General features: G+C 43.8%; 1 protein-coding gene and 1 pseudogene across 2 annotated transcripts; one reads left to right on the top strand and one right to left on the bottom strand.

The window, feature by feature from the left end:
- Window positions 1–1,894: 1,894 nt before the first annotated feature.
- LOC133763896 (small ubiquitin-related modifier 2-like) lies at window positions 1,895–3,041 on the bottom strand (annotated as a pseudogene).
- Window positions 3,042–24,205: 21,164 nt separating this feature from the next.
- SLC35F2 (solute carrier family 35 member F2) lies at window positions 24,206–87,214 on the top strand. Of its 2 annotated transcripts, none has more exons than XM_062198349.1 (8): window positions 24,206–24,315; window positions 66,215–66,390; window positions 68,640–68,767; window positions 78,634–78,793; window positions 79,640–79,796; window positions 80,939–80,991; window positions 83,364–83,518; window positions 85,838–87,214. In XM_062198349.1, the coding sequence occupies exons 1-8, from the start codon at window positions 24,206–24,208 to the stop codon at window positions 86,021–86,023; spliced, it is 1,125 nt and encodes a 374-aa protein (XP_062054333.1). In that variant the 3' UTR covers window positions 86,024–87,214. The 2 variants fall into 2 exon arrangements, with proteins under 2 accessions (XP_062054333.1, XP_062054334.1); XM_062198350.1 differs by lacking the exon at window positions 24,206–24,315 and adding an exon at window positions 24,930–24,988.
- The last annotated feature ends 34,682 nt before the right edge of the window (window positions 87,215–121,896 follow it).

Raw genomic sequence — 121,896 nt, 5'->3', positions numbered from 1 at the left:
TGTTGGGGCCAATTGGGGAGTGAACCAGCAGATGGAAGACCCCTCTCTGTCTCTCTCTGCCTCTCCTCTCTTTGTAACTCTGACTTTTAAATAAATAAATAAATCTTAAAAAAAAAATCAATTCCAGGCAGCAGATTTTTTTTTTTAAACCACTTTACTGTACACCTCCATCTGAATGTCTTAGAGGCCATGCAAGCACACAAAAAGTCATGATTTTCCATTTTGGAACTACTCCTCTCCCTATAGTCCATAAAGGGAATAAATCATCTTTTATGCAGATGCTTCTGTCAGAAGCCAGGGACTTCGCCTAGGCTTCCCCGTCCCCGCTGCCCATGACATCCGAGCAGTACCAAACTTTGTTAATTTTACTTCCTAAGTGTGTTTAAACTCTGTCCCTTTCCCACTATCCTTAGTTCAGGCCTTCCTCCTCTTTTTCCTGGACTGGGAAAACTGCCCCTAAGTGATGTTTCTGCCCTCCCATAGGAAGGCACACATTTGGCACACACATTGTGACATTCCCAGGCTCCCCGGGCTGCAGGTCCTGGAGTGGCACCAAGCTCTCCTATGAAAAGTTCCTGCCCTCCCTTCATCTCTCTTCTTTTATCACCATGCATGTCCTCTGTGAACCAGCCAAACCTGGTGTGTTTGAAATTCCTCCTCTTTTTTGCTGTAATGTCTTTTTTAAAAAAAATCTCCTTAACTGTCTACTGAATTCCTATGTAAAGATCTGCCTTTGCCACTTTGTCAGTCAATCACTCTGGATCCCTTTGCACCTTCTCTGTGCTGCCTCTTGCTCTCTGCATCAGGAGCTTCTTTCTTTCTACATTCAAAGCACCTTTTTCTGGAGAAGGCATACAGTTGTATTTAAAAGCCCAGACTCTCAGGCTGGCGCTGTGGCGTACTGGGTAAAGCCACTGCCTATGGCACTGGCATCCCATATGGGTGCCCGTTGAGTCCTGGTTGCTCCACTTGCAATCAGTTGCCTGCTAATGTGCCTGGGAAAGCAGTAGTCCTTGGACCCCTACACCCACAAGAGAGACTGGGAAGAAGCTCCTGGTTCCTGGCTTTGGATTGGTCCAGCTCTGGCCATTGCAGCCATTTGGGGACTGAACCAGCAGATGAAAGACCTTTCTCTGTGTTTCTCCTTCTCTCTGTTTGTAACTCTACCTCTCAAATAAATACATAAAACTTTTTTTTTTGTTTTGTTTTTTACAGGCAGAGTTAGACAGTGAGAGAGAGACAGAGAGAAAGGTCTTCCTTTTGCCATTGGTTCACCCCCCAAAAGGCCGCTACGGCCGTTGCTGTGCTGATCCAAAGCCAGGAGCCAGGTGCTTCTCCTGGTCTCCCATGCAGGTGCAGGGCCCAAGCACTTGGGCCATCCTCCACTGCCTTCCCAGGCCACAGCAGAGAACTGGCCTGGAAGAGGAGCAATGGGACAGAACTGGCTCCCCAACCAGGACTAGAACCTGGAGTACCGGCGCCACAGGCGGAGGATTAGCCTAGTGAGCCACGGTGCCGGCCCAAATACATAAAACTTTAAAAAAATAAAGAGAGTAATTTACTCCTGCTTGCAGACAAATTGTCCTACATATAACAGTTACATACAAAAAGTTATAAAATTGTCTTATCTTTATAATAGTAAATGAAAAACATTACAATTCTCCCATCAAACAAGATATGCAAGGATTTTTATGTTGCTGTTAAAATAGAGAAAAATAATCACTGGAATATAAAGATAAGAGCTGAATGATCATGCCACTAATGGAGAAAGGGGAAAAAGGAATGAAGAGGAAGATGAAATAATCGAGAAAACCATTCCATAGCAGGCAGGATGTCATGGAACCAACTGCAGTTTTCTGAATTAGAATGTACTCTGGGTCTGAAAGGACAGAGCTCAGTGGTACAGCAGCAGCCTCCCTTCTTCGTGGACACCTCCTCTCTGCTGGTGGAACACATCAATTCTATCTTCAGCCTCCAGTTCCAACTGCACAGGTGGGTCTCACTCATTGATTGGATGCCCATCAAACTGGAACCTGATCTGCCTCATTGACAAACCCTGTGGTTCACAATAAGCTTTCCTTAGTTTACTAAGTGGTATACACCTCATAATCTTTTTTTTTTTTTTAAGATTTATTTTACATATTTGAAAGGCACTTACCGAGGGAGAGAGAAGGGGAGAGACAAGGAGATATTCTATTCACTGCAATTGCTGGGCCTGGACCAGGCCAAAGCCAGGAACAAAGAACTTCTTTGGGATCTCCCACATGGGTGCAGGGGCCTAAGCACTTTGGGCCATCTTCTGTTGCTTTCCCAGGTGTATCAGCAGGGAGCTGGGCTGAATTAGAAATGGAGCAGCCAGGACTTGAACCATTGCCCATATGGGATGCTGGAGCTGCGGGCAGCAGCTTAACCCTCTAAATCACAATGCTGGCCCACACCTCTTGTTTTTTTTTCTTTTTTTTTTTTTTTTGACAGGCAGAGTGGACAGTGAGAGAGAGAGACAGAGAGAAAGATCTTCCTTTTGCCGTTGGTTCACCCTCCAATGGCCGCTGCGGTAGCGGGCTGCGTCCGGCGCACCGCGCCGATCCAATGGCAGGAGCCAGGTGCTTCTCCTGGTCTCCCATGTGGGTGCAGGGCCCAAGGACTTGGGCCATCCTCCACTGCCTTCCCGGGCCATAGCAGAGAGCTGGGCCCACACCTCTTAATCTTAAACTGCACCACAGAACCATCCATCCCTGCCACCTTCAAATTAATGATTGGTGTTCTCAGTCTTGATTCCTTCCTTGGGCTTTTCATCAGCCTTGGCGAGTTGTGGAGTCTCCTCAGCTGCTGCTTCACAAAAGAGGTACCAGGGCCTCACCAAACCAGCACACCACACACCAGGAGAGGCAGAAGCAACCTGGTCAGTTTCTGAAAGAATGCAATTAGCTAATGGACTCAGATAGCCAGCACAGGTGATTTATTTCTTACGCATATATATGTCATAAATTTTGTATTCAGTAGCTCAAATATTTGTATACATATGCTTTATTACTCTTCATCTCACCTAAATGAGCAGCTTTTAAAAAAAAAAAGATTTTATTTATTTATTTGAAAGTCAGAGTTACACAGAGAAAGGAGTCGCAGAGAGAGAGAGAGAGAGAGAGAGAGAGAGAGATATCTTCCATCCACTGGTTCACTCTCCAGTTGACCACAATGGCTGGAGCTGGGCCAATTTGAAGCCAGGAGCCAGGAGCTTCCTCCAGGTCTTCCCATGCAGGTGCAGGGGCCCAAGGACTTGGGCCATTTTCTACTGCTTTCCCAGGCCATAGCAGAGAGCCGGATTGGAAGTGGAGCAGGCAGGACTTGAACTGCTGCTCAGATAGGATGCTGGCAGTGCAGGTGGCAGCTTTACCCATTACGCCACAGCGCTGGCCCCATGAGCAGATTTTAAAATCATTTATTTATTTGAAAGGCAGAATGACAGAGAGAAGAAGGGAGAGATCTTTTATCTGTTGGCTCACTCCCTAAGTGCACACAATAGCTAGGGGTGGGTCAGGCTGAAGCGGGAAGTCAAGGATTCAATCGCAATCTCCCACATGGGTGGCAGAGACCTAAGTACTTGAAACATCACCTGCTGCCCCCTGGAGTTCACATTAGCAGGAAGCTACATGGGGAGGAAAGCTAGAACTCCAACCTAGGCACTTTGACAAGGGGTGCAGGCATCCCAGTAGTGGTTTAACCACTGCACCACAATGCTTGCTTCACATAAGAAGTTTTTAATTGGAAAACATTGCAATATTTATCTGTTGTGCCTTAATATGTTATGATTTCTGTTGAAGGAATTTCTAAAAGAGGGTTGCTTTTTCATTATTCTTAGTAAACTTTCAATATCTTATATTTTCCTGAAAATATTGAATAGCAAATTTCTAAAATAATTATCGATATCATCATGCATGTTACTACTCCCTGCACCGATGTCCAGGAAATGTTTTGACCACCCCCACGACCTTTCTTCCTCTTCCCATCTTGTAAGTAAGGGCGATTTCCAGGTTTGGTTCTCTTTTGCTCTACTTACACTCTTCAAGGAATTTAATTCAGTTTCATCATCTCAGCCACTCATTCCAGGTGAGAGAACCCAAACCTTTTTCTATAGTATTGTCTATTTTATATATATTAACAGCCCCATACCTAATCCCTGGAAGTTAGCAGCTCCTTGAAGTGCAAAATGCTTGAAAATCAAACTATTTTCTACACAAAGTGACTCCTCCTGATTTTTCTTTTTTCTGTCAGCAGTATTGTCATTCTCCTAGTCACTCACAGCCTTTAGGCTGTGTTTACCACATTTTCTTTGTTCATCTTTTGAGAGACATTAAGGTTTGTTTCCACATCTTGGCCACTGTGACTAGGCCACAGTGAATATAGGAGTGCTACTACACTTATTTTTTTTTTTTTTAGATTTTATGATTTATTTATTTGAGAGTAGAGTTACAATGAGAGGGAGAGGCAGAGAAAGGTCTTCCCTCCATTGGTTCACTCCCCAAATGGCCACAATGGCCGGAGCTTGCCGATCCGAAGCCAGGAGCCAGGTGCTTCTTCCTGGTCTCCCATGCAGGTGCAGGGGCCCAAGGACTTGGGCCATCTTCTACTGCTTTCTCAGGCCACAGCAGAGAGCTGGATCAGAAGAGGAACAGCCAGGACTGGAACCTGGCGCCCATATGGGATGCCAGCACCTCAGGCAGAGGATTAACATACTGCGCCACGGTGCCTGCCCCTACTATACATTTTTGAGACTGATTTCAATTCTTTTGGATAAATACCCAAAACTGGGATAGTTGGATCATATGACAGCTCTATTTTTAATTTTTGGAGGAACCATAGTGGCTGCACCATTTTGTATTCCTGTCAACAGTGGCAAGGGCTTTAATTTCCCTCTCTCTTTTTTTTTATTGACAGGCAGAGTGGACAGAGAGAGAGAGACAGAGAGAAAGGTCTTCCTTTGCCGTTGGTTCACCGTCCAATGGCTGCTGTGGCTGGTGTGCTGCGGCCAGTGCACCGCGCTGATCTGAAGCCAGGAGACAGGTGCCTCTCCTGGTCTCCCACGCAGGTGCAGGGCCCAGGGACCTGAGCCATCCTCCACTGCCCTCCCGGGCCACAGCAGAGAGCTGGCCTGGAAGAGGGGCAACAGGGACAGAACCCGGCGCCCCAACTGGGACTAGAACTTGGGGTGCCGGTGCCGCAGGCAGAGGGTTAGTCTAGAGAGCCATGGTGCCGGCCTAATTTCTCTTCATCCTAGCCTATATTTGCCTTTCTTTTTTGGGTAGTAGCCTCTCTTATTGCTGCGAGGTGACATCTCATTATAGCTCTGACTTGAATTTCCCTGACAACTAGTGACCCTTGAGCATTATTCATAGGTTGGCCATTTGTATATGTTCTTTGGAACAATGTCTGCTGCAGTCCTTGGTGAAAGAAGGAAATTCTGCAATATGCAACAATATGGTGAAACTTCAGACATTATGCAAGGGAGGTAAATCAGCCATAGAAAGACAGATATTGCATGAGTCCACTCATGTGAAGTATGTAAAACAGTCCGATTCATAGAGCCAGAGTGGAATGGCGGTTGCTAGAGGCCAGTAGAGGGGAACGAAAAGTTATGAATCAATGGGCATAAAGTTACAGATAAACAAGATGAATAAGCTGTAGAGATCTGTTGTGCAATGCTGTACTATGCTAAGCAATAATGTGCTGTATACTTAAAAATACGTTAGGGTAAGACTCATTCAACATTTAAATGTGTCCATAATTGGCCCTTCCCTCAAAGTACATTTATAAGCACATTTTTTTTATACTTAAAAACGTTTCCTTATTTTAATCTACTTGAAGGGCACAGTGACAGAGAAAGAGAGAGAAGTAGAGAGAGAATTGGAGGGGGTGGGGGCAAGTGGTTCTCACCTACTGGCTCACTACCCAAATGCTGAGTCTGGGCCAGGCCAAAACTGGGAGGCCAGAGCGTGGTCCAGGTCTCCCATGTGGGTGGCAGGGACCCAGGTATAAGGGAACTAACATGCAACCTGGGAGGCACCAGGTGATGGCTCAGCTGGTGGGATCCATTCCATCCACATGGGAGGCCAGATTGAACTCTGGGCTCTTGGCGTTGGCCTGGCCCAGCCATGGCTGCTGCCTGCATTTGATGAGTCAATCTACAGATGAGAGTCTCTCTCTCTTTCTCCAGTCAAGTGAAAAGTAGAGGAAAAATGTGGAGGGACCCCAGCCTTGGGAGGGATCAGTCTATGGGCAAATCCTGATCATTTCAGCTCCCGCACGGGCAGACCTCTCTGTCTGGGTTGGTGTTTCTGGGTGACCTGATAAACAGAGGCTGTGCTATTTTGATGATTATTGATAGAGGAAATACCCAGGTGACCAACACCGAGTTACAGAAGGAGTATTACAAATACAGTTGATGTGCCACCTCTTCTTGCTGAAAATTCTACCATTTAGAGATCTGTGTAACTGATTCTCTTGCTCTGCTTTCAAAATGTATAATGGATGCAGAAAAAATATGTTAGGGCAGAACTCACAGCAAGTGTTTCTACGACGAGAACAAAACCAAACCAAAGCTTCAGGTTCTCTTTCATCTCTTCCTTTTCCTTGCTGAGATCTGTGAATTCTTCAGACACTTTTGTTTCAGTTCCTTCTTTTGTACTCCTGTTACCATTACAAGGGGACCCTGTTACCACTCTGATGCTGTAATAATTATGTCTAGTGGCTCTCCCTGCTTCCAGAAGCCTTTCTTTCTGATATAGTCTGCATGAGCAAGCTTCTTAGTACTCCTCTGCTCACGAAAGCCTCTCAGTGACTGCCCACTGTTTGTGGAACGAAACCAAAGCTTCTTGACTCATAATTCAAGACCCTCCACAATCAGGTCCCGATCTGTTTTTCTTCATCATTTCCTGTTTCTTATCATGAATTCCCTTCTTTCATCTAGGCTGTTTTGCTTATCCTTGTATGTTAAATATATGCTCCACTTTTTTGCTGGGTTCCATGTTTTCTCTTGTGCATCACCCATACAGGTCTTGATCATAATTTAAATCTCAGAGAAACAGCAATCTTTTTTCTCCGGGAACCTTTCTCTGATTGGATCCTGAACCATTTCATCTTGTTCTGAATGCCTGTATAATGTACAACGTTGACGTGTAATGCCTCACTTTTAATGCGTGTGCCTTAATTCGCTAATGAATTGTTAACTTCTTGATGCCAAGAACACAAAATCCTATACCTGCTAACATATATTACAATGTCTTGAGCCCAACAACTATACACATTTAACAAAAATTGGGACATATGTTCTGTGAAAATGTGTGGATTCTTGGGAGGACCTAGGACTGGCCAAATGAAGTTGGGACATTTGTGACTGGTGGAGAATCCCCCAAAATTTCATGACTCGTGTATAAGTGCTTTTTGTTGATGTATTTAAACTTGTTTTCTAACAAGTGGATGTTGTAGGGCAGTAAGGTGATGTAATTTGTCATATATGAATCACAATCCTAACTTTTTTCTTTTATCTGATTTAATAAGAAAACAAGTAAATCAAAGCATGAAAATCAAATGCATTAAACCTCAGAATATTCTTAGCTGATTTATTTTGACAAGTTTGTAAATTATTTAGCTGTTCTGAATTTATTTGATTTTAATTATTTATAACAACACTGTAGTGCATTAGTAAATGTCTTAAAGAGTGTTTTGTAAAAGTAGGCAGCATCTTGGTAATTATTTCACTATAACTCTGCCATTTAATTTTTGCTGACAAGTGGGCTGAGCCTATGAGGATAATTATAAGAAACATTAGAGGACAGAGTTTATGCAGTTGGTACAGGATGGCACTGTATTTGCCTTTTCAGTTCTTTGTGTTATTCTTTTGTGCCGCTGTAGTCTTTCAATAGATTTCAAAACTGTCAGCAGTTCAATATGACTTTTAGTTCAATCTTGAGCTTAAAATATCTTTATATGCACTCTATGCTATATGCCCAAAATTTCTCAAGTGCTTACCTACTTACTTTTTAACTGTAGCACTTTCAAATAATGTTCCATTACATCCTAAATGTACAAACCTCTTTTTTTTTTTTTACTTCCTGGCAAATTTTCAAAAGCACTTTAGTGTTTGAACAATAATGTAATAATCCACAATGCAGATTTTTTGCACAGAAAAACTCTAGCTCCTGAAGTTAGCTTCTTTATGTATTTCCACTCTTAATTCTTTCCATTTGACATTTCCAATAGAGGCTAGTTAGTTATTCCTCAACAGGGAGGAGAGTAGTAAAAAAGAGAGCTACATTAAGGCAGTCCCAGAGTTTCCTGGCTTGAGAGAAAAACTAAAAAGAATCATGCATTCATTAACCAACTTTTGTAGTGGATACCAGCTGCAGAAGGATTCACCCTAAGATTTGTATTGCTAATAATTACTGTGACTAAGATGTAGTCTTTTTTTTCTTAAGATTTATTTTATTTATTTGAAAGGCAGAGTTACAGAGAGAGAGAAGAGAGACAGAGAGTGAGGTCTTCCATCACTGGTTCACTCCCAGATGGCTGCAATGGCCAGGACTGGCCCAAGTCAAAACCAAAAACCAGGAGCCAGGAGCTTCTTCTGGGTCTCCCATGTGGGAGCAGGTGCCCAAGCACTTGGACCATCTTCCATTGCTTTCCTAGGCACATTAGCAGGGAGCTGGATCAGATGTGGAGCCACTGGGCCTCAAACCGGCAGCCATATGGGATACTAGCACTGTAGTTGGAGGCTTAACCTGCTATGCCACAGTGCCAGCCCCTAAGATGTAATTTTTTTCTTTAAGATTTTTATCTATTTATTTGAGAGGTAGAGTTACAGACAGTGAGAGGGAGAGAGAGAGATAAAAGTCTTCTGTCCACTGGATCATTCCTCAAATTGCCGCTATGGCTGGAGCTGGGTTGATCCGAAGCCAGAAGCCAGGAGCTTCTTCTGGATCTCCTACATGGGTGCAGGGGTCCAAATGCGTGGGCCATCTTCTGCTACTTTCCCAGGCCATAGCAGAGAGCTGGATTGGAAGAGGAGCAGCCGGGACTAGAACTGGCACCTATATGGGATGTCAGCACCGCAGGTGGAGGATTAACCTACTGCGCCACAGCACTGGCCCACAAGTTGTAATCTTATGACTGGTAAATCATCCAGAAAATTATAGCTTTTGGTATTATCCAAGGGAGAGAGGCACTGTGTTTCACAGATATAAACACCCCAGTTACTGGAGAAACAGAATCCACTGTGGAATAGGGCCTTTCTAATCTCTGAGCCACTTCTTTTTTTGTTTTATTTATTTGGTAACATGATAGCTTAAGACTTTATCTCCATTCAGTTTTCTTGTAGTGTGCTTTTCTTATTTGCAAACACTGAAAATAAAAAAATTAGATCTCCCATACTTCTTTGGGACTATGGAAATACAAATGCTCTCCAATAAAGTAAAATAAAGTGCTAAGAGATATTATCTTTTATGTCCCTACAGACATAAACTTTATATCATTTTCTGTAATATGCTTTTCTGTTTGTTTTATTTTTTATTATTTTAAAAATCAGGTATAACTCAGAATAAAGTACATATGAAAATGTAGGCTGATAAATGTTTACATATGTATACACAGTGTAACCACCACCCAGATCAAGACACAGATCATTTTCAGTGCCCCAGAAGGCTTCTTCATGCTCTATCCCAGCTGACAGCTCCCCATAGTGTATGAATTTCCCAGGGCTGCCACAGCAGATTATCATAAACCAGGAGGCTTTAAACAGAAGAAATTCATGCTTTCACAGATCTGGAGGCTAGAAGTCCAAAGTCAAGGTCCTGGAAAGAATGATTTTTTTTTTTTTTTTTTGGTTAAGATTTGTTTATTTGAGAGGCAGAGTTACAGAGAGGCAGACAGAGGCAGAGAGAGGAGAGGTCTTCCTATCCACTTGTCCATTCCCCAAATGGCCACATCGTGGATCTGAAGCCAGGAGCTTCTTCCGGGTCTCTCATGTGGGTGCAGGGACCCAAGCACTTGGGCCATCTTCCTCACTTTCCCAGGCACATTAGCAGGGAGCTGGATCGGAAGTGGAGCAGCCGGGACTTGAACAGGCGCCCAAATGGGACACTGTCACTGCCGGCGGTGGCTTTACCTGTTATGCCATAGTGCCGGCCCCTATTGATAGCTTTTTTTTTTCAAGAAAAAATATTAATGGCTCGACACTTTTAGGTTATAGATTAAGTAAAAGCAGAACTCCATTTCAGAGACTATTGTTAAGTTAGATATCCTAATGGTCCTCCAAACTAAACAATTAAAATATAAGGAATACAAAATAAATTTTACAATGCATTGCTGAGTTGGTAGGAGTGTAATAACTCTGCAGAATCTTCCAAATAGAGTGAGGTAAAAATGTGCTGAAGGGGCCAGCACTGTATTGTAGTGGGTAAAGCCGCTGCTTGCAGCGCCGGCATTCCATATGGGTGCCAGTTCAAGTCCTGGCTGCTCCACTTTTTTTTTTTTTTTTTTTGACAGGCAGAGTGGACAGTGAGAGAGAGAGACAGAGGTCTTCCTTTGCCATTGGTTCACCCTCCAATGGCTGCTGTGGCTGGCGTGCTGCGGCTGGCACACCGTGCTGATCTGAAGCCAGGAGCCAGGTGCTTCTCCTGGTCTCCTATGGGGTGCAGGGCCCAAGCACTTGGGCCATCCTCCACTGCACTCCCTGGATTGGAAGAGGGGCAACCAGGACAGAACCCGGCGCCCCGACCGGGACTAGAACCCTGTATGCTGGCGCCACAAGGCGGAGGATTAGCCTATTGAGCCACGGCGCCAGCGTTGCTCCACTTCTGATCCAGCTCTCTGCTATGGCTTGAGAAGGCAGTAGAAGATGGCCCAAGTCCTTGGACCTCTTCACCTGCGTGAAAAGATCCAGAGGAAGCTCTTGGCTCCTGGCTTCAGATTGGTGCAGCTCCGCCTGTTGCAGCCATCTGGGGAGTGAACCAGCAGATGGAAGACTCCTTTCTCTCTGCCTCTCCTTCTTTCTCTGTGAAACTCTGACTTTCAAATAAATAAATAAATATTTTTAAAAAATGAGCTGAAGCTAGTATTTGCCCTGAAGATTTCTACTAAATGATGAAGAATGTGAGGCTTTGATTTGAAGACCTCTTGGAGCTACTTCTTTAAGTGTAGAAGTTAAAATCCAGGCATGCTGGAAGTTTGGCATACTGTGCCTTCTTCTTCTTCTTTTTTTTTTTTTAAGATTTATTTATTTATTTGAAATTCACAGTTACATAGAGAGAGGAGAGGCAGAGAGAGAGAGAGAGAGAGAGAGAGAGAGAGGTCTTCCATTTGCCAGTTGACTCCCCAGATGGCCGCAATGGTCGGAGCTGTGCCAGTCTGAAGCCAGGAGCCAGGAGCTTCCTCCGGGTCTCCCATGTGGGTGCAGGGGCCCAAGGACTTGGGCCACCTTCTACTGCTATCCCAGGCCATAGCAGAGAGCTGGATTAGAAGAGGAGCAGCCAGGATTAGAACCGGCGCCCATGTGGGATGCCGACACTTCAGGCCAGGGCTTTAACCCGCTGTGCCACAGTGCCGGCCCCATGGCATACTATGCCTTCTAACAGAGCTGGAGGGCCAGATAGCTATCCTTGAAGTATACAGGAAAGTGACAAAATAAACCCCATCATGTGGAAGGGCTCACCACAAAGACATGCTAACTAAGTATTCTGATACCTGGATTGGAGCTGAATTCTTCCAAAGTTCCTTCTACCTGGAAACAGAACAACTCTCACCAGACAACTGAACCTGCCAGCACCTTGTTCTCACAAGAATATAAAAAAATAAATTCTTGGCTGGCGCCATGTTTCACTAGGCTAATCCTCCGCCTGCGGCACCGGCACCCCAGGTTCTAGTCCCGATTGGGGCGCTGGATTCTGTCCCAGTTGCTCCTCTCCCAGTCCAGCTCTCTGCTGTGGCTTGGGAGTGCAGTGGAGGATGGCCCAAGTGCTTGGGCCGTGCACCCACATGGGAGACCAGAAGGAAGCACCTGGCTCCTGGCTCCTGGCTTCAGATCAGCGCAGCGCACCAGCCGTGACAGCCACTTGGGGGGTGAACCAACAGAAAAAGGAAGACCTTTCTCTCTGTCTATCTCTCTCACTAACTCCACCTTTCCAAAAAATACAAAATAAAAAAAAGAAAATAAATTCTTTTCTTTATAAAATAACTATTATTTTCTTAAATAGTTATTTGTTTGTTTTGAAAGAGTTACAGAGAGAGAAGCAGAGACACAGAGAGATCTTCCATCTGCTGGTTCACTCCCCAGATGGCTGAAACAGCTAGTGCTGGGCCAGGCAGAAGCCAGGAGCCAGGTGCTTCATCCGGGTCTCCCACATGGGTGGCAGGGGCCCAAATGCTTAAGCCATCCTCTGCTACTTTTCCGAGACCATTAGCAGGGAGCTGGATTGGAAGTGGAGCAGCTGGGACACAAACCGGTGCTCCTATGGGATGCCAGCATTGCAGGTGGCAGCTCAAACTGCTAAGCCACAATGCCAGCCCCTCAGGCAATTTTTAAGTAGTCGCTCAGGAAAACTAAGACTCCAAGCATGACTTCTGAGCGTGGGGCCTTATGTGACTGCACAGGTCAGACATCCATGGCTCTGGTCCTAAACAATTGTCACTGTATGAAACTAAAAATAATACCTGCTTTGTGGGCGACAAAGAGCAAACTAGAACTAAATTACTGGTCAACAATAGCATATAAGTTAGGGGAGTTATTAGGGTTAAAATAGTCTAAGGTTCTTGCATTGCTTGAGAACAGGATAAATATTTTGACTGATTTTAGACTTCGGGGTGGGCTTGTAGCACAGCAGGTAAAGCCACCAGTTGGGGTGCCCATGTCTCAAATTGGAGTGTAGGCTTGTGTACTGGCACTTCTACTTCCGATCCAGTTGCCTGATAATGTATCCTGGGAGGAGTAGATGATGGCTCAAGTGCTGACTCCCTGCCACCAATGGAGGAGACCTAGCCCAGCTCCTGCTATTGTCAGCATTTGGGAAGTGAACCAGTGGATAAAAGATCTCTGTCTCTTTCTCTCTCTGTTGTTCTGCCTTTATTTTATTTATTTATTTATTTTTGACAGGCAGAGTGGACAGTGAGAGAGAGAGACAGAGAGAAAGGTCTTCCTTTTGCCGTTGGTTCACCCTCCAATGGCCGCTGCGGTTGGCGCATCGTGCTGATCCGAAGCCAGGAGCCAGGTGCTTCTCCTGGTCTCCCATGTGGGTGCAGGGCCCAAGGACTTGGGCCATCCTCCACTGCACTCCCTGGCCACAGCAGAGAGCTGACCTGGAAGAGGGGCAACCGGGACAGGATCGGTGCCCCGACCGGGACTAGAACCCGGTGTGCTGGCGCCGCAGGGCAGAGGATTAGCCTAGTGAGCCGCCGCGCTGGCCTTAATGTCTGTTTTTTTTAAATGTCTATTCATTTCTGTTTATTTTAAAGGCAGAACAGGCCGGCGCCGTGGCTCACTAGGCTAATCCTCCGCCCTGCGGCGCCGGCACACTGGGTTCTAGTTCCGGTCGGGGCACCGATCCTGTCCCGGTTGCCCCTCTTCCAGGTCAGCTCTCTGCTGTGGGCAGGGAGTGCAGTGGAGGATGGCGCAAGTCCTTGGGCCCTGCACCCGCATGGGAGACCAGGAGAAGCACCTGGCTCCTGCCATCGGATCAGCGCGGTGCGCCGGCCGCAGCGCGCCTACCACGGCGGCCATTGGAGGGTGAACCAACGGCAAACGGAAGACCTTTCTCTCTGTCTCTCTCTCACTGTCCACTCTGCCTGTCAAAAAACAAACAAACAAACAAAAAAAACAGACATTAAATAAGACAAATTGAAAACAGTAATTTGGTAGAAATAAATCCAAATATATCAGTAATCACTCTATTTAAATAAACTAAACTGTCCTATGAAAAGACAAAGATTTTCAGAGTAAAACACACAACAAAATCCAGCTCTATGCTATTGATGACATATATAGACATCATTTTTATATATATTGAAAAGGAAATAATAGGGAGGAAAATACCCCAGGTCTATACTAACTAAAATGAAGCTGGAGAAGTTGTATATGTGTGATATATTGATGTTTTGGTTTTCATTCCTGGTTCCTGGCTCATAGCTCCCACAGCCCATTCTACTTCCACAATGACTAATGCAACAAGGTTAAAGCATTTGGCCTTTTGTCCCTTGTTCCTGAAGCAGCTTCCTAGCAACAGAGGTGAAAGAGAGTCGTTTGTTGTGGTGTTGGGGTGCTTTAGGCCTTGGAGAGCAAAATCTCTCTCTCTCTCTCTGAACTTCTGCCCTCCTTTTACCTGCTCCTTTTCCTCCATAAGGCAGGGGATAGAAGCTAGGATTTCTCTTTTCGAGGAAACTCATAGAAACTCAAAACCAATGCTTATCTTCCCCTACCTTTCTGTCTTGGAGCTAGCCATAACAGAATCTTCTGACTTACCTTATCTGATAGTAGATCACAAGACCTCCATTTTAGAAGGTGTCTGGCCCCATAGTGGGGAGGAAGGAATGCTGTACAGAGATACCAGAGAGAAACAAAACAAACAGGCCTTGCTGAATTTGCCCATTAGTCTCTTAGCACTAGGTCATATCCTTTTGGTCCAATCACACTTCTACAATGGTTGTCCGTGCTTTGATCATGCTTATGAAATGAAGACTCTATAAAAACTCAAAAGGTCAGAATTTGGGAAGCTCAGGGGAAGCCCACACTAGAGATGAAAATTTGAGTCATCAGTCTATGGATGGTACTATGGGATTAGATAACAAAATATTTAAATAATAAAATAATAAGGGGCATCTACACTTAATTACAAAACTGAGTATTTATTTTTAAAATTTTTTTAAAGATTTATTTATTTATTTGAAAGTCAGAGTTACACAGAGAGAGGAGAGGCAGAGAGAGAGAGAGAGGTCTTCCTTCGGCTGGTTCACTCCCAAATTGGCCACAAACGTCAGAGCTGCGCCGATTCGAAACCAGGAGCCAGGAGCTTCTTCTGGGTCTCCCACGTGAGTGCAGGGGCCCAAGTTGGGCCATCTTGTACTGCTTTCCCAGGCCGTAGCAGACAGCTGGATTGGAAGTGGAGCACCGGGTCTCGAACCGGCGCCCCTATGGGATGCCAGCGCTTCAGGCCAGGATGTTAACCCGCTGCGCCACAGTGCCGGCCCCCAAAACTGAATATTTCTTAGATAACTTTCCTGTCCCCTTATTTTGGTTATTTATTTATTTTTTTGTTCAATTCATATCACTTTTTGTCAGACCATGGCCCTTTTCATGATCCCTTCAGTACTTATTTTAGGAGCTGGGCATCCTCAGGAAGTGATTCAGGAAATGGCAGCTGGAAAAGGGTTTGTTAAGAAGAAAATCTGTCAGGGTTGTAGGTAGAAAAACAAGGGATGAGGTAGGAGTCGGCTGGGACTAGGGAATAATCTTGGAGTCTTCTCAAATAGACAGTAGGGTCATTTAGAGTCATACTCAAGTATTTTTCCCTATTTAATTGTAAACACTTTCAGAGCAAGAACCAAATTTTATTCTTACTACATTTTGCCTGCCACCTAGCACAAGGCACTGAAAATAGTAGGTGTTCTAAACATGTTTATGGAAAGAAGGGAGAAAAGAAAACTGGAAGAAAGGGTGAAAATATCTTTTATGTCTTGAACATCATAGATCATGTGGTCTGTACATGATTTTCCTTCAACCAATACCTGGTTGATTGATTTGCAATATGTCCTATACTAAAGCAATAGCAATAATGTGAATTCTCCAAACTTGCTATCTAAGCGCAGAATATTATTGATTCATTTTGCTTAATGACAAATAATTCTGACATTTTCATTTGTTTGGTACCTTGTGTACTTTTGGCCATTCAACTAGAAGACTGGCTGGCCAGAATTTCTAGAACACCTCTGAAAGGGGAAACAAGAGGCTTAGCTGGAGTAAGACTTTTGGGAACGTCAAGTGTAGTGCAATAAATGTATTGAATAGGATGTTCCAGGTGGGATCTTCTTAAAAGAAGGCCTTCTAAGTAAGGGCTTCAATATGAACTTTAAGTGCAGATTACCTTAAACACTGGTTCTAAGTCAAAAGGGTCGTACGTTTTCATATCTGCAAGCTGTCTCAAATTTTTTTTCTTCTTTTTGACCCTTTTCAATATAGAAGTTCTCGTTCATGGCTAACATGACATTTTTGGAATTCAAATATGCTTTGCAAAGTAATATAAAATCAAAACCATTTAGAACTATAGTCCTATATTTATAGCTCTTTATTTTGTTTGGGGGGGAGGTGGAGAGAGAGAGAGAGAAAGAGAGATACAGAGTTCTCCCATCTGCTGGTTTACTCCCCAAATGTTCCCAGCTGTGGTGGGGCCAGGGCCAGGGCCAGAACCAGGAGCCTGGAGCCTCAACTCAGGTCTCTCACATGGGTAGCAGGGCCCACTCACTGACCTGTGAACCTGCTGCCCCCCTGGGTGCCTTGCTGTAGCAGGAATCTGGAACTGGAGATCAGAGCTGGAAATTGAACCCAGGTACCACATCATGGGATAAGGGTGTCTTAACTACCAGACCAAATCCCACCCCAATAGTCTTAAGCCTTTTGTTGGATGATAATGTGAATGTGACTATAATTGTCCTTATTATTCAATATGTTGTGTTTGGTGAGATTTACAAAAGACGTTTACCTATAGCTGTTTTTACAAGCAGTCAGAAAAAGATGTTAGGAAAGAGGCTTGTTCCATGCTTCCCAGTTAAATTAGAGAGGCAGCCTGGTGACTTGCAACAACATCAGTTAGTTACTGTTCTTTTTTTTTTTTTTTTAAGATTTATTTATTTATTTGAAAGGCAAAGGCAGAGAGAGAGAAGACACCTGCACAACCAGCTTTTACTATGCTCTTATTATCCATTATAATAGTGCTAGAAAATATTATCATTATTTTAATGTAACCTAAAGTGTAATCACATTAGTTTATTAGGCAACTAGTAGTAATAATAAGCAATGTTAAGTGTCTTTGACTTTATATATGTGTTATGTTAGATGTTGAGCTAAGTAATCCAGTATCTACATTAAGTTGATTATTGTACGACCTGCACCACTGCCCGTTCCTGGCTATCGTACACTCCCCCTTTCCTCCACCTGGCCAGATGTGACCCTACCCTGACCCAGGTCCAGGAATGTAAAAGGGAGGTTTAAAGCTTGAGATAACAACCAGCCCCTACCCTGGAGTCTGCAGCGATGTTGGGACTTATCAGAAGTGTCAACTTGACCTAAGCAATCCCCTAAAGCCTGCTTGTACATGATAATAAAAGCTCTGTAAGAATTGGGCTCCGGGCTTCTCGGGGGGCTTCCTCTCCTGGAGTCACTGAGAGGCCCTGGTTTGAACTGGTAATAAAAACGACCCTGCTAATTGGCTTCAACTTTGGTCTCTGGTGGTGTGATTTTCGGGGGACCACGGACTGCGGGCATAACAAGAGAGAGAGAGAGAGAGAAAGAAAGAAAGTCTTCTATCTGCTAGTTCACTCCCCAAATGACCAAACTGGCTAGAGCTGGATTGATCCAAAGCCAGGAGCCAGGAGATTCCTCCGGGTCTGCCACGTGGGTGCAGGGGCCCAAGTACTTGGGCCATCTTCTGCTTTCCCAGGCCACAGCAGACAGCTGGATTGGAAAAGGAGCAGCCAGACTCAAACTGGTGCGCATATGGGATGCCAGCGCTGCAGGTATGTGGTGGCTTTACCTGCTATGCCACAGTGCTGGCCCTGACCCTATTTTAGCTATTAAAGCTTCATTAGCATAAAAACAGGTCACTATGCCACCCACAAAATACCAACTCTCCTGTGTTGGTCAAAATGAGTGACTGCTACTTTGTTTGTTTCTTTCTTTTTTTTTTTTTTTTGAAAGGCAGAGTTAGAGAGAGAGACTGAGAGAAAGGTCTTCCTTCCATTGGTTCACCCCTCAAATGGCTGCTACGGCTGCGGGTGCGCCATGCCCATCCGAAGCCAGGAGCCAGGTGCTTCCTCCTGGTCTCCCCTGTGGGTGCAGGGCCCAAACACTTGGGCCATCCTCCACTGCCTTCCCAGGCCACAGCAGAGAGCTGGACTGGAAGAGGAGCAACTGGGACAGAATCCGGTGCCCCAATCGGGACTAGAACCCTGGGGTGCTGGCGCCGTAGGCGGAGGATTAGCCTAGTGAGCTGCAGTGCTGGCCTGCTACTTTGTTTCAGTTTTATCCTCTCTCTAGACTGCCCTTCATATAAGATTGGTTGAGATATCAATCAGAATTGCATCCAATCTGACAGCATCCAATCTAAAGTGAATGTGTTGTGGGGAAGGGACCCCTGGATTACGTTGTGGGGATCCTGAGCCCCAACTGGGCTGAGAGAGAACTCCAGCTGGACTTAGCCCAGGTTCTTGATTTCCCACATTCAGGAATACAACGAGCAGGTGTAGATAGAGGTGAGGAGAAAAGCAGGATTTACTGAAAGGCCTAGGGATGGTACACACTCAGATACGAGTGTGGGCAACCTCATGAGGGAGAATCGTCCCACCAGGCTGGTGTTGGCCTTCTTATAGGACAAGAGGTTGTGCTCAGGGCATGGCTTGATGGAATATTCAAAGGATGGAGGGTTTTGGGTGGGGCTGTGGTGCACATGGTGATCTCCGGGAGGGTGTCATGACATCTGGTGCACAATTGAAAGTGAGGTGTGGTTGCTCGATGGGGTACGGGTGTATTGAGCATTCAGTCTGGCTGAGTTAACACAGAAGGTGATAGGATTTGAGCTCCTTACAGCTCCCAGCTAGCCGCCTGCCCATACCAAAACCACTTCCTTAGATCCTTTCTCAGATTATTCACTCAAAACCCAAATCATTTACATTCCTTGTCCATCTCTCTGAATCTGTGGAGGATGGGTTCCATTCTGGTGGATACCAAAATCCATGAGTATTTAAATCCCTTATGTAACATGGCATAGTATTTGCATATAACCTACACACAGCCTCCTGTACACTTTAAATCATCTCTAGATCACTTATAATACCTCATGCATTGTAAATGCTATGTAAATAGCTCCTATTCCATATTGTGTGGGAATAATGACCAAGAAAAAAAAGTTTGTGCCTATTCAGGACAGATGCAAATTCTTTTTCAATATTTACTGGGTTTGATTGAATCTGCAGATTTGGAACTCAGGATACAAAAAGCTGACTGTCTTTCTAATACCCCGTATCCATGTGAGGAATAGTAAGTTCAACTTGTTTACATGTATATTCATGGTGGTGTTTAGTTGAAGGACATTTACAATGTGCTTTGGTTATTGTTTCTGTTAGGGCACTTCCTGGGGAATGGGGCACCAGTTGCCATAGAAGTAGAGTAGCTACTCTGATGTCACCAGACTGTGAGGAAGCCCCAATTAGCCCACAAATAGTGTCTGTATGAAGAGCTCCTGAAACTATGTAGGGAGATAGAGATGCTAGCCAGGCTCTGGTTGTTCCATCCTTAACCTCCTACTCCAACCTACGCCTTCCAGCTTCAGCAACCTTCTGATGAGAACAAACTGCCCCTAAGAAGCCTGCAAGGCATTCAAGAGAAACACCTGCTGAGACCTGTCTGAGGAGTGACCAGACAGCTATCAATCTTGTCTACGTCACTTCGACTTCAGTGCACACTGTGTCTGTGTTGTCTTAGTCATCTGGAGCAACCTTGAGCAATTCTTTGTTATTTATCCACAAATTCCCTGTCCATTCACAGAAATGTCCTTAAAGTCAATCAGGAACCTCTTTTCAGAGACAATTTCCTCCATCTCTGGAGATGCTTGTAGCCAATCATCCTGTAAAGAAAGTAATCTCTAACCAGTGAGAAATGTGTGGCCTCCCACCAGACCCCCAACTTACCTAAAGACTTTAAGGACTAAGATGGAAAGATGTATAGTCCTTGTATAATACATAAATTCTGACTACAATTTGAACACTTCCCAATACTCATTGAAAGTCCTTGGGCTTGTGGGTCCTGGGCCTGGGTCACTCATGTCCTGCCCTGAATAAACCTTATATTTACTGTTTTACAGATCCTGTTTATTTACATCAACATGACAAGCCACAGGAGAGACTTCTAACCAGAATTGCCTGGGCCACCTCTTCCTAAATTCCTGACCCACATAAACCACAAAGTATAATAAAATGATTGGTGTTTGAAACCGCTAAGATTTAGGGTGATTGATATGAACAATAGAGAGCATGAAGTATCTGGCACACAGTAGGTGTTTAATAAGTGATGGTTGATTTTTCACATTTGTAAGGCTATTTTATACAAAATCTCCAATACCTAAATTTTTTTCCATAGTTAATTTGCTTTGAAAAAACTTGTGGATTGGTGCCCTTATTTCCACTCAATGTATTTTAATCCTGATACCAAAATAACACAGACTGATCAATACTCCTCAGTAAGGGAGATGACCTCATTTTGAAGGAAGGCTAAAGCAGTGCTACTATTGCAACATTTTGAGGAAGATTTTGTGGTTAGGAACTACATATAACTTTGTAGTTATGGTCCTCTGGGGACCACATGTTGAGCCTAGAATGTTTTAAATTAAGATTAATGCAACCTAAACAGATTGATTTATTTACTTATTAATTATTTGCAAAGCAGAGTTATAAAGAGGGAGGGAGAGACAGAGAAAGAGATCTTCCATATGCTGGTTCACTCCCCAAATGGGTGCAATGGCTGAGGCTGGGCCAAGCCAAAGCCAAGAGCCTGGAACTCCATCTGGGTCTCCCACGTATCCACAGGGTCCCAAGCACCTGGGCCATCCTTTGATGCTCTCTCATGCACATGAGCAGAGAGCTGGATCCCAAGTGGAACAGCTGGGACTTAACCTGTGTTCAGATGAGATGATAGTGGCAGGTGGCAGTCTAACCACTGGGCCACAATACTACCCTGAAAAGTGTCTTAACTGAAAGCAGTATATGCCTGTAGTAAGAAAACAAAATAAAAATAAACAAGGCAATCTCTCTTTCCTTATCCACCCCTCCTATCACTGAGCACTCCCAGGATCTGATCATTATCAACTGCTTGGTTTGCATTCTTCCACACCCAACCCTTCTAGCTCGTATAAACACAGGAAAGCACAAAATACATGTGTATATCTGTATGTGTGTATTTATATGAAAATATTTAGTTACTTAGTTATGGTTTTTATTATAATGGAATCATATTAAATGATTACTCTGTAACTTTACTTACCTACAGTATGTTACAATCTTTATAAATAAGTGTATGTACATCTGCTTTGTTCCCTACAGGTGCTGCAACAAATTAGCAAAAATTTAGTGGCTTGAAGCAACACAGATTTATTGTCTTATAATTCTGGAGGTCAGCCGGCACCATGGCTTAACAGGCTAATCCTCCGCCTTGCGGCGCTGGCACACCGGGTTCTAGTCCTGGTCAGGGCGCCGGATTCTATCCCGGTTGCCCCTCTTCCAGGCCAGCTCTCTGCTATGGCCCGGGAAGGCAGTGGAGGATGGCCTAAGTCCTTGGGCCCTGCACCCGCATGGGAGACCAGGAGAAGCACCTGGCTCCTGGCTTCAGATCAGCACGATGCGCTGGCCGCAGCAGCCATTGGAGGGTGAACCAACGGCAAAAAGGAAGACCTTTCTCTCTGTCTCTCTCTCACTATCCACTCTGCCTGTCAAAAAAAAAAAAAAAAAATTCTGGAGGTCAGAGAGTCAAAATCTGTGTCACTGGGCTACAGTCACTCCTGAAGTCAGTAGAACTACTGACTGCAAAAGTCCCTTTTGCTGCAAAAAGCAAGCTTCTCAGGTTCTAGGGATTAAGATTCGGGTTTTTTTTTTTTTTTTTTTTTTTTTTTGGGAGGGCGGGGAATGTATTCACTCTACCACAACACCTAAGTGCATCTTTTAATATCATGTATTTATGCAAAAGCATATATTTTACATAAAAGGGACTATAGCATAATACTGAAGATTTGATCAATTTTTATAGATTTATTTATTTGGCGTAGTGACACACGCATATGCATATACACACACACAGAAATATCTTCCGTCCGCTGATTCACTTCCTAAATGGTTGAAAAAGCCAGGTGTGCGCCAGGCCCAAGCCAGGAACCAGGAACTCCATCCTGGTTCTCCACATGTACGGCAGGAGCCCAAGTACATGCATGGGCTATCTTTTGCTGTTTCCCAGGTACATTCACAGGGAGCCAGATTGGAAGCAAAGGACTTCAACAGGCACTCTGATAATGGGATGCCAGCATTGCAAGCAGCTGCTTAACCACAATGCCAGACATTGAAGATTTTTCTTTTAAGTACAATTTTCTTTTTCTCATTTTCTGCATTCCTACCTTCTTTTAAGGTTACTTACATTGACATGTGTCCTATTCTTTTTTTCATGTCCATATAACCATATATATATATATATATATTCCAATAAAAATCAAATCTGTTTTAGTTAAAAGACTTTATTTGAAAGGATCAGTACGGGTGGAGGGTGGGGAAAGATGACCATCTATATCAGCGTTTGGGGATTATTCTCTCCCTGTGGGGCAGTGGAATGAAAGGGTGGCTTGATTGCAATCAGAAATGTTTTACTCGAAGGCAGGTTTATGCAGGGTAGGTGAAAATTTACACGCCTGGGGGAAGGAGAAAAATTTAACAGTAATTTGATTAACAATTATTTTGTTCAGATTAGTTAGTGGAGACAAGCAATTCAGCCAATCATTTATGAGGCATGCATGGGGTGGGAATTTGGAAACTCAGTGTCAGGCCTTCTTCTAGTACAAAGCGACCTTGGGTCTTATCCATAAACCATAGCCAGAAGGCCTTTCTGAGAACAGAAAAGGGTGGGCGGTTTCTTAACCATCCTATTTTTTAAGAGCACAGGGCTTAGGCACAACTCAGCATTGTCAATCTGCAGGCTGTGTATGTTACAAAAATGAGTCCATATTAAAGGTGCTGTCAATATCCTCAGTGTGTTTTTCTCCATGTGGTTGTACTATAATAGTCAAACAGTTCTCTGTGGTGGTCAGGTTCTTCATCTTCCTTCCCATCTAGCCTCAATTAAAAAAAAAAAAAAGCATTTCCTCTAAACTTCGGGGCTCTTTCAGCTGCTAAACTTGCCGAACTTACATTTTATTTTTCAAAACCTACTTTTTTCTTAGACTCTTCCTCGAGAGCCGCCTCTTAGGATGGACTGCCTTCTCCCACCTACTTTAGTCCTGTCTAAAAGAAGGTGGCCAGGAAAAACAAAACACAACTCGGTCCCAACATCTCTTTCTTTTGTCTTCTTGCCCTCCTCCTTCCCGGAAGCGCCGAATCTACCAGACTCAAGAGAGAGTCAGGAACTTTGCCATTCAGCTCTCGGTCCCTCTCAGTTCCGCCTCGGTCCGCCGAAGCGTTGGAAGGCGTGGCCGAGGCCCGGGCCTGCTGGCTCAGCGCCCGGGCTTCTGCAGCGTCTTCCTCCCCGGCCCAGCTCTGAAACACCGCCCCAGCACGCCCGAGAAGGCAAGCCCGCCTCGCTCCACGCCGCGAAGACACTTTTACGGGATCCTTTTGGAGTGTGACTTCTGGTTGGCGAGGAAAAGACAGGTCTTTTGATGCGTGGGGGTGGGGTGCGGTGGGGGGGTGTCTGTTTGGTATAAATGTGTCAGAGGGCGGGAGGTTAGGAGAGCAGGCGGCAGGTCGGGAGGTCCTTGAAGTTAGCAAAGTTCACCTGTTAGCTCGCTGCCTCTCGGGTCAGGACACCCTGGGAGCAGTCACGACAACCTCGTATCACCTCCTTTGCTGATTTCAAACAAGGAACCGTAAAAACCTGAAATGCGCATTGGGTGCCACCCAGCACGGAGGCTCGAGTGCCAAGGCAAAAAAAAAAAAACAACAACAACAAAATCCCTGCTCTTCCTGCTGCCCCGGAGGTGCCAGGTTGTTATCTGCAAATGTGTTGTCTGGTCCCTGGGCCTGACAGTTAATGATTTGTCGCAGACGGAGCCCGGCGGAGGAGCGAGCGAGCGAGCGAAGCGGCGAGGGAAGCGGCGAGCGCGCGCGGGAGTCGAGCGGAGCCCGCGCCGGCAGCGCAGGCGCCGCCTCCCGGCTTCTCCGCCCCGGCACTTGTGGGGAGTCCGCGCGCAGGAGACGCTCGGGGGTCCCCATGGAGGCTGCACCGCCCGCGGCACCCGGCGCCGCGCAGGCCCGCGCGCTGGGAGCGGCCGAGGCGTTCGGCAGGGTGCTGAGCCGGATCAAAGGCAAAGTCTTCACCTGGTGAGTGCGGGGCCGCCGCGTGGCGCGGCGGGGAGCGGCGGGGAGCACCGGCTCGCACAACCTGCGGCCCGGCTCGAACGTGTCTGCCGGCGCCGGGGAGGCAAAGGTGGCGGCTCCGTGGACTTTGTTTCTGGGCGCCGAGGACATTGCGCTTCACCTGGCTTCACGAAGTGCTCGGTGCTCCTCCCTCGGAAGGGCATTTCAGGGGACTTGGTGGGGAAGGCGCCCGGCTGGCACTGGGCGGCCGGTGCCTGTGGCTTCCTGGCGGCGGCGGGGGTGGGGGTGGGGGTGGGGACCGAGCCGCCCCCAGGGCTTCGGCGAAGGAGGGGTGCCCACCCTCGGGCTTGGCGGTGGATGGGCTCCTCTTCCTGGGGTGCTGCCGCCCAGCGGGTCACACGCGGCCCGGTGAGCCTCCACTAACACGAGTTCACCCAAGTGCGAAACGCGGTGGAGTTGTGTGCTGCTGAGTGGCAGGAGACCAGAACCTGCCTTCTCCCCGGGCCTGAGCGAGGCCGGGCCCCTCCGGCGCTGGTGTCGCCGTGCCCGGTGGGAAGTGGGGAGAAAGGTTCTGGAGGAGTTGGCAGCGACCTGGGGAAAGCGTTTCTGTGGTTACTGGAAGACTTGCCTTCTGCAGATACAGATAACCTGGGACCTAACTACTGCACTCTGTCAGGTACTGTAATTGCTTAGCAATTTAGATGGATAAAATCTCCCGAATCCTTTAGCATGGTTGTGGGACCCACTTTGCTGATGGAGGAACAAAGACGGCTAAGCAGCTTGCCCTGAGGGCACAGATTTGGGATTCAAATCCTGGCTGGGTCACTCAGTTTCTCTGTGCTCCAGTTTCCTTACTTGTGAAGTGGAGATGACCACGGTTCCTACCTTGTGGGGCTGTGGCGAGGATTAATTGGGTGGCCACCCGGGAGCGGACCGACAGCCTGGTCATTTCAGTGCTCTGCACTGGTTAGATGTCACCGCTGTTCCTAGGTGATGAGAACATGTGGCGGTTGTTCAGGGAGATGCCCGTGGCCTGAGCCTGGGGCAGACACTCTGTCGGTTTAGCAAGATGTAAAGAGAATGAACCATGATGGTTTTTTTCTTCTAATGTCCTCATATTTTCAGGATCCTGACATGTTGTTTTTAAGATTTTAGACAGAAATATATTCCATCCACTGGTCCACTCCCCAGATGCCCACACTAGAGCGGGGTCAGGCAGAAGCCAGGATCCGGGAACTCCATCTGGGTCTTCCACATGGCTGTCAGGAACCCAAGTACTTGGGCCGTCATCTGCTGCCTCTCAGCTTTTGCAGGAAGGTGGATCGGAAGTGGATGTGCTGGGACTTGAACTTGTACTCCAGTATGGGATGCAGATATCCTAATTAGTGGCTTAACCCCCTGTGCCTTATCTCTCACCCTTGAATCCTGGTATGTTTTACAATCAGGAGTGTCTAGAAGCTTTCTAATTAGGAGATTTCTGCTGGCTCTCAATAAACTTTTTGTACCTATATGAGGGCTTTACTTTCTTCCTTGTGTGATAACCACTTGTGGACATTTTATAATCCAGTGGACAGAGTCCCTTAACAGTAGCAATAGCAATAGCAATTTGTTTTTGTGTATCCAGCACACAAATGAGTGAGTGAGTGAGTGGTGGATGACGAATGTTCTTGGAGCTTTCTTTCTACTCTGCCTCACTTCTTGAACTCTCCCCTTTATTGGTCTTTATTCCAAGGGAGGGTCTTGGACTGGAGCTTCTTTGTTGAAGGCCAAATCTCTTGTTCCTTAAGCTTTTCAGTTTAATCCAGGCAGCCGTTCATGCATTTGGTGGATTCTGATTGCAGTTTTTCTTTGTCTAATCCAGTAATCAGAAAAGTACAGCTTACCAGACATCCAGTTCTCCTTCTGCTCAGTATTGGAAACTGTTATTAAATCTCATCTCCCAAGTTTGAATTTTGTTCTTGAATCTCCAACCATGGGCGGTGCACTGTGGAGGGTGAGTTTGGTGGATGGATTTGATGTGTTATCACCATGTGCATGGGATACATTTTTAAAGATTTATTTATTTATTTGAAAGGCAGAGTTAGAGAGAGAGAAAAGAGAGAGAGAGAGAGAAAGTCTTCCATCTGCTGGTTCACTCTCCAAATGGCTGCAATGACCAGAGCTGGGCAGATCTGAAGCCAGGAGCCAGGAGCTTCCTCTGGGTCTCCTATGTGGGTTTAGGGGCCCAAGCACTTGGGCCATCTTCCACTGTTCTCCCAGGTGCATTAGCAGGGAGCTGGATCAGAAGCAGAGCATCCAGGTCTCAAACTGGCGCCCATATGGGATGCCGGCACTACAGGAGGTGACTGTACCTGCTACGCCATAGCGCTGGCCCCTGCACAACTCTTTTCTATTCCTTTTACCAAAATGGGGCTAGAAAAACCTTTTGGCAACTGACTGCTAAATACAGAGGGAAAATTGGGGCCTTGAGCTGCTTCTGTTTTCATTATGAGAAGCAAATAGTCTAGGTGACTCCAACTGCTGACATACCCGCCTCCCTAAGGGTACAGACAGCTTTTCCCTGTGGGTATGAAATCAGATTACTTGTTCAAGAAAGTTTATTGAGCACTTACTGTGTATGTTCTCTGCTTGAAACTTTGCCTTTTATTGCTGTCAGTGATGAATACTGTGATTAATACTGTAACAGAAGGCCTTGGATTTCCAGGAGTCCCTGAAGATACTTATTGTTTAATTGTACAGTGTCAGGCAGTTTACATTCTTACACAGACGCTGTTCATATATTTTAAAAAATGTGCATTCCTCATAACAAACGCAGTTTATATCTGGCAAAAACCTTTAAGCATTCTTTTTTTTTTTTTTTTGGACAGGCAGAGTTGACAGTGAGAGAGAGAGATCTTCCTTTTTCCATTGGTTCACCCCTCCCCAAGTGGCCGCTACGGCTGGCACGTTGCAGCTGGCACGCTGCACTGATCCAAAGCCAAGAACCAGGTGCTTCCTCCTGGTCTCCCATGGGGTGCAGGGCCCAAGCACTTGGCCCATCCTCCACTGCCCTCCTAGGCCACAGCAGAGAGCTGGACTGGAAGAGGAGCAACCGGGACAGAATTCGGCCCCCAACTGGGTCTAGAACCTGGGTGCCGGTGCCACAGGTGGAGGATTAGCCTAGTGAGCCATGGCGCCGGTGGCAAAATCCTTTAATGGTTATTTCATATCTATCTTTTTTCCCCCATCAAATAGAAAACTTTTGGAGAGCACAGATTTTGTCGGATTCCTTTTGTTGGACAGTGCTGGATGCAGTTCATTCCTTCATTCTTTCATTCATGAGAACTTGAACTTCTGTGCTCTAGGCTCTAGACTAGCATCTTGGGTGTTATGATGAATATCTGCTCTCAAGGAAGCTCGTAGCCAAATTATGGTAAGAAGTTATGATGAGTGCTATGGAGGTCAGTACAAAGTTAAGCAAAAACGAGGGCAGAGGCCAAGTCTACGGGGTGCAGTAGGCCTGGGGAGCTTTGAGTGAACGTAGTCAGGATCATGAAGCATAAATAAGAGTTTTCCAGGGGGCTAAGTGAGGAAGGGCTTGGAAGTGCTGGAGAGTGTGTTGCTTAAGGAACTGCAAGTATCGTGGTGTGAGGAGGCCTGGGCTAGAGGAGCAATGGTACAATAACAGTAGGTCAATCAGTGAGTGTTCTCCTTGTTGTCTAACAAAGGACCTGGCCTGGCCCTCTGGTTTCTTCTTTCATTTTTGTTTTCTCCTTGCAGACGATGTTTTAAAAGGGGTCACTGAGTTGTGTTTAACTATGCAGCCTTCACCTGTCCGCTGAGCAGACATCTGTGCACCCCCATGTGCACAGCGCAGGTCTGAAGCTGGTGTGTAGCCCTGCTGAAGGGTGTTATTCCTTAGAGTTATTTAAGCAAAGATGTAAAGTAAGGGGCTTTTTCTGGCCTGTGCAATGGGGCATTTGGGGAACTCTGGATCGTACCCATAAATTCTTCTCCCTGCCCCTTTTTATTAATTTTAATTAATTTCTGCCTCTTATACTAGACTCCAGAAGTCAGAAATGATATATAGTTTTGGTTACTCTTATGTGAATATACTCTGATGGTTATAGTACCTACCTTACAGTAGATACATAGTATGTATGGGATGCATAACTAATTTTTTTTTTAAGATTTATTTTTTTTTTTACTTGAAAAAAAAAAGTTATACAGAGTTATACAGAGAGAGGAGAGGCAGAGAGAGAGGTCTTCCTCATCTGATGGTTCACTCCCCAGTTGGCTGCAATGGCTGGAGCTGCGCTGATCTGAAACCAGGAGCCAGGAGCTTCTTCTGGGTCTCCAATGCTTGTGCAGAGGCCCAAGGACTTGGGCCATCTTCTACTGCTTTCCTAGGCCATAGCAGAGAGCTGGATTGGAAGAGGAGCAGCCGGGACTAGAACCGGTGCTCATATGGGATGCCGGCACTTCAGGCCAGGGCGTTAACCCACTGCGCCACAGCGCTGGCCCCAGACGCATGATTAAATTAACTCCTGATTCCAGAGAGGAATTATATAATGTATAATGTACTATATGTTTGTTTTTGACTCAGTTATGTTGTTTTGTTCATCTGGTGTTTCTCAACCTCAGCCCTGTTGAGATTTTGGGTCTTTTTTTTTTTGGAGTGAGAGTTGTCCAGTGTATTGTAGGATATAGCAGCAGCCTTGGTCTCTATCCCATTTTTTTTTTTTTTTAATTTTTTTTTTTGACAGGCAGAGTGGATAGTGAGAGAGAGAGACAGAGAGAAAGGTCTTCCTTTTTGCCGTTGGTTCACCCTCCAATGGCCTCTGTGGCCGGCGCATCGTGCTGATCCGAAGCCAGGAGCCAGGTGCTTCTCCTAGTCTCCCATGCGGGTGCAGTGCCCAAGCACTTGGGCCGTCCTCCACTGCACTCCCGGGCCATAGCAGAGAGCTGGCCTGGAAGAGGGGCAACCGGGATAGAATCCGGCGCCCCAACCAGGACTAGAACCCGGTGTGCCAGCGCCTCTTCTTTTCTCCTTTCCCCACTGTCCTTCTCTCCCCACAAACATAAAGTTCCTTGAGAACCGAGAAAGGGTGAAAGTTCCTTGAGAACCAATGAACAGTGACCGTGTCGTGACTGCGTTGGACAAATGGATTAGCCTGTTAAGCCACGGCGCCGGCCCTCTATCCCATTGATGACAGGATAGCACACTCCCTTGTCACCACCCCCTTGGTTGTGACGGTGTCAGTGCCTCCTGGGGAATGAAATCACCTCTGGTGGAGAACCACTGAGCCAGCCCCGTGTTTCTGTCTCAGAGAATTCTGTGGCTCCATGATCCCAGATAATGCAACATAGCATGATGAGCATTCCTAGACATTTCCCTTTGAGTACTGAAGAAGAGCTGATGGCCAGGCCTGGGTCTGAGTCCTTCCAAGTGACGTCAGTTTAGCAGGGCGGGGATGAACTGCAGGGTGAAGAAACCATGGGCAACAGCACCACTATGGATTGCTGTTTTGCAGTGCCCCTCCATTAGGCTATTCCTATCAGTTGCTATTATGGGGGGAAGAGTGTCAGCATCTCTAGATTGTAGCCTGTAAGCTCAAGGAGCTTGGAGAAGTGAGAGGAAGAATGATGCTAGTTGGACAACCTGAATCTGTTTTTATTAATTTCTCCATCCTACAGGGCGCTGTTAAAGGGGCAGGTAGCAGTTGTCTCCCTGCAATGTAGGGGAGTGGCAAGAGGAACTTAAAAGCTTTCCTCCAGCTTGCCCCAACTTTGCCCAAGCTGTAGGCCTTTCCCTCTATCAGATTGGTTCTAGACAACCAATGGATTAATGCAGCCTTTCTTTAGGCTGAGTTGAAGGAAGAGCAGGTGGCTGCTAATGTTTATTCTCTATCTTGACAGCACTTTCATAATATTCCAAGTCACCTGCCCCTTCGATGCCTATTGTTACTACTTCAGTTCAAGACTTTATCATCTTGCTTGGACTCTTGTCCAAATAGCTTCCACTGCTGCCCTCCACTCACTCTCTCTCCCACCGTCATCTCATGACACAAGAACCAGAGTGAGCCCCAAAGTGAAAGATCACTGTCATCAAGTAAGAATTCACCATGTATCAGACATCTCATATTTCATCACTCCTATGACAAGTCTATAAAAATGGGGTTTTCAGATCCATTCGATAGAGCAGGCACACAGCTGGTGAGAGGCAGAGCTGAGATGGTTTCATTGGATTCTAAAAGGCAGACCAACTTTACTGTTTCAGAAATCTCACTGCATCAAGTTTAGACTGAAACCTTTCAGGATTCCTCCTATCTTCTGCACATGTGGCTTGCCAACTGGGGGAGCCCTTGGAACCCTTTGGAGTTTCCTTAGGGTTCCCTACTAGGGATAAGTAGGGATTGAGAGCTGGTGGGCTTCTGGCACCCTCTAGGGTATGTTGCTCTTGCCTGTTATATAGCTGGGCTTTTATGCAAGGTGTTTATTTTAGCCCATTTGGGCTGCAGTAATAAAACAGTAGCTGGGTAGCTTATGAACAACAGAGACTTATTTTTCACAGTTGATCGAGGTGCCTTCAGATTCCATGTCTGGTGAGGGCACGCTCCCAGGTTCCTGGTCCATGTCTTCTCACTGTGTCCTCCCATGGTGGAAAGAAAAGACAGCAGCTCCCTCAGGCCTCTTTATAAGGCCATTAATCCCACGGGTGAGGACGCAGCCTTCATTGCCTCATCACCTTCCAGAGCCACACCTCTTCAAACACCATCATGCTGGAGACAAGGTTTCGACATGGGAATTTTTTCAGAAGCGAATACACAATCTGGTTTGAAGAAAGGGTTCTGCAGCTAAACCATGTCTGAAAGGCAGTGTTCAGAGCTAAGCTGCTGCTGATCCTCCTCTTTGCTCTGTTCCTGTAATTGGTTTTCACTTCAGTGGTTTTTGTATTGTGGTTAAATAGAATTTACCATGGTACCATTTTTATGTGTACAATGAATTCAGGGCCATGAAGTCCATTCCTACTATCCATTTCCAGAACTCTGCATTGTCCCAAACACCATCTCTATCCACCGTGTAATAACTGTGTCCCTTCCTCCCCGCAGCGCCTGGCTGGCACCATTCTACCTTTCTGTCTCTGTTATCTGACTTCTCTAGGTAACCTCATGTAAATGGGATTACATGAGATTGAGCCTCTCATGCAAGCTCCAGCTTCTGGACAGGGACAACGAGGCCCTCCCACTTTTCTTTGCAGGCTCATCTCCCAGGATGCCACTCTCACTTGGCACAATCCAGCCACTCTGATATGCCTGTGGCTCCCATGGACACAGAAGGGCCTGTGCCTTTGCACCTGTAGTTGCCTCCTGGGATGCTTTTGCCATCTGACCTCTCCTCATGGTTGCTTAAGAACTTTCCATGGGGGCCGGTTGCTGTGGTGCAGTAGGCTAAGCCTCTTCCGGCCCCCCTTTTAGCCCCTTCTGACACCCATCTTAGTTGGGTGCCCCTCTTCTCTACTCCCCAGACACCTGTTCCTAACTCATGACATTGCAGTTCCCATGTTGTGTGTTCCATGTAATCATCGCTCCCCTGGGAGAACGCCGTATCATGGGCAGAGGCTGTCGTTCAGCTTTGAAGTCCTGCCGGTGCTTTGTGCTTGGCACAGAACTGAAATGGTACCAATTCTTTGTGTTTCGGAGGTTGAACTGATTTCTAGCCATGGTAAAAATGCATTTGTGGGGCTGGCGCTGTAGCCTAACAGGTATCCATTGCTTGCGGTGCCAGCATCCCATATGAGCACTGGTTCAAGTCCCAGCTGCTCCACTTCCAATCCAGCTCTCTGCTATGCCCTAGGAAAGCAGTAGAAGATGGCCCAAGTGCTTGGGCCCCTGCACCCATGTGGGAGACCTGGAAGAATCTCCTGGCTCCTGGCTTCAGATTGGCCCAGGTCCAGCTGTTGTGGCCATTTGGGGAGTGAACCAGTGGTTGGAAGACCTCTTTCTGCCTCTGCTTCTGCTTTTCCCTCTCTGTAACTCTGCCTTTCAAGTAAAATTAAAAAAAATTTTTAAATGAATTTGTAACCAGATTTGATAAATAAGATGTGATGGTTAGAACTGAAATAAAATCAGGCTATTTCTGAAAAGAAGCTTTCAAAGTTGTTTTGGAGGTAGCCACATCTGTGGATGAAGCAGTCTGCCTCTCAAGGAAGCTGTTTGTGTATATAAATTTTGGTAAGTTTGTTAAAAATTCTATGAACAGTTCCTTTGTTATTATTCATTGAGGATTATCAGAGAGAACTAAACATTTCACAGATTAATTTTCCAGGTAACTTAAAGTTCACCTTTTGAGCATTAAAATTTTACTTTTAAACAGCACTTTAAAAAAAAAGCACTACTAGGCCGGCACCGTGGCTTAACAAGCTAATCCTCCGCCTTGCGGCGCTGGCACACCGGGTTCTAGTCCCGGTTGGGGCGCCGAATTCTATCCCTGTTGCCCCTCTTCCAGGCCAGCTCTCTGCTATGGCCCGGGAAGGCAGTGGAGGATGGCCCAAGTCCTTGGGCCCTGTACCTGCATGGGAGACCAGGAGAAGCACCTGGCTCCTGGCTTCGGATCAGCGTGATGCGCCGGCCGCAGCGGCCATTGGAGGGTGAACCAACGGCAAAGGAACACCTTTCTCTCTGTCTCTCTCTCTCTCACTATCCACTCTGCAAAAAAGCACTACTTATGTAATAGATTATCCACTTCTGCTAATTCATTTATTCATAATTTTTGGCAGTGATTCTTCAACATTTAATTGGTTTGTACTCAACAACTCTCTCGGGTAGGTGAATCCATTTACTTAACTGAGTGGGTCTGTTTGCAACTAATCCTGAAGATTTTGCCAAGAAAAAGTGACATGCTGTAAAATTCTTCGTAGCATATTTGGAACAAATATATGTGACTTTGCTCCTTTTAATACACAAAGTGCCTTCAACGTGGTAGATACCAACTTTGCTTTTTGGTTCTGGATCATCACTATGAGCTTCATTATTCTGCTAAGTGGCAGTAACATGCTCAGAGCATTGGAGTGAATTCTCTTATTCTTGTGATTTTTTTCTGTGGTTTCAAGCATATCTCTGGAAGAAGCTTGTGTTCTTTCTGTGTTCTTTTTAAATTAAGATTTCTGATCTATCAACATTTTAGAAACCATAGAAGTCAGCTTCTTAGAATTGCTCTTGCCTTCAAAGTATAGATAGGCCTCATATAAAGATTTGAATAGTCTTCGTTTTAATACATTATAAAATCTTTTAGTCCACAGATTTTGGGATGTTTATTTTGAATGGTCACAGGAGTTTATGTTAATTACAGTCAGACTAAACTTGGCTGTTTAGATTAATGATGCAGAGATAGATTCTGTAAAAAACCATAGTTAAGCCCCAAAATTCTTTCTAGTCATTTCTTAAAAAGCAGAGTATTTGTGTGTGTGTGTGTGTGGAGAGGAGATAATTTGAATACTGAATAGGAAGGGTAGAGGGCCACAGTGAGAGGATGAATTACAGGTGCCAGGTTCTGATGTTCTGTGGCACAGTGGTTGAATGTAGTTCACAGTAACCTGTTACGTATTTAATGAACAAATAAAAGCAAGGAGTTGGAAGGCTCCAAATGTAAGTAATGATAAAGAGAGGGGCACATTAATTACTCTGATTTCTTCAGTACTCATTGTTCACATTTCTTGAAATATCACACTGCATTTCATAAATATGTGCAATTATTAAGTGTTAACATCTTCTGCTGCTTTCCCAGGCCTTAGCAGAGAGCTGGATCAGAAGAGGAGCAACCAGGACACCAACTGGTGCCCATATGGGATGTTGGAACTGCAGGCAGAGGCTTAGCCTACTGTATCAGTGGAGAAAAGAGCCATGGAAGCTGTGGGGTTCTTGTCTTCACACAGAAAGAATTCAGGCATGAGACAGAGAGTGAAGTAATAAGATTTTACTGGGGATAAGGCATCCATCAGAGCAGAAGGGACATATAGAGAGTGCCAAGTCATTCAGGCTGGGGGAGAACGAGGTTACATGGTTGAATGGAGAGAATACACCTGGGCCAGCCAGGCGGGCAGCTCAGCAGAGAGCAGAGGGCTCAGTGTGCCCAGTCTTTGTTTAGACTGGGGCTTATAAGGGAAAAAGGAGCCAGGTTTCTTCTTCCCCTCCTCCTCTATGACAAAGGGTTTGTGGAGGGTAAATTAGCCAATTCCTCCCCAGGTTTGTTGGTGCTGGCCTAGCTGGGCAGAGGGAGTGTCTGTGAAGGCTTTATTGCCCTACTTGGTCCTGAGGAGACAGAATTCTCCTGGGAGCTTTCCTTGGAGGAAAGGGTGGGATCACCTGGAAGGTCATCAGGGTCTGAGCAGGACTTTGAAGTGCACAATGCCGGGTTTCTGGAGCTTGCACAGTAGGTGCTGATCTTCAGGCCCTTCTCACACACACATAGGCTAATTTCTAACTTCCTAACATTCTCTCCCCCCTCAAGAGAGAAATACCCATAATCTTATGGGGATAATTGGCCGAAGGTCCATTTTCTGTAGCTACTTTGGAAGCTGACAAATGGACGTAGAGAGGGATATGGGTATTTTTCTCTTGCTATCTGTCCTATGGTGTTTGAGAGTGGCATCAGGAACCATTGTCCTGCTTGGTCTAGAGGGTTGGTCATCTTATCTGGTGAGGTAGGCTGGAAGCCCTGTCTTAGAAGCACCTGAAGTGGATGGCTTGTCTTCTGTTAGAGGCAAAAAAACAAGGACATTAGACGCAATCGGTTGCAGAGAAGCAGAAGCAATGTGGGTGTTATGTCGCCAATGGGGGGCAATGACCAGGATTTCTATGACCAGATGTTAGGCCAGATATTTTAGCCTTGTCCAACCTGGTCCTCGAGTTGTCTGGCCCTGTCCATGAAAGCATGAACATAATTTTGTGCCCATCTAGTTTGACCCTAGTTCGGGGCACTTTCTTGGACAACAAGTAGCAGGTCCAGGGCCTGCCTGTTTGGAAGGACTGAATTAGCAATCCCTTTCTGAGAGCCCTAGGCATGGCAGCTTTTTTGCTTTTCCCAAAGGAGGGGCCTCTGCTTTGGCTGCTTGTTGAGAGCCTGATCTAGGAACTATGCAATTTACCCATATCTAGGAACCCGTAGCTGGTTAGGGAAATGCTGGAACTGCCTGAAGTTTGCAGAAGTAGGAATTTTCTGCATGGCCCATATCCTCTCTGGCGTTGTTTTTCTGTCCCCAGGGGTGAGGATAAGGGTTAAATAATTAACTCTCTAGTGGACTGGCTATGCTTTTTATTTCCCCCTCTGGATGCCTAATAGCTATGTTTTGCTAGGAAGTTAAGCTAATGTATAAGACCAGAGTCTCAGGCTGGGAAAGGAAACAGACTAATAAATCATTTACATTTTAGATTATTTCATACTCCTTTAAGTCCTTGGTGAGGACCTGTCCAAACAGGTGCAGGGCTAAGTCAGCTGTTGCTGTAAGCCATGTTTTTAGGAACTGGCAGGAAGGGCTTTTTAAGGTTACTAATATTTGGATAGGTTTTAAGGCCTGGCCAGGTATGTGTGAGGCCCAGATCTATCCATGGGATGCTGGAAGAGAATCACAAGAGATGTGAATCTCCTTAAGGGAGACACTGTTTTGACTTCTACTATGTGGCTGGACTAGTAGGAGTGCTGAATAGGAGGCTAGTACAAATAGGCAACTTACGGTTCCCTGCCCCTCGGCCGTCCCCTCAATAGCAATGTTTAGAGCTGGAAGCTGGGCAGAGCCAAAGGCTTTGTAGCTTGGGGCCTCAGGGTGTGCAGTTCTTAACTAGGAATCCTTCGACACCCAGGGCAGTTCTATTTCTTGGCAGAGCTGACAGAAGCTGGGTTCTGTTATGACAGCTTCTTGCCCAATGCCCTGGCTCCTCACATCAGAAACAGGTGCCAATTGGGGTGATCTGGCCTTGTTGGGTCTTCTTGACAGCAGATCTCTGTGTAAAGCAGCCATTAATTGGCCTGCTGCCTATCCTTACATTGCTCCTGCCACTAGCTTGCTCCTCATTCTCCTGGTCTCTAATAAAGTAGATCATGGAAGCAGCCTCCATGATGTCAGTCAAGGGGATGCTCAACCCAACCCTGATTTTTGAAGATTTTTTTTTAAAATCATCAGGATGAGCTAGGAAGCTATGGTCATGGGCAACTTCTGACAGTATTTCCCTGTGAATTAAAACTGTATCCATGTGAAGAAGTATGACCTTTCAGGTAAGATCAAATGTGGTCACCTGTCTATATATTTTGAGGTCATCATACAACTTCCCACCTCCCCCTAAATTGGGTTAAAGTGGAGATCTTCCCATTTACTGTGTACAGAGAAAAATCAGTCTAGCTGCAAAATCATTTCATAGTTTAATCTCTCATTTTCTGGCTATGCTATTTGGTCCTCTATACTGAGGCTAGGCATTATTACAGAAAAGGTCAGTCATCCCTTTATAAGGTCTGAGGATCAAACTGTACATCACTGTGGAGAGTCCTGTGGAACAGTCAACTTCCCTTCTGGAAGAGAAAAGAGGAGACATGAGGCAGCAAGTCAAGTCTCTCTGCTTAGCCTGACTTTCTGGGCTTTTGAATTTAACCGGTGTTTAACAAGTGTTTGCTGCATAGCCTGACTTAGAGAAGTGGCAGACATCTCTGACATCCTTAGGCTTCTGGATTATCAGTGTGTGGCTGGTGGGTTATGGGCCTGGGTTGCCAAGTTTAACCAGTGTCACTGTGTAACCCATAAGTTTATTCTAGAACTTACCAAACACAGTGAGTTTTTGGATTTATGTAGTAAGTTTTTGGACTTCCGGATTTTCACTGTGTAGCCTGTGGATACTAGAGCTTTCTTGGGCTCCTGGAACCCAGTTCTCTGATATCTATCTGTCCTATAACCATCTCTTTTGGAACACTAAGTCTCTTTTGGAATACTTCCTCTCTTTTGGCTGGACCTCCGTTTGATCCACATTTCAAACTAGAATGCTGGGCTTCTGGAGCTTGCGCAGAAGGTGCTGGGCTTCAAGCCCTTCTCACACACACATAGGCTAATTTCCAGCTTCCTGCCTAACAGATGTACCAGTTTGTATACTCAGCAGCGGTCTATGAGAAATCCTTTGAAACAACTTGCTATTTTGCTTGGGACAGCTAAAGAAATGTAAGAGTATGTATTAATTTCCATATGCTGGATCACTAAGGAAATGGGGTTTCTGTATGTTTATTGGCCTATGTGTTTCCTCTTCCATGAAGTGCTACTGTTTTGTGAAACACCCACCTTTTGCACATAATTTTTTTAGTAAGCAGATTGCTCTACACACATCGCAATTTCCGTGGGTTCTAAAGGTACCGCCTGAGAGTTGAAAAAAATCCGGAGCTTGCGTCAACTTCGCCACTAACGTCTGTGTGTTTCACATCATGTGCAGTTCATTTGCAAAGTCTGAGTGTTGGCTGGATTAAATGAGGAGCAGCCGAGGCATGGTAAGGGGAGGAGAATGACCGTATTTCTGGTTTGAGGCCTGTGGGTGTTGAAAGTCTGGAAAGAGTGCATGACTCACAGGAAACCTGCTCTACGCCTCTATTTGCCTCTTTGGGCTGGGCCCTTGGAACTTTCTAGACTAGCCTTAGCCTCCTTTTTTCTTCAGGTGCCTGGCTGATGAGTGGTTTAGGTCGGTTGTTAGAGAAATCCGGCTCACCACTGGCACAGGAAGAAAGAGAATTTATTACTTTACAGAATGAACAAGGGTTCTGCCTTCAAGCCACAGAGAGACCAGAGAAGCAGTTGGAGCCTGGAGCCAGGACCAGCACCCAGCCTGGCGTTCCCTCCCTATCTCCTGTGCCTTGCTCTTGCTGTTGATGATCTTCCTGCGGGGATTCCGTCGGACAGGATAAACCAGCCAAAACAAAAAGCTCACGTTTCCGGAATGGCTTTTATTTTGGCAACCCATAAGGAGCTACTCTTAGATCCTACCATAGTTTAAAAATTCAGTTGAAAACTTTCCATTCCACCTCAATGGGCAGGCAGTATTCAGCACTGAACATTTATGGGATGTGGCTTCTTGGCTGCCTGCTGCGAACGGATCAGTCTGCTCTCCTCAGTTCTCGTGCCAGGCTGGGATGGGAGAGGCAGGGCTGCGTGCCTGTCTCAGGGATGTGAACTCATCTAGTGTGGACTCTAGAAGCAGCAGCGCACTCATTGCCCAGTGCAAGTCACAAGCTTCCTGATTATACCCTTCCCCCTGTCTTTCACCTGCTTTCTCAGTCTCCTTGGGAGCTCCTTTGTCTTCCTGGTGGTGCTCCTCCTGGGATTCTCACAGAGGAGGCCTGGGTGGGAGGTGGATGCTGGGGGCAGGGACCCCAAGCCCCACACAGCACCCCCAGTTCAGTGCACCCTTTCTGTTTTGCCCTCTTCTTCCTGATGTAGGTTCTGTAACTCAAGGTTCTTTGACGTATGTCAACAGAATTGGGGATTGGAAAATGTATTTCATACCTGCTCAGTTTAGCAAATCAAAAATAAGAAGGGAGGGCCCACTGTTGTTTTGTAGGAGGGTAAGCCTCTGTTTGCAACACCTGCATCCCATATGGGAGAGTGGGTTCCAAACCCAGCTGCTGCTTCTTGCTAATGCGCCTGAGAAAGCATTGGATGGTGACCTAAGTATTTGGGCCCCTGCCAGCCACATGGGAGGCATGGATAGAGTTCCAGGCTCCAGCTTGGCCCAGTCCTGAATATTGTGGGCATTTAGGAAATGAACCAGTGGATGGAAGATCTCCCCTCCTCCCATCACTCTGCCTTTAAAACAAACTAAATCTTAAAAGAAACAGGAAGACAAAGAGAAGGATTTCATAAATAGATCTTATACCCTTTCCCTACTTCTGCAGAATAGCCCTGTTACAATCGTTGTAGAACATAGCATCAGATTGTGCTAATCAATGCCCATTGTTAGAGATGCAGGATAATTTGCCTCAGTTAATCTCCCTCTATGGTATCATAATTTTCAGTATTATATATTTTATTACTGTTATTATAAGAAAGGCATTTTGTGGAGTGGGAATATATATAATTTACTCATTCTATGGCCTTGGGCAAATTGCTTCTCTGAATAGCTGATACTCAGTTTCTTAACAGTATAATTGTGCTAATACTCCCCATCTCACAAGAGCTTTTGTGAAATTCAAATGAGACAGAATACATGAGAGTACTTCAAAAAGTTTGTGGAAAATGGAATTAAAATATAAATTTGTTGAAAAGTTTTTTGCTATTCATACAGTTTTTTCACAATATACATTTTCCATGAGTTTTTTGAGCATACCTTGTATAAACACTTGGCACGTGGCACTGTGATTTTGGTTAAGCCACCTTGCTTTTGAGATAAGTAGGAAGAGTTTTTTAAGTTCCCAGCACGGCAAGTGGTGCACTTGCAGTGCGATAGTGACCATGAACTCTGCCTCTAGAGGCCCATCACTCGGGCTGTTCTTCAGGTTTTACCATTTGCTAGCTGTGTGATACTGAGAAAGTTGCTTCACATCTCTGTACTTCCGTTTCTTTATCTATACAAAGCTATCGTAATAATACCTACTACATGGATTAGGATTTTGAAATCGTCAGGACAGTGCTTGGTATATAGAGTGCACTCAGCAAGCCATAATTATTATTACCACTACTATTCTTAGAAGATATTGCGTGACTATGTATATATAAAGGGAAGAAAAATACCCCTGACATAGTTCCCAAATGCATCATGTGAGACATTCAGGCAAAATGTAAAGAAGGGGAAAAGAGGGTTACAATCCTTGTGGCAACAAGGATTTAGAGGTCACCATTGTGGCACTGGGCAGCCTTCTTATTGCCTTTTTTCCCACAATTGTCTCATTTTCTTAGCATGGTAGAATTGAAAGAACATAGACACATTTTTGTATTTTAACCTAGTGCTGCTGTTTATTTTGCCATAGGAACTTGGTTAAAATATTTGAGCTTTGGCCAAATGACACCTGTTTTATATGTTGTGTGAAAATCCAGGAAGTTGATTAAGCCAAGAGGTCAGAACAGTGGCTGGCACTGTGTCCCCTCTTCTTTTTATTGTATAGGGGTTGAGAGGGTATTGATATGCTTCTTCTATGTTCTTGTAGGACATAATGTATAAGAAGAAACTGCTGGATTTACAGTTTTTACTATTGTTGGCTTTTGTGAAACCAGTTCCATTATTTCAGCTTGATGGCCTGGTTTTCATTTTCTACCTTGAAAATGACAGTGTTTTAATCTAGGGTGGCTCCTGCTCAGCTTTGCCTGCCATTATTAAATAGACTCTTTATTTGATGTGATTATCTTGTTTCTAAGGAAATTCATTGAGATGAATGTAGATATTTATAGCAATGATTCAAGCATTGTTTTAAAGTATCACATGCATTTTCAAAAATTTATTTGAGAGGTAGAGTTACAGACAGAGAGGGAGATACAGAGAGAGAGGTCTTCCATCTGCTGACTTACTTCCCAAATTGCTGCAATGGCTGGAGCTGTGCTGATCAGAAGCCAGGAACCAGGATCTTTTTCCAGGTCCTCCATGTGGGTGCCACGGCCCAAGCACTTGGGCCATCTTCCACTGCTTTCCCAGGCCATAGAAGAGAGGTGGATTCAAAGAGGAGCAGCTGGGACATGAACTGGCACTTATATGGGATGCCTGCACTGCAGGTAGATGCTTAACCTACCATGCCATAGCGCCAACCCCACACATGCATTAGCACAAACTTAATGGCTTAAAACTATTAAAAATTTATTATCTTACAGTTAATAGGTCAGAAGGAAAATACAGGCCAAAATAAAAAGATTCTTGGGCTTGCATTCTTTTTTCAAAGATTTTTTGGAGATTGAGTTTCCTTCACTTGTCCAAATTCTACAGGCTACCTGTTTCTTTCCTCGGGTCATGGCTCTCTTGATCTCCAAAGCCAGCCACTTTGCATCTCTTCAATTCTCCCTCTGACTGTAACTGGAAAAGGTTCTGTTTTTTAAGGACTCATTTGATTAGATGAGTCTACCTGGCTAATTCAGGAAGAGCTCCCCATTTCAAGGTACTTAACCTTAATACCATTTGCAAAATCTCTTTTGCTCTGTAAGGTAACTTATTTACAGGTGTGTATGTGTGTGCCAGGGAGGTTGGACATATTGGGAGGACCATTATTCTCCCTTCCATGTTTAGTGATAGGACCTAAAAATGTTTCCAATAAAAAAAATAGCTTTAGAGCACACAGAAAAAAGACCATCTGGATGTTGGTAAAACTGCAGCAAGGATTCATAAAATGTCAAGGAAACTTTTTCTTAGCCCTTTTAACTCACAACCTTTTACATACACTCAGTGCTTGAAATCATCCAAGAATTTCTGTTGACTCTGTTCAAGTCCTACCCCAGGTGTGAAAGAGATTAGACCACTGCTGATACCCATGGATGAGCTGTCAGGCCTAGTCATGCTGGAGAATTTACTGTGTTCTTCCTTCTACTGGGATGACCTGAGCAAGAGATGAACTATCCCTTCACGAACAAGACTTCCGTGAAATCCCAGCTTAGGTTAAGAGCCCATCCTATGCTCTGCATCTCTTTGGTCACATTCATTGCACTGGTGATTTCCATGAGCTCAGCGGCTCTGTCTCTCCATGTTTCTAGAGCATGGTACAGTGTTAGGATCCCTCTAGGAACAACAAAGCAAAGAAACAAAAAAACAAAACTCCAGAAAACAACTTGCTGAATTGAACTGATTATCATTGAGGAGATGGTAATTTAAAAAAAAAATTTTTTAAAACTTTTATTTAGTAAATACAATTTTCCAAAGTACAGTGTATGGATTACAATGGCTTCCCCCCCCCCCATAACTTCCCTCCCACCCGCACCCCTCCCAGAGGAGATGGTAATAAAAATCATTTTGGGCTGTTGAAGTTGCCTCCTAGGTTTTCACTATTTCCACTAAGCAGGTAAGGAAAATCCTTACACGTTGCAGTCTCTATGTAGAAGTCCTGGAGTGGCAAAGCCTTCTCTCCTCCAAAGACACAGGTACAACCTTTATTTGAGTGTTCCCGAGGTAGATGAGCCCTCAAACACTGCTGCAGTTTTATTTATTTTTTTTTTAAGAATTATTTTATTTTTTTGAAAATCAAAGTTCACAGACAGAGGAGAGGCAGAGAGAGAGAGAGAGGTCTTCCATTCTGCTGGTTCATTCCCCAAATGACTGCAATGGCCAGAGCTGAGCTGATCTGAAGCTAGGAGCCAGGAGCTTCTTCTGGGTCTCCCAGGTGGGTGCAGGGGCCCAAGAAGTTGGGCCATCTTCTACTGCTTTCCCAGGCCATAGCAGAGAGCTGGATCAGAAGAGGAGCAGCCAGGACTCAAACCAGCGCCCATATGGGATGCTGGCACTGCAGGCTGTGGCTTCAACCCACTGTGTCACAGTGCCAGCCCCTACGGCTGCAGTTTATCAGGGAGCTCTGTCCTGTTGGTAGGTTCACTTACCCTCCCATACCTCAGGTGGCATTTGCTTGATCTATCTATATGTGTGTATGTGTGTGTGTAAAGAGTTAATTATTTATTTGAAAGGCAGAGTTACAGAGAGAAAGAGGGAGGAGACAGAGGCAGAGAGAGAGGGAGTCTTCCATATGCTGGTTCACCCCCAGAATGGCTGCAACTGCTGGACTGGGCCAGGCCTAAGCCAGGAACCAGGAATTCCATCCAGGTTTCTGGATGGTGGGAACCCTAGTACTTGGGCCGTCTTCTGTTGCTTTCCCAAGTGCATTAACAGGGAGCTGGATCGGAAGTGGAGCAGCTGAGACGCTTAACTGGTGCGCATATGGTGGAGGTGCACATATGGTACAGGTGGAAGCTTAACCTTCTACACCACAGCGGAGGGAGGCCCCATGTGTGTGTGTTTTGAGGTTTTAAGACATTGAATATTGGTCCCTTCAACTAGCATTCATTTTCTGCTAAACTCTAGTTGTTGTTTTTTTTTTTTTTTTTTTTGACAGGCAGAGTGGATAGTGAGAGAGAGAGACAGAGAGAAAGGTCTTCCTTTTTGCCATTGGTTCACCCTCTAATGGCCGCTGCGGCTGGCGCATCTCGCTGATCCGAAGCCAGGAGCCAGGTGCTTCTCCTGGTCTCCCATGTGGGTGCAGGGCCCAAGCACTTGGGCCATCCTCCACTGCCTTCCCAGGCCATAGCAGAGAGCTGGCCTGGAAGAGGGGCAACAGGGATAGAATCCGGCGCCCCGACCGGGACTAGAATCCGGTGTGCCGGCGCCGCAAGGCAGAGGATTAGCCTGTTAAGCCACGGCGCCGGCCTAAACTCTAGTTTTCTAGAGGATCTGATATTTTTAGCTTCTTGGTTATTGCTATGGGATAATAGTGTGATGATTTAAAATTGCCAGGTATTGCACAAGTTGGTATATGTTAGTAGTATGGACAATATTAAATTGATTGGAGTGTGTTAAGATGTATTTCATGTAAAATTCCAAGTACAATGTAAATTATAATTTCGCAATAACTGCATGCTTATTATGAAATATATTATGTGTCATAAAATATATATAAAAAACTCAATGTTAATGGTCAGATAAAAGATTGGGCTTTTTTTTTTTTTTTTTTTTTGACAGGTAGAGTCATAGACAGTGAGAGAGACAGAAAGGTCTTCTTTTCCGTTGTTCACTCCCCAATTGGCCGCTATGGCCGACACTGCACCGATCTGAAGCCAGGAGCCAGGTGCTTCCTCCTGGTCTCCCATGTGCGTGCAGGACCCAAGCACTTGGGCCATCCTCCACTGCCCTCCTGGGCCACAGTAGAGAGCTGGACTGGAAGAGGAGTAACCAGGACTAGAACCTGGTGCCCATATGGGATGCCGTTGCCACAGGCGGAGGATTAACCAAATGAGCCACGGAGCCAGCCCAAGATTGGGCTTTTATAGAAAGAAATGGCATTTGTATGATCTAGCCTGTATTTTTGCAGTTCCATTCATTTCCATTAAGTATCTGGTTAGAGAAGAAAAGGAGATGGATCTTCCATCAGGAAGTTATTTTTAGAGTCACATAGAAGGCAGGTGGCTACTGGAAGCACTCTGCTTAGTGCCAGGGAAATTGTTTCTTGCATCTGACTCCGACACTTTTGAACAACATCAGTTAGGGAACCCTTTCACTCTCTGTGATCCCACAGCATTGGTAAATGGATAAAAAAAATCAAATAAGAAAAGTTTTTGTAAACTGTGAGGCACTATAAAAACACAAGCTATTTTGATGGGGTCCATTAGCATGAGTGTAATAAATAAATAATATGTGACGATGATGGATACCCATTGGCAAGTCCATGGAGCTTTAAATCAGCAGTTTGGAAACCTTGAATATTGACAGAGGGTCACAAGGCAAAGGCGGGTAGGGGAGAAAATGAAGAGGAAAGGTGAGCTGCGAATCCAAGTGAGCACAAGGATTCCAAACAAGTCAAGGAGAGGTTCTTCAGTGTTGCAATGAGCATTTTCTCACTGTTCTTTCACTTTCCTTGTTCTTTTAAAAAAGAATGTAGGTTTTAAAAATTGATTTCTCATTGTCAGTTTCTACACACAGCATGAATAAAGAGTAAAGCAACTAAAAAAAAAAAGCCCCATAATCTGGTCCAAATTCTCTGGTTCTTCTAAGGTTCAGTCAGGTTCAGTTTGCCGAGGTATTGACTTCTCACCCTTTGCAGTGGCATCTTTTGGCTCCGGCCCTTTTCTTGCTCCTGCAGATTTGGAACAGATGAAGCTGATCCAGGACCTTGTGGAGATGGGAATGCCAGGGGTTGAAGTTTGTCTTGATTGAAAACATCCCAAGTTATGACTAAAGTGACCAAATGTAATCAGATGGGCTACTTGCTGGATCTAGACCTGCACACGGCTTGCTCTCTTTAAACTTCTGTTGTGTTCTTATAGGACACTGCAAAATCTCCCCTGCCTCTAATCTAAGAAGTACCATATGATATACATATATATATTTAAAGATTTATTTGTTTGAAAGGCAGAGTTACAGAGAAAAGAGAGGCAGAGACAGATTTTTTTTTTTTTATTTGACAGGTAGAGTCATAGACAGTGAGAGAGAGAGACAAAAAGGTCTTCCTCTGTTGGTTCACCCCCTCAAATGGCCACTATGGCCGGTGCTGCGCTGATCTAAAGCCAGCTTGGGCCATCCTCCACTGCCCTCCTGGGCCACAGCAGAGAGCTGGACTGGAAGAGGAGCAACCGGGACTAGAACCCAGTGCCCATATGGGATGCTGGTGCCGCAGGCGGAGGATTAGTCAAGTGAGCCACGGCACCAGCCCCAAGACAGATCTTTCATCTGCTGGTTCACTTCCCAAATGGCTCCAACATCTGGAGCTGAGCTGACTCGAAGCCGGGAACCAGGAGCTTCTTCTGTGTCTCCCACGTGGGTTCAGGGGTCAAGTGCTTGGGCCATCTTCTACTGCTTTCCCACGCCATTAACAGAGAGCTGGGTTGGAAATAGAGCAGCCGGGAATCTAACTGGTGCCCATATGGGACACTGGCGCCACAGGCCAGCATTACCTTCTATGCTACAGTGCCGGCACCACCACCATATGATGTTTTGTAAAGATTAGTAGAGAAAAAAAATATTTTGTCAATTTTGGAAATGGCCTGCTCAATTATTTTATCTAAAATAATCATGAAAACAAGAAAATGTAATTTGTGTTATGAAGTAGTTTTTGGAAAAGCTTGCTTCCAGTGCTTCATTAAATGCTTCTTGATTTGGTACAACTTCTTTGTTGGAATTTTCTAGCTCTTTTCATTTTTTTTTAAATTATTCATTTTATTTATTTGAAAGATGAGAATGAGAGGAGAGCGAGTGGGCTCCCATCCACCAGTTCATTCCTCAAATGCTCTCAACAACCAGGGCTGTGCCAAGCTGACACCAGGGGCCTGGAAGTCAGTTTGGGTCTCTTGTGTGAGTGACAGGGACCCAAGTACTTGAGCCATCATCTGCTGCCTCCCAGGATCTGCATCAGCAGGAAACTGGAATGGAGAGCAGAGCCAGCAGGTGAACCCAGGCATTCAGATATGGGATATGGGCATCACATCCCAAGTGGTGGTTTAATCACTGTGCCAAACTCCCACCATGAATTTTCTAGTTCTGTGTGTCTGGAACACCAGGTTCAGTCACTTAGGGTGAGTCTTGCTGTCCAAATTTACATTTAAGAAAAAAAAAAGATTTATTTATGTATTTGAAAGTCAGAATAACAGAGAGAGAGGGAGAGACAGACAAAGAGAGATTGTTTATGTGCTGGTTCACTCCCCAAATGCCTGCAATGGCTGGACTGGGCCAGGCCTAAACCGGGAGCCAAGAACTCCATCTGGTCTTCCATGTGAATGGCAGGAGCACAAGGACATGGGCCATCTTCTGCTGCTTTCCCAGGTGCATTAGTTGGGAACTGGTTTGGAAGTGGAGCATCTGGGACTCAAACTGCTGCTCTACATCAGCCCCCCTCCCCCAAATTTATATTTATATTTGAAAGTGAGTGTATTAATTTATAATGAGAATCATCACTGCTAAATTTGGCTTCTAGTCACAATAAGACCATCCCAACAGAAAATACAAGATCTGAAGTTACTTGGTGAATCTAGAACAAGGACAAAAGACATTACATGTTCCCAACTTCATGAAACCCTTTCCCTTGGCACCTGCTTTCTAAACGGGTGAAGACTCGTAGCTTAGGAAGACTCTGGACCCCTGTGTAGGTCGGAAGAACACGAGATAACTCATCCAGTTTCCTTCTAGAATTCATTTTGCCCAGCAGAGCAGATCACTGTCACTCTGTCCCATCTGAATATGCATTGTGACTTATTTTTAAGTTGAATTCTTTCTGGTGGTCACATTTGAGTTGACATTTCCCAGGTGCACTATAGAATGATCTCTTGGTGTACTCCATCATAATGCCCTGGCTACAGCTGTACTCAGAGGCTTGGGTGGCCTCTGGTGGCCTTTTCATGTTTGCAGCAATTCACTCGGCCCATTTTGATGCACATACTGGATAAACAAAGATGGATATGATATTGTTTCTGCCTTTTAGGAGCCTGCAATCTACCCAGGGACCCAAATACGTATACTACCTGGAATACGGTGTGAGATGTTTTACATTATAGCAGCAGTCTTCAGGGTGTTCCTCTGTTGTGAGCTCCTGTTCTTATTTATTTATTTATTTATTTTTGCCAGAATGCTATTTTTTTATTTGACAGATAGAGTTAGACAGTGAGAGAGAGAGAGAGAGAGAGAGAGAAAGGTCTTCCTTTGTTGGTTCACTCCCCAAATGGCCGCTAAGGCCGGAACTACGCTGATCTGAAGCCAGGAGCCAGGTGCTTCCTCCTGGTCTCCCCTGCAGATGCAGGGCCCAAGCACTTGGGCCATCCTCCACTGCCTTCCTGGGCCACAGCAGAGAGCTGGACTGGAAGAGGAGCAGCCAGGATTGGAACCCGGTGCCCATATGGGATGCCAGCACCGCAGGCGGAGGATTAGCCAAGTGAGCCACAGCGCCGGCCCCCAGAATGTTATTTTTGAAAGATTTTGACCCTCCCCACAGTTGCATTTGTTGAGTAGTAATGAGTTTATTTTTCTCTCTTTTTAATAATCAGACTCTAGAGCTTCTGCTTAGCATGAAAAAATGAGTGTTATTCCAGTTGGTTGCTATAATTGTAGCTGGAAGCAAATAAATGTGTGTTTTGGTTTGTGTGAACAGCCTTATTATCTTAAAGGTAGTGTTCCTGTTAGGTTTTGGTTTAAGCTTTATTATGGGAATGTTCAAGCAAGTAGAAGCTGTTTCCTACTGTGATGTACCCATCACCCAGTTTCAGTAAATGCCTTCAGCTCATCTTTTTTTTTTTTTTGACAGGCAGAGTGGACAGTGAGAGAGAGAGAGAGAAAGGTCTTCCTTTTTGCCGTTGGTTCACCCTCCAATGGCCGCTGCGGCCAGCGCATCGTGCTGATCTGAAGCCAGGAGCCAGGTGCTTCTCCTGGTCTCCCATGCGGGTGCAGGGCCCAAGCACTTGGGTCATCCTCCACTGCCTTCCCAGGCCATAGCAGAGAGCTGGACTGGAAGAGGGGCAACCGGATTAGAATCCGGTGCCCCAACCGGGACTATAACCTGGTGTGCCGGCGCCGCAAGGCGGAGGATTAGCCTGTTAAGCCACGGCGCCAGCCTTTCAGCTCATCTTGTTTCATGTACATCCCTCTGTTTCCTTCCTCCTCATGATTTAAATTTCAGTTGTCCTATAATATCATACATACATATTTCAGTATTAATCTCCAGAAGATAAGGATTTAAACATGTAATCATAATACCATTATCCTATCTAAAAACTACAATAATTCCTTAATATAAAATATCCAGTTCCTGTTCAGGTATCTTCAGTTATCTCATAAGTTTAAAAATATTTTGTTCAAGTTGACATGCAAATAAGGTCCGTATATTTTAATGCGTTTTAGTATATGTGCTGCCGAAGTGAGCACTTAATGCATCGTCCTATCTACATCACTTTCTCTCTGTAGTCTTCCTCTTTTAAAAAATTTTTAGTAAAAAATGAAAAAAATTATTTGAACGGTGGGGCTGGAGGAGGTAGGGAGCGGGAGACTCAGCGAGAGAGCACAAGAGAGCAGTTCCATTGCTGGTTCACTTTCCAAATGTCCACAGCAGCCTGTGGGGCTGGGCCAAAACTTGGAGCCAGGAACTCAATCCATGTCTTTTCTACATGGGTGTCAGGAACCCAATTACTTGAGCCATCACCATTGCCTCCCTGGGTCTACTAGCAAGAAGTTGGAATCAGGAGCCCGAGTCAGGAATTGAACCCAGGAACTCATCTGATGTAGGACTTCTGTGTTTTAACTGACAACTTAACCATTAGGCTAAACTCTGGCCCCTCTTTTTAAATTTTCCTTGCAGTTTATTTATTTATTTATTTTTAAAGATTTATTTATTTATTTGAAAGTCAGAGTTACACAGAGAGAGGAGAGGCAGAGAGAGAGGTCTTCCATCTGCTGGTTCACTCCCCAACTGGCTGCAATGGCCAGAGCTGTGCTGATCTGAAGCCAGGAGCCAGGAGCTTCTTCCGGGTCTCCCACATGGATGCAGGGGCCCAAGGACTTGGGCCATCTTCTACTGCTTTCCCAGGTCACAGCAGAGAGCTGGATGGGAATTGGAGCAGCCGGGTCTCGAACTGACGCCCATATGGTATGCCGGCGCTTCAGGCAGGACGTTAACCCTCTGCACCACTGCGCTGGCCCAAAGTTTATTTTTGAAGAAACAATTCATTTGTCATGTAGAGTTGCTCACATTCTGGTTTTTGCTGGCTGTGTCCTGGGTTTCCAGTATTTCCTTCTTGGCATAATGCTTTTTAAAGTATAAACTTAATCACATGGGATTATAACGGAAACCAATTAAATATATTTAGTTGACAAATTGTTAAGAAACAAATTGTGACATGTTAATATACAGGGTACTTCAAAAAGTTCATTAGGGTGGGTGATAAACATAATGGTTAAGAAGCTGGGTTGGGACACCTGTATCCCATATCAGAGTGTCTGTTCAAGTCCTGGCTCCAGTCCCAATTCCAGCCTCCTGCTAATGACCACACTGGGATGCAGCACGTGATGAATCAAATTCCTGGATTTGTGCCACTCTTGTGCGAGACCTGGGTTGGGTTTCTGGCTCTTGGCTTCCACCTGGCCCAGCCCTACTCATTGCAGGCATTTGAAGAATTAATCAGCGGATGAGAGCTCTATTTGTCTTTCTGTGTCTCAAGCAAATAAATAAATGAATGTTTTTTAAATGTGGAAGAATAGAATTAATTATTTAGTTTATTTTGGTGCAAAAGCTTTGGAATCTGTGCATCGGTTTTTCATAATATATTTCCATGAACTTTTTGAGGACCCTTCATAAGTTCTTTACAAAAGTATCTTAAATAATAGATTTTAAAAAGATTTATTTGGCCGGTGCTGCGGCTCACTAGGCTGGCTAATCCTCTACCTGCGGCGCTGGTATCCTGGGTTCTAGTCCCGGTTGTGGAGCCGGATTCTGTCCCAGTTGCTCCTCTTCCAGGCCAGCTCTCTGCTGTGGCCCGGGAAGGCAGTGGAGAATAGCCAAGTGCTTGGGCCCTGCACCCGCTTGGGAGACCAGGAGGAAACACCTGGCTCCTGGCTTCAGATCGGCTCAGCACGCTGGCCATGGCGGCCATTTAGGGGGTGAACCAATGGAAGGAAGACCTTTCTCTCCACTCCTTTCCCAGGCACATTAGCTGGAATCGAAGCAGCCGAGGCTTGACCCTGCCCTCCCATCTGGGATGTCATTGCTGCTTAACCTGCTGTAACACAATATTGGCTCTCTAAGTTTTGTTTTACATGGTTTCAGTTTATGTGGAATACTTACATGGCTCCAAAGACAAAGCTCTAAAATAGATACAGTGACTTATCCTTTTATTTTGATCCCTCTCCTGCCCTACAGATAACTTTAAAAAAAGTGTTTATCTTTTTATTTAATAACCTCAACAAATTACAGATAAATATTAGCACTCTATACCCATTTCCTGTATATTTGTTGTCTTTTTTAAAATTACACTTTAAAAAGTCACTTTATAGCAGTGAAAAGAAATATTTGACTTGCTTTTTATGGCTCTGCAGTAATCCTGTGTGTTTATTCAGCTAGTCCCCTATTGTTAAGACTAGGTTTTTTCCTTTAGTTTTTTGCTATTACAGATAGTGTTGTAATGAGTAACTTTGTATAAACACTTATTGGTCTTTTTCCCTTAGTATCTTTGGGATAGGTTTCTAGAAATAAAAATTGTGAGAAATTGCCACCCTCACTCCTGATTTAGAGGGTGTATTATTTTGTGCTGTTACCAGCAATAGTCAGAAGTACTACTAAGCTCTTTGAAGCATCAAAGACAGATCTTGAGCAGCCCGTGGATTGCTGCTGCTTCTTGTGTGAATTCCTAGGGGGTCAGAAATCTTGGAATCAGACACCCTGCTTTAGGTTCCTGATACTGAAATTGTGGTCCGTGGACCAGCAGCATAGGCATTGCCTGAGAGCTTGCTGGACATGCAGAACCTCAGCTCTCTCCAAATGTAGGAATTAGAAGCTGCAATTTAATAAGAGCCTTAGGTGATTTATAGCACATTAAAAATTGAAAAGCACTGGGCTAGAGTTGAGTTCTCGAATACCATAACCACTGCCACATGTGGTTATTTAAATGAAAATGAATTAAAATGAAAATTCAGTTCCTCATTCACACTAGCCACATTTTAAGTGCTTGGCAGGTACTTCTCAGACATTCCCATCACTGCGGTAAGCTCTGTTTGCACAATGCTAGTCCATAGCTAAACTGTCCAATTTGGTAGCCACTGGCCACAATGGCTATTTGAATTTAAATTTAAATTAAATGACATTAAAAATTCAGTTTTTCATTCACATTAGTCACATTTAAAGTGCTCAGTAGCTACATGTGGCTAGAGACTACTGTATTGGATGTTGTATACATAAAACCTTTCCTTTTAAAAATTTTTTTTTTTTTTTTTACTTTTTGACAGGCAGAGTGGCTAGTGAGAGAGAGAGGCAGAGAGAAAGGTCTTCCTTTTGCCATTGGTTCACCCTCCAATGGCCGCCGCGGCTGGCGCGCTGCGGCCAGTGCACCGCGCTGTTCCGAAGGCAGGAGCCAGGTGCTTATCCTGGTCTCCCATGGGGTGCAGGGCCCAAGGACTTGGGCCATCCTCCACTGCACTCCTGGGCCACAGCAGAGAGCTGGCCTGGAAGAGGGGCAACCGAGACAGAATCCGGCGCCCCAACCGGGACTAGAACCCGGTGTGCCGGCGCCACTAGGCGCAGGATTAGTCTGTTGAGCCACGGCGCCGGCCCCTTTTTTAAAATTTATTTTTATTTATTTGAAGGGCTGAGAGACAGAGATGGAAGCAGAGTGGGGCCTCAAACCCAGGCATTCCAATAAGGGATGTGGGTGTCTAACCTCCACACCAAATTACTGCCTCCCCTGCCACTGCTTTTATTTTATTTTTTTAAAAGATTTATTTATTTGTTTGAAAGGCAGAGTTACAGAGAGGCAGAGGCAGAGAGAGGGAGAGAATCTTCACTCTTCAAACGGCCACATTGGCTGGAGCTGGGCTGATCCAAAGCCAGGAGCCAGGAGCTTCTTGAGGATCTCCCACGTGGGTGCAGGGGCCCATATTTACTTATTTGATTATTAATTTTTAAGATTTATTTACTTATTTGAAAGGCAGAGTTACAGAGAGAGAGAGGGAGAGAAACAGAGACAGAGATCTTCCATTTACTGGTTCACTCTCCAAATGGTCACAACAGCCAGGGCTGGGCCAGGCTGAACCCAGGAGTTTCTTCTGGGTCTTCCATGTGGGTGCAAGGCCTAAGCACTTGGGCCAGCTTCTTCTGCCTTCCCAGGTGCATTACCCAGGGAGCTGGATCAGAAGTAGAGCACCTAGGACTCAAACCAGTGCCCATATGGGATGTCAGCATTGCAGGTGGCAGCTTAACCGGCTACACCACAATGCTGGCCCTGATGATTTGATACATATATCATTATGTAGTGATCAACCCAGGACATTTAGGTTATCCTTCCTCTCAAGGATTTATTATTGCTTTGTGATGATGAAGTTCAAAATTCCTCTCTTCTAGCTGTTTTGAGTAGCTCTGGGCTTACAGGATGTGATGTTGTAAACTATAATATAATAGTCTCCAAGAGCTTATTCCTCATATTTAGTTTTCACTTTGTACTAATTTTCCTCATCTCCAATTCCTCTCCCTTTCTCGACCTGTGGTAATGGCCATTCTACTCACAACCCCCATGAGCTCAGCTGTTTTAGATTCCACATATGAGTGAAATCATGAAGAATTTGTTTTTCTGTGTCTGCTTTCTTTCACTTAACACTATGATCTCCAGGCCCACCTGTGCTGCTGCAAATGCGAGGATTGTATATCATTTTCTTGCTGAATAGTATTCCGTTGCTTCTATACCACATTTTCTTTATCCATTCACTGATGGACACTTAGGTTGCCAATAGGGAATCACACATTCAGCAGGGGAGTACTGATATCTTTTCCATGTACTGATTTCATATCCTTTGAATTATACCCAGTAGTGGTATTGCTGGAAGAATTTGAGTCATAGGAATGTAGAAATGGAAATAAAACAGATCATCTAGGCTGCTACTCACCGTGTAAAAAAAAACCTACTGATAATTTATTTTTGAGCTTGTTTGCAGTATAACTTAAAATGTTCCAGAAACAGAAACTGAATAACTTGTATGCTAAGTGTGAGGACTTTGCTTAAATGAAAGTTTTTGTTTTTTTGTTTTTTTTTTTTTTTCAGCTATGTGATAGGATTTTTATAGATGTGCTGGAAGTTATTATTCCCCACCAGGTATTTTCAGGTGGCAGATGTGCTGGATTTGAAAATCTACCTGAAGTTACTGTGTTCCATAGAAGTCTTTTAGTGCCATAGGTGTCGTTAGCTGGCAACATGGCAACGTGGCAGCACAGATTTATTGAGACAGAAAGTGAAGGAAATGTGTGGTTTGCATTCAAACAATGCATTTTATCAGTCATTTGGAGCACCTTTCCCCCCTTCAAATAAAAAGAAGAGGATAGCATACTGGTTTGCTGACTGTTTAATATACAGTAGAGAGCTGTAGAGAGCTGTAGAGAGCTGCCTAACTTGAAGTTGCAAAGGGGAAAAGCTCAAGAAGTGAATGGACTGAATGGACCATGTTATTCTTCTGTCTCACGTATATATTATGTAAAACGGGTTTGAAGAAGACAGAAACCCAGGTGATAGCCTTTCCTCCATGCCCGAGTCTCCTTGAAATCATTCATCCTTCTGTTCTGTGACCAAGGGTCTCAGCCTCTGTGAACCTTCTCCAGAAAGTCCTCACCATTCCTCTCTCCGGCTGCAAGCACAACTGTGATGTTGTCACTTTCCCACTTGATTGTGGTTCTGCATTGTCAGGTCTGCCTTCTCAACCAGACAGAACATCCTTGGGATGTTAACAATGGCGAGGATCCTTTTAGCACTTCCTGTGTGCCACGTGCTGTGCCAGTCACAGAGGATGTCATCTGCCTGTCCTCTTGAAGCTTACCGTCTTGGGAGAAGAGTCATACGCAGCCTTGTGAGTGCCGTGATAGCGGGATGTGGTATTGTTTCAGGGCACACAGCATGAGCCCCGTGGTCTGGGCCGGGGGAACCAGGAAATCTGTGGGTCTTTTAAAGTATGAATTCCTTGGGTAGGAACCTTTGTTGCTTACATGACTGAAGAGCTTACCGGCTGAATAAAAGAAGGTATAGTCTCACAGTAAAGTGTGGACACGAGTGTGTTTTGGAGTGGAAGTGGGGTTAACACAGGGACTGTGGGTTTTCTGCGAGAAAGAATGGGAAATAAAGTGTTTTGAAATCTTTTCTTCCTTCATTCCTTACATTATTAAATCTGTAGAACACGTGTAAACCCAGACAGTAAAGTGGTTGGGGATGACCTTACTCAGCCTGTCTCCCGCTTGTTTTCCCACCCCCGCCCCGCATGGCCCTGAGCTCTTGTTTGCTGTGGTTTGTGGTGCCCTGGCTCCCACAGCATGAAGCTGCCTCGGGAAACATGTTCTTGGAGTTTCACCACATCCTGCCATTGAAGTTCACTTCAGTGAAGATTCCGCTAGAAACATCCTAACAGGATATGTCCCAGGGTCAGATGCATGTGGCTGCTGGCAGCTTCTCTTAGGCAGGAACAGATTTTGTTATGGTGTAGAAAGCCTCTGAGTGCAGAATTCAAATGAAGTAGAATCCGGTAAAATGCACATCCACCTCTAAGTGAAGTCAAAAGTAACAAACATTGTTTTGAAGCATGTCTTGTCTTTCCCTACAAGTCTCAGTGTTTTTCTCTTTTCTCCCTTTGTTCCGTCTCTGTCCCCTCCAGCTTCTGCTTGCTCTCGCTCTTGCTCTTCCATTATAGATGAGGTCATTATGGTTTGAAGCCAAGAGAAGTGCATTCCTGTAACTTTAAATCTCCATACTCAATTTGCAAGTCTCCTTTTTTTTTTTTATTTGAAAAAATAGTTATCCTTTATTGTTGGAGGGCAGCTTGCTTAATTGTGCTATTTTAGAATGCAAACACAAGCTTAGTGGAGAAATTTTGTCAATTTGTGAGCAGGGCTCAGCACTTCCACACTTCTTATTCTCACTTATTTCAAATGTATAATTGCTTTCAAGTCCATTACAGGATGTGAAAAGTGTTCCGAATATGATTAGGTTATTAGCCTTTTGATTGAATTTTATGTACCTTGTTCTTTGGGCACCCAGCTCCATCATGATGCATTGGGAAGCCATGTTACTATGGGGAGGAGAAAGATCAGGCTAGCTCCCTTCTTTCCTGGCAGCTAGGTGAGGTGCAAGGGTGTTTTCTAGGTTAAGTTCCGTTGTGGAATCATCATGAAGATGTGAGAAGAGGGAAGAGTGAGGAGGAAGAGAAATACAAGATAGGGCCGGTGCCGCAGCTCAATAGGCTAATCTTCCGCCTTGCAGCGCCAGCACACCACATTCTAGTCCTGGTCGGGGCGCCGGATTCTGTCCCGGTTGCCCCTCTTCCAGGCCAGCTCTCTTCTGTGGCCTGGGAGTACAGTGGAGGATGGCCCAGGTGCTTGGGCCCTGCACCCGCATGGGAGACCAGGAGAAGCACCTGGCTCCTGGCTTCAGATCAGCGTGGTGCGCTGGCCACGGCGGCCATTGGAGGGTGAACCAACGGCAAAGGAAGACCTTTCTCTCTGTCTTTCTCTCACTGTCCACTCTGCCTGTCAAATAATAATAATAATAATAATAATACAAGGTAGGAAGAGACCAGCCATGAGGGGTGACCTCACCTATTTTTCCATGTGCTATCCAAGGACAGCAGGTATTTAATAGCCAGGGCATTTGGGTATTGCCTCTATTCTAACACTTCCCTCTTCTGTACCCCTAGTCTCTCTTCAATTTAAAAATGTGGCATGAGCGCCCAAGATCTAATTCTGAGATTTTCTTCTGGGTAGGAGAGAAAGTTTCCCTAAGTTATTTTCCTAAGTAAATTTTAACTCTTTGAGCCAGTCTTTTGGCAGCTCAGAGTGTTGATTTTCTGCTTTTTATTAACTGAATGGGTGTGGGTGAATTATGGAGCTATTCTGAGTCTCATTTTCCCCATCTGTAACATGATTATAATCATTCTTTTCTCAGGGTTGTTGTGAGTACTATATTGAGAATGTGTGCTGTGATGTTATTATTTGAACAGTGAAAAATGGGATAATTAGAACCATTTTCCTTGCCCAGGTGCCCCTCCCCTTCTGATTCCTGAGGAAGTATTTGGCTGGGAACAATGACATGAAATGGCTTTGGGTCCATATTCCTGTAGACTCCTAGTGCACTGTACAGGACCAAGTAGTGAACTTCTTTTGTCTAGGGTAGGGCAACCCCAAACCATGAATCAGTGCAAACTACGTCTTCCTTCAGCAGGAAGTGACCACGAGAAAAAGAGATAGCAATCCTTGGATCTGTCTCGTTTTGTCAGCCTGTGCCTAGAAAAAAGAATGCTCTATGAAAGTGAGTCCTTTCCCCTTTGCTCATCGTGGTGACAATGTTCTTCAGTAGCTTCATAAAATGTCTTTTGATTCAGCCCATTCCTGCCATCATTCCTCTCTCTTGATGGGTGGAGGGTCTTCAGTTCCTTCCTTTTGGGTGTAACAGACTAATAATAAGAATCCTTTGGAGAACAGTATAGCAAAACAAGTTAAATTGAGGATGCTTATGCCCTAAGACCAACAATTCTACTCTTAGATCTCCAGAGTGAATGAGTGTTTTAGACTCCATGGCACAAATAGAAAGTCTTTATATCCTCAGGGAGCTCTGTTTTACTGTTCCTAGCATTGAAAACAACTGACTGGATGCACTCCAGATGCCTTCTATGGCCCCCATCAGGCCATACTGAATTCTGAGAAGACCGGGTCTTACCATATTTATAATAATCCAATTGTACAACTTTTCTAAATATAGAGAAAGTCTTAGATATGAGGGAGCCTTCAGAAAGTTAATGGATGGTGCATAATATGAAAAGGCCACATGGATATAATAATTTTTGGCATCAAAATAAACATTTTTTATCCATTCCCATGAACTTTTTGAAGTATCTGCATATATATATTTGGACACATATGCAAGAATATTTGTAGAAACATTGTCTGTAAAAGCAGAATGGATGAAGTATGACCTATTCAGAAAGTGGAGCACTTTACTGTAAAGGAATGAACTAGAACTAATGTGTCAATATGGATGAGTCTCTCAGTGTTGATCACAATAGCAAGCTGCAGAAGTAGATGTATAGTATACAGCATTCTATGAAGTTTCAAAACAAAACAATTCTACTTATTGCTTAGGGAAGCATAAATATTACACTGTATAGAAATGAATGAGAATAGTTAATACCAAGTTCTGAAAATACCAAGTTCTCTTATCTCACCATAGTCCCAAGACATCAGGGAGAACATGGGGAATATATTGCTGTTGCTCATATTTTATTTATTTTTAAAAATGTTTATTTTAATCTACTTGACAGGGAGAAAGAGAGAGAGAGGGAGAAAGAGAAAGAGAGAGAGATGTACTTCATTGCTGGTTTATTCCCTAAATGCCCACAGCAGCCAGAGCTGCCAGACTGAAGCCTGGAGCCTGGGTCTCCCACATGGGTGACAGGAGCTTGTGTACTTGAGCCATTTTCTGCTGCCTCCCAGGATGCATTAGCGGGGGGCTGGATAGGAAGCAGAGTAGCTAGGGTTCAAATCGGCCCTCTATGGGATGTTGGTGTACCAAGTGGTGGCTTAACCTGCTGTACCATAGCATCCACCCCTGGTATTTTATTTCTTAAGCTGCCTGGTAGCTACATGAATACTTGTGGAATATACATTATATTTTGTTATACTTTAAATATCTTATAAGAAATTTAAAAACATGAAAAATTAAGTAGGCTGTGAGAGAGTGGCCAAAGATGCGGCTGACGAGCCAGGCATGGTCAGATGGCTGGCTGCCTTGGTGGCCATTTTAAAGTTTGGTTTTCATCCAAGGGCAGACGGAGCTACTGAAAGGTTTTTAGCCATGGGAGCAATCCCATCCAATTAACATCCAGAACATTGACTCCAAGTATGGTGCGGAGACTGGATTTGGAGAGTGAGTGGAGCAGGAACAGCAGTTAGGAGAACGTGGCTGAGGTCCAGACTCCGGGGCTTCCTCCTGGAAATGCCATCTCCATGTAGCCTCCAGAGTGCTCGCCCTTCCTTGCTGGTTCCCTCCTTTCTGACTGTGCCCCTTCATCTCCATCTCTAATTCCTCTTCTTTCAGTCCCTTACATGTGACTGTTTCCTAGAATATTTATTTATGTTTTTAAAAAATATTTGTAAAGGCAGAACAACAGGGAGAGCAGCAGTGAGAGAGAGAGAATGAAAGGGAGAGAGAGAGAGAGAGAGAGATTTTCTGTCTGCTGGTTCAGTCTTTTTGGGCCAGGCCAAAGCCAAGAGCCTGGAACTCTTTCTGGGTCTCCGACATAGGTGGCCAGCAAGCACTTAGGCCGTCATCTGCTGCCTCTCAGGGTGCACATTATCATGAAGCTGGACCAGGAGTGGATTAGCTGGGACTCTGATATGGTATGCAGGTGTCCGAAGTTGCATGTTAACTGCTGTACCAAACACCTATCCCAGGGGCTGGCGCCGTGGCTCACTTGGTTAATCCTCCACCTGCGGTGCCAACATCCCATATGGGTGCCGGGTTCTAGTCCTGGTTGCTCCTCTTCCAGTCCAGCTCTCTGCTGTGGCCTAGGAGGGCAGTGGAGGATGGCCCAAGTGTTTGGGCCCTTGCACCTGTATGGGAGACCAGGAACAAACACCTGGCTCCTGGCTTTGGATTGGCGCAGCACCGGCCATGGCAGCCATTTGGGGAGTGAATCAACGGAAGGAAGACCTTTCTCTCTGTCTCTCCCTCTCACTGTCTATAACTCTACCTGTCAAATTAAAAAAAAAAAACAAAACAAAAAACTATCCCAGGATATTTCTCTTTACCTTTGTTTCTTTTTGGGTTTTAGTTATTTGCCTTGGCAGTCTAATTTATATCCCCAGCTTCAACTACCACCTTTATTATGCTCATGAGTGCCAGATGGATTTCTCCAATCCAGTCTCCAAACTGCCTGTTGAACATTTCTTCTTGGCTGTCTCATAATTAAACAAAACCCAACATGTTCAGAGTGGAGTTATTATCTTTTCCAAATGTACCTTTCTCTACTGTTCTTGGAACCTAAAAATATGCTTAGTTAATTTAATTATTTTAAAGGGAGAGAAAGAGAGAAAAATCTGTCTTCTTGTTCACTATCCAAATGCCCCAGTCTGATCTGGGCGAGGCCAGGCCAAAGGCAGTAGTCTGGAAGTCATTCTGGGTCTCCATGTGGATGGCAGAGACCCAAGTACTTGAGCTGTCACCTGCTGTTTCCCAGGGTGTTCATTAGCAGGAAGCTGGATCAGATGTAGAGGAGCAAGACTGGAACTAGGCCCTCCAATAAGGGATGCAGGCATCCCAAGCACTGTCTTCTTTTTTCTTTTGCTTTTTTTTTTTTTTTTTAAGATTTATTTATTTATTTGAAAGGCAGAGTTACAGAGAGGGAGAGGCAGAAGCAGAGGCAGAAAGAGAGGGAGAGAGATCTTCCATCTGCTGGTTTATTCCCCAAATGGCCACAATGGCCAGAGCTGGGCTGAATTAAAGGCAAGAGCTTCTTCCAGTTCTCCCACATGGGTGCAGGGGCTCAAACACTTGGACCATCTTCTACTGCTCTCCCAGGCCATAGCAGAGAGCTGGATCAGAAGTGGAGCAGCCAAGTCTCCAACCAGCACCCATATGGGATGCCGGCACTGCAGGCGGAAACTTTACCCACTAAGCCACAGCACAGGCCTCCAAACGGTGTCTTAGTCGCTGCACCAAATGCCCGCCCCCCCCCCCCCCATTTTGGGATCTGATTAATCATATTGTTATCTATGAATTATCTGATCCAGGAAACTGGCTATTATCATAAACTCTTCTGTCTCTGTCAACTTGCTTCTTTAATTGGTTTCCATGTTAGGAATTAAGAATAGGTTTTGGTGCTATGCTCTGATGTATTTGGGGATCCAGGGCAATAATCAGTTTTGTGTTACTCCAGTGAAATAGCTAAGACATAATACTGATAAAGGAAAAAGGTTTAGTTAGCTTATAGCCTGGGAGGTTCAGAGTCGGCTTTGCCTGGTGAGGAAGTGTAGTGGCTGGTGAAGCACCTGGAGTGAGGAGCACATGGTGAGTCAGGAAGCAGAGTTCAGGCCCAAATCAGGCTTTTGTAGCAGTCCCCTGGTGGGAACTCCCTTCCCACGACATGCTCCCAGGGACCTAAGGGTCTCCCATCAGACACCACCTGTAAATGCCATGATTGCATTACATTCCACCCTCTTAATAATTGGTAGGTAGTTTAAGACTTTGGGGACTAAACTCTTGAATTTGGGCTGTGGTGGGGGCACTAGTACTTAAACCAGGAATGCTCGGTTCTTGCCTGGCTAATCATGTTACTCCTTATTCAGAAGATTCCAATGATCTCATCACCAGCAAGACAAGTGGCAGCCAGCATTACAGGGTTATACATCACACCTTTTTGATCTGGTGTTGGTGGGCTTTTCCATCCTCATCCACTGCCATTTCTCTCTTAGACTTGGTGCTGCAGCTCCATCGACCTTTTTGACATCTCCGAATGTGTCGCATTGTTTTAGAGCTCATTGCTTTGGCATATGCTATTCCTTCTGCTTGGAACACCCTTCATTATCTTGCCTTTCTGGTGAACTCTTGGAGTTTTTATTTATTTATTTGGTGAGAGATGCCATTCTTTTTTTTTTTTTCTTTTAAGATTTATTTATTTATTTGAAAGGCAGAGTTAGAGAGAGGAGAGACAGAGAGAGAGGAGAGACAGAGAGAGAGGTCTTCCATCCATTGATTCACTCCCCAAAATGGCTGCAATAGCCGGACTGAGCCAGGCCGAAGCCAGGAGCCACGAACTTCTTCCAGGTCTCCCACATGGGTGCAGGGGCCCAAACACTTGAGCCATCCTCCTGCTGCTTTCCCAGGCTCATTAGCAGGGAGCTGGATGGGAAGTAAAACACCTGGGGCTTGAATCAGTGCCTGCAGGGAATGTTGACACTGCAGGTGGCAGCCTAACCTGCTGAGCCACAGCACTGGCCTCAGGAATTTTTACAACTAGTCCGGTTAGCATTTGTCTTGCTGCACTCTCGTGACCAGCGTATATGCCCACTTGTCTGCCAGAGACACCAGGGCTGCCTTTCACTGTTGTGACTTCATGACCTGGCCCATGGAAAGTGCTCCACAAGTGTATTCAGGTTTGTCTTGCCCAGCAAGCTCCACCTTGTGCTATGATTATTTGAGGTTACTTATAAGTTACTGCAACAAATATTCCAGTGGAAAAAGTACATTGTAAACTTTTAGAGATTCTGTGTTTTCTACCTTTTGATATTTTCCTCTTTGTTTAGAAGCTGTGGACACAAAGTACATATTTATTTAATGAAACAAAGACTAAGAAAGACATTTGAAAAAAAAAATGGGGAAAGAATAATATAAACATTTTGAAGCCAGAAGAAACTCCAAGAAGTCTTTGAGAGAAAAGAATGACATGTCCTGTAATTCCACAGAAGTTTGGAAATCCAGTTTGGATAGCTTTGGCACCTTATCTCCACTCTGACGTGGTTGGACTGCATCAGTGGTCTCAACCTGGCAGTGTCTAGGAGAATCACCAGAGAGCTGAAAGAATACCAATATCCCACACTAGAGACTGTCAAATAATTGATCTGATTTGAGCCCTCAGCTTGGAGGGAGGTGGGGGTGGCACTGTGGCAAAGCAGGTTAAGCCTCCTCCTGCAGTGCTGGCATCCCATATGGGTGCTGGTTTGAGTCCCAGTCGCTCCATTTCTGATCCAGGTCCCTGCTAATGTGACTGGGAAAGCAGCAGAAGATGGGTCAAATACTTGGACCCCTGCACCCACGGGGAAGCTCCTGGCTCCTAGCTTTGGCCTGGTTGTTGCACCCCTTTGGGGAGTGAACCAGTGGGTAGAAGATCAATTGATCTCTCTTTCTTGCTCTCCTTCTCTCTGTATCTCTGCCTTTCAAATACATAAATAAATCTTTAAAAAATAAATAAAATGGCTCTTGGGGCTAGAATTTTTTTAAAAGATTTTTTATTTATTTATTCGAGAGGTAGACAATGAGAGGGAGAGACAGAGAGAAAGGTCTTTCTTCTGTTGGTTCAGAGCTGCGCCAATCTAAAACCAGGAGCCAGGTGCTTCCTCCTGGTCTCCCATGTGGGTGCAGGGGCCCAAGCACTTGGGCCATCCTCCACTGCTTTCCCAGGCCACAGCAGAGAGCTGGATTGAAAGAGGAGCAGCTTGCGCCACAGGTGGAGGATTAACCTATTGTACCACAGCACTGGCCCCAGGGCTAGCATTCGATGCAGCAGTTAAGTCACCACTTGGGGCACCCACATCTCATGTTAGAGTGCCTGGTTTGAATCCTGGCTACTTCACTTCTGAACCAGTTTCCTACTAATGCACATCCTAGGAGGCAGTTCAAATGCTTAGGGCCCTTCCACCTGATTGGTAGACCAAGGTTAAGTTCCGGCTTAAGCACTGGCTGATGCAGGCTTTTTGGGAGTGAGCCAGCAGATGGACAATCTCTCTCTCTCTCTCTCTCTCTCTCTCTCTCTCTCTCTCTCGACCTTAATAAAGAAAAGAAAAAGAAACAAAAAGAAAGTCCATTCTCTTGTTAATTCTAGTGCACACCTGTGGTGGAAAAATCAGTGAGTTAGATGAACTCTGAGGTTTACCAAATAATGAACTCACATTTTGTATCTCTCGCTCGCTCTCTCTCTATTTTTTTTTTTTTTTTTTTCGTTTCAGGAAGTATTTGTGTAGAGAACATTTTAAATAAAAGTTCCAGTGTTCTCAATTTTGGTCCTTGAGCGTTTCAAGAACTCTCTTTGTCATCTCTTAAATTTCATCCTTGGAAATCATCAAGCTTTCATTCTCTTTGCTCTCAGTTTATCTTCCAAACATGTTTCAGTTTCCTTGATGCTCCAACAAAACAGTGAACACTCTGTCCTTAACTGCTGCCTGTTCTTCCAGCTCTTGCCCCATCCCAATTCTCCTCCCTTTCCTTGTGTTAACTTAAAGGAGCTGTTTCTGTTTGTCTGCATATCTTTCTTTCCCCTGACCCTGCAGCATTTTTCTTGTTCTCCTTTACCTTAGTGAGACTCTAACAGTCCATCATTAAGCCTTTTGCAAAGCATACCTGGTTATTTAAAAATAAAAGGGAATGTGAAACAACCCTCAAGCTACCTTAATTTTAGGAACCAAAAATAAATCAGAATTCTGTGTGTCATTTGATCATCTGCAAATTGAACACATAAAACAAACAAACCCATTATCACTGAAAGCTCTTACCTTCCTCCAAGATCAAGTTGAAATAAGTTTAGATGGATCATTATTTTAAATACCATTGTGTATATTTGGCAAAAGTAAAATCAGATTAAAGATGGGCCCTTGATATTAGGAAAACTTTAGTTATCAGGACAGAGAGTGGAGATATATCTTTGCAATGTGTCCATGGACCTTGTCTATTAAGTGCAAGGTGATGAACTTGTATGACTCTTGTGCTCTTCATGTAGTAGCAACTATGGCAGATCACTGTACCATAGAATCAGTATCATTTCTACCTACGTTTAGCCTTCAGCAGCCCAAGGAAGTGTGAAGTCATAAAGGTGAAGAGAAAAATATATTTAAATCCCTCCATCTAAACAATCAAATAAATAGCTGAACAACAAACACTCACCCTCATCAGTTAGAGTAATGCCAGAAAAAAGCCAACATCTCACAGGCATCATTTAGATATAAACTTCAAATCTGCTGTAATAGAATAAATGCTAAATACATACTGTGCATTTATACACACACACACACACATATATATGTATATATATATGTGTATATATATATATATATATATATAAAATGCACACACACAACCTGCTTCTCTTTTACTTGCTCAGCACTTGAGATCTGTCTTTGGACCTTGCCACTGATAGAAAGTTTTCCTCCATAGATCCAGCAATCTCCAGTGAGCCAATCACACTGTATCTCAAGCCACAATACCGCTTCTCTGTGTAGCTGCTGACACTCCAGGACTGGTGTTCTCATCCCTCTTAAAATGTGTTTCTTTTCTTTCTTTTTTTTAAAAATTAATTAATTTATTTATTTTTTTGACAGGCAGAGTGGATAGTGAGAGAGAGAAACAGAGAGAAAGGTCTTCCTTTTTGCCGTTGGTTCACCCTCCAATGGCCTCTGCGGCCGGCGCATCATGCTGATCCAAAGGCAGGAGCCAGGTGCTTCTCCTGGTCTCCCATGTGGGTGCAGGGTCCAAGGACTTGGGCCATCCTCCACTGCCTTCCTGGGCCATAGCAGAGAGCTGGCCTGGAAGAGGGGCAACCGGGACAGAATCCAGCGCCCCGACCGGGACTAGAACCTGGTGTGCCGGCGCCGCAAGGCGGAGGATTAGCCTAGTGAGCCGTGGCGCCGGCCTTCTTTTCTTTTTTTTTTTTTTTATAGAAAAATAATTTTTAAAAGATTTATTATTTATTTGAAAGGCAGAGTGACAGAGAGTCAGAGGCAGAGAGAGAGAGAGAGAGAGAGAGAGAGAGGTCTTCCATCTGTTGGTCCATCCTCCAGATGGCCACAATGGCCAGAGCTGTGCTGATTGGAAGCCAGGAGCCAGGACCTATTTCCAGGTCTTTCATGTGGGTGCAGGGACCCAAGGACGTGGGCCATCCTCTACTGCCCTCCCAGGCCACAGCAGAGAGCTGGATTGAAAGTGGGGCAGCCAGGTGGTAGCTCCACTCCCAGACCACAGCACCGGCCTCAAAATGTGTTTCTAGTCTTGGCTTGTGTCATGGCACTCTCAGAGTTCCTTATCTTTTTCTCTGTTGAGAAAGTGGGGAAATATCACATATTTGAGTATTATGGTGTTTTCTTCTCTTTTACATTTATTCATTCAATAAATATTTGTTGAGTGGTAACCAAGTACCAGCTATCTATTGCTCTGTAACGGCTTACCACAAATGGAGTGGCTTAAAACACCACCCATTAATCACCTCACAGTTTTTATGTAGCAGGCATCAGAGCATGTTGGAGCTCTGCCCTGGGGTCTCCCGCAGGGCTGCAGTCCTGGAGCTGAAGTCTCTTGAAGACTCACTAGGATGCACTTGCAGCATGCATGGTTCTAATGTGCAGGCTGTGTGGCCCATCCCTGCCTTTGGAGGAGCTGCTGGGGAAACCAAGTCTCTGGGAGAATGAAAGAAAGAGAAAATGTTAAACATTTATGGAATAAATGGAGGATATAAAACTAGAGTTAAAGTTGCTTTAAAGAAATGCCATACACACACACACATACAGATACACATACGATACACATTTCCATAGTATTTGATGCAACGGAGCAAAAATGATCTCTAAATGGAATGTCAGTGAAATGGCAAATTAGTCTGTATGGGAATGGGGGGAGGGTCAGAAATGCTAGCAAGAATGCAGTGTAGTCTCTCAATCCAACACCGTGCTCCCATGCTCATGAAGTAGGCAGTAAGATGAAACACAGAACCCCTTGGAATAATTGGCTCCCCTTGTGTTTGGCACTGCAGCATATATTGGTGAGTATGTTAAAGGTGTAACTTACTTGCACATTATTCTGACTCCCACCTTTGTTTTCTAGGGATATTCTGAAAACAATCGCTCTGGGTCAGATGTTGTCCTTGTGTATATGTGGGACGGCCATCAGCAGCCAGTATTTGGCAGAAAAATACAAAGTGAACACCCCCATGCTTCAGAGCTTTATCAACTATTGCTTACTGTTCATAGTTTATACCATGATGCTCGCATTTCAATCAGGTATGTCACATGTAGGAATTACCTTTCCAACAGAATCATCTTCATGAAAATGTTGGCTTCCAGACAACCCCCTCCCCCCCCCCAGCCCAAGAAAAACCCACAATGTAAAATGAAGACCACGAAACTACAGATGTTATTTATAAAAGTAATTAGAAAAGCATGACACCTACCCCTAAAGGCCTTGAGAGTAGTGGCTGTAGACGTATACATTCCTGTCTGAACTTGTTGATATTTTTTTTTTCTTTGAAAGGCAGAGTTAGACAGTGAGAGAGAGAGAGAGAAAGGTCTTCCTTCCATTGGTTTACTCCCCAAATGGCTGCAAGGGCTGGCGAACCGCGCTGATCCGAAGCCAGGAGCCAGGTGCTTCCTCCTGGTCTCCCATGCGGGTGCAGGGCCCAAGCACTTGGGCCATCCTCCACTGTGCTCCCGGGCCACAGCAGAGAGCTGGACTGGAAGAGGAGCAACCGGGATAGAATCAGGTGCCCCAACCAGGACTAGAACGTGGGGTACCGGCGCCACAGGCAGAGGACTAGCCTAGTGAGCCGCGGCACTGGCTTGAACTTGTTGATTAAAGCAAGTAGCACCAAACCCTAACCTAATGGAAATTGTTAAAAAAAAAAAAAAAAAAAAAAAAAAAAAAGCTGTAAATGTCATTACTTGTTGGGTTTTATGTTTTTTTCCCCTGTGGTTGATAAAATTAAGACACACTATTAAAAGTACTTGAAATGTCAAGAACTTCACTTTTCAAAATATCTTTGAGTAGAGAATGCTAAATGGAACATGGATTTCACATTGATCAAGTGTATGTTGTAACAGAAATAAAGATGAGGAATTAGTAAAGAATCAGCATTTTTACTACTGGCTGCTCAAGCTACTTTAGAACCATCATAAAATAATTACTTCTAGGTGGAAATGGGAAAAAGCAGGAAGTCACTGACATTTTTGTGACAGGCAATCATTTTGGTTGCTTTACTTTTCTAAGTTGTATATTAATTCATTAAAACCTCATAACTCAGGAGAATATTGTTATTGCCCGCACTTTACAGATGAGGAAATTGAGGCATGGGACACTTAAATCATTTGCTCTGAGACATACTGGCAATAACTGATGGAGTGGAGTCCAACCTAGGCAGCCTGCTCCAGCGCCCATGATCTCACCACCCCTCTCTGTTAGAAGCTGCCCATTTTGCAGCCCCTAAAGTTCTTCCCACAATAGATGGGCATGGTATAAAAGAAATTAAATGGGATTGAATTCAGGGGTGTGAAGAAAATGGATATCCGACTGGGAGGGTGCAATCCTATTTTCATTATCTCTGAGTCCTATAACAAAATGGACAGGATGATGTTTGTTAGTCCCCATTTAAAATGAACCTTAGTGTATCAACTGCATTCCTATGAGTCAAGACCAGTAATTCATTTTTTTAAAAGGAGAGACTCTTTTTGAGGGTGGGGAGATCATTTTTAGGGGAAAACACAAGACTTGACCAGAACTTTTGGGGTTGTTTGTAGAACTGATGCATGGTTCATGACCCTGAACACTGCTCTTCCCTTGAAGCATTGGCCACTCGAATGTCAGTGTGGCTCATAACACATCACTGTGGTCTTCCTAGGGACAGGTCTTAGGTGTTTCCTGCCATGCTATGTAGAGGCTAATTCTGTGTTTTCAGGATGTAACTGCAAATTGGGTCTTAAAGGTAATTATTTGATTGTGAGTCTCACTTACTTTTATTTCCTAATAAGTTATCATACCACAATGCCTTTTCATATGTGTACCAACTTTACTTCTCCTATGATGTTAGATTTTTCCAAACTAGTGGATCCTACTTAATTTGAGAGCACATCTCTTCCAAAAGAATGATCACTTACAGATACTCCTCTGAAGAAGCGTGTTAATTCATTGAAAAACATTTCATTTCTTAGAATACCCTATTGCTTGTCAGAAATGGCAACATGCAAACTCATATCTATATATTGTGTTTCTATTAGGATAGGATAGGGAATTTACCACTTTTCTCTTATTTCCTTTCCGATGCTTTCATTGAACACTTGATTTATGATGACACTTCAACAACTTGAGTCTCAAGCTAGAAAACATATAATTGATTCTGCTGAACTGTTGCAAGAGCTTGGGTTATGAGTAATGGAAATTAGGTGGGGCCCCCATCAAAATACACAACAAACATTATTCTGACTCTTTAAGCTCCAAATGATCTTGCCAAGTACTAATCTAGATTTTTTTTCTCACCCAGGCAATGATAACCTTTTAGACATCTTGAAAAGAAAATGGTGGAAGTACATTCTGCTGGGACTGGCAGATGTGGAAGCTAATTACTTGATTGTCAAAGCATACCAGTACACGACTCTCACCAGTGTCCAGGTAAGGGGGAGTCCTCTGACCACTGGGCTTTACAGCTTCAAGAGGAGAATGTGAACTCATGTTTGTTAACCCGGTTGTATGGAAAATCTTTTCACTTGAAGCAAACCTAAGCACAGGTGGATGCTATCTGTTTCCAGTGGAGCATATGTTCTAATGAGTAATGTTTCCTAGAATTAGTGAAAATGTATACAAGTTAATCACTTCTCAAACTGCTAATGCTATAGCAGATTAGAATTGTTCCTACCAAAATAAGCATAAATATTTAGTTGGCAGTTGATGCTGTGATGTTGATGAGAGCTCAAACATGCTGTATACAATTAGATATATCTTGATACTACTGAAAAGTTGGAGATTTCCTGGCAAAGTTGCTATTGACAACAAAGGAACCCATTAGAAGGAGCTTATTAGACATTTTGGGGTGAGGTTGTACCCAAAGGTAAAACTACCATCACTGTTTCTTGCTGAGTTGAAAAGAAAATGTTCCTACATAGCAGTCCTTTTTTTCTTTTTACTTTTTAAACAAATATTTATTGACTAGCTCTTAAGTGGTAGGCACTAATACCTGCTGAGGATTAGCAGTGAACAAAGTCTGTACCTGGACCTGCACTGTGGTGCATTGGGAAAAGCCGCCACCTGCAACAACTGCATCCCATATGGCGCTGGTTCGAGTCCCAGCTGCTCCACTTCTGACCCAGCTCCCTACTAATGGCCTGGGAAAAGCAGTGGAAGATGGCCCAAGTGCTTGGTCCCCTGCACCCACATGGGAGACCCAGATGAAGCTTCTGGCTCCTGGTTTCTCTCTGGCCCCATCCTGGTTGTTGTGGCCAATGTGCAAGTGAACCAACATATGGAAGATTCTCTCTCTCTCTCTCTCTCTCTCTCTCTGTCCTCTCCCCCCCACCCCCGTAACTCTTTCAAATAAATAAGTAAATTTCTTTAAAGTTTATACCCTCTAGGAGCTTACATTATTGTTGGGGGTCAGGGGACAGAAATAAAGGTGATAATTAAATTATATAATATCCCAGTGGAGAAAAATAAACGAAACATAGAGGTAAAGAGTGTTGGAACAGACAGAGGTGAGGGTTGAGGCTTGAAGCTAAAGGAAGAGTGTTCTAGGCAGAGGGAACAGCATGCACAAAGGACATGAGTGTGCCAGAGGGATTGCAGTGGAGGAAGACGATGGATGGTAGTGGGAGATGAGGCCATAGGTAGTGGGTTTGGGGATAATGTGGAGTGGAGGTGGGGAGGGCATAGCTGTGAGGCTTGATGGGCAGTGATTAGCACACTGGCTTTTGAGCTGACAGATGAGAAGCAGAGGAGTGACATGATCCCACTAGCATCTGTGGATCACCACATATGTGCCAGGCAGATGAAAATCCTTGCCCTCGTGGAGTTTACCTGGTGGTAATGTGAATTATATTTTAAGGGGATCATGGTCATTTTGGAGTGGAGTATAGATCATGTTGAAGGGGGAGGGGTGTGGCAGGAAGCTCACTGAGGAAGCCATTGTAGTATCCCAGGTGGAAGATGCTGATGTACAGTAGTAACCTCCAATTCTGTGGAGCCAGGAAGACTGGTGCCTGTTGTCTTACTGTTAGCAAACTGTTGGATGTATCATGATGCTGACTCACCAACACTAACAACAACACGTTTTGTTAGTGGAAGTGAAAGAGAGAGAGACTCTAAGGACAGATTTAGACTTCTCAGTGTGGTGAATTTATAACTTTCTGATGGCTCACTTCTGCACTATACAACACAGAGTTCTTATTTATTTGATCTCTAAATTTTAGGAGCTGTGTAAGACTAAATGACATTAGACTTATTTCACTTGGAAAAGAGAAAGATTGTAAAAACATGTTTTTCTAAAGTGAACAGACAATAGGCATTTTATTAAGTTGCTGCTTGTTTGTAACATTATGCCAAGCGTGTCCTCAGCAAACCTCTTGGTTCTTGACCAGCAGGAGTTAAACACAAAGTTAAACACAAATGATTTGTTAAGACAGATGTAAGAGGCACACAAAGAACCCAGAATTTCCTAAAAACTAAAAACAGGAGTTACTTAGAGGATGAAGTTTATTGCCAATAGGAGTAAGTATAGTTTTTATCATTAGATAATAAGGTATAAGTATATAGAAACTTTTAAAATTTATTTTGGTTGAAGGGCAGGGTGACACAGAGAGGGACAAAAGAGGGAGGGAGGAGGGAGGGAGGGAGGGAGAGAGAGAGAGTGCGTGCAAGCCATATCTTCAGTCCATTGGCTCACTCCCTAAATGCCTGCTACAGCCAGGGTGAGGCCAGATCAAAACCAGGAGTCAGGAACTTCACCTGGGTCTCCCACATGGGTGGCAGAAACCTAAGTACTTGGTCCATCATCTTTTGCCTCTCAGGCACATCAGCAGGAAACTGGATTGGAAGTGTAGAGCAGGCAAGACTCAAAGTAGCACTTTGATATGGGATGCAAGTGTCCCAAGTGGTGGCTTAACCCACTGTGCCACAATGCCGGCCCCCATATCATAATTGCACACACATTTTAATTACCTGATTATAATTTTTAGTAACATTGATATCAGACTAATAATGATGAAAATTTTTGAGGGGCCGCACTGTGGCTTAGCAGATAAAGATGCCTCCTGTGATGCCGAGATCCCATATAAGTGTCGGTTTGAGTCTCAGCTGCACCACTTCTGATCCAGCTCTCTGCTACGGCCTGGGGAAGCAGTAGAAGATGGCCCAAGTGCTTGAGCTCCTGCGCTTGCATGGGAGCCCTGGAGGAAGCTCCTGCTTCCTGGCTTCAGATTGGCCCAGCTCCGGCTGTTGCAGACATTTGAGGAGTGAACCAGCAGATGGGAGATTCTCTCTCTCTCTACCTCTGCCTCAATGTAACTCTGCCTTTCAAATAAATAAGTAAATTTTTTTTTTTTTTTTCATTCACAGGCTTTTATTGGGGTTCCACTTCCGGGTAAGGTTCCACGGCCCCAACAGAGCAACAGAGCGGGGGCCGGGGAAGTCGTGCGTCAGAGATTGGGAGAGCTCCTTTTATAGATTCAGGGCATGGGAGTTAAAGGTTGAGGTGGGGCTGATCCTCATTGGTTGACCTTTAGGCTCCCTTAGGGACCTTGACAAGGACTTTCTTCCCTGGAAGTAGGCCTCTCCATTCCTGGAAGTGTAGGCCTTCCTTCCGTGCGGATCCCAAAGCTACCATCCCAACCTTTTGATGATAGGAAAGGGGGCAACGATGAGTCTCTCTGGCTACTTCCTGCTGACTGGGGACGTTGTCTACAGGGGCCCACTGGGGGTATCTTGGGGCTCCGCAGGGACAGGCATGTGTGGGTGGAGAACCATCTGGTTGACTGCCTGGTTGCTGAAGGCCTTGGTTCATTCCATTATCACCTGCTGTAAACACTTAAACAGACACTGTAGTATATAAGTCAGGATGAGAATAGCAACCGATGATCTTAAGAGTGGCATTAACCAGGTAATGAAAGGATTTCATAGAGGAGAGGAAATGAGGGGGGTCTGTGGACCCTTGTGAGGATTGTTTGATGGATGTGGTTTAAATCTGATCCCAGCCAAGACCGGGAGAAAGGCCACTCAACTTTTGCAGGTAGTGGGAGTAGAGCCATTGATGTTACAGTAGAGGTTATTATTACAAAGGAATGAGACCCAAGTGGGCTAGACACGGTCTAGAACAAAGGACAGAGTCATTATTAGAGGACCCAAGAAAGGTGCTGTCTCAGCCACAACTAAGTTTGCTGATTGAGAGACAAATAGAACCTGACAGAAGGGGCTTGATAATAATCTGGTGGGCTTTAGGCCTTGTAAGTTAAGAGGCCCAGACCTATCTATCTCTTCCATGGGGTACATCCTAAGGGAGGTGTGAACCTCCTAGGGGAAGGCACTCTGTTGACTTTCGTTACTTGGCTGGCCTGGGAGGAGAGCTGGCCAGGTAAAGGCGGGTGGCATCTCTAACAAGAAATTTACAGTTCTGCCTGCAATGTTGCTGACCCTATTTGGCCATCCCCTCAGCTGTGGTGGTCACCTTGGAAGCTGGGCCAAGTGAAGGGCTTTTCAGCTTAGAGCCAATAAGATCTGTGGCTCTGACCTGGGCATCCTTCGACTCCAGGGCAGGTCCATTTCCAGTGATCCAACTCTTGGCTGGCAGAGCTGCCAGGGCTCTTCACAAGCTGACTTCTGCTGAAGCCCAGGCTTACCACATTGAAAGCCACTGCAGTGGACTGGCCTGTTGGGTCTCCTTGAGGGCAGATCACTGTACAGATCAGCCATTAATAGGCTGCCATCTATCTTTCCATTTCTGATGCCTGGCTTTCTCTTCCTCCTGGTTTTTGTTAAAGCAGACCAGAGGATGCAAGTCAAGGGGGTGCTCAAATCCCAAATCACTTACTGACAATAGCAATATCAAATGAAAATTTAGAAAGCAGTTTCAATCATTAGATAACAAATATAGCAGTGTCAGTACTAGCTTTTTAAACTCTTTAACTGTTTTTTAATTTACCAATTGATTCGAATTACTTTCTGCTCTTAGTAACCTCAGATAACCATGCTTTCAGTTGGTACCTATAATACATTATTGGGTTCATCTGTTTACAGCACCATCCCAAAGTACTGAATACAATAGAAGTGGCTGGAAAAGTCCATCAGAACCTGTAAGAGGACAGCTAAGCACAGAACCAACAACACTTTAGTTTTATGAGCAGCAAATCTGATAAATAAAACTGTGGATGACAAAGGACTTTCAGTTGCCACGTTTAAAATTATAAACTTATTATAAACTCAACAAGAGGCACGTGCTTACTTCACATAGCATTTTTGAAAGCACCTGGAGGATTTTACAGAACATTTAACTCTTTAGGCCTCTGTGGCTTTCTCATTAAGATCCAAGATTTCTTTCGTAACCTTCTGTGACTTCCACAGACCCTCTCCAACTTACTTGAAACATTCCATCATTTCCATTCTAGTCTAGAGTAAACTAGCCATCAGGATGAAGTCAGTCTTACAAACTTTGTCCTTTCTTTATTCAAAATAACTCTTTCCTTTTAACCTTCCTTACCAAATGCACATTTCTGTACTTGTGATGCTTTCCATCTGCCAATTTTCTTGCTTTATGTTTTGAAATAACCTGTTAAAAATCTCAAAATTAAGACATTTTTAAATAAGGTAAGCAATATTGAACTATTTTCATAGACAGTTTATAAACTAACCCAAAATTTTTTTAATAGAATGTTACCCAATTTAAATTAGCAGTTACCTAAATGACCTAAGATGCCGACATTAAATATCGTTATCTGAATTTAATTAAAATTGCATTCATCTAAAACAAGTACTAACTACCCATTGTTGTTTCATTGAGTACTGATTACCAGGAAACCTGTTAAAATAAATTGCAAAATAAGTTCAGCAAGTTACAAAGCAATATTTTCAAAGGAACAGGTCCTTTTAAAACTTTGCCAGAGGGTGGCCAGGGAAGCAGGAGTAGCGAATCCCATTAGGATGGGGGTGGGGAGATTGACACTGGTGGTTGGGCCACGTGGCTACCTGGCTTCCAGCAATGGCGGCTGGGAGAGGCAGGACATGGGGTGGGGCAGGGCGGAAGAATGCGCATATGGGGGCGGGAGGTTCCTGGCTAGCCGTGGGGTCCCCAGGAACTCAGGAGGGTCCAAAAAGGTGGAGGGTGGAGAGTTTGGCAGTAACACAGAAGGGGCGTCCTTAGGCGGTGGGGGCCTGATCTTGGCCAGCAGGACCTGGGCCGTGGAGCAGGCAGAGAGGAAAGTAGGGGAGAAGGGAGTAGGACGGGAGCGGAGGTCACAGAAAGCCTGGATATATGGGACCATTTTCTCTCCCTGCGGCAGAAATTCTCAAGGTAATTAGGCCATGCCTGGGTGGAGTAGAAGATTAGGCGTTTACGCTGTAGGTCCTGGGCCAGTCCCAGTTCGTTCAAGTTCGTTAGCAGGCAGGCCAGGGGGCATTTTGAGTCCCACCCTCAGGATTGGCCAGATCCCATGGTCTCCCCAGTAGCCCGGATCTACTGAAATTTGTTCAAGGCGTCCCCTGTTCCAGACTTCAGCAGACGGATTAGAGGCCAGTCCTCTACGGGGCCAAGGCAGCGGTGGGACGTCTCCACAGCTGCTGGGAGACTATATAGCGGAGAACAGAGGCCACGTGCACACGATTTGGAGGTCTCTGTCCGGACAGAGAGCTAGCCGGAGATCACAGAGACTGGGCCAACCCAGAGGAGGGAGGGAGAACAAGGGAGGAGTTACTTACTGTTGGTTGAGCGTGGTCCATAGTTAGCCTGGGGCACCAGACAGGTTCAATGAGTGAGGGGGCCTCGAACCCAGAAAGGGGAGGCACCAACCTCAGCTTCCATCTGTAAGGTGTCCGACGCGTAACAAATCTTCCCAAGCAGACGAATCGATTCATTCACAGGCTTTTATTGGGGTTCCGCTCCCGGGCAAGGTTCCACGGCCCCAACAGAGCAACAGAGTGGGGGCCGGGGAAGTCTCCAAATAAATAAATCTTAAAAAAAAGTTTTGAATTGGTTCAAGTTTTAAACACAGCTAAGCAAAACACAGTTGGGTTTTTGCAACTGAAGTTCATGCCTTGAACTGTCAAGAACAATTTCTTTCATTCTAGTCTCTCAGAAAAATCTCAGCATTTAGTTGTCAGAAGTCAGGTGCCTGTGGTCCTAGCAAGGAATATATTATTTGAAAAGGCCTCTAACCTCCAAAGCCCCCTCCAGCAGCAGAGATGCCCATCCCTGGAACTATGAGCTGGTTCTCTAGTTGAGTAGATCGCTGGCCTGCATGATCTGCCAGGGTGGAAGTTTGGATTAAATGGTCATTGAACCTCCTTCTTATAAGGATTCCTTTCAAGATGCTCAAATTACAGTCTTGACATTTTATGGCTGAGGTATCTGCTCATGTCCTTTCCCTCTTTACTGCCACAGTCTGCGAGTTCCCCACCCACTATCTGGCCCTTCTCTTCTAAGCTCTTCTATTTTTTTTTAGAATGCAGCCCTCTTGAAGCCCACCCCTAGTGGCCCCCAGGCCTAAATCTATTTCACTTCTCTTCTATACTTCATTATGCACCTGTTGTGGTCTCACTCATGGGTACATTCATGTTTCCCGCCTCCCTCAGGTCTTAGTATCCCCAAATGGCCACAATGGCCTGAGCTGGGCCAGGCTGAAACCAGGAGCCTGGAACTCTGTGTCTCCCATGTGGGTGACAGGGGTTCAAGTACTAGAGTAATCTTCTGTTGCCTTCCCAGGTGCATTAGCAGGGAGCTGGATTGGAATTGGAGCTGTCAGGACTCAAGCTGGCTCTCATGTGGGATGCTTGTGTTGCAGACTGCGGCTTAACCTGCTGTACCACAATACTGGTCTCTCTACCATCATTTAAAAGCATTTAATTAAATGAGACTTTTAGAACTGAAAGCATCGAAGAAGACATCTGTCACCAAGATAATACATTTAAAAAATTTTTAAAAAGATTTATTTATTAATTTGAAAGAGTTAAAGAGAAAGAGGGAGAGAATGAGAACTTCCATTTGCTGGTTCACTCCCCAGATGGCTGCAGTGGCCAGGAGCTTCATCTAGGTTTCCCACATGGATGCAGGAGCCCAAGTAGTTGGCCTATCTTCACTGCTTTCCCAGGTGCATTAACAGGGAGCTGGATTGGAAGTGGAGGAGCCAGGACTCAAACCGGCATTCATATGGTGTGCTGGCATTGCAGGTGACCAAAAATTCAGGCCAGCCCTGAGAATACATTTTGAAAAGGTGGTTCATGTAGATAAATGATCGGAGGCAATAGGGATCAGCTGATAAGTCCTGAAATTTTCAAGTAGGAGCAGACTTGTAAAACCATCGGTCTGATCCCTTCATTCCATGTAAAGTGGAACTCCAGAGTGGGACCTGAGGCCCTGCGGCTCTCATGGTGGCACAGGCAGCTCCATTTTAGGCACAATCATTGCCCACCAAAAATTGTTCAAGCAAATTTCAGTTTGATTTTAAAACACAGTTTGGGGGTAGGAGGGTTCTGTGGAAGTTTTTGGAGTGGCCTTTTCTAGTTTTTTTGTTTAAAAAATTAGTTTAGATTTTGTTAAACCACGATGGTTGCATTCTCCTGGTGTCTCCTGGGACAGGCTGTTATCATCTGCATCATTTAATGGTTTGTTACTCAAGCAGCCCAGTAAAGCACTTAGGAGATTAGGGTTGCACGGCTGGAATCAGTGACAAGGCAAAGGTGCCCATTCCCACACCCGACACGGTGGACATCAGTGATGACACTATGGTGAAGGGCAACCAGTAAACAACTGTGGGTACTATCAGACAGGCTGCCAGAGACTTAGGGGAGAATGAAAGAGAATCAGGGACAAAGTGAAACACACACAAAGCAGGGCAAGCAATACAGCACTTTCAGGAATATTCTATGAAGTGTATTTTATTATGAGTTCATATACAATTTGAATTTGTGAATTTAAGAATTGAGTGAGTGCAATTTCACAGGATCTTGCAAAGTGAGATTGAATTTTCCTTTATCTGACCAATGATTTTGGATTGGCTATAATTTTGGCACCCCCAATCGCCTTACCTTTCAGATGGGCAGTGCCAAGGTTTCTGGAGCCAAGGTTAACAGGTGCTGAAGACATACGATGAAGGGGAGTGAGAGTGTGTGCCATGAACAAGTGTCTGTTTCACATGGTGGGGCTGGACACTAGGTCAGGGAGGTGGCGTCTATTTGCTCTTTCATTGTTTCTTGTTCTTTGTCACACTTGGCCCAATTACAAAACATTGGTTGTGTGATTATTCTGTGTCTGCTAGCTTGTTGGGGGCTCCTTTATCTGTCTTGTTCATCTCTGTGTTCATAGCTCCTTTCAGTGTCTCAAATATGTGAGGGGCTTAATAAATATTTGCTGATTGAACAAGTGAAGGAAGGAAACTTTGCCTCCTGGACTTACAGATAAACACAGTTGAAAGTATAGAGATAAGTTACACAGGACCTTGGCCAGAATTCCTGGCTTCACCAGATGGCTCTTCCTTTTTTAATTATGTGACTTGGAGCAACTCATATAAAGATTAAAAGATAACCCAGGTGAAGTTCTTAGTACAGAGCTGTCAATAATACTCAACAACTATTGGCTCTTAATATGACCCAATTGTCCATCTTGCAGTAATGAGAGAGTTTAATTTTTTAAAGATTTATTTATTTATTTAATTTGAAAGGCAGAGTGACAGAGCTCTTTCATTCACTGGTTCATTTTTTTTTAAGATTTATTTATTTGAAAGGCAAAATTACAGAGAGGCAAAAGCAGAGAGAGAGAAGGAGAGAGGGGGAGAGAGAGAGGTCTTCCATCTGCTGGTTCACTCCCCAAATGGCCACAACGGCTGGAGCTGTGCTGATCCAATGCCAGGAGCCAGGAGCTTCTTCCAGGTCTTCCATACAGATGCAGGGGCCCAAGGACTTGGGCCATCTTCCATTGCTTTCCCAGGCCATAGCAGAGAGTGGGATCCGAAGTGGAACAGCCGGGACTTGAACCGGTACCCATATGGGATGCCAGCACTGCAGGCGGTGGCTTTACCCACTAAGCCACAGCGCCAGCCCTTGGTTCACTCTAAATAGCCCCCACAGCCAGGGCTGGGCTAGGCTAAAACCAGGAGTCTGGAACTCCATCCAGGTCTACCCCATGGGTGGCAGGGCTTGAGTGCTTGGGCCATCTTCTGTTGCTTACCCAGCCAAGACTTCAGCCAGGGTTCCGACTGGTACTCTTACATGGGATGCTGGCTTAACCTGATGCATCACAATACTGACCTCTGAAAGAGGTTTTAAAGTTTCTTTCTCTTTCCATGCAGCTTTTGGATTGCTTTGGGATTCCTGTGTTGATGGCTCTCTCATGGTTTGTTCTGTATGCAAGATACAGAGTGATTCACTTCATTGCTGTGGCTGTCTGTCTGTTGGGTGTAGGAACCATGGTTGGTGCAGACATATTAGCAGGGAGGGAAGACAATTCAGGTAAGATTCTGTTCTTTGTTTGTGGTTCAGTCTCAAAACAGTGTTGCTTGTATTTCACTTCTATTTTGCAAAGATAGAGTAAAAGGCAGAAAATAGACCCTAGTTAATTACATTTAAAACTTTAAGATTTCCTTGTTTCTGGGGTTTTGTAACCACATGGACAAAACAATCTTTATTTTCCTACCAGCCCACAGTCTTGGCCTTGTCCTTTGTGTCATCCTGACAAGTCCTGTTTTGTCTCACAAGAGAGAAGTTTTATTATATATTTGCAATAATCTCCTTTGGCTCGTACCTTTGAATTAGTTAGTGGAAAGCCTACTGTAGATTCTTTGTTTTTCATTTTTACCAAAAAGGAGACTTGAGTTCATTGGAGGACCTCTGATGGATTCACCCTATAGGTGCCTTTGTCCTTTGTGTCAAACGCAGATCATTGATGGCTTAATAGCTAAATAAGGTCTGTGAAGTCACCCAATCTATAGGTGACTTCAATGTCTCCTTGGATTAAGAGAGAAAAGTATCTTGCTCACCAAGCTTCTTTCCCTGTAGTTTTAAATAAATTCCCTTAGGTGGATTCCATGAATTTGTCATGTCATAGAGTCACCTCCTGAGGCTGGATGTTATGGTGTGTACCACCACCTTCCAGTCTGTGACTCTCCTGAGGAACCAGAATAAGAGGAATCAGAGCAGAATTGGGGCAGAAAAGGAGAAGAGTAAGGGATTTTGAATTTCTAGAAACCAGGGTTAGGCATGATCTTATTTAAATGAAAGTCTGATAATTTCCTCCAGGTCAGTGTTAGAGGTTCACCCATTGATGATGTCTTCCTTCTGTGGCTTGTCTTCCTGCAGGGAGTGGCGTACTGATTGGTGACATCCTGGTCCTTCTTGGGGCTTCCCTCTATGCCGTTTCTAATGTGTGTGAAGAATACATTGTGAAGAAGCTGAGCAGACAGGAGTTTTTAGGAATGGTGGGCTTATTTGGAACAATTATTAGTGGCATACAGCTGTAAGATTTTAAAATTTTTCTTAAAAACAAAACAAGCAAATGTTTCAAAGATGATTATCCTGGAACTGCTAATATTCATTGTTGAGTTTGCCAAAATTTACATTTGAAAGCAATAGCTTGCTAAATTTCTACTAGGGGATTGTTAGCATCAACAGTTGTGCTTTATTTTCTGACATATGTGTGACGCTCAGGATTCCTGGTAACAGTGTGTGAGGGTCATTACCAGTTGGAACTTTTCTTTTCCACTCATTTTCAGTAAACGTTAATACCTTAACTTCCTATTTCCCTTGCATTCAAAGGGAAAGCATAATATCATGGCTTCCTCTGATAGTTGACTGTGGTTGAATAGCACTTGGAAAGGAGTACGGCATGTCTTTAAGGACTCTCTTTATTCTTTGTCTTTTTATTAAAGATAGTCATTGTTATATTTTAAGAAAAATTAAAAAGTCAACATAATTCTTTAAAAATTTTTATTCTAATTTTAATTTTAATTCTTCAAATGCCTATAACAGCCAGGGTTGGGCCAGGCAGATACCAGAAGCCAGAAACTCATTCTGAGTCTCCTACATGGGTGGCAGGGACCCAACCACTTGAGCCATCAGCTGTGGACTCCCAGGATGTGCATCCCCAGGCAGCTAGAATCAAGAGTGTAGCCAGGTGGGACTTGAACTCAGGCACCCTAATTAGGGATGTGAGTGTCCCAAGTTGTGTGTTAACCTCCCCAACAAATGCCTGCCCCAAAAGTTAACATAATTCATAACTTTAGCCAAAGAATGGTAACTAACATGCTTATAAAATAGTAGTGGCGTAGTGGGTGCTGGTTCTAGTCCCGGCTGCTCCTCTTCTGATCCAGCTCTCTGCTATGACCTGGGAAAGCAGTGGAGGATGACCCTTGTGCTTAGGCCCCTGCACCCATGTGGGAGACCCAGAAGAAGCTCCTGGCTCCTGACTTTGGATTGGTGCAGCTCCATCCGTTGTGGCCATTTTGGGAGTGAACCAGTGGATGGAAGACCTATGTCTCCCTCTTTCTCTCTCTCTGCCTCTCTGTAACTCTACCTTTCAAATAAATAAATAGAATCTTTAAAAAAAAATAGTAAAAATTAGTATGTAGACCTCTCAAAAACTTCTTGTTTTAACTTTAGGTTGATTGTGGAATATGAGGATATTGCCAGCATTCACTGGGACTGGAAAGTTGGTATGTACATAAGTGATAAGTTCTTTTTAGTTGGTATTATATCCTTTAATCAACAAAATTCACATCAAGAAATGACTATGTCCTTTCAATATTATTTAAACATCCTTGTAAGAATCATACCAGCTATAGTGTTTTACGTTGCTTTTTTTCCTCTGAGAATTGGTGATGAACCTCCGTGAAAGTTAATGCTTGATCTTCACCTGCAGGAATAGCTTTACTTTACTAGGAATTCTGAACCTCACTGAAGATTGACCTTCATCACACTGGCTTTCAGTTAGATCTGTATCTTGGGTCCTCAAACTTGGTGTGAAGGTTGTTATCTGCTTGCTGTTAATTGTGAAGCATTAATCTGAATCTTCTGATGGTGTGTAATCACCCACCACCCCTTTAGCCCCTCTTATCTGATATTCCCAGGCATCTGAACAAATAAATAGGGCAGAAGAAATTGTTAGGCTGGTTAGAAAAGATTTTAACCTTACTTAATGATGGGTAGAACAAGGTAAATATACATGTCATTGAAGGTTGCACACCATGCTTGGATAATTTAATTCAATCAAATAACTTAGATTGCCAGAAAAATGTGTGTGTTGCATATGGGATGAGATTGAAGAATCCCTTGCAAAGCAGACATACAGGTGATACAGGTAGCATCACATGATTAGCACTGACCTAGAGAGGATAGTTGTCTGTACTATCTGGGACTATTTAATCTAATGAGATGAACAAAATACAGCTGACCTTATAATTCTCACTGATGCCCTAAAAATACTTTATTCTGAATCCAGTTACACAAATCATGTCTAACCAACCAAATGAAAGCAAACAAAAGATCATGAGTGATTTTTCTTGAAACAAGATATTGATTCTACTTTTACTGACCTTTTGGCACAGGTGTCACCCTGCCCCGAGAGGGTGGAAGAGTTTTTGATGCAGTCACAACCATAAGCAAGATTTTATGGCCTTAATCATCCAGCACCTAGTTGGATTTTTGAGGTTCCTTCATATACATCACAGCTTGCTGCTGTTATTATTTTTAAAAGATTTATCTTTTATTTACTTAAGAGGCAGAGTTACAGAGAAAGGAGAGATAGAGAAATTGATCTTCCATCCATTGGTTCACTCCCTAAATGGCTGCAACAGCTGGTGCTGGGCCATGCTGAAGCCAGGAACCAGGAGCTTCCTCTGGGTCTTCCACATGGGTGCAGGGGCCGAAGGGCTTGAGCCATCTTTCACTGCTTTCCCAAGCGCATTAGCAGGGAGCTAGATCAGAAGTGGAGCAATCAGGTCTTGAACCGGTGCCCATATGGGATGCCAACACTGCAGGTGGAGGCTTAATGTGCTACACTACATCACTGGCCCTGATAATTATTTTTTTAAAATTTTTTTATTTTTATTTTTTATTTCATAAATGTGAATTTACAAAGTGCAACTTTTGTATTATTGTGGCTTCCCCCACAACCTCCTTCCCTCCCGTGGCTCTCCCCTCTCCCTCTCCCATCCCGCCCTTTATCGAGTTTCATTTTCAATTACCTTCATATACTGAATATCAACTTAGTATATACTAAGCAAGGATTTCAGCAGGCTGCATTAACACAACCACACAAGGTATAGGGTATTGTTCGACTAGTAGTGTTTTTAAGTTTCATAGTAAAACACATTAAGGACAGAGATCCTACGTGGGTAGTGACTCCCTTTGTTGATTTAACAATTGGCACTCTTATTTATGACGTCAGCAATCACCCGAGACTCTTGCTATGAGCTGTCTAGGCTATGGAAGTCCCTTGAGTTCACCGACTCTGAACTTGTTTAGTCAAGGCCGTGTCACAGTGGAGGTTCCTTCCTCCCTTCAGAGAAAGGCGCCTCTCTCCTTGATGGCCTGTTCCTTCTGCTGGGGTCTTGTTCACCAGGATCTTTCATTTAGATTGTTTTTTTGCCACCGTGTCATGGCTTTCCATGCCTGTGAGACTCTCATGGACCTTTTAGCCAGATCCAAATGTCCCAAGGGTTGATTCTGAGGCAGAAGTGCTGTTTTGGGCATTTGCCATTCTATGAGTCTGCTGTGTGTCCTGCTTCCCCCGCAGGATCATTCTCTTCCTTTTAATTCTATCCTTCATTATTTGCTTACACTGGTCTTATTTGTGAAATCTCTTCTACACATACCCTATCTTTTTGATCGGTTGTATATTTATACTTCCTGATAATTATTTTTTACCACAGAAAGTTTTGTAGTCTCATCCACAATGCTGACCGTTAACAAGAGTTCTTATACATGGTATGTTAGCAGACCAGGGAGTTTTAGATGGCAGCTGAGCTTTTGAGCCCTTTGTCTTCTGATTTCTTCACATAATAGTAGATGTTCCCTTTCTTCGCAGCTCTGCTGTTTGTGGCATTTGCCCTCTGTATGTTTTGCCTGTACAGCTTCATGCCGTTGGTGATAAAAGTCACTAGTGCCACGTCCGTCAACCTGGGCATCCTGACAGCTGACCTCTACAGCCTGTTCTTTGGACTCTTTCTGTTTGGCTATAAGGTAAGGAGGTGGATCATGTTAAATAAGAACACTTGGTTGGTCCAAAAGAAGTGGCAGGTTTGTTTAAGACCCTACATCCCAAAATAAAATCTTATCATCCAACCTGGCAAGAATCTCAGTGGCCTCACTCCTCATGTAACTGCTTCTAAACTAGAAAATAGGTCCAAGAAAGAATTGCCCTTTTAGGATTTTTCTGAAGGGTGAAATATAATTGTTTTTTTCTCTGATGGTACACTAGCTTAGGAAACTGTTGCCAGGGGATATGCAAGCAACTCCATAGCTGCTGGGGCCCTCAAGAGACATTCTAGCTTAGACTGCATGCCATGAGCTCACTGTCTTTGCCCTGGTACACAGAGATGTCTGGAGTGGCTTATGGAAGACAATGAGAGAGAGAAAGAGAGAGAGATATTGATTGATTCATACATATGTAAATGGAACAGGGCAAATAGCATCTTAATATTATTGTGATATTAGTTTTGACCTTACAGAGTCCTCTCAGATTTTAGATCCCCTCAAGGGTCCTTGGACCACATTTTGGAGAGCCAGTGCTTTAGAAATGCATCTGTTCTCAGCAGCGAGGTCTTGTTGACTTGCTTGCTATCTTTCTTGATAGTCATTTGAGAACATAGTTATAATGTTGGTTGTTACCTAATAATTTTTAGTTTCAGTGGGAGATACCAACTGTATTTCTTTGTCCTGGTACAATTTTGTATCCATACAGAAAACTTTGTCCCTGATTTGACAGTGTTCCCAGGAATTTGCCATGAATTCACAACATTTATCTGAATTAAGTTCAATGGGCTTTCAGAAATTTCTGCAAAAGAAGCATTAACCTTTTTGCCTTACAAGGCTACATGTGATAGGAACTAGCGGTTGTTTTGCAGGCTTGCTGGTTAAGATGTTCCTGAACTGAGACTGAAAGGGTATTTAAGACTTATTGGTAGCATCATAAAAAGGTGGTAAATGTCAGAGTGAATCAGAGAAGTGGTCTTTGTAGGCCCTAATAATTTTTTCTGTGAGAGCACAGTTTGTCAAGGACTGCATCAGTGCCATGGCTGCATTTCCTATGGCGCCCACTAGGGGATGATGGTGTTTGTTTACTGTGGTTCCAGGTTGGTAACACACTACACCCAAAGAAAGCCTGAGAACTCAGCAGTATAACAAGTAACACCCTCCTTCTGCTTTTTTTTTTTAACCAAACATTGATTTAGCTTTAGTAGTTTGCTTTTCCATCATAAGTAAAACAGTGTAAACTGTTGTAAACTCCCTTAATCTAAATATTTGCTCTTCAGCTGCTTTTGACTTTGATATAAAAAGCCCTTCATGCCTCATCGTTTGGACACTTAACTTCCACTGGTCCCAGAATCAGAGCACGCACTCTAGACATTCCTTTCAGTTCTTTTATGTTCCTTTGTCCTGCATGTCTAGCAGTTCACTCTGGACTCAGATGAGATTTTATTGTCAGAGGTCATGTCAAGCCTTATAGTGTAATACGCCTGGCAGGAGTGGAATCTTCAGAGTCAATTTCAGAGGTAGGAAAAAAAATTCAGGGCATAATAAAGATGTCTAGCATTTTAGACATAGTTTTAAAATACGGAATTGTAAACCCAATGCACCACCAATTTATGAAATTATACTAAGTAACTTTGGCTATTAGTTTTTTGAATCAGACAGTTGAAAGAGAGGTGTAAAATTGCTTTTAAAAGATTTATTTATTAGAAAGAATTACAGAGAAAGGGAGAGACCGAGAGAGATCTTCTGTCTACTAGTTCACTCCCCAAATGGCCACAAAGGCTGGAGCTAGGCCAGGCAGAAGCCAAGAGCCCAGAACTCCATATGATTCTCCCACATGGGTTACTGGGAGCCCCTGGCACATTAGCAGGGAGCTGGGATTGGAAGTGGTACAGCCTGGACTGGAACCATCGTTTATATAGGATGTTGACATTGCAGGTGGTGGCTTAACCTGCAGTGCTACAACTCTGGCCCAATATTTTTCTCTATTTCATGTCAATATTGTAAGCTGTGCCTGTTGTCTGAAAGGGTCTCTCTCAGAGTATTTATGCTGACCTTTTATCTTCTCCACTAAGTAGGACTACTTGCAGGGTAGGGTAGAGCTAGACTATCACTAAGAAAGCCAAAGGTTCCATTTCTCCAGGGATCTGGTTGGTGGAGCCCAGGTAGGCTTGGGAGTGTTCTCAAAGGGCATTAGCATCCCCTCAGGCAGCTTGCCACAAAGGCTTGTGGGATGGGAGCATTAAAAGCACAGCAGCACAGATGAGTTTGGGGGAGCACAGTCCACTGCCTGCTCTTCTCTTCCAGTTCTCAGGACTCTACATCCTGTCCTTCACCATCATCATGGTGGGTTTCATCCTGTACTGTTCCACCCCAACACGCACGGCAGAGCTGGCCGAAAGCAGCGTACCCCCAGTCACCATCATTGGCATCGACAACCTGGGGCTGAAGCTCGAGGAGAACCTCCCGGAGACGCACTCTGAGGTCTTGTAGCCGGAGAGGGACGGTGCCCACCTGTACACCACCAGGAGAAAGCAGCGCCCGGCCACTGCTGAGGGGCCACTTGGGGAAATGATCAGACTCCGAGCCAACACTCCACAGCATCGGATTGGATCCAGTGCGTAGACTTTAGAAAGGAACTCTGAATAATGTATCCAAAGTAGAACTACCAAAATAGAGCAGGCCCAAGGCTAGGGTTATGCTTCCGAGTATTTGAGAGCCAATACCTGTTAGTGTCAGGGAGATGAGGTGTGGGCTCCACACTGAGCTCTCCAAGGCACACGTGGGGAAGCGGGATGGGGGAGGTACCCAGGAGCGAGCCAGCCACGGGACAGGCTGCGGTTGGCCAGGAGTAGGGACAGGGCAGGGTGGCTGTGTCTTAGGTTTCCCAGGTTGGAGGCTTGGGGTTTTCACCCCCTAGAGAGTCACTGTCTACAGGCCTTGTGGCCTTTTTGCAAAGATGGGGCCTGGTGACTGATGGCACGTGCTGGGGGAAGTGGCTGGGGCCGCACTTGAGAAGTCCTGAGATACGGATGTGAGGACTATAGATGTGTTAAATGGCAGTGCCGTAAATTCTGGAGTCATCTTCCAATTTTTTTTTTTAATTTCTCCTCTGTCACTCCTGGCTCCTTGCCAGTCACAGTCACTCCTTCCCTCCAGGCCCCAGAACAAACTCTACAGCCTGTGACACTGGATGTTCCTTCCACATATTTACTCCCACACTATGCTCTCCAAGACTTCGCAGACCTGAGTGAATACATGGACGCCATCCTTTCTAAAAAATTCCCACAACCTCCTGGAGTATTCCTCTTGGTCCCATTTTATTAAACACCGACTGAAGAAACCAAGTCTTACTGCCAATTTTCACAACAAGAAGAGAGCTTTATTTCTATAAGTGGTAAAAAATAGATTTTAATCAAAATGGAAACAGAATTAATCATTTTTCAGAAAAGGATATGTCCAGGAGCCCTGGGAATGGGGCTCTCCCCTTATTTGTCTTACAAATATCTGTAATGCCATGACATTTCTGTGATGTGATGCGCCTTCAGTACAAAGTGCTGTCATGCAGATTCAAGTGTAATTTCAACCACCAGAATGCCACTTCATGAAAATATGTATGTAAATTCTTTGTAAGACTATAAAAGAAATTGGGGTTAAGTGTCCATTTATTAAAAGACTTTTTATTCGTGGAAAGACATTCACCGTGGTTTCTTTGATGAACCAATTCCCCTTGTGGGTGGTAAATGGCTCCATGTATTTGTGATCTCTTCATACCCAGCTTTTCAGAATCATGTCTTCTGTTTGGTGAGGCAAACCTATCAATTTGGGGGCTACTCTGGGATCGAAGGGAGGAGTTCATGTTTCAGAGGAAACGTCTTCGAATTCTGAATTACCACAGTGGGATTTTTGTTTCTTGAGTGAAATAACTTTCATTCTCCACAACCGATGGAAATTGCTTTTTCAATTCATATTTGGTTTCATGCCCTGCCATTAACAATGATCCGTGAGCGCAGAGGTTATGTTAAAACGGTGCTTTGGGGAAGGCTTTCTGGTTGGTTTGCACACTGGCTATTTCTGAAAGTACATTGCTTAATAAGCCTGTTTCTTTAGAGGGAGAGTGCTACAGTAGAGCATCTCCGGTGACGAAATCCCACGTGTCCGTCAAGAGCCAGTTTTAATGTCTGCTCCTCTGTGAATCTTTCCCGAGGCTGCCCAGGCTGGGTCCTGCTGTGGATTCTGGTGCAAAAAGTTGAAGCCCATGCATGGTTTTTTCATCATATGTGCTTTCCATGAACTTTTTGAATATTCCTTGCATCGACTGTCCCATGATAAAGACCGAAGAGTCAAAGTTTTCACAACATTTAAAATTGAAATCTGTCTGGATATCAATCCATTAACTTTTTTTTTAAAAAAAGATTTATTTATTTATTTGAAAGGCAGAGCTACAGAGAGGCAGAGGCAGAGAGAGAGATGGAGAAGTCTTCTATCCGCTGCTTCACTCCCCAGATGGCAGCAACAGCTGGAGCTGAGCAAATCTGAAGCCGGGAGCCAGGAGCTTCCTCAGGTCTCCACGCAGGTGCTGGGGCCCAAAGACTTGGACCATCTTCTGCTGCTTTCCCAGGCCATAGCAGAGAGCTGGATCGGAAGTGGAGCAGCCGGGACACGAACCAGTACCCATATGGGATGCTGGTGCTGCAGGCGGCAGCTTTACCTGCTATGCCACGGGGCCAGTCCCCTATTAATTTTCATGAAGAATTTTCCAATGAGTATTTTACTATAAAATCCATGGATGGCATTAAGAAGTCATCTGTCTAAATACATGCTGATCCTAGAAGCTAAATATTAGGAACAGGGCCAGCACTATGGCATAAAAGGTTAAGCCTCTGCCTGCAGTGGCAGCATCCCATTTGGCACCAAATCAAGACCCGGCTGCTCCATTTCCAATCCAGCTCTCTGCTAATGCACCTGGGAAAGCAGAATATGGCCCATTTGCCTGGGCCCCTGTACACACATGGGAGACCTGGAAAAGCTCCTGGATCCTGACTTTAGCCTGACCCAGCCCCAGCCGCTGTGACCATTTGGGGAGTGAACCAGCAATGGAAGATTGTCTTTCTCCCTCTCCTTCTATTTCTTTCGATTTCAAACAAATAAATAGTCTTTTTTTAAAAATTAGAAACATGCATGGACTTTTGAAACACAATCCATACTTTGGGAACTTTCTCTAAATCTCTTTTTCTCCTATTGTAATCATATTGATTTTTCATTTTTTTTTTTTGGTTGATACTCTATTAAAAAAAAGCCCTATTAAATAGTATAATAGAGTTGCTAGATTGTTCTCCAGTGTTGTGTAGATATAATAAATTGTGCAGCTGGACTGTGGTCATACTAGGAAGAAAAGGCTTTGCTTTGGTGCCATTTGCCCTATTTGTATTTTGAAATTAGGTTCTCTTGAGGGCATGCAGCTGTCATTCACTTGGTATGTACTTAACAGTGGAGTTTGCAGCAGGTGGTGCTTTAACAACTGTAACATCTAGAATGCTGGTGACATACACAATGATTTGTCTCACTTTATAGTACCTCCACAGTGTCTTGTTAAATTTTACAAGAGAGTGTGTGCTCTTTCAAATGATCACAGTAGCCGGCTGGGCCAGGAGCAGGGAACTCAATTCAGATCTTCCATGTGAGTGCAGGACCTCAGTTACTTGAGCCATCTCCCGCCAGGATCTACATTAGCAGGTAGCTGGAATCAGGAGCTGCAGCAGGAATTCATTGTCAGGTACTCTGATGTGGGATATGGAGTTCTGACCAGTGTCTCACACCTATAGGCCACACACCTGCTCCTTGTTTGGTTTTTAAAGAGGGTATTACAAGGCAATACCATGGTTAACAAGTGAAGAATTTGGGTCCAGATAAACTGAACCATCCATCACAGAAACATCCTCACGGGGAGTTGGTGGCTAGGGTGAAAACCAAATCCATGGTTCTAACCTTTCAGGTTCGCCAGCAGTCAGTCCCCACTAGAGGAAAGCCGAGTGGATCATCCTTCTGCTGAGCCAGAAAATACAAATGCAAATGTACTGCTAATGAGAGCTGTTGGGGAGGATTTCTGGGGAGAAAAGCTAGCCTGGTGGACGGTTTTTCCTGCAGCCCTAGAGGCTGCCCTTCTACGGAGCAGTCTCCATTCGTATGCCTAGTCACGCTTCTCTTTTCTATCATAATTATGGTGCTGTGCCATTTCATCCGCATTTAATCACTTAGGATCTAGACATATCCTGAGCCCTCAAAAGATGTCAATAAATCAGAGAAATTCAGCAGATAGCCACTTAGCTGATTAAAAGGCAAGAGATTTATGAGGAAGTTAGGTAATGCTGAACATGCAGTTCTCCAACAGTTGTCCAGAGGGGGTTTGGAGAAGCCTAGCAGTAAAGGAATAGTCAGTCAGGGAAGTAAGACCTGCAGAACAGCAAAGTGTTACCTGCCCCTCTGTCTATAAACCTGTAGATTTAATGTCACAAGGTTTATCCTCCCAGTGTTCCAACTTTCACCATGTACTTTATTCCTTGGTTTAAATATTACCTTCTTCTAACAAGCTTAATTTAAAAAAGATAGACACTGTTAGAGAAGGAAATTTAGGTTGATAGGGCAGTAGAATTGATCCCAATAAAAATATATAAGCCATTTGAACAACCATTGGCTCCAGCTGACCATAAACAGGGTTCAGAAGGTTTCCTAGGGTCATCACTCACTGCCTGTCCATTGGGGAGGCCAGAGTCTTTACACTATGTATGACCCAGAAAACTTTGTGTTCGCAGCTGGACTTTCCGTGCTGTCTCACCTTCCCGACCTTGGATGTTACTCTCTATCTGCCTAGCGACTGTGCTGCTCTCTTCTTCCTGAGTGACTCACACGCTTTTACATTCATAATCTGAGTTTGGTCTTACAAACCCATGTGGGATGTTACCTTGGTCTTCATGAAAAGCCTGCTGGTTCAGTCCACACATCTTTAGGTGGTGGTGGTGGTGGGGTGAACACACCCACACCCTTACCCCCATCACCCAAGCAAACCAAGGACCACTGTTTTGAGGAATTGCTGTTCTCAGAAAGACTGATTGGCCGGCGCCGTGGCTTAACAGGCTAATCCTCCACCTTGCGGCACCGGCACACCAGGTTCTAGTCCTGGTTGAGGCGACAGATTCTATCCTGGTTGCCCCTCTTCCAGGCCAGCTCTCTGCTGTGGCCTGGGAAGGCAGTGGAGGATGGCCCAAGTGCTTGGGCCCTGCACCCGCATGGGAGACCGGGAGAAGCGCCTGGCTCCTGGCTTCGGATCAGCACGATGCGCCAGCCGCAGCGGCCATTGGAGGGTGAACCAACGGCAAAAAGGAAGACCTTTCTCTCTGTCTCTCTCACTATTCACTCTGCCTGTCAAAAAAAAAAAAAAAAAAAAAAAAAGACTGATTGCAGCAGCTTCAGGGAATCTGTCCCTGGCCCTCAAACCTCTATAGCATTCCTGTAGAATTTCATATGTTGAGTATATATGGCCTCTACTTGGACACAATTGTTATACAACACTTTTTTACTTGAAAGGATTAAAGACGAGAGCCAGGGCTTGGCCCCTGATGTGCTAACTAAAGTGCAAGATATGCTAGAGCAGGTAGGTTTGATTCAGTTGTGAGCCAAATTTAGCTGATGAGCACAGCGTACTACTATCTCAGGTACTCTTCAGTTATCATCTAGGAACATGGTTCAAACCCACAGTTCATTTTGGGTGGGGAGAGCCAGCAGGAGGTCTCTGGGGCAGGCTAGGAGACAGTGTTGGGGAAGTCTCTCTGTAGAGACTGGGTTACTCCAACAGCCAATCTCTTAGGAAGAAGGCTAGCTAGGGTCTGAGAGGGTACTTAAATTGGGCCCCAAGAGAGTGGCCATTTAGCCTAGCATTTAAGATGGTCACATCCACCATTGGAGTATGGGTTTGAATCCTGGTTCTGGCTTCTGACTCCAGCTTCCTGCCAATGAAGACCCTGGGAGGCAGTGGTGATAGCTCAAATAATTGGGTTCCTGACACCCACTGGGTAAACCTGGGTTGTGATCCTGGTTCCTGGCTTTGGTCTTGGCCCAGCCCTGGCTTTTGCAAGTATTTGGGGAGTCAACCAAGGCATGGGGAATTTTTCTTTTCTTTTTTTCCCTTTTCTCTCTTTCCTTCCATCTTTCCTTCTTTTGTTCCTTCCTCCCTCCCCCCACCCCATTCCTTTTTTTTCCTCTTCGCTTTTCAAATAAAGAGGAAAAAAAAGGCCCTCCTTATGGGGATGTATATGTGGGGAGAACTAGCTGGGGAAGGTGAGACTTCTAGGACCCTGGAACTAAGATGAGCACAAGAAAGGCAACTGGGAGCACTGAAAACATATGGACTCAGTTTGGCCTCCAAATAGGCCGCTGTCATTAGAATGTTCTCAACTTTCTAAAAGGGGCATTTCTCCAGCCCAATTCTCTATCCCACTGTTACTGCAAGCCTGGGGAGTTGAATTGAAGCACATCATGGTTTTTATTCCTTTTACTCCCTCCATCATCTCCTCTCACCTCTGAGTTTCCACTTCTAATTTTCATATTTCATTAATGGCACCGTTCTAGTGTGTTCAGATGCAAACTTTTGAAACTATGTTATATCCATTACTCACTCTTCACATCCAAAACGGCACTTCTTTAGTGATGTCTCTTGTGTCTCTTCTTTATAGTTCTTGCTTTAGCGCAAACTCTCATTATTTTGCCAGTACTGGTCCTAGAGTCTTTCATATTAGTCAGGGTTCCTCAGAGAAACTAATGGGATATAGCTAATGACATTTTTGATGGGTTGGTTTACACAATTACGGAGGTTAGTTAAGTCCCATGAGCCATCTGCAACCTGGAGGCCAAAGGAAGTGGGTATAGAGGTTCAAAAACTTTGAGAACCAGAAGAGCCAGTGGTGTAAGTCCCAGTCTGAGTCTGAAGACCTGAGAACTGGGGATTCAGTGTTTGAGGAGAAGATAGATGGTCCACCTCAAGCAGAGAGAATGAAGGCATCCTTCCTCCACCTTTGTGTGCTATCTCAATGGATTAGGTGGTACCCACCTGCACTAGAGAGGATGGATCTTCTTTACTAAGTGTAATGAGTTAAATGCCAATATTTTCAAGAAACACATTCATAGATACACCCAGAGTAATATTTTACCAGCTACCTAGGCATCCCTTAACCCCTTCAAGTTGACACAAAAAAGGAAACATCACACCTAACTATCTTGAGTTTTTGCATCCTCTTTCATTCTCTTCATATTCCTATCATTCTTTAAATCCCACATAGTTCTTCCAATGGCCTCTTTCTAACATACCCCTAATTGGTTTAGCAAACTTCATCATTCATTACTTTTAGAATGAAGTTCAAGCTGAGCCTAACTGACTTTCTTCTTAAGTTGCTAATCTGATCTCCTGCGACAAAGCTCACACAAATCCAGTCAACAAGCCTCTCCTGTGGTCTATGCTCACATGCTTTCTGCAATCTTCCTTCAGGACTTAGCCTTAGGCACACTATTGCTTCTTCCACTTTGTCTTTGTGTAGCCAATGCTTGCTTCATTCTCCAAGCTTCAGCTCTGCTCTGCCTCCTGCCTATATGGTGGCGTGCATAAGGTTCTTTCCCTCTGCAGAATGCCCATAGTATTTACCCTCTTGTCCCACTCGGATGATACACACAGATCATCTCCTATCAGAATTATGCTGCATTCCTCAGAATGTGTATGGGAGTTGAAAATGGGCATCAGACGCTACACTTAGACATTGTAAAGAAGGAGCTTCATTCCAAGAAAGCCAAGAAACGTAAAATTCTCAACTACATCTCACATTTCAGATACATACTTTGGTGATACATTTTCAGCATTCTGTACACATTTTTTATTATTTCTCCCTTAATAACTTAACAGACCAGTGATCTTGACTGAGGCTACAGATGCACCACTTTTAAAATTTCCATTATTTCTTTGAAAATGGAAAGAAACAATGTCCACTTTTGTCCTATGTTACATTTGTAAAAAATTATACTCCTAATTGGGACCCCCATTCTCACTTCTTGTTATTAAATAACATAGGCAAAATGAGATAAGATAGGTAAATAGGTATATAAAAGCTGATTGCTCAGTGGGGGATAATGCTGGAATTAAATTGTTGGCTGGCAGCATCATCATTTATTTCTTCATTCAAAAATATATTTACTGAGCATCAGAGAAGGCACTGTTCTGGGAGATGGCCCCATACAGCTTTCAAAAATTGGTTTGAGGCTTTAATATCTAAAAAGGAAAATGAAGATTTTATGAAAGTACTGAATTTGAGATCTTCCTACTGCCTCTTAATGAAATTACAAATTTCTTATGGACAGAGATTGTATTTTGCTATAGAGTGAATGTTTGCATTTCTGTTGAAAGGATAGTATAAATAAAGAACATTCGTGAAAACTCAATCCCCAACATAGTGGTGTTTGGAGATAGGGCCTTTGTGAAGTGATTTGGTAATGAGGGCAGAGTCCTCATGAATGGGATCAGTGCCTTTACACAGAGGCCCCAGGGAGCGCTCTTCCTCCTCCTGCCACTTGAGGCCCTGGAGAAAAGACGACCTTTTAGAAACCAGGAAGAAGGCCCTCCTCAGACACCCAGTCTGCACCCAGCCTCTGGAACCATGAAAATAAACTTCTGTTGCTTCTCAACCGTCCAGTCTGTGGTATGTTTTCTTACAATAGCCTGAAAGAACTAAGACATGTCTTGTCTTACTCTGTGGTGTACTTCAATCTTCATGGAATAGAAAGCCGAGAAACAAAATTTTTTGATGGTGAAACAACACCAAGCATAAATAACAGGAACTCAGTATATTTCATTTGTATTTCTCAGTTATGTTTTTGTCCTTTTCTATCAGATTATTTTTTTACATTTATTTATTTTTATTTGACAGGCAGAGTGAGAGAGAAATATTTTCCGACCTTTCTCTCTGTCTCTCTCACTATCCACTCTGCCTGTCAAAAAAATAAAAAAAAATTTAAAAAAAAAAAAAAAAGAAAGAAAGAAATATTTTCCATCTGCTGGTTCACCCTCCCAAATGTCTGTAACAGCCAGAGTCTGGTCAGACCCAAGCCAAGAGCCAGGAACTCTATGTGGGTCTCCCGTATGGGTGGTAGAGACTCAAGTACTTGTGCCATAATCTGCTGCCTCCCAAGTGCTCCTGAGTAGGAAGCTAAATGAGAAGTGCAGACAAGACTCCAACTCAGGCACTCTGATTCAGGGTGCAGTTGTCCCAAGTGGTGGCTTAACCTATTTCACCACAATGCCTGCTTCTTATCATGTTGTAAACTTATGAATCACTATTTTTGACTTAGATAAGAAAGGAAGGAGGAGGGAGGGTGGGAGGGAGCATAGTAAGTATCATAATGTTCTTAAAACTGTATATATGAAATATGTGGAATCTGTTCCCTTTATCTAAATCAATAAATAAACATTTTTAAGTAAGAAACCAAATGATGATTTAATGTTCATGGCATGACCTGATGATGTACATTAATCTCTCCCAGGAAGTTTCACTCTAGGCATCAGCTAAAATGGGCCAGAACAAAGAATTTTAGAAGATGCTAGATGAGGAAATGCTACTGCAGTTCGGAAAAAGGAAAGCCTAGGTCAGTAGGTTACATTTCTCATGGTCAGAGCCCATGTTATTGAGAAATGACAAGCAAACTAAATGGAAAGGAAATCATAGGAAATTATGGTCACCTTCACCTTAATATAAATATCAATGCAAATGACTATGTAGTAATCATCTCTTTCCTCAGGAGATACCTAAAGACCCCCAGTGGATGCTTGAAATTGCAGATAGTACCTAACCATATATATATATATATATATATGTGTGTATATATATATATTTTCTCTTTGTAATATGTAACATTAAAGTTTAATTTATAAGTTAGACATAATAGTATATTAGCAATAATTAATAGTAACAGAAAAATTATAATAGAATAAAATTATGTGAATGTGTTATCTCTCAAAATCTTATTGCACTGTATTTATTTTTCTTTGATGAGATGATAACAGTGTCTACATGGTAAGAAGTGAGGTGACTGACATAGGCATTGTGACATAATGTTATGCTACTATGCAAGGGTTACCTGAACACAAGTACTGTGATGTAGGAACATCTGATAACCAAGACAGCCATTGAGAGACTAATGGGATGGTAGCATATACAACATGGATACATTGGACAAAAGGATGATTTATGTCTTGTAGAGAATGAGTGGACTGGTGTGAGATTTCATCAGACTACTCAGAACAGCATGCAATTTAAAACTGAATTATTTCTGGAATTTTCCATTTAATATTTTCAGGCTGTGTTGACCACAACTGAAACCACTGAAAGTGAAACCATAAAGGAGGACAGCTGCATTTGGAAGCCAGACGCAGCACAGCTGAATAGAGGATTTTTTTTTTTTTTTGACAGGCAGAGTTAGACAGTGAGAGAGAGAGACACAGAGTTATAGACAGTGAGAGAGAGACAAGAGAGAAAGGTCTTCCTTCCGTTGGTTCACTCCCCTAATGGCCGCTACGGCCGGTGCGCTGCGCCGATCCGAGGCCAGGAGCCAGGTGTTTGTTCCTGGTCTCCCATGTGGGTGCAGGGCCCAAGCACTTGGGCCATCTTCCACTGCCTTCGCGGGCCATAGCAGAGAGCTGGACTGGAAGAGGGGCAACCAGGACAGAATCCGGCGCCGCAGGCGGAGGATTAGCCAAGTGAGCCGCGGCTCCGGCCGTGAATAGAGGATTAATAATCCTACAGACCATCCAGGTAACTGGGCTCTTCAGGTGAAGAAACTGCTTCTGTTGTTACAAGACTGGACGATTTGGGATTATTTCTTGCCACTTTCTTTCCTCTCACACCGCTCTCATTTGAACTAGAAGTAGTATGTGTCTTTCAATGTACTGAGTTTTGTAGAATATGCATTATCTTGGGAATGGGCATTTGGTGCAGTGGTTAAGATGCCACTTAGGGCTGGCGCTGTGGCTCACTAGGCTAATCCTCCGCCTGTGGCGCCGGCACAGTGGGTTCTGGTCCGGTTTGGGGTGCCAGATTCTGTCCCGATTGCTCCTCTTCCAGGCCAGCTCTCCGCTATGGCCCGGGAAGGCAGTGGAGGATGGCCCACGTGCTTGGGCCCTGCACCCGCATGGGCGACCAGGAGAAGCACCTGGCTCCTGGCTTTGGATCAGCACGATATGCTGGCCGCAGCGGCCATTGAGGGGTGAACCAACGGAAAAGGAAGACCTTTCTCTCTATCTCTCTCACTGTCTACTCTGCTGTCAAAAAAAATGCCACTTGGGATGCCCACATCCCATATTAGAGTGCCTGGCTAAGTCCTGGCTCTGCTTCCAATCCAGTTTCCTGCAGATATACACACTGGGAGGCAGCAGGTGATGACCCAAATGGTTGGCTCCCTGCCATCCATATGGGGGATCTGGATTGAAATCCTAGTCACTGGCTTTGTCCTGGCCCAGCATTGGCTATTGTAGGTATTTGGGGAGTCAACCTGTGGATGGAAGATTTCTCTCTTTCTGCCTTTCCAACAAATTAATTAACTAATACAAATATATTACCTTACTTAAACTTCCTGCATCTTAAGGATGTTATGTTTCTGCACCCATTTAACACATGAGGAAACCAAGGCTTGTACCAGTCAAGGTGGACCAAGTTTGCTGCTATAACAAACAGCACCAGATATCTCGTTGGCTTAAAACAACAAAGATGAAGTTTTTGGTTGAACTACAGTTCCACGTGGGTCTGCCTCAAGCTGTCCTCTTCTGGGACCCAGGCAAGTGGAACTTCCATGGCAGAGGAAAAGTGAGAAGCATAAAAATTCCTCCCTGGCTTCTTCCAGAAGTGATGTATGCCTCTTTTTCTTAATTTCATGGTCCATAGTACAGCATATGGCCATGTCTAAATTCAAGGGCATGTGGAAAAGCAATTCTGCTATGTGCTCTGGTAGGGAGAAACCTGGGGCATTTATGTGCATCTCGAAAATTTTCAGAGGCTTAAAGAAGTTGAGCTACTTTATTAAACTTAAACTCTCATGTGACTTAATCCAGAGTCTGCATGTTTAGCTACCTTGATATATTACCATGGTAAAAAGTAATACTTGCATTATCTACCCTTGTTGCAGTAGTAAAATCAGTAATATGGGAAGTAAAAGGACGACCATATCACAAAGTATTATTTTAACTTTTATCATAAAATCATTATTGTTTAGACTCATGGAGGTCTTGTTGGAAGAATGGTGAGCTTGAAGCATTGCCATTTTGTTGCATCTTGGTGGGTGGGTAGTATCACATGCAATCCTTTGATTGTCCTCAATTAGGGATCACCCAAGCCTGCCAGAGAGTGTTTTTAGACATTGGAAATTTGAAAATAAGTTCTAAGCTTCAATTTTGGTTGTTTTCCAGATATGGGCCTGTTACCCAGGGAACTATTGGCAGTGCCAGCCAGAATAACTTATGTACTGATACATTAAGCTCTGGAATTCTTCATCTAAAGCTTTTATAATAGTCCTGGATGGGTTGGAGTACAGTCAGGGTCTGACCTGAGAGCTTTTCTGGAAGAAACCCCTAGCCTTGTGAGCACAGAGCTCCCCAAAGTACTGATGGCAAGCCCCACAGGTGCAATCCTGGCTCTGCCACTTGCTGGGTGAGCCTTGTGCATCTACTTCCTTTTGTGAAAAAGTGAGGATTCATCAAGTGCTGAGCACTACACAGCTATGCTCCTGTGGCAACATTTAGGGCTCCCTGTCCTCTGAGCTACTGCCTTGCATTCTTCCTTCACTTCGGCTACCTCAAGTTATGCAGTTGCTACCTCCTCCACCTTTACCTTAAGATACCCAGTATTTCTGTGTTGATGGTGGAGAAGGTACAAAAACAAAGGAAGCATAAAGTGACATCATTAAAGTCATGGCTGGGACTAGCACTGTGGCTCACTTGGTTAATCTTCTGCCTGTGGTGCTAGCATCCCATATGGGTGCTGGGTTCTAGTCCTAGTTGCTCCTCTTCCAGTCCAGCTCTCTGCTGTGGCCTGGGAGGGCAGTGGAGGATGGCCCAAGTGCTTGGGCCCTGGACCTGCATGGGAGACCAGGAAGAAGCACCTGGCTCCTGGCTTTGGATTGGTGCAGCGCTGGCTGTGGTGGCCATTTGGGGAGTGAACCAATGGAAGGAAGACCATTCTCTCTGTGTCTCTCTCTCACACCTGTCAAATAAATAAAAAATAATAATAAAAAAAGAGACAAAGAAGGGCATATATAATGATTAAAGGGTCAATCCAACACAAAGATATTACTATTATAAAAGTATATGCACCTAATTACAGGGCGCCTGACTACTTGAAAGAATTACTAAAGGACTTAAAGGGAGATATAGACTCAAATACAATAGTAATATGGGACGTCAACACCCCACTTTCACCAATGGACATATCAACCAGACAGAAAACCAACAAGGAAACAACAAAGCTAATTCACGCTATAGACCAAATAGACCTAATAGATATCTACAGAGCCTTCCACCCCACAGACACAGAGTACACATATTTCTCCCCAGTACATGGAACTTACTCTAGGATTGACCATGTGCTAGGCCATAAAGGGAGCCTCAGAAAATTCAAGAAAATTGAAATTATACCATGCATCTTCTCAGACCATAGTGCAATGAAACTCGAAGTCAACAACTCAAGAATCTCTGCATTACATGCAAACACATGGAGAATGAACAACATGATTCTGAATGAACAGTGGGTCATAGAAGAAATCAAAAGAAATAAAAAAATTTCTAGAAACAAATGAAAATGACAATACACCTTGTCAAAACTTGTGGGATACAGCAAAAGCAGTGCTAAGAGGAAAGCCTATAGCAATTGGTGCCTACATCAAGAAACTGGAAAGGTACCAAATAAATGACCTCTCCATGCACCTCAAGGATTTATAAAAACAGAAGCAAACCAAACCCAAACCCAGCAGAAGAAAAGAAATACTAAAGATTAGAGAAGAAATAAACAGTATTGAAACCAAAAAAAAAAAAAAAATACAAAAGATCAGCAAAACCAAGAGCTGGTTCTTTGAAAAAATAAACAAAATAGAGACACCATTGGCCCAACTAACCAAAAAAAAAAGGAGAGAGAAGACTCAAATCTGTAAAATTAAAGATGGTAATGGAAATGTAACAACAGACACAACAGAAATAAAAAGAATCAGAAACCACTACAAAGAGCTGTATGCCAACAAACTGGGAAACCTGGAAGAAATGGATAGATTCCTGAACACACAACAACCTTCTGAAACTGAGCCATGAAGACATAGAAAACCTAAACAAACCCATAACCATGCAAGAAATTGAATCAGTAATAAATGCACTACCGAGGCCGGCGCTGCCATAGCTCAATAGGCTAATCCTCCATCTGCGACGCCGGCACCCCGGGTTCTAGTCCCAGTCGGGGCACTGGATTCTGTCCTGGTTGCCCCTCTTCCAGGCCAGCTCTCTGCTATGGCCTGGGAGTGCAGTGGAGGATGGCCCAGGTCCTTGGGCCCTGCACCCGCATGGGAGACCAGAAGAAGCACCTGGCTCCTGGCTTCGGATCAGCGCGGTGCGCTGGCTGTGGCGCGCTGGCCGCAGTGGCCATTGGGGAGTGAACCAATGGAAAAGGAAGACCTTTCTCTCTGTCTCTGTTTCTCTCTCTCTCTCACTGTCCACTCTGCCTGTCAAAAAAAATTTAAATAAATAAAATAAAATAAAATAAATGCACTACCGAAAAAGAGGAGCCCAGGACTGGATGGCTTCACCGCTGAATTCTATCAGACATTTAAAGAACAACTAATCCCAGTTCTTCTCAAATTATTCAAAACAATTGAAAGGGAGGGAATCCTCCCAAATTCTTTCTATGAAGCCAATATCACCTTAATTCCTAAGCCTGGAAAAGATGAGAAACAGAGAAAGAAAATTATGGACCTATCTCCCTGATGAACATAGATGCAAAAATACTCAACAAAATCCTGGCCAACCGAATCCAACTACACATCAGAAAGATCATTCACCTGGACCAAGTGGGATTTATCCCTGGCATGCAGGGATGGTTCAACATTTGAAAATCAATCAATGTGATACATCACATTAACAAATTAAGAAACAAAAATCATGATTATCTCAATAGATGCAGAGAAAGCATTTGACAAAATACAACACCCTTTCATGATGAAAACTCTAAGCAAATTGGGTATAGAAGGAACATTCTTCAACACAATTAAGGCAATTTATGACAAACTCATGGCCAGCATTATATTGAATGGGGACAAGTTGTAGGCATTTCCATTGAAATCTGGCATACAACAGGGTTGCCCACTCTTACCATTGCTATTCAATATAGTCCTAGAAGTTTTAGCTAGAGACATCAGGCAAGAAAAAGAAATTAAAGGGATACAAATGGGAAAGGAGGAAGTCAAACTATCCCTATTTGCAGACAACATGATTCCATATATAGGGGATCCAAAAGATTCCACTAAGAGACTATTGGAACTCATAGAAGAGTTTGGTAAAGTAGCAGGATACGAAGTCAATGCACAGAAATCAACAGCCTTTGTATACACAGACAATGCTGTGGCCAAGGAAGAACTTCTAAGATCAATCCCATTCACAATAGCCACAAAAACAATCAAGTACCTTGGAATAAATTTAACCAAGGATGTCAAAGATCTCCATGATGAAAATTACAAAACATTAAAGAAAGAAATAGAAGACACAAAAAAAATGGAAAAATCTGCCATGCTCATGGATTGGAAAAATCAATATCATCAAAATGTCCATTCTTCTGAAAGCAATATACAGGTTCAACAGCATTCCAACCAAAATACCAAAGACATTCTTCACAGACCTAGAAAAAATGATGCTGAAATTCATATGGAGGAACAGGAGACCATGAATAGCTAAAGCAATCCTATACAATAAAAACAAAGCTGGAGGCATCACAATTCCTGACTTCAAGACATATCACAAGGCAGTTATAATCAAAACAGCCTGATACTGGTACAAAAACAGATGGATAGACCAATAGAACAGAATAGAAACACCGGAAATCAATCCAAACATCTATAACCAACTCATATTCAACAAAGGATCTAAGACCAACCTCTGGAACAAGGACAGCCTCTTCAACAAATGGTGCTGGGAAAACTGGGTGTCCACATGTCGAAGTATGAAATAAGACCCCTATCTTACACCATATACAAAAATCCACTCAACATGGATTAAAGATCTAAATCTATGCCACGATACCATCAAATTAATTGAGAGCATAGGGGAAACCCTTCAAGACATTGGAACAGGCAGAGAATTCCCAGAAAAGACCCCAGAGGCATGGGTACTAAAAGCCAAAATGAACAATTGGGATTACCACAAATTGAAAAGTTTCTTTACAGCAAAAGAAACAGTCAGAAAAGTGAAGAGGCAACCGACAGAATGGGAGAAACTATTTGCAAACTATACAACTGATAAAGGATTAACAACTAGAATCTATAAAATGATCAAGAAACTCCACAGCAACAAAACAAACAACCCAATAAAAAGATGGGCCAAGGACCTTAACAGACATTTTTTCAAAAGAGGAAATCCAAATGGCCAGCAGATACATTAAAAAATGCTCAGAATCTCTAGCCATCAGGGAAATGCAAATCAAAACCACAATGAGGTTTCACCTCACCCCATTTAGAGTGGCAGTTTGTGATTTTCTAGGTCAATTTCACCAGAATCCACAACACTTTGTCCAGATATGGATGAATGAAACCAAAAGTATCCGGTTCTGATGTGGCTAGCTCAATCTCAGATCTTGTTACACTCTCTGTGTTTGTTTGTGTTTCCTAGACCTTATCCATGGACCTGAGAGTTTTGAATGATTTTTAGCATGTAACATTTTGTTTTCTAGCTGCTGAATGCAATGGAGGGAACTGGATACAACAACCACACACATTCGAGATTTCTAGGCAGAATGCTACAGTAACCATGGGCAACATGATATATTTGTTTGTAAACATGACATTAAAGACACAACAAACAACAAATGCTGGAGAGGATGTGGGGAAAAGGGCACCCTAGCCCATTGTTGGTAGGAATGCAAACTGGTAAAGCCACTATGGAAGATAATTTGGAGATGCCTCAGGAATCTGAATATAGACCTACCATATGACCCAGCCATTTCACTACTGGGAGTTTACCCAAAGGAAATGAAATCAGTAAACAAAAGAACTATCTGTATCTCCATGTTTGTCTTAGCTCAATTCACAATAGCTAAGACATGAAAGCAACCTAAATGTCCATCAACCGAAGACTGGATAAAGAAACTGTGGGACATGCACACTATGGAATACTATACAGCAGTGAAAAAAGAATGAAATCTGGTCCTTTGAAACAAAATGGAGCAAGCTGGAAAACCTCATACTCAGTGAAATAACCCAGTCCCAAACTGACAAACACCATATGTTCTCCCTGATTCAGGAGAATTAACAGCACAGCTAAAATGAAAGCTATAGAAGCAAAATAGTCACCTTTAGAACTAATGTCCTCAAAAACCCTTGACCTGATTGTCTAGAGACAGTTAACTATTGTTGCTTTTTACTGTGTATCCCTTTGGTTTTGTTTTGTTGTTTTTTTTTTTTTTCCTTTTTCCTCTGTTTTCTTTCTCTCTCTCTCATCTACCTCATACTGTAGGCTGAACTCTCTATGTAACACAGAGTTAATTATATGTATTTTAAAGCAATTGGAAAAAGATACCAGCTTAAAAAAAAAAAGAGAGGGATAAGAGATGGAGGAGGTAGTCTAAAACTGTATAGTTATGCATACAAGCATACGGACTCACCTCTAAGGGTACAGTCTAAGAACTAATCATGGGGCTCCAAACCCTTAAGAATCGGTGGTATAAACACTGTCTTCAGTATTACAATGACCAACTTAAGTGTTAAAGGCTGGACAGAGGATGCCATTCCTTTCTGGGGTGAAGCCTGTGTGCATTCAGATCTGCACAGATTTGATGTGGTTCTCTGGTAGAGAATGAATGAATGAATGACTCAAGCCTATGGAAGCTTGGCCAGATACGTTGCAGTCCCAGGCACTTAGCATTTTGATTTCTACACAGTGATTTCTCAAAGTGTCCCCTGGACTCAGACACTTAGTTTAAGTATCTACTGCACGGGAACTACTTATTTCCTTTCCTGCCCAGGGGTCCACACCTTTAGTTAGTCAAGCAGTTTTCAAATTTTCAATCCCCAAAACAGAACAACCTTCTTCTGCCACACATCAGGTTCACCACCCTGCTAAACAACCATTAGTACTTAGAGAGCACTGCGAGGCTCACTTACCTTCTTAGGGGGCTTCCCTCAAGAGATACAAGTGTGTCCACAACAAATTCTGGGCAGTGACTGTATTCAAGGACCGAAGCTATTCTTTTCTCTTTCCAAGGGAAGCGTTTCTCGGTGTATTAGGTCACTTTTCTGGTAACTTCTTTGCTGAAAAAGAATTTAAAAAAATTCATGTTTGTTAAAATTATTTTAATTTAAAATTTGAAAACTTTTTTTTGTTTGTTTACAAAGAGGGAGGGAGGGAGAGGCAGAGAGGGAGAGAGAGAGGGAGGCAGGGAGAGAGAGAGAGAGAGAGAAAGTAGAGTGAGCTCTCATTCCCTGGTTCATTCCCCAAATGCCTGTAAATGCTCGACAGGGCTAGGGTTGAAGCCCGAAGCTAGGATCCCAATCTAGGCCTCCTACATGGGTGGAAGACACCCAATTATTTGAGCCATTACTGTTTCCTCCCAGGGTCTGCATTGGCAAGAGGATGCGGACAGGATCTGGAGCTGGAAGTCAAACCCAGCTACTTTGATGTGAGATGTGGGTGTTCTACCTGCTAGGCTAAACACCTGCTCATCTGAGGATTAGTTAGACTGAAGAATAAGCTTTAGGGGCTGGTGACATGGTGGAATAGTTTAAGCTGCCACCTGCAATGCTGGCATTCCATATGGACACTGGTTTGAATCCTGGCCGACCTACTTCCATTCCAGCTCCCTGCCAATGTGCCTGGGAAAGCAGTGGAAGCTAGCCCAAGTGCTTGGGCTCCTGACACTGGGGAGACTCAGATGAAGGTCCTGACTTGGGCTGGGCCCAGTCTTGGTCATTGCAGTCATTTGGGGAGTGAACCAGCCGATGGAAGATCTTTCTTTCTCCCTCTCTTTCTCTCCATCTCTCTTGGTAACTCTGCCTTTCAAATAAATAAATATGTATATTTTTAAAAAATGCTATAAAGTTTCAAAAATTTGACATTTTTTTAAAAAGGATAACACCTACCAGGAAGCTGTTCTCTGATGGGGACTGTTTTTTTTTTTTGTTGTTGTTGTTTTGTTTTTTGTTTTTTTTTTCCATAGCAGTTACATTTGCTGCTAACAGTACTTCAATTTTTGGCCTAATGGAAAAATTAGCTGTGATTTTTGCAAAGCAACAACATATTACCAACAATAAAACTATACATTTTATTTTCTTCCTATTTTATAGTCTATCTCTTGTGATCAACTTCTGCCTTCCAGTCAATCCCCAGCCTTCAAAAAGGACTTTGGAACTTGGCTACAGTCTTCTCACTCAACTTCCTCCATCAGTTGGATGGTCCATGCCCAATTACCCCTGCTTAAACGACATGATTTCTTATCTCCTTAAAGCCAATGATTGTTACCTTGACTTCTCTCTGGAATTTACTCTTTTTTTTTTTTCTTTTTCTTTTTTTAAAATTTTTATTTATTTATTTTTGTTGTTTTTTTCTTTTTGCTTTTTTTCTTTCTGTTTTTTTGAATTTACTCTCATTTTGTATCTAAATTTTGTTTTCATTTAGAAATGCTTTATCTCTGTGTCTTAAATTCCTGTAATCTCAATTTTTACAACTCATTTTGCCAAACCTTGCACAACTGTTTTCCAAGCTTTCTTCATCTACTCAACTCCTGTTTTTTAATTACTTCATTTTTTCCCCTTTTTTCTGGACTGCTTTTTTCTTCTTTACCCTTTCTGGAGATCATGATTTATTGCTTGGACTTGTAGTCTCACCCATGCCCTTCATTTGCTTGAACCCACATCCTGCCCAGCAAAATTCCAACACTATAGCAATGCCAAATCAGTCCTCATTTACCTGCTTGTCATCATATCTGGTCCAACCCAGGAAATATGTGTGGGAGAATACCTCTATCCAGCTAAGGGAGATGGATACATGACATAGGATTAGCACCAATAATTCTATGACCAAAGCTTTCCTATCATATCCACTATATCCTGTGGTTCTTGAAATTCCCTAGGCATTTCTTATGATTCATTTCTCAATTTTCTATCCCAATAACTCCAGTACCAACTTCCTCAGAAAGAAGAGAATGGAGAGGTTATGAATTTCATTGCAGCATCAATAAGAAGTTCTTGTTTTCTCTTCTGTAGGTTACCAGATCTTGGTCAAGATACTGATCATAGTCTCTGGGGACGTCTGGAGTCCATGATAGGCCTATTACACTTGCTATTGACTAAGGGACATCAAATACTACTTATTGTTCATTTCTCTCTCTTCTCTTGAGTTGTCTGTGATAATTTCCAGCTCCAGAAACTCCAAAATCATGTGATTTTGGCAATCAACATGCAGTTTGTATTTGGTTTTGGAGAACCCCCGAAGTTCATGTTCAGTGATCTACAGACTAACAACAGACAGTACCCCCAAATGCAGAAGGCTCTCTATATTACTATACCTTGTACCAATAAGACAAACAGATCAACTTTCAAATGTATAACACTTACAATAAATGCAAAACAAGTAACTCCATTCCTCCGCTCAGATTGTCCAATATAGTTCTTTTACTTCCTTACCCTCTGATAGGCTACAGATGGGTTCAAAAAGTTTGCTTGTATGCATTAGAGCTTAGATATCACTATCAGCTGGCATATATGCCAGGTTCCCTCCTATTACATGCATATTGTCTACTATATTATAGGGGATTATGATCTGGGCCCTCAGAGATAGAGGAGACCATCAGCCCAGTGAACTCCTATTGACAAGAAAGTTTGTTGCAGCTCTCACCATAATGACCCAAGATTGGAAAGAACTCAAATGTCCATTGGCAGAAGAATGAATAAAAAAAAGGATATATTCACAAATAGACTACTACTCAGCAATAAAAAGAAACAAACAATTGATACAAGTAGTAATATGAATAAATCTCAGAAACATTATGTCAGGTGAAAGAAGACAGAAACAATAGTCATATTGTTTGTTTTTTTATATGAAACTCAAAATCTTGCAGAGTAATCTATGGAAAGAGAAACTTGCAAAGTGGTTGTTTTTTGGTAGTATGAGAGTCACTGGAAGAGGCATGAGAGAACTTTCTAGTGTGATGGAAATCTTCTGTAACTTGCCTGAGGTCTTGATTACAATGCTGTTCAAAAGCTACTTTAAATGTATTGACTTTTTTATTTGTACCCATCTCATGCTAGTCTTTGTTCCTTATGACTCTCCTAGATTCTACCTTCTACCCTCCAGCTGCAACTTATCTTGATCTTTCCCTGGATTGGGAACCATAGTGAATTGTGAAGGAGATTCTGGGCAAAAACTCCATGTGGATCTTGGATTGGTGGTAAATAATGCAGAGTCCAGAAATATATGGCCCTCCAAACTTGGAATTCTCCCAGAGGGTTAGAAATCTACCACTGCACAAATAAGGAAATTTGGGTCTTTTCTTTGTGAAGTGACTTTGCATTCTAAATGTCAACACCTGAATAAGTTCTCATAGTGAAAACAACCTGATACAGGAACACATTTTAAAAATTATAATTGTAAACAGGCTAAAAAAAACCCAAAAACTCTTAAGAGTTTAGGCCCTTAGGCAGAGAAATGGTCCCTACGAATGTTCTAACCCTTGGGACCTGTGGACGTGTTAGTTACAGAGTAAAAGGAACATTGCATTTATGATCAAATGATGGATGATTGGAAGAGCAGATAGCCAGGGAGCTCAGTGCAATCACAAGAGTCCTTACAAATCAAAATGGGAGGAGAGAGTGTCAGTGTCACATAGACACACACCAAAAAGTTTGCATAATACACGCAGAGATATCTCATAGATATCTTTCCATGGCCACAATATTGATCTTGCTTTGAGCTGAAATCCTGAGGCTTGGTAAAGCAGGGAGCTGGACACTAGATGGCGGTGTTGAAATAAAAATTTTGGAAAGCAAATGCTTCCTCCCTGACAAGCTGCCCCAGGGACTTTGTTCTGCTGAGTCCTGTTATTGACATCGTGATAATTAATAACTGTGAAAGAACAATGATCTGGTTAAGATTGTATTACCTTGGAGGTTCCACATTTCGCCCGTCGGGCTGCACACATCCGCTGCTGAGACGCCAAAAGATTTGTAAGGCCGCATTCAATTTATCATCGGTAAAACTGAAATTTTGCCATAAAGAAGAAATAAATTCTCTCAGTCTGTCCCTGATGCTTGTAGCAGATGGACTGCACTTGCTGCCTCCTACCCTGAAAATCCAGTCTGATTCCTGTACCATGTTCCCCGCAGCAGGGGAAGCCCTGGCAGTTAGGTGAGAAACACTTCCTCTCTGCTCCCTGGAACTCTGGGAGCGGGGCTGCAATCTGATGCCAAGTTCCAAAGACTTGAACGGAGTCTCTCCGGAGGCTATACAAGGGACCGTCAAAAAGTTAGGAAAAACCTGTGCGTGGCTTTCAAATTTTTTTTTTGCAACAAAATACATTTATCTTTTAATTCCATTTTTCCATGAACTTTCTGAAGTGCCTTCTTACTTTCCCTAGCAACTGTGCCCACAGAGATAGCAGGTCAGCCCAGACCTTCCTTCAGGCCGAGAGAGTTACTTTGTCTTTTTGTGGATATTTTCCACCTGGTCACACACACACCCCTTGGTACTTACTCAGTATAATCCAATGGGGAAAGCACACAATTTTAGCTTAGCTATTAATCCTGTGATCTTGGTAAACCTTGTCGCCTGTCTATTTCTTCGTCCCTACCTGGCTGCACATGAGTAATAACAACACCTGTTCCCATTCTGGAGTAGCAGATACGGAGATCATTTCTGTGCTCGGGGCCCTCTCACCTCCCACCCATAAAAATGTGAAGACATACTTTGAAGGAGTTTGATAATTTTTATTTTTAAAAATAGCTATTATGGAGAAAATCAGAACTTTATTTTTTTACATTGATTTTTATGACTTAGTTTGTTTTTATCTTGTGCTATGCTGACTCAAAACACTCCATGGTAGAGGCTCCTAAAAGTATAGTAAAGCAGTATCAAAATACTCTGATTGCGTTCGCGAGGGTACTTTCAGAATCAGAACTCAGTCACACCACATTCATTGCCAGGAGCAATAGGGGCCCATCATAGCACTGAGTCATGGACACACATGTCATGTTATAGGAAGCAGCACAAAGGGACAAGAGGCAGCTTGGTTCACAGAGACACTGTGGGAAACCACGAGTGACGTTTGCTCTGGGAGCTGACATTCTGGCTTCAGTGGAGAAAATGGACGTGTGTGTGTTCATCCCAGATCCAGAATAGGCAGAGCTTGAAGTGGCGGTATGTGGCAGAGGCCACTGTTGAAGGTTTAAAGGCACTTTAGCTCTTCCCAGTCACAGGCAACCAACAAGGAAGTTTATTAGTGAACCAGGTGAAACACTGTCCGGTTGATAACTTTTTCTTTTTTAAAAATATTTATTTATTTATCTGAAAGGCGAGTTACAGAGAGGCAGAGGCAGAGGCAGAGGTAGAGAGAGATCTTCCATCCACTGGTTCACTCCCCAAATGGCCACAACAGCCAGAGCTGTGCTGTCTGAAGCCAGGAGCCAGGAGCTTCTTCCGAGTCTCCCACGTGGGTGCAGGGGCCCAAGGACTTGGGCCATCTTCTCCTGCTTTCTCAGGCCATAGCAGAGAGCTGGATCAGAAGAGGAGCAGCCAGGACTTGGTTTGGCACTCATATGGGATGCTGGCGCCACAGGCGGTGGCTTTACCCACTATGCCACAGTGCGGACCCCAAGTTGATTACATTTGATCATTTAATTCAGTTCAGTATATTTCAATCTGGTGAGTGGCTGAATACCTACTGTGGCTTGGGTGCATGGAAGATAAAGAGGCGAAAGAGACTTCAGGAGACACAATCTAGAAGAGACAGCATGGATATAGACACACAACTCTCTCCTCTACTGTAGGCTGCCAAACCCAGTGAATTTGTGTATCTGTTCATCACCCTACGCTTAATACCTGGAGCATAGTAGGGGTTTACATTACTTTTTGAAGACATGGATACTCTATGCATGATGGAAAAGCATGACTGCTGTCAGACAAAGACTGATGCTGGAACACAGAGCAAAAAGGAATGCTGATGTAAGGAAAACAGGAGAGTCCTGTGGGAAGGAGCATTTGAGCAAGGCCTTGAGGGGTGGGTAGAATTTTGATGGCAAAGGGAGAGGTGATGGGGATTGATTCATTGCTCCTGGAGGGAATATGATAAGCACGGACAGGGAAGTCAAGAGGCCAGAAGAGCATAAACTTTAAACACACACACACACACACACACACCCGGGGCTGGCGCTGTGGCACAGCAGGTTAATCCACCACCTGCGGTGCTGACATCCCATATGGGCACCGGTTCTAGTCCCGGCTGCTCCTCTTCCAATCCAGCTCTCTGCTATGGCCTGGGAAAGCAGTAGAGGATGGCCCAAGTCCTTGGGACCTTGCACCTGCATGGGAGACCTGGAAGAAGCTCCTGGCTCCTGGCTTTGGATCGACATAGCTCCGGTGATTGCGGCCATTTTGGGAGTGAACCAATGGAAGGAGGACCTCTTTCTCTGTCTCTCCCTCTAACTCTAGCTTTCAAATAAATAAAATCTTAAAAAAAAAAAAAAACCCGAAATAAAACAAAGCCCCACCAAACATATATAAAGATACTTCAAAATGTTAATGTTACTTGAAGGCAAGCTTCAGCAAAAATTACCAAACTTTGCAAAGAATGTACTGTATACATGTATTGAATATGAAAAAAATTGTTTTTGCAAATCAGACTTAAACAGATTTTAGGGTTTTCACATGAGGAAGTAAAGTTGTATGAAGACCTGCTATGCGTTCTTTAAAATCATCTTTGTGTCACACAACCTGCATTTTTTTTTTTGACAGGCAGAGTGGACAGTGAGAGAGAGTGACAGAGAGAAAGGTCTTCCTTTGCCATTGGTTCACCCTCCAATGGCTGCCGCGGCTGGCTGCAGCCGGCGCACTGCGCTGATCTGATGGCAGGAGCCAGGTGCTTCTCCTGGTCTCCCATGGGGTGCAGGGCCCAAGGACTTGGGCCATCCTCCACTGCACTCCCTGGCCACAGCAGAGAGCTGGCCTGGAAGAGGGGCAACCAGGACAGAATCCGGTGCCCCGACCGGGACTAGAACCTGGTGTGCCTGTGCCGCTAGGCGGAGGATTAGCCTAGTGAGCCGCGGCGCCGGCCACAACCTGCATTTTTAGCTCCCCTACTATGAGTAGGACGGTGGAAATGACCTCTGCTTTCACATGTTAGTTTTGTTAATAAATGTTGTCTATAATATTTAAAAAAATGGAATTAAAAAATAAGTTTATTTTGGCACACAATCAAATCCCATGTGTGTTTTTTTAAAATAATATATATTTTACATGAATTCTTTTTTAAAATGTGGTTCTATTACAATTCCTGATTTAAAATTTTTTTATTGACAATAACTACGTGGTTATGGGCTACAGATATTTCAATACATGTATGTCATATGTACTGATCAAAATATCAAAATAAGGTAATGTTTTCACTTCTTTAACATTACTTTATAATTGGAGGCTTGGAGCTTGTTTCTCCTCTTTTTTCATACAATATATACAATATGTCAACCATAATCTCCCCCAAATCTCTGCATAGTTTTTTATAATATGCATTTCTACAAATTCTTTGAAGTACCTTAGAATAGGCTTTCTGTGGCAGTCACTGCTCAATGTGTTTTATAATTGTGAACTCATTCAGTTTCACAGCAAATCTACAGGATATGTGCTAGAACTTCTTTATAGACAAGGAAACTGAGGCACAGAACAGTGAGTAATTATCCAAAGTCACACAACCGTGATGTCGCAGATCCGGCGTTCAAACCCAGGCAACCCATCTCCAGAGGCTGTTTTTAAATCCTGATTGTGGATTGCAGAAGTGGATACAGATGGCCGTTCTCTCTGTAACTGGGATTTTGAAAAGTGACTTTGCATCTCCACCCATCAAGAGGTAGAATCTGCACTAGTTTTGTGACTTGGTTTGGCCATTTGCATGTAGCAGAAGCAGTGCTGTGCCAGTTCCAAGCTCAGACCTCAAAAGACCACACATGCTTTTGCTCTCAACCCTGGGAACCCAGCCTACTGCCATGTGAACAAGCCTGGGTTGCCCTGCTGGTTGAAGAGAAATACGTGGCCCAGTTACCTCCTTGGCTCTAACTGACAGCAGCCAATTCCCAGAGCCACTCAGCTGAGCCCAGCATGAAGTGCCAACCCACAAAAACATGAGCTAAATGAACTGTGGTTGTTTAGGTTACTAAGCTTTGGGATGGTTTGTTAAGCATCAAAAACTAACTGATAACTTGATTGTGCTCCCTCTAAATTACTGTATACTTTGAACATCATATTTTGTAGCTGATTTTGCATGGTACCTCATTTGCTTTTCATAGCTACTATATGAGATGGAATTTTAAAAAGTAGAGATTTTAGGTTCAATTAGCTTATCCAAGATCAAATTGCCAGTGGGTGGAAGAGGCAGAATTAAGATTTAGAAAATTTGTAAAGATTCAAAAATCTTAAGTCAAAGAGAGAATTCAACTAGTGCTGACAGGGAACAGTAGCTCTTCTGGTTCTAGGCAAGAGGGTGAATTGGCCCAGCTGCTGGTTCTCTTTTGTAACTGCACGGTAGAGATGCTACAGATATTAAAGTAGAGAAGCAAAATCCATGAGAAAGCCTAGAGGAGATGCAAAGTGTTTATGGTGTGGTATGGGAAGGAGAACCCATTATGGAGTGGAAGAAAGCCAGGCTGTACTTGGCTAGGAGTGCAGGTGGGATTTGAGTTATGCTGTTTGTCTGTTGTCCTGGGCGGATCATTGCTGTCTTTGTTGTAACGTAGAATAGAAATGCAGCAGCTCCAGCCCAGGGCTTCAAGAGGCAGTGGCACAACAGCAGGGTGGTTGCCTGGGGTGAGGAGCAGGTAATGGTGCAGGCAGATTATTGAGACTTTGTGTATTCTCTGCTCTCTCCTATCTGCTCCACATTTCCAGGATTGGAACAATTGCATTGCAGAGAGAAGCCAATCTTTCAGTGGAGATGTCTGAAGGTCAACGTTTATGCATCTTCTGCAGTAATCTGCTCTGAGTGTCAGGGTCACTTGGTGAAGGTGACAGATGTGAAATAGACACCCTCTCCCCACAACTCCCTAGGAATGACACAAGCAGGAGCCCAGGCCTTTGCTCCTCACTCTGGTTACCAGGGGAAAATGAACTCAGAGGCAAAAAATATCAAGATATTGGAAGGAGTCCAATCTGTTTGAGAGAAAGAACACCACTCAAATGACCTATAGTACAGGAAGCAGAATTAATATAAGACATGGATCAAGGTTTCAAAAGAAGCTTATTAAATACCCTCAAAGAAATATCAGATTATGTTAACAGTAGGCACAAAAAGCAACTTGGTTCTGAACAGATATCCCAAGTTTACAAAGTATAATAGTTGAACTATTGGTTGAATAGACATGACATTAAACAGAATGAATCTAGACAATAATTAATAAGCTGGAATATCAGGTAAAGCAAAGTCCTAGAAATGTGAAGAGTGAAGGTTCTGGCTCTGGCTTGTCTCAAATCCTAGCTTTTTTGGAGAAAAATTTTTCCCTCTTTCATTTTTATCTCCTCTTTCTTGAGTAAATAGAAGAGCACTATATACACTGTTTTGTAACTTGTTTTTCATTTAACAATATGTGCATATCCCAGAGATTATTCCACTGCAAAATAAGGAGTTCTTCCTCATTTCCTTTTATGGTTCTACATATAAAATGTAGTTGTACCGCAGTGAATACCCTTGTTTACTACTGCTTTTTAATAAAGATAAGGAGGTCCTGGCTCAAGGGTTAAAAAAAGAAAAAGGCACAAAAGATATAAGGACTGAAACAAAAGAGGTAAAACTCAATCTGTTCAAAATGCCCATATATTAGAAATAATGCAAATATTTGGCAAGATTACTAGATACAAGGCCGATTTGTAAAAATCAAGAGTATTCCTCTTTAGGCTAGGCACAACAAATTGGAAAATAATGTAGAAAATAAGATTCTGTTGATCATTGTGATAACAGTTAAGAAAATGGATGATTAAAATATAGTGGAATATAGTAGATAAAGATAGAAATGGAAGCTTTGAAGTAGAGGATTCATGCCAGCATAGACAGATCTTTAAATGGTATTACAGGGGCTGGTGTTCTGGCGTAGTGGGTAAAGCCACCAACTGCAGTGCTGGCAGCAGATGTGGGCGCCAGTTCATGTCCTGGCTCCTCCACTTCCCATCCAGCTCCCTGCTAATGGCCTGAGAAAAACAGAGGAAGATGGCCCAAGTCCTTGGGCCCCTGCCACCACATAGGAGACCTGGAAAGATCTTCTGGCTCCTGACTTTGTCCTGGCCCAGCCCTGGTCATTGCAGCCATCTGGGGAGTGAACCAGCAGATGGAAGATCTCTCCCTCTGTCTCTCTCCCTCTCTCTATAACTCCGTCTTTTAAACAAACAAGTCTTTTAAGAAAAATGGTGTTACAGATAAAAATAAAAAAACAGATTGAAATTGCATTAAAAGTTCTTGACAACACCACAGCATTCATGAGGGTGCTTGCTTATTTTAGGACATTATGTAAAATTATACATCAGAGTTACTGACTTTGGGATCAGAAATGAAGTGGAAAAGGAGAGATAACATAAAGCAAGAGAGATGTTTTGTATGGACTGATGATGATAATGTGCTAAGAATTAGGATTATGCTTAATTTAACTCTTCATCTAAGTTAGAACAAACCAAAACAAAGTCTCATAAACAGACATCCCTGCAAATCCCCAGGGACAAGGCTCATCTTACACTGGGTCAACAAAAGTTACATAAATGGATCATTAGAAAACGCGTGGCATGCCGAGAAGCAGCATGACAGATTTTCCAAGCATGTAAGTGCTCTGTTGAAATAAATTCAACAATCTGTGAAATCAAGGCCTTTATACCTTAACTGAAATGGCAGGTGTGGTCCCCCTGCCATCTTTCTTCCTCCTGAGGCTTAATCATAAGAAACTCACTAAATTTTCTCACGTGAGACCTGGTATGCAAAGCAGTTTTCCATTATCATGTGGTGACTCCCACTCCTTAGGATTTAAAGTGGGAAGCAACTGTCAGTGACCTTGAATCCCAAAGACTCATGGTTAGATTATTCCTGCCTCCTGGAAAACTCAGCACAGACACCACCTCCTGTGGCTGGAATTCACACCAGCGCCCCCTCTGGGTGCTGGTGTTCAGAATCCGCATAGTTGTAGAGGGGATTGAGTTTCAACTGGCCTATCCATTTAGCTCGAATAATGAGATCTGTGCAGTGTGATCAAAACAAAGGTATCCAAGGGAATCGTGGTCCTCTGATTCATAAAATATATTTAGAAGGAGTATATTAAATGGTCATCCTGCTCAGTTCTCCAGCTGATGGTTGGTGCTGCTTTGCAAGATTCCACTAATTAGTCCATGGATTAGTTGAATATACTTGTCTAGAAAGTGCATTATGTCAGCAAAAAGGATTGTATTACCTTTTTCATACATCAATATATTCAACAGGTGTTCACTGGACACCAACTATGTGTCAAGCACTGGGCATGCGAGGCTGAACAAGATAGATGAATTTCCTATTCCGGGAGTCTGACTTTCTGGTGAGAGAAGAGTTAATTAGCTGATAGAGAAAAATATGTCAGCAAGTAATAATGTATGATGGAAAAAAAAAAAAAGAAGGTGAAGTGGGTCAGAAATACCTGTATGAAGAGACAACATTTAAACTGAGACCTGAATAGCAAGGAAGGTTCGTCATAGGAAGCTTCAGGGGAAAAGGATTTGAGACAGAGGCAATGCTTGCAAAAGACTCACTGGCTACAAGAAAAGAATTTGGTATAGTAGAGGAAGAGAAAGATTCTGTCTTGATGAGATATCTTTGCTAGTTTTTTGGTTTTTCTTTTTCATGAATTACCTGTTCATATTATTCAGCCATTTTAAAAATTAGATGTCCTTTCTCTTTTTTATATGGTTTAGGTGACCCTGGTTCACCCTAGAAATTAATTCCTTGTTGGCTTAAAATATTGCAAATATACTCTAATCTGTCATCCTAGCACTTGCTCGTACCACGTGCTTGGTTAAGCAAAAATCCTTAATTTTGATGGTAAAATACAAAATTTTCTCCTCATGGTCTTTGCCTTCTGGGTCTTGTTTAAGAAACCCCTGAGTTTTTACATTTTTTTATTTGCTTTATGAATTTACCTTTTACATAGTTATTTAACCTACCTGGAATTTGTCTTAATATATGATGTGAAGTGTGCATCCAAATTAATTTCTTTCCATATCACAGGGTGCTTTTTTCACTCATGTTTCCCTCTAATTTTGTGATGCCACTCCTACTATAAAGCAGCTCAGATCTGGGCACTAGGGGGGCTTATTTTTAGAAAGCATGAGTTCTTCCTTAGGCTTCTGCTGCCAATTATTTTTTCTAAAGATTTATTTTATTTATTTGAAAGGCAGATTTATATATATATATAGAGAGAGACAGGGACAGAGAGGTCTTCCATCTGTTGGTTCACTCCCCAAATGGCCACAATGGCCAGGGCTGGACCAGATTGAAACCAGGAGCTTCTTCCAGGTCTCCCAAAGTGGGTGCAGGGGCCCAAGGATTTGGGCCATCTTCCACTGCTCTCCCAGGCCATAGCAGGGAATTGGATCAGAAGTGGAGTAGCGGGACTCAAGCCAGCCCCCATCTGGGATGCCAGGGTTGCAGGCAGTGGCTTTACCTGTTACACCACAATTCCACCACCCCCCGATGCCACTTTGATAGCACAGAGATGTTGCTTTCTTTCCTCTATTCCATAATTGTATCTCCTTCCTTCCACAGGGAGATCCCAGGCTTCCTCAAATATAATCATGTTTACCCATTTATTCATTTCTATAATCAATGTAAAGTAGATTCTGAATTGTTACATCCACACTGCCAAGGACAGCAAACCTATTAAAAAGGATTCAGGGGACCAGTCCCAGCTTCTCGTCATCCGATCCAGTTCCCTGCTAATGTGCCTGGGAAAGCAGTGGAGGGTGGCGCAAGTGCTTGGGCCCCTGCACGCATGTGGGAGGCCTGGCAGAAGCTCCTGGTTCCTGGCTTTGGATCAGTCCAACTCTAGCCGTTGCAGCCATTTGGGGAGTGAACCAGCAGATGGAAGATCTCTCTCTCTCTGTAACTCAGCCTTTCAAATAAATAAATATATTAAAAAAAAAAAAGGGTTCAGAATTTGTTTGCCATGACTGTACCTTCACTAGTCTGAGGACTGAGGGTTATGTTCAAAGGGTCATGTTCAAAAGTTACTCACTAGTTCTCCCCTTCCTCTACCCACTTTGGTGATTTATTTCACACCCAGTTGGACTAATTTGTTTGCACTAAATTTTAGCCCCTGTCCATCACCAATTCCTGTTGACCCTACGTTAGCACTGGCATAGGTAGAATATTTCCATTCCTCCAAAATTCAACACCACATGCCAAGAAGCTTCACTCTTTCCTTTTTTTGATATGTGACCAATTTCATCGTTTTCTAGTTACTCTTCCTTTATTTTATTTTATTTTTTTGCAGAAAAGATATTCGATACAAGTATGTTTCCGTCTCCTTTTTTTTATTTTTTTCTTGCACAACAGGCAGTGTATTAGGTACGAGGGTGCTTGAGAAAGTTTATGGAAAATGTCTATTATGATACATATAATGCACATGATATCTCTGCCTGTACAGCCCCAACATTAGGTGCTCAATGATTCTCAAGGTAGCACATTCCATCTTTACCATCCACTTAAAAAAAAAAAAAAAAAGATTTAGGAGTTAGTGCTGTGGTATAGTAGGCTAAGCCTCTGCCTGTGGCACCAGCATTCCATACGGGCACTGGTTTGAGTCCCAGTTGCTCCTCTTCTGATCCAGCTCTCTGCTATGGCCTGGAAAAACAGTGGAAGATGGCCCAAGAACTTGGGCCCCTGCACCTGCGTGGGACACCCAGAAAAAGCTCCTGGCTCCTGGATTCAGATCAGCCCAGCTCTGGCTGTTGCAGACAACTGCGGAGTGAACCGGCAGATGGAAGATCTTTCTCTCTGTCTCTCCCTCTCTGTCTGTAACTCTAGCTCTCAAAAAAAAAAAAATCATTTTTATTTATTTCAAAGGCAGAGTTAGAGAGAGAGAAAGAGAAAGGTCTTTCATCCGGTGGTTCACTTCCCAAATGGCTACAACAGCCAGGGCTAGGCCAGGCCAAAGCCAGGAGCCAGGAGCCAGGAGCTTTATCTGGGTCTTCCTACATGGGTGCAAGGGCCTAAACACTTGGGCCATCATCCTCTGCATTCCCAGGTGCATTAGCAGGGAGCTGGATCAGAAGTGGAGCAGTCAGGACTTGAACTGGTGCCTATATGGGATGCTGGTATTGCAGGACGCAGCCTTAGTTGCTACACCACAATGCTATCCGTATATACTTTCAGTTTGAGATGGTTCCCTCTTCGAATCACACTTTCCTATTTTCCCCTTTATCTCTTCTGTTCCCATTATTTTGGTTGCATTGTTTCTGCTTCGTTCACATACTGTTCTACATATTTTCTAATCTTTGTTTGAGTCTTGTTCTGTATGATTAAATATATTAAACGCTTATGATCAGCCCACATGCTGATGTTTCCTGCTTCCCCTGGGTTAAATAAAACTGGTCTTTCATGGGTTCCTCGGGAGCTGGCACAGACTAGAGGGACAGCTTGACTGTGTATACGATTCTTGATTCTGCCAGCATCTTCTCTTCTTGTCTGTAACTGGTTCCTTCCCACAAGACTGGAGATTTGCTGGCACCATCTTGATTGCAAAATAGTCTGTTGCAACATCAGACTGGTGTCAGGTTGTAAGTTCTATTTTGGAGTTCAATGTATGGTCTCCAAACCTCCAAGCCTAGTGTCAGTGACACTAGGAGGAGTCAGTGGGAGTCAGTGACAATGCAGGAGTCAGTGACAATGAAGTTTCAAGTAAAGGTTTTTGGCTTGGGGAAAGGGAAGGGAAATAGTCCCAGAACGTCCAGACCTCGTCATCGTACAAATCAGAGCTGGATTTAGATAGAGCGCCCAGAATATAAATAGAGAGGATGGTAAGTGGGGAATGCCTCTGGGGTGAGGCTACAGTGAGAAGATGTGGCTTTCAGTTTATAAAAAGGTCCCAAGGCTTCTTTCCCCTGCATCAGCTGGCAGCATATTCCTAGCCCCTTCCCAGAACATACTCGTACAAAAGGTCTGTGTGCTCTTCAGAGGACTTGGAGGTTTCCTAGGAGTCTTGAATGTCAGGGCTGCAAAGGACCTTGGAAATGACCTTATCTACCTTTTCTTACATTACACAGATGAAGAAACTAGTGGTGTTAAGTCTGGGGTTCAAAAGGGCATATTAAAAACGTCCATGTGAAATGTCTGGCTTATTTAAAATAAGCTGGCGCTGTGGGGTGGCCAGTGAAGCCGCCACCTGTAATGCTGGTGTCCCATATGGGCATGGTTCATGTTCCAGCTGTTCTATTTCTGATCCAGCTCCCTCCCTGTTAATAGCCTGGGAAGGCATCAGAAGATGGTCCAAGTGCTTGGACCTCTGTACCTACGTGGGAGACCTGGAAGAAGCACCTGGCTCCTGGCTTTTCTGTCTGGCCCAGCTCCTGCTGTTGTGGCCATTTGGGGAGTGAACCAGCAGATGGAGAATCCCTCTCTGTCTCTCCCTTTCTCTCTGTAACTCTGTCCTCCAAATAAATAGATAAATCTTTAAAAAATAGTTGCACTAAAAGTATGTACTTTTCTCTGAAAGGAGGAGAGAACTTCCACTTTGCATATCGCTGTGTCTAAATACCGAAGGAGTTTGTGGACTCAAAAGGCTTCCATAGCTCTGGCAGCTCATGACAAGAGCCTCGGGTGGTCACTGACATCAAAAATAAAAGTGTTAATTGTTAAACCAACAATAGGAGTCACTGTGCACTTATTCCCCATGTTGGACCTTAGTGCTTAATGAGGTGTACTATGAGAATTAATGGTAAAACTTGTCTTCAAACAGTGCTTTATACTTTGTGTGTTTGTGTGGATGCGAATAGTGGAAATCTCTACTTAGTATAGAGTTGGTCTTCTGTATATGAAGTGAATTAAAACCGAATCTTAATGAAAAATGGAATGGGAGAGGGAGTAGGAGATGGGATGGGAGTGGGGGTGGGAGGATGGGAATTGGGGGAAGAACCACTATATTCCTAAAAGCTGTGCATATGAAATTTGTATTCATTAAATAAAAACCTTAAAATAAACATTATCATATTACAAGCTAAAAAATTAATTGCACTGTAGAAATGAACAAAAACAAATTTCAGAATGTCATGTACTATGTTGCCATTTCTAAAAATTAAAGTGATCTATTAATACATGTATATGAAATATATATTATATATAATACATATATGAAACAAAAGTGTAAAAGTATAGACTGTATATATATATTAAATTCATGATAACAGTTACCTCTAAAAGGAGAGGAAGAAGATAAAAGAGTGAAACGGGCTTCAAATTTGTTAGGATTTTTTTTCTTTGTTGTGTTTTGTGTTCCTTAAAATTTTGTTTTCAAAAATCTTCTATCAAAAGTTGATAATTAAGGGGTTGGTGCAGTGGTGTAGTGGGTAAAGCCGCTGCCTGCAGTGCTGGCATCCCATATGGGCGGAGATTCGAGTCCCAGCCACTCCACTTCCAATCCAACTCTCTGCTATGGCCTGGGAAAGCAGTGGAAAATGGCCCAAGTGCTTGGGCCCCTGCCCCCACGTGGGAGACCTAGAAGCAGCTCCTGGCTCCTGGCTTTGAATCGGCTCAGCTCTGGCCATTGCTGCCATCTGGAGAGTAAGCCAGTGATGGAAGACCTCTCTCTCTCTCTCTCTCTGCCTTTCAAATAAATAAATAAATCTTAAAAAAAAACTTTGAAAATATTTTTAAAAATTTAATTCCTTTTTTTTCAGAAACTTTTTGAAGTACCCTCATAAGCTTCGTTAATATATATTATTACAGATATTTTTATAATATTAGTTATGTGTGTGAGTATTTTATATATATATATGTATATATATACCAAGAAATGGAATTCATTGATGGGTCATAGTGTTTTTAGCTTTGTTTGACTTACTCCAAAGGGAGTTCTTGTCCCATCTTCATCAACACTTCCTTTGACTACACTTTCAAGTGTTTATAAATCTGGGGTGAAAGTGATCGTACCATTTTACTGCACATCTTGATTAGTGGTGAGCATTTTCTATGTGCTTTTTGGCTGTTACAGTTTACATTTTTCCAAGTTGCCTGTTTATATCCTTTGCCAGTTTTTTCTTGATGGTTTATTAGTCATTTTCTCATTGACTTGTAGCAGCTCCTTGAACTCTAGATAGTATTTCTTCGACGAGTTTTCAATACTGTTAATATCTGTCCCCAGTCTATGGCTTATCCTTTAATTTTGTTGGTAGAGTTCTGCTTTTATAGACATGTTCTATTTTTAATGGAGTCAAAATTAACAATCTTTTTTATTTGTAACAACCTAACCCCAAATGAAGGCAAGGCCAGGTAAACCTCTATCTTGGGGTGTCCTCCAGGCTCTTGGCAAGTGAGTCGTTGAGCACAGGTGTCCTTATAATTGGGACAGGCTGTGAATAATTAGCAGCACCCCGCTCCTATCAGGTGTCAGAATGCTCTTGCCTTCTGGAAGGAGTTTTGGATGAGGAGTCATCTCCTCCTGGCTCGGTTCCTACTGGTGTGACTTCTGAGGCGTGGCAGAATGTGCACTGGGCAGTCAGCAGAAGAGCCCTGGCTTCCAGCTCTTCCACTAATTCCATTTGAGCCTCAGTTTCCTGATGTGTTAAAAAAGGATGATGCAGCTTCCCAGGGCTGTTGGGCTCACACCGAATAGGGGTGAAATGTTTTTAT

This window comes from Lepus europaeus, chromosome 7 (genome assembly GCF_033115175.1).
Source record: "Lepus europaeus isolate LE1 chromosome 7, mLepTim1.pri, whole genome shotgun sequence".
Taxonomy (NCBI): domain Eukaryota; kingdom Metazoa; phylum Chordata; class Mammalia; order Lagomorpha; family Leporidae; genus Lepus; species Lepus europaeus.
Note: the sequence above shows the minus strand (reverse complement) of the source record. Positions and strands in the feature narration are given on the sequence as shown.

Coding starts and splice junctions, on each gene's coding strand:
- SLC35F2 (XM_062198349.1), top strand. CDS start 24,206: ATGGAGGCTGCACCGCCCGCGGCACCCGGCGCCGCGCAGGCCCGCGCG. Junction 78,794..79,639: donor AGGGAGGGAAGACAATTCAG/GTAAGATTCTGT, acceptor GTCTTCCTGCAG/GGAGTGGCGTACTGATTGGT. Junction 79,797..80,938: donor ATTATTAGTGGCATACAGCT/GTAAGATTTTAA, acceptor TTTTAACTTTAG/GTTGATTGTGGAATATGAGG.